This window comes from Pteropus vampyrus, unplaced genomic scaffold (assembly GCF_000151845.1).
Source record: "Pteropus vampyrus isolate Shadow unplaced genomic scaffold, Pvam_2.0 Scaffold14, whole genome shotgun sequence".
NCBI classification, from domain to species: Eukaryota; Metazoa; Chordata; class Mammalia; order Chiroptera; family Pteropodidae; genus Pteropus; species Pteropus vampyrus.
This window is the reverse complement of record NW_011888795.1, coordinates 10,417,977-10,544,809: the sequence shown is the minus strand read 5'-3', so window position 1 is coordinate 10,544,809 and position 126,833 is coordinate 10,417,977. Positions and strand designations below refer to the sequence as shown.

The window sequence follows — 126,833 nt, the reverse complement described above, 5'->3', positions numbered from 1 at the left end:
TGGCAGCACAATTTACAATAGCCAAGATATGGAAGCAACCTAAATGCCCATCAACAGACGATTGGATAAAGAAATTATGGTTCATATATACAATGGAATATTACTCAGCTATTAAAATAAATGAAATCCTACCATTTGCAACAACATGGATGGACCTGGAGGTTATTATGCTGAGCGAAATAAGTCAAACAGAGAAAGATAGATACCATATGATTTCACTTACATGCGGTATCTAAGGAAAAATGAAAAAACTAATCAAAAACAAACTCACAAATATAGTGGACAATTTGGTGATGGACAGAGGGAAAGGGGGTTGGGAGGCTGGGAGAATGGGGTGAAAGGTTAAAGAAGTACAAATCAGTAGTTGATAGTTGGGCACAGGGAGCATGGCAGAGGGAATGCAGTTAGCATTAACATGATGGCTAAGTGGAGGGCCAGGGGAGGGAGGGAGCAATTGGGGGGATCGTTTATGAACATTATAGATGTCTAACTAATGTACTATATACTTGAAATTAATTTAAATAAATAAATTTATTTAAAAAATCAATAAAAGTTCAAAAGAAAACGAAATTAAAGAATAATTGGGAAAAGAAGTCTCAAGGTATATTGTTGTCGTTGTCATTGTTAGTGATTTTTGTGGTGGAGGGTGGTAGATTTGTAATGAGAAACATTTCTAATCTAATCAAGGAGTGGTATGTATGGAGAAAGATGTTAGCCATCTTAGGAGGGAGGGAGTTTCATCAGGGCTGTCTGTGGCTTGGAGGTTTAAGGGGAAGGTGCTCCCTGTGCTTGCAATTCACAGTGGGAGACTGAGCCAGTTAGCTGCACCAAGGCTTTCTGATGCCTAGGATCTAGCAGATAAGAGACAAATGTCAGGGTGACAGGGTCATCACTGGTAGCAGGGTTATGATCTGCTGACAGCCCAGGCACCCCCTGGTGTTCCCAGGGTTATTCACAGGGGGTAGGATCAAATAGGCAAGACTTCGCCCACCCAGCCTGTGACTGTGAGAGTTGTGGGCCGGGACTCCTGGGATGCCCTAAACTCAGAGGCTGGCAGGGAACACCTACTAATCCCGAGGCTGCAGGTTGCTGGAGCCACCCCTCAGGGAGCAGTATGTCATCAGCGGGAAGAAGCCAACGGCCCAGGGCTCTCTGCTTGGGTATGCGGCAAAGCATTTGGACGCATCTGTCTCCTCTCCTCTGACCACACAGGTGAAATCACATTTTCCTCTTTCTGGGTATTTTGAAGGTTGGTGTGAGTGCTTTTTGAGATCCTCTGACAAAAGATGCAACAGAAGTGCAAAGTATTACTATCAACACTGTAAACACAACAAAAGCAAAAGTGCCACGTTTGGCAGAACGTAGATGCACATTTCAACTTCTAATACTCCTAAGAGAACAATTTAAGGGTTAAGAGGCCTCGAGTGATAAGAGAAGCCAATTGTGGAGGAGAAAAAGATAGTAAGTTGAGCTAAGGAAGAGACGTCCTTACGCTGGGCCCAGTGGAAGTGGTGATGGCCCACCCACACTGATGCTGAAGCTAGACACCAAGGCTTCTCCTCCTATCCACATGCATGACGACTGATGGGGCAGATGGGGCAAGTCCAGGGCCAGCCTTCATGCACGAGGCAAGCTGCCTCTGGGTGTGCTGCTGTCCCATTTATATGCAGTCTCTAGGACCATGCTAGCCTTGAAGCCTACTGTCCCAGAAGAAGGGGATGATGGAGGCTTCCCCTGACAGCACCATGATCTGCTTGTAGTTGACAGGGCCTGGGTGACACTGAGCAGGCTAGAACTGGGGGAGGGAGCAAAGAGAGGTGGTGCACGTCCAGTCAGGGTTTTTCACCCTTGGGAATTGGGAATTTCACTGGCAAGAGTAACCAGCTGGGCTGAATTTAGAGCAGTTTCTTAATTGCTGTAGAGTAACTACCAGTTGAATATAAATGATGTTCCAGAAACAGTGCTAAAGGCAACCTCTACATTTTCTCATTTAACCTCCAAAACAACCCTATGAGGTAGCGCGGTCACCCCCATTTGGAAATAAATCTCAGAGAGTTTAAATGAATTGCCCAAGACACTACTTTAAGTAGCAGACCTAGGGTCTGAATGCAAGAATTTTAACACCTAAACTCTTTTGATTACAATGTTATGTGGCTTCCTCAATGCTTAGAAAGCAACCATCAGGGCTCTTAAATTTTGTTGTTTTCTTGGTTATTATGGACCTGAACACATTGCATCCAGAATGCTATTGTCAAAGATAAGGTACCAAATTGCTTTCCTCCCATATATGACTCAGGTTTTGATACGTATCTACAAATGGATCCCATTCAAAAGAAACACTACATTTAAGTCAAGAAGATGTGTATGCAGGTCTGTCTTCCCTACCAGACCCACCTAGCCTGGGCTTCCCTATTTGGTGTCTCTTTTGGATTCACTGTCTCTAGTCACTCTCCACTTTCCAATCTGTGCTCCAGACTGTGGACAGAAATAACTTTGAAAAACTCGTCTGTCTGGAAACCTCCAGGCTCCCAACTGCCTCCAGAATAAACTCCTTTCCCTGCTGGGCAGCTACTTCCCAACCCCTCTCTACCACGCCCTCTGTGGCCCAGCCCTTGCTGGCTCCCTGCACTTTCACCCGCTACTGTTATTATTAGCCCTTGCTAGTCCCTCCCCCTGTAATGTCCTTGTCTTACCTCCTTTTTCCTCTGGCAAATGGCTATCCTGCAATGCCCAATTCAAATGTCTCTTCCGCTCCATCAGCCTTCTGACACAAAGTAGAATTTATTATCCCACTCACCTGGCCCACCATGGCACAGATGTATTATATTACTTACTATTGATCAATTATACCACCTTTTTCTATACAGCTGGATCCTGTTTCCCACTAATCAGGGCAGGGGCAAAAGCTATTTCTTACCATCTTTGTTTCCAGAGGCCATGGTATACAGCAAATGCTCTCTTTAGAAGAAACAGATGTAGTCTCTTGTGAAGGACTCTGCTCACACAACACCACAACTGGCGATGATCTTAAAGACTTCCACCAATATGTGGGTAAATGGGCTAGCTGGCTTCAAATTTCTTCTATACACATTATCACCTGTGATCAACACAGTCACCTAACAATGAAATAAAGAACTCTATGTTGTTCCACTGAAGGATATGAAAGAGGGCAAACAGCAACCCAAAATTTCTACCACAGCACCTTTGCTTTTCCTCCATGTAAATAGTTTTGTTTAGACAGGTAAAAGGACTCTGTTGCTGAAAATAGCACTGGTTTAGATGGCCTAATCCTTTATTACCTCAAACTTCTTCCTAATGGCTTCCCAGTCTTTTTTCTCCTCCATCCAACTTGCATATTGCTTCCAGATAAAATTTTTAAAAATGTTATTTGAATTATAAAAAGTTTAAAGGTAACATATGTTAGTTATGGAACATAATTGTATAAGAAATATAATACGACCATCCAGACCTACAGCTAGAACATTAGTAAGTTGCTTACATCTTCCTGTATGTATACCTCACCCATTCCAACCATGTGCCTCATACCTGGAGCCAATCTCTGCCTTTAACTTTGAATTTTTTATTCCACAGTCATACATTGCTTAACAATGTATGGGAATACATTCTGAGAAATGTGTCGTTAAATGGTTTTGTAACTGTGCAAACATCAAGGAGTGAACTTACACAAACCTAGATGGTATAGCCAATTGCACATCTAGGCTGTGTGGTATAGCCTTCTGATTTCAGGCTACGACCCTGTGCAATATGTTACTGTACTTAATGCTGCAGGCAATTTAACACAATGATAAGTAGTTTTGTATCTAAACATATCTAAGCGCAGAAAAAGTACAGTAAAAATAAGGTATAAAAGATAAAAAATGGTACAATTGTATAAGGCACTTACCATGAAGGGAGCCTGCATGACTGGAAGTTGCTGTGGGTGAGTCAGGGAGTGGATGTGAAGGGCTAGGACATTACTGTACACGATTGCAGACTCTATAAACACCGTACTCTTAGGCTACACTAAATTCTTTAAAAATTTTCTTTAATAATAAGTTAAACTTAGCTTACTGTAATTTTATTTTATAAAATTTTCAATTTTTAAAAACTTTTTTTACTCTTTAATAACTTAGCTTAAAACACATATTGTACAGCTATATAAAATATTTTCTTTACATTCTTATTCTATAAGCTTTTTTCCTATTAATTTTTTTTTTTACTTTTTAAATGTTGTTAAAAATGAAGACACAAACACACGTTCACCTAGGCCTATACAAGGTCAGGATTATCAATATTGTCTTCTACCTTCACCTCTTGTCCCACTAAAGGGTCTTCAGGGACAATGACAGCAGGGAGCTGTCGCTCCTATATAACAATGCCTTCTTCTGTCTCTTCTTCTTCTCCTATATAATACCTCCTGAAGGACCTGCCTGAGACTCTTTTCAAGGAAGTGTCACTCCTTTCATAGATATGTTTATGGTGGTTTGCTTGATGTTTCTTTTTTCATCACAGATTTGCTTGTAAGCAATAACAAACATTCCTACTAATGAAAACCTTTCAGTATTAGGTCCATGTTTTCAAACTTTTTAAGGAGCTTGATGAGATCTGCAAAAGCTTCTGCCAAACGCTTCACTGTGAATTTTCTTAGGGGTTGGGTCTTTTTTCTTCTGCTGTTTCCTTTTCTCTTGCCTTTTTCTCAGCTATGCATTCCTGTTCCAACAATTCCTCATTTAGTTAATTCCTCGGGAACCACGGCTAGGAGCACCTCAATGTCATTCGCATCCACACCCAGCTTAAAGCTGTTTGCCACCTCAAGTACAGCCTTGTTGATTTTTGCAAACTTTGCGCTATGATGTTATGATGGCTATGTCACTAGGTGATAGGAATTTTTCAGTTCCATTATAATCTTATGGGACCACTGTCATAGATGTGGTCTACCCTTGACCAAAACGTCATTATGCAGCACATGACTGTAATTTAAAAAAAGAATACAGTTTACTACATATTCTTTGAAGAAAGAATAATTCAAAGTTTAAGACACATATATAACAATACATTGTTGATTTTGCTGATTTTGGAGGTCTATAAAGGTAGTACCACGCTGTAGGTCCTGGAACATGTTATTTCACTTAGTATTGTGATTACAAGATTTATTCATGCTGATGCTCTTAACCTGTTTATTTTGTTGTTACATAGGATCCAGTGTGCCATACCTTAGTGACTTACCTTCTCCCACCAACCAATTAAAATTGTTTCCAATGCTTTACTATTATGGGTAATTAGGCTATGAACATTTTTGGTGCACAAATGCATTTACGCATTTCTAAAAGTGGGATGTTAGGTCGTAGGGTATACAAAACGCCTAACCTTGTGAAATAACATCAAAGTTTCTCAAAGAGGTTCTAGTAGTCACATAAACTTTCCCTACTAAAAGTAACCACTATTTGCAAGATAAAAATCCAAACCTGTCATTCTGTACCAGTTTCAATTTGGCTCCAAACTAAATTTCACACCTTTCTTAGAGCGCTCCCCCGCAAAGCACCTCTCACTCCAGTTGGACAGGTCTGCTCCTGAGTATGGAAGACACCTTGTGCATTTTCAACAATGCAGCCCTGTCCCTTTATTTCTGGTCTATGACTCCTACCCTTCATTACTGTCCCTGGATTCTCCTTCCTTTATGAAACCTACCTTGATCACTGAACTCTTACACCCCAGCTCCTAAAATACCTATTTTCTGTACCAGTCATATGACATCAGTTTTCACCTTCACTCACATTTTAGGATACTGTTTCATGTTGCCTTATTGAAAAAAAATGAACATTCTAAGCTGTGTAATCATATTTATTTAAGAACTTAGCATTTCCAATTTTAGTATTTGATACCTTTCTTACCACTCTCTTGACAATGGACTTGCTTCCTTGGCAGCCAGGAGATAGTTTAATTTTGAACTTGCTATTTCCCACATAACTTTTGATATGATTATGTCTTATTTTCCCAATTAAATCACAGTCATCTTAAAGTACAGGGACCATCTTTTATATTTCCTTGTATTCTCCATAATATATGTCTTATGCATACAGCAATAATCCATTCAATATTTAATACTTTAGTAGGTATGTGAAAATGCAGAGGGCTGCATATCAATTAGTAATAGTGACAAACAGAATATAGACAAAAATGAAGAAATAAAATTGAAAGCGTTTTTTTTCCCTAATGAAATCATGAAAAAAGTATTCAGCAGTGAAGCTTTCTACACTTATCCACTTTCTGTAAAATTTTTTTCAAATTTATCCAAATTAAATATTAATAAGTAATATAGTCTAGCATGCAGTATATAATTACATATACATATATAAATGTGTGTGTATGTATATATACATATATAGTCACACGCAACAGAACGATGTTTTGGTCAATGATGGACCGCATACATGATGGTGGTCCCATAGATTATAATGGAGTTGAAAGACTCCTGTTGCCTAGCTGCCATAATGTCAATGCATTACCCATGTGTTTGCGGTGATGCTGGTGTAAACAAACCTACTGCATTGCCAGTCATATAAAAATATAGCACATACAATTACGTACAGTATATAATACTTGATAATGATAACAAGCGACTATGTTACTGGTTTATGTTTTAACTGTAGTTTTTATTGTTAGAGTATACTCTTGCTACTTACACAAAAAAACTGCTATAAAACACTACGTGTGTTAAGCCAGCAGCAGCCTCATACATCTTGTGTTCACTGTGTCTTTTGATTGCAGCATTTTCTCATGTGCTTGATTTAAGCTCATGTTGTTTCATACAGTAACATGCAGTAGAGACTTGTAGTCTAGGAGCAATAGGCTATACCATACAGCCCAGGTGTGCAGTAGGCTGTACCATGTCGATCTGTATAAGTGCCCTCTATGATGCTCACACCAACAAAATCACCTAAAGAGGCATTTCTCGGAATGTATCTCTGTCGTTAAGTGGTGCATGACTGTATATACATTTGTACAGCCTTACAAAAGTGCAACAAAGGCAGAGGCGGTCTAAACACTTTCCAGTCAGAAAGACAAGAAATAACACCCATGTCTATAAACTCCCTAATAAGTTACTCTTTGATTAAAAAAAACCTTTGGTGAGTTTAGCTATATGTCATCTGTCTCTGAAATACGTTACTGTCCGTTTTCATCATGATTGTAACTGGGCGATAATTCATTTAATTAAATGATTTTCACTTCTGTTCATTCTCTTTTGATAAAGTTGCTGCTCAACTTTCTAAAAGAAACTGCATTGTATAAAATTTGAGGTAGAAACAAGTCACATTGGCTTCCAATAAGAAAGTATAATTCAATTTTATTAGTATGAAATATTTTGAGATAATTCATTGTATTTGTGACCCCAGTACATGATTCTCAAATATGAAAGGGTTTTAACACAATCACACAATCGTTTAGTAAAACTGCTGTTTATCAGACCCCAAGAAAAGCAGGAAGGCACTTTCTCTTTTTGGTGTAGAGATACTACACTTAAAACACTGCTTATTGGCCATCGTATAATGGAGTCTATTCTGCTTCCCTGTTGTCAGATTCCTCTGTCTCAAACTCGACTAACAGAGAATGTCTGTTGGCCTGAGAACCTTCTTTGTAGAACACTTTCTTGATTGTGCCATCCTTTGGAGCCTTTATGATATGCTGCAGAGACACAAGACATGACAAACAATGTGATACTGATGAGGACCGAGCACATACCAAGTCAAGAAAGTCAGACGCAAAGTAAAAAATAAAGCCAATTGTTTTGATATTTTGTCATCGGTGCTTCCCTATCTTTTTCATATTACAGCAGACAGAGAAAATGACATTTTCATGATGTGCTTAAGGGTTGACACAACTGTAACACATTCAAGGTCACTAAATGAGAAGCTCCCAAGATTCCCAGTAGAATCTCACCTGGGACGCTTTTAAAAACAATTGATTTTTGGGCCCCACTCCTGGAGATCCCAATTCAACTGGTCTGGGGAAGCAGTTTTGTATGGTGACTAATATGTGTGGCCAAGGCTGAGAACTAGTGGCTTACAACTTCCAACCATCTAAAAACCTGAACAGCTAATTTAATATGATCGAGGTTTTCACTTTGATACTGATGGCTGGCACCCTCGGTTTGGCCTTATAAAATACCCATAGTTAACATTCAGTTGGGTTACTGCCTGAATCTAAGCTATTGATAATTTCATTAATTTCACAATCAAATGACAGGTATGATTTCACAAAATTAAAATGAGAAAGATGGTTTGGTTTTGTTTCTTGCAGTTAATGCTTCATCAGTCCATGGCTCTGAATACTTAAAATGGTACTAACGAAATAAAGCAAAAGAACCAATTAGGTGTGATTAGCTGCTAAAGTTTACTTGGCAACTGAACTCATGATTTCACTTACCTCCATCTTCATGGAGATCATAACCATTAGAGAATCTCCAGCTTTTACTTTGTCTCCAGCTTTCACAAACACCTAGAGATTAAGAATGACAGGTTAATACTTGAAAACACAGAGGGTCCTTTGTGGTCCACAGGTGATATATATACATACACAGCAGAAGTATGAGTCTATGTGGTTGTCTCGTCTGCCAAAAACAAATGTATTGGTGCAAATCAGAGACCTAAAGGTCAGTCTGGCATTGCTGACACTGTTGTCCGTGGAAGGTACCACTTCGCTGCTCATCCCTACTCTCTAAGCTGTCGAGTTTTCCTTGAATCAGATGAATAAGTTTTATATATCTTGAGACCCTTTTGTTTTTTCATGAATGTACAGACAAGATATCCCACCAACAGTGAAGGACTACTATACTTAAATGTCTTTGCCACAGGCTGGGTAGAGGGTTGTACTTGGTTCTCTAGTTTGAGGTTGTCTAGGATAGCGTTCCAAGTCTTTATGGCCTTGTGTAATGAATGTAGACAATCTTTATGTGTAAGAATTAAACTTATTGGCAACCCCAGAAAAAACCCTCTATTTTCCTTTTTACGTGTATAGATAAACACATATATCCCATATGGTATCCTTGTCTTCTTGGTTAATACGGTTATCAAGGAATGTTTAGAAACATCATATTGTGGAGCCAGGTTCTTAAGTCAACGTGTAGAATCAAAATTGTGAAAAATAAGAAACTCCCTTGAAAGCCTCACAAATTACCCAAAGCTGGGTGATGCTTTAGCATCAGATGAGAGCAATGGTTTGGATTTAAGGGCCAGTTTTGGGAAAAACATGCATCTTTAAGTGTAAGACCCTGGTGCACACCTTATGCGGGGTGCTCACATTATGAGAGGCCTGTGGGAACTGAGACTGAATGAGCCACATACGTCTCCCAGCTCATACTCCCTCTGGGGCAAACACTTCCAGAAGGCAATGGTTCTTGAAATCACTCAAACTATTTAAATAGTTATTTTCCTCTTTTTTAGAGGTACTAAGACTATATAGTTAAATTTTTTATGACTTAAATACATTTAAGGGGACACTACTATAATTCAAACATATGAAAAGAGACTACTGATCTATCACCATTTGAAGGTAAATCAGTATGGATCTCAACTCTGAGTATATACTGCATTCAACACCAAAACATGTTGTTCTTCACCAGTACCGCCTTTCAAATTTTAACACAGATGCAATTATGTACATTAGAGAAAATGTCATTATTTCATGATAAACTGTTTGCAGTTAAATTTAACATTAAAAAACAGCCCTTCTGGATAATGCTTGATGAATACTCAATTTTAATCATGAAAAGATAATTTAAATAGTACTTTCATGGAAATTCCCACTTTCAAAAACAATAGTGTTTATTATAAGTTAGGTAAATGAGTATTTTCATTGATGACTATAATATAGAACTTGAATCCATAATAGAGTTTCTTGATTTCTTGAAATGGATGCTCTCCAATGGGCAAGATTTAGGGAGGGAAAAAAGATGCATATGACGAAGTTCAATAAAGATATCTGTTGGGTGTTACTGGACATTATTCTACGTACATTCACATGATTACCTTCTCAATGGTTCCAGTCATAGGTGCTATGGTACTTCCCTGAGTTCCTTCGAAGCTCACTGAAGACAAGTATTTGGGGACTGGAATGCCAATCTGAACATTTCCTGCCTATAAATAAATAACAAACCAGAAATGAAAATCAAGATCTTATCCCTATAATTTTACTAATATATCTGAGGTTGTTTTCAAGTTATCTGTTTAACCTTAGTCATATTTAACACCAGTTTTGTGACCCTAAGCAAATCACTAAAGCCCTCTCACTTTTGGCTTCCTAGTACACAGGAGTAACGGTATACGTGCCTCAGAGGGGATTAAAGGAATTCACGTATATAACTATTGGTAAAATACAGCCACTGGCTGGAAGCCATTTTTAGTAGCAACCCTACTATCAAGTGCTTAGTCTAAGTCAGAAACTGTTCTTTGCAGTTACATATATTTTGTCATTAACTGTCACAACAATCTTATAAAGTAGGTACTGTTATTATTCCTGTTTATAGATGGGGGAACTGAAGCTTGGAGTTTAACTCGTCCAAGGTCACAGAGCTGCTCAGTGGTAGGACCAGATTTTGAACCGAGCAGCTTCATATTCCAGAAATTATGCTCTTCACCACTCACCATACTGCCTCTGCCACCATATTTTTATAGCATATTGACTATGGAAAGAAATGCCTGGTAAAGTGAGATCATCCTTGACTCCATATACAGTAATACTTAAGGCATCTCATCACAAGGGACTGTGATCTGTAAGATGGTTCCCAAATGTGAGAAGACTTTGAAGAGGCCACAGTACATTTGATAACATTGTCTTCTGCCCAAGCAGAATGTTAAGGTCTCCTAATAAACTCCTAACCAAATCCATGCCAAGCCTATCTCTACCATCTATCAAGAGAATGCCACTAACCCAACTCACCTTCCCACTGCACGCCTTCCCCACAAGGAACCTCTGGTCCACACTCCTCTCCGAATGGGTCCCCTCCTCCCAAACCCCCAGCACTCCAAGTACCAGGAGGATGCTGGCTGGGGAAACTGTTCGGGCATCAAGTCCCTGAGAGCCAGTGCCCACTGAGCAGGGAGATATTCTCTGACAAGGGTGTGAGAACATGTCTCAGAATTAAAAAAGAAAATGAATATGTGTCTATCGATGAGAATCTGTGTGAACAAAAGAACGAGAGATGACAGGAAGGTAGCAAAGAAACAGAATGGAGAAAGAAACAGAGGAAAGGTCACATCATCGATTAAAGGAAGTAGGAACTTCCTCATCTCTTCCAATAGAATGCTCTGGTCAAGCAATTTTCTTCTAAACCCCAACAGTGTTAATATAAAGAAGAGACATTACCATGGAAAATAGGTAAATTGTGTTTTCCAGGATAATTAGCTTAGTTTTACTAGCAACTTCATTAATAGACCATTTCAGGTAAGTACTGTCTCCTTCACTATAAAGATCACCAAGGACATGGAAAGTTTTATCTTCAATCTGAAAAATAAAAACAAAAACAAAAAAAAAACCAGAAAAGATCCTTAAAACAATATGAACAACCTTACGGTATTAATAAAATCAGAATCAATTCTTTACTATTAATAGTTTCAAAAAGTAACAGGTAAAATGGTTTTTAAATAGTCATATAGAAACCTTTAACCTAATATTCATAAACAAAACACTCTAGATAGAAACAGCAGTAAGATAATTAAAAGAAAAAAGTCATATAATATATCTATAGCATCATAATGCTACAGATAAAGGTTAATGTAAGAATAGCAATAAAATGTGGAATAGAAATATAAATCAAATGAAGCAAAATTATTAAAATTTGGTTGATGGGTATATTACATGATAATATGCATTTCCGAGTACCCAAAGTCAAATTTAGTTTTACTGTGCCAAAGTCAGTAATGAAAAAAGTCAGAACAACATAATTAGATGGTGTTTCTTTTATCTCAACAGCATGTAGATCAAATTTATGGTTTTCAGTTATGATTTAAGAAGATAAATTAGCTGGAGATTGACCGCAATTTTCTCACTCTAAGAGAGAGTGCTAAAGAATAGATTTCACACTTAATTTCAAGGAAGCTGACAAAAGGACATGAAACCTTTTTGTTCTAAAGGACGTTTTCTCACATATACACTAAAGAAAAAATTTCCCTTACACATAGAAAATCCATTTAAATATTCTCTATTTTTCATCTCAATTCCCATGATTTTAGTGTCAAAGTCCTGTGTTTATTCTTTTCAAATATATTATGTAGGTGAGGGTGAAATAGGTCACACTGCAGTGTGTATACATTGGTTCTCATCTATCCTAAGTTAAATATGCCATTTTAGTCTGCTTTGTAATCTACTGAAACAGCTATTTAAATGTTGTGGAATTCTAAGGACATAAAGGTTAGATTAGGGACAGTTTTGTTTAAAGATTTACGAAAGCACATCTTAATTTGTGAATGTAGTTCCACGAGCAGATTAGAACAAACCTGCAGTTTTACCATTTATCAAGAGATAAAAGGGATCCCAAAACCAGAGGTGCCAATATGAATTAAAACTCTCACGTACTAAGGGAGGTAGACTTCCCGAGTTTTTCAGAATCTCAGAGAAGGAAAAACAATGTGTCTTAAAGTGTTGGGAGATCTAAAGCATGTCTTTGATAAATCCATGTTGTAGGAATTTGAAATCTCTTAGTTCATATTAAAAATGATTTATTCCATTCTCTGAATTTGCATGTTACTATTGGACTGAAGTTGAGTTCTCACATTAGTCATTCGCAAAATGCAAATCAAAACCACAATGAGATACTACTTCACGCTCATTAGAATGGCTTTTATTAAAAAGAAGGAAAAAAAACAGAACATAAATATAGACAAGGCTGTGGAGAAACTGGAATCCTTGTGCACTGTTGGGGGAATGTAAGTTGATGTAGCTACTATGAAAAACAGTATGCTAGTTCCTCAAAAAATTAAAAATAGAACTACTCTATTTATGATCCAGCAATTCTACTGCGAGGTATATGCCCCTAAAGAATTGAAAACAGGGTCTTGAAGACATATTTGTACACCTATGTTCACAGTAGCATTAGTCATAGTAGCCGAAAGGTGGAAACAACTCAAGTATCCATCGACAGATGAATGAATAAACAAAGTGTGGTATATACAGCCAATGAAATACTATTCAGCCTTAAAAAGGAAGGAAATTTGGACACATGATATAACATGAAAGAACCTTAAAGACATTATGCTAAGTGAAATAGGCCAGTCACAAAAAGACAAAAGATGAATGATTCCATTTACTTGAGGTACCTAGGTGCTCGCTTCGGCAACACATATATTAAAATTGGAACAATGCTTGAGGTACCTAGAATAGTTAAGTTCATAGACACAGTAAGTAGAATGGTAGTTGCCAGGGGCTGGGGGGAAGGGAGAAGTGGGCTGCTTTTGTTTAATGGGTATTGAGTTTCAATTTTGCGAGAGGAGAAAAGTTCTGCAGATGTGTGGTGATGATGGCTGCAATAACAATGTAAATGTATTCAGTACCACCTAACTGTACACTTAAAAATGGTTAAAATGGTAAATTTTGTTATGTATATTTAAAAATATACATTAAAAATAATAAATCATAACAGTAATGTTCTCAGTTTAATTTTCTGAACACTAAATTTTAGTAGATGTAACTAATGTAAACAAAAAAGCTCTTTGTAGAGTTTTAATAATTTTTAAGAATTTACAGAGGTCCTGAGACCAAAAACTTTGAGAACTGCTTTAGATATAAAAAAACTCTGAGAACTGCTTTAGATATAAAAATACATTTTGGGGGCCTTGATAAGTGTCTGATTCGAAGCTATTATTTTTTGCCAAGTTTTTTATTCTTAAGGGAACCACAAACTGAGTAAACAATTAGAAACTGGATAAGGGGTAATTTCCTCATATTGTTCTGAAATAAAAGCAGATGACATTCTTCTAACTATAGATACACAAGTCAATGGCTTAAGAGAAACCAGAGAGTGAAATAAGACCAGATTCAGTATGAAAGAGATCAGATTTAGCTCTGAACTGTAGAACAAAAGCAGTGAGGCTTACCTGCATGCTGTATGACCCATCATGGTTATATGTTACAGTTATGGTTACATCTTCAAGGAAAAAAAATTTTAAAAAAATTAGAATAACTGAAATTCTAAAAATCTCACTTTCAACCTAAAGATAACTAGCTATTAGGGACATCAGTATCTTTTAATTCTCTAGCAATAAAGATTAAAAAACAACAACAACAAACTATCAGCCATGTTTCAATAAAAGTAAATTTCAAACTTCTTTTCTAAAAATGGAGTTTTAGCTCTTTTAAGGTTGCAGGCTATTTTAGATATTTCCCCCTCCGCTAGGAAAGGCTCCAGTGTTAAGAGTAAAAAGTGCAATTAATTGGGAAAGAGAAGTTCTGATTTAAGGCTCAAATCTACATCTGTGGTATGACTACCTCTGTGATCTTGACTAAGTCATTTAGAATCTGAGTCTTGGCCTTGCAGGGGGGCCCAGGAGCCATCTGTGCCCAGCCATGGTCAACTCCACTGTGCTGAGACATTGCTGTCAAGGGCAAGCCATTAGGCTGTGTCTCCTTGGAGCTGTCTGCAGACAAAGTTCCAAAGACAGTGGAAAACAGTGGAAAACTTTCATGCTCTGAGCACTGGGGAGAAAGGGCTTGGTTTTAAAGGTTCCTGCTCTCACAGAATTATTCTGGGTGGTGAATTCACACACCATAATGGCATAGGTGGCAAGTCCATCTATGGGAAGAAATTTGATGATGGGAATTACTTCCTGAAGTACATGGGTCCTGGAATCTTGTCATGAAGAGTGGTGGACCCAACGCAAACAGTTCCCAGTTTTCCGTATGCACTGCCAAGACTGGGTGGGTGGATGGCAAGCATGTGGTCTTCGGCATAGTGAAAGAAGGCATGAATATTGTGGAGGCTATGGAGCACTTTGGGTCCAGAGTAGCAAGACCAGCAAGATCACCACTGCTGACTGTGGAAAAATCTAATAGATTCGACTTGTTTTACCTTAACCACCAAACCATTCCTCCTGTAGCACACGAGAGTACCCCCCACTCCCACCTGCTCAGAACACCCAATAATCAGAACACCCAATAATCTTTGTGTTCTTGCTGCAGTTCACTGGGTTCCAGATTTTCCTTCCCTCCAAGTCTAGCTGGGTTGCAGAGTTAAGTTTACGATTATGAAATAAAAGCTAAACAACAATGGAAAATAAATAAAATCTGAGACTTGATTTTTCTGATCCTTTCTGACCCATTAAATGGGTATGAGAATTTAACAATGATTAAATGTGCAAGTGTTTTATAAACTGTAAATGACTATGCAAATATAATATACAATATACTGATACTATTATGTGAATACAGAATATGTTAAAGACTATACTAGAAGATGGAAATCAAAACTTTTGTGGGGTAGAGAAGGTAAATCAAAATTATTTCATCTAATCCTGATACTTCAACCATCATTTTGATGGTTGCAAGTGCAAATCTGTTTCCTGCTCTGATCTTCCTTCTCCAGAACTCTGATTAGTCATTCCCAGCTAGATGTTCCATCCGTACTTTAAAATGAGCACAGTGGGTCCAACAAATCATCTCCTGCCTCCGTCTGCTTTCCCTCCTGACCTGTGAGCTCCAAGACTGGCGTTATTATTCTCCTTGTCACCCTAGTTTAAAACCTGTCATTCTTGCTTCCTCCTCTTTCTCCTTTCTACCTCCAATAGTCACCACAAAGGTTCCAAAGGTATTCTTCTCTTTGAATACCTGTCCTATACACACATTTCTTCCTTTCCATTTCCATCGCTCTACCCTGATTCAGACAGATGGCCTCAGGTCTGGCTCACTCTGAGGTCTTCCCAGGACTTCCTGCTTCCTGTCTCAATCTTTCCAGCTGATGCTTCCTAGTATGTCCCCACCACATTCAAAATACTTGGCCTTGCATTGAGAACACCAAACTCTCAATTTTATTTCCTACTCTGTTCTTCTAAATAGCCCTGTGTCCAATCATATGTGAAAATGGGCTAATTAATATTCTCAGTATGTCTCTAGCCTTCCTGTCACTGTGCCTCATTGCTCATGCTCCTCCTTCACTACATTGTTTGTCCCCAGCAGCACCAACTGAAACCACACACCTCGTTCACGTCATGCTACTTGGGAAGAGCCTGTCTAGGTGGAACAAATTCTCTCTTGTCTGAACATTTAGACTTCTGCGGACATTCACCATTATGATTCTCCCCTCGTCCAGTTTATGATAGAGTGATTTTTTTCTCTTTATCAGTTGTTCTAGAAAATTGCAAAAATAAAAATGTTCACAAGGCCTAAAAGTCTTCTCTGTTACCCATATGTAACTACCATTAAACATTTGAACATGTGAATCCTTTTGGAACTTTTAAAATGCACATTTGAGCTTGCATTTTTCTTTTATAAAAACAGTACATTGCTAAACATTGTTCTACAACCAACGTTATTTTAGTTAACATTGACATATCTTGTTCTTTCAACAGTAACACAGGTATAGTTTAATAATGATGATGATGATGATGATGATGATGATTATGGTGACAACAGCTAATATTTGTTGGCTGTTTGCTATCGGCCATACAATGAGCTAAGTGCTTTATATGTGCTGTTTCATTTAAAATCTACAATAACACAAGGAAGTAATTACCACTACCATCATCACGTATGGCTGAAGACACTTGATACTTAGACAGAGTGTGTGACTTGCCTAAGGGTCACAGACAAGAAGGGAGCCAGCATTCAAACCTACGTAGTCTAACTCCAGGGCCTACATTATTAACCACTAAGCCATCCATTTTCCCAACAAACACACTTCTTTGCCATGTGGTAAATTCCTTAAGAGAAAAACATAGGGACAAAGACATCTTTTTTCTGTTCCTTACATTATTCAGAATATCTCTTTTATCAAAAATTCTGTACTGAATGTATGAATAAATGAAACTTCTCCACCCTATATCTTGTCAATATCTTTAACCCTTCTTAAGAGAAAATGCATCCAATTACACAAGATCAGTTTTCTTTCAATTTATAAAATATTAAAAATATTTAAATAACATGAATGCCAACAGAATCATAGTAAAAGACATTGCCAGGAAAAGTCTAAATTCTTTTATATGTTAACTTGTTCTTCCTTCCCCTAGATATTTCTTGACCCTTACAAGAGAATCTTAGACATCTTCATACATATTTAATAAGGTATGGAAGTTTAGCATGATGCAGTGTTAGGTAAGCACATGTACCCTGAAGTGTGGGTTCAAATTCTGGCTCCACCAATTATACCTGGTGTAATTTTTAAGAAAATTATTCATCTCCCTGAGCCATGGTCCCTCCATTCATAAAACTGACACAAATAATAACATCAGTCTCACTGGCCTGTTCTGAAAACACATAAGAAATAATTCATGTAAAGTGCCTAACAAAATTTCTGATATACTCAATAAATCTTAGCCATTATTGTCATCATTACTGTTGTTGTTATTATTGAGGATAGGGCAGGGTGCTGTGAATCTTGGCCACTAGTAACAAGATGAAAATATTTTTCAAGCCTTGAATATTTAAAATGTGTGGTCATTTTCACTGAGATCATTAAGAGTTGGTTCTACTTGAGATTCATAAATACTTCTGGCCCTTAGACTTCCTATTTGGTGCACACTCTTATTCAACCATAGTCACTACTGATTAACATAACACTTCTGAAAACTGTTAAATTTGGACCTGGATTACTGTTGAAAAATACTGCCAAACATGAACAGCAATCATGTTGGCTTTTCAATTATATATTTACTTTTTTAAATTAAAATTTTAAAAAATTCCAAGAAATGCAACATAATTCAGAACACTGCTCAGTGCCTTAGTGAAAATCCATGCCAAGTAACACAGTTGGTTCATCTGAATTATGATCACACATATGATTTTCCTGTTTAATTTAGGTTGAAGAAGCTACTGAAACTTTATTGTTGCTGATACTTGTATTCGGCGTATAGGAATCTGAAGTAAGATACTTCCACATTTTGGAGGGTTTTGTTTTTTTTTAGGATGAAATGAATAAATACACCAACATAAATGTTACCATTTGCAGAATGATAATCTATAAGGGATGTCTGCAAACTTTCTTTCCAAGTACTCAGTGCACTTAAGGTAATCTAGGCTCAGAATGAAAAAATACCCAAAGATCTGAAACACAATCAACTTTTGTGAACAAAGAATGTGTTAATAAGTGAGCAGATGTCTACATAGAGTCAGGGTAAAGAGGAGGGTGTTGCGATGAGCTGGCAGGAAGATTCTGTTCTACCTGGTACGCACCTTTACATAACAGAGCTGTCACAGTTTAATGACAGCTCACCTTCAAGGTTCTCTCCCAGCTCTGACTCTTATACCCATCTGGCTTCCCATGCAAACTGTACTGCAGCAGAAGGGATAGTGCCACCTGCTATCACATGATTTTGGTCCCTCTGGTACATTATTCCAGCCATAAATTTATAAACTTCTCTGACGTAGGTATCAGCCTGTCCTGAGTTCAGTTACAATAAATCAGTCCTCACCATGAGCCTACTCAAATTCGTTTGCAATAAAAATCAGTTTTCCACTGGAAAAGTGGTGAAATTAGCACAGAAGTCAGGGTCAGAAAGATTGGACGTCAACCATGGCTCTGCCACTTACTAGCCTCAAGTTAAGTTATTCCACCTTCCATGCCTCAGTTTCATCAGCCATATGTGGGTACAATAGTGACTCCCCTGCATTAAGTAGTGGAGACAAAAATTTACTTGTGATAAGGCACTTAATAAATTATAACTCTTTAGTAACCACTTCCACCTGAAACATTGCCTAAGGAGTGGGTAATCTTTCCCTGGAGTAGTTTTGAATAGTTTTTTTCTTATTTAAAAGTAATATTCCCACTGAAGAAAAACTACAAAGCTAAGAAAGTACAAAAAAGTGGGTTAGGGGGAGATTGCCTCAAATCCCACTACCCCATGGTAACCTCTCTAACATTTTGGCAAATTACATTTCGGTCATTTTGCTATGTATGTTTTATGACATATTTTTAGAACAGTCACAAAATATAGAAAAAGTATAATGAAGAAAAACAGAAATCATAACTACCCAGAGTCAATCAATTCTATCATTTTGGCATACTTCCTTCCAATGTTTAGGCTAGAATCTCAAAAAAATGTAATTGACTAATTGTAGTCATGCTGAATCTTTTTTTTTTTTCTTCACGTAAATGTGATATATTTGTATAAAGCACATTTTTCTTCTAATAAAACATTACTTACTATTTTCACCATCCCTAAGAGTCATGTTTCTGGTGTAACAGATATTCAGTCTTCTTCCATTGCTGGATGCAAAAGGAGAATATTGATCTTGAAAAAAAATTCAACAACAAATGTATGAACATCAAGCCTACTAAATTTATACCTTACAAATGAAAACATAAAACATAGTTCCTATACTGGCAACTCAAATGTGTTTTTCTTTGTCTTCTCATTGCTTTACATTTAAATTAGATATTTTGATTTACATGTCAGAAAATTTCATACGAAAAATTCCAGCTTTTCTTGAAAAATGAGAATATCTGCAGCCTAAACTCTCATCCTCTGGTGGCATCAATTGCACAGTGGTCACCCCTTTTTGATAGGGCTAATGCATTCCAGGTCACTAAAATCTCTACCACTCACTATTTTTCTTCTGCCTGGCCTCTTTTATTCTCCTCTGTTATTGGTCCAGCCCAGAAGTGTTTGCGTATCCATCCTCTGTTAGACAATACCCAGGAGCTATATAGCATAGCTAAATTGAAGCAGTTTATTCTGAAGCTCATAGCTGTGCCAGTTAAAAATAATGAAAAGAAAAAAGGTGAGAATAAAAGGACACTCCATTATAAAAATGCTAAGTACAGGCTTAGGAATACCATATGAGGCATATTTAGATGCATTTCTTTTAACGTAAAAGGACAAAATAAGGATAGGGCACCAATCTCCTCAAGATGTAATTATATATTTTAAGCTTTCACTCTAACTTTCTTGAATGAATCCAGAAATTGATGATCCTAATAATAGGATCCTATAACGATATAATAATCCTAACAATAATGAAGAGATAAATGGATTAAATTTTTTTTTTTCCTATTTGCTCCAAAGGTCAGAGTTAGCTGAAATAAATACTATGGAGCAACTTTGGGAGAGCTCAGATTTTACTCAATTTAGAGGGAAGAACTTTTTAATGGAGAATTGACCAAAACTAATAAACTAATTAATTTCCAGTTTCCTGAGATGTTAGGAAGAGTTGAGTGACAACTTAGTGGGGAGCTGAAGCAGGGATGCACGCGTGTTGCAGCCAGGATGAATCTCTGCCATAATCCTTCCCATGCTCCAACTCTATGACATGATGAAGTATGTAGGTCTCTAGTCAGTCAGAAATTTGATCATAGAATGAAAAAAGAGAGGAGGAAATAACTCGACAATAAATCATGGGTAATCCAAAGGAATCTGAGAGTCTCCAGGACTCTGTCTTTAATCCCCAGGACCTGGGAAGTTGCTGTGGGTACAGAGGCCATGACAAAGTAGGCCACAAGAAGTGGTAAATAAAAGAAGCTGAAAGGGATCAGCGTGGGCTGTGGCAAGAACTAGTGATTGGTTGAAAAGAGATCCATCTTGACATTGTTAAGTGATTAGTTAAGTTATATTTAATGGGTTAAAAAGTGTTTATGGGTACAGAGCTCTACTTCATCCCAAAAACCACATTAGCAGAGGATGGTATCGATCACTGAGAGAAGAAAAGGGAAGTAAGAGCGGCATAAAGAAGGAAGAGCATGTTCAATAATTATTCATAAAATCTTGACAAGCAGAGGAAAGAGAAAAGCATTCCATACCTTGTGTCTGAATTTTGAAAACATCAGCCTTCTCCTTGAGGATGAGACCCAGAGCTCCCTGGCATAAAAGCTCTTTGGCTATGGGCTTCCGACTGAGCAACAGTTCTTCGCGGTGTTGAGGGATGAAATCAGTGTGCACGTTCCCAGCTTCAAACTCTGGGTGGCCAGACAGGGTGTGGACAAAGTCAATGTTGGTGTGCAGTCCGACGATCTAGGAAGAGAATAAAGCCCATGTCCCCAGTGAGTGGAGAAAATAACATAGTCAGAAAATCATTTTTATGGCTTCTGCTCTTTCTGCTAAGTATTTTCTACTATGGACAACTCTCAGAAAAACAAAAGAAACAAACAAAAAACCCCACTTCACCATCGCTATATATCTAGACTTCACATTTAAAACTACATTTTACTATGATAAAGAGGACACAGGAAATGGTGTTAGTGTAGGTAGTGTGGAGACATTTAGTTGACTAAGGTTAGGAAAGTGATAAATATTAAGAGACTTAAACGACATTTATTTGCAAGATATTGAAGGCCTACCACGTAGAACATTCTCACAACAGAGGACCACTGGAAATAGAGGGCAGAATTCCTACACTGGGGAGGGGAAAGGATTAAATAACCTCAAAAAAGCTTCCTTCCAACAATGAAATCCAAATTTTACACACGGATATAAAAATAAAAAAGGTATAAAACTTAACCCAAAGCAACCTAATAAATGGAACCAAGGGCAAAACCGGCTATCTGAGTCTGGAGTTTATTCATTTACTGATTCATTCATTCATTCATTCATTCACTCACTTAATAGCCATTTCCTGAGCACTCTTTATGTGCCAGGCCCTGATCCAGATACTGGGGACACAGTGAAGACCAAAACAGACCAAGTCCTTGCCTTCATAGAGCTTACATTCTAGGGATAGATAATAAATGATATCCATAAACAAATATCTATCATAATGTCAGGTGATATGAAGAAAAACAAGGCTAATTAAGGGGACAGAGAACAGCAAAGGGTCCTATTTTAAGTAGGGCAGCCCAAAGAAGACTCTGAGGTGAGCGGGGGCTGAAGACAGTGAGGAGGGGGTCCTGTGATCATGTGCAGTTAAAACATTCTGAAAGAAAACAGGAACTCATGGCTCCGTGCTATCTGTGCCTGAGGAATGGCAGGGAGGACACTGTGGTTGGAGTCACAGATATCAGAGATTTGATCAAAGTAATGACATACAACAATTTGAATACCATGGGCTAATAAGAAATCTTTCTAAGAAGCTCCCTCAGCTGGTACTTACTGCACCAAGAAAATTAATGTGCTGCAGAAAACAACATACTATCAGATGGATAAAACTGAACATAATTATTTTTTCTCTGGAGAAAAATAATACCAGATTGTAGGCCACACTTGCACAACTGGACCTATCTACAGGATGGATAGGAATCTCATATCAGATTTCCCTGAAGTATAACACTGACACTAACAGTTTTAGTCTTGTAATATCTCTTTTCTAGCTGGATCAAGAAGTCCTCACATCCTATTCTGACCCATGAGAAATTCTCCCATGTGAAATTATTTTGTTGGTGACATATGGGTAATTAATTTGTAGAAATATGTTGACAAAGACAAAGGTTGACCCATCGTGACAGACATGCTTGGCTGGAGAGATACCAGAGCACTGGGGACTAACGTGGTCCCAAGTCACTCACATGGTACTGATGAAGGTTGGCTCTCAGTTTTCTCAAGGCTGCTTGGCGATCTGCAGCCCACACGACCAGCTTTGCAATCATGGGGTCGTAATGCACTGACACTTCATCTCCTGAAATTGAAAAACCACATAACTGCTCAAAGTCAAAGCTAAAAGGATAAAATATGACGAGCAAGATACTCTGCCAGGGCTTTATATACACTTACTCCTCAAAAAACACTGCATGATAGATATTATTATCACCATTTTATTCATGAGGAACTGAGGCTAATAGGGGTTTAAAAACTTATCATATGTCTATGGAGGGTGTGGCCATCTAAGAGCACCAGCCCCTAAAAATTGTGGTTCAACGACACACAGACTGGCTTTCTCAGCCTATCTTCTGAACCTTCTTTTCCCTTCTCATTTTGGAAGTCATTGCAAAATCTCGCTATCCTGTCATGTCACAATCACCTCTGCCCTTAGCATTCCCTTCCTTCCACCCTGTTTCCTCATCAGAAAAATAAGGATACTAATTTCTCTATCCTGTAGTTGTTGGGAAGGTTGATGATAAAGTACCAAGTGCCGTATCTGACTGAGCTGATAAACAAATAGCAGCTATCATTATTATGATAGTCGTAGAGAACAAGAATCTGAACCATGCATATCTCTCACTGGTTAGAAATGGTTCGAGTAAAAAGGATGTGGTGTATTATAAAGAACACTGTTCCAGGGCCTTTTCGTGATTTTGGCAGGTCACTTGACCCCTGTGAAACCCAGGGTCTTCATTTATAAAATCAAGGGATTGGACTATACTCCCTTCGTCCATCCATCTATCTATCCATCAATTCTTCCATCTACCCACTCGCTCACCCACCAACACACACTGAATACCTTCTAGGCCTCGGCTTGAGCAAGGTGCTGCAAATATGTCACAGAAAATACAGTCCCCTTCTTAAAAATCTTACAATCTCGTGGGGGAAGCTAGACAAGAAGTACATTACCATAAGATAATGTAATGAGGGCAATGTCTGAGGAATGCGCAATGGGCTCAGGAAACACAGAAGAGTGCTGGGGGAAGTTTCTTGGATTAGATTATTCTTCCTGGTGCCAAGATGTGAATCTGGGAGTCCTTCTCAGAATTATGTCTGTTAACTTTTGAGTACCTTTATTAAATTACTATGCAAGCTTTGCTTGCCGCACAGGTTCTTTCTTTTCTATTGCAAAGGCCCTCTTTTCTCTCCAAGATGTTAGAAAATTTATTGACTACCAAATCTTGCTGTGGCTTATCCAGAGCTATCAAAGTGTTGCCAATTTATCATTAAGAAGTCCTAATTTCTCATTTTGGCTTTCAAGACCCTATATGATTTGCTCTCAAGCTATGTCTCCAGCCACATCTCCAACTACTTACCATCTTGAACCATTTTTCCAGCCACATGTTTTCTTATAGTTCTTCGAACATACCTTTAGTTAAGTTCTCTTTTCTTCACTTTTCTTTGAAGTTAAATCTGCCTAATCAAATCCACTCTAGATTTCCTTTCAAAAACGTCTCTTAATTATATGAGCCTAACATGATCTCTTAGTCCTGAGAATTGTTATATTCCATCACTCACCATCTGTATAACTTCTCCGCAACCAAAGTTAAGGTGGCAGTAGACAGTAGTGGCTCAGAGTGCAGACTCTGGAGCCAGACTATCTGGGTCTGAATCTTGCCTCCAAGGACGACCGTGGGCAGTCAGTTAACTTCTCTGTGCCCCGGTTCCTCATCTAGAAATGGGGGTGATAATACCTACCCATAGGGTAGTTCTCATGGTTAAAAGAGCCCAGAGAAAAATTATCTAGAATGGCACTTGTATGTAGGAAGTGGTAAATAACTGTCAGTTATGGCTATTGTTATTAATCATATGCTGAATTGTGATAGCTCTTGCACTGCTTTTTACTTTTAAATTTCTTTTATTATTGCTTAGTTTGCACTAAGTTTACATATTAATTCTCCAGCTTGACTTGAAGGCAGAGTACCTCAAGCATAGCAAATATCAGTCACCTTAAATCATTTCAAAGTAAAAATGTAAAATGATACTCATAAAATATTTGTTGCTTAGGTTCGACCAAGTACTACTGCATTTGACAAAAGAGAGTATTGTTTGAAAATACTAGTCATTCCTTAAAATTAACTATTCCAGAAGGAAAAATAAAGATGAATGAGAAATCAATTAAATCCTTTATTTTAAAACACACTAGAGATTTCCACAAGACACAGGGAAAGACCTCATCCAAAAATAAAAATGCATTAAAAATTCAAAAAGACTTATTGTTTTACTTCACTGTACCTTGCCGTACACCAGTTTCAATCCTAGTGGAAAGGTCTGCTCGAGGGGTAGAGAGATGCACTAATGGCCCAGCCCCTGGCATGAAGTTATTGTGAGGATCTTCTGCGTATATTCTAGCTTCAAACGCATGGCCCTGCAGAGCTATTTCTTCCTGGCTCAAAGGAATCTTCTCTCCTGCTGCAATCTGGTAATAGAAGAGTATGTGTTTCTTATGAAAATCCACCTTAAAGCAGCTACAAGACTACTAAATTGGTGGGCTTGCCTTTTTCTATGTAAAATGTACATTTGGCCTTTATAATGAAGCCAAATAAAAATTATTATTTTAGCCACCATTTGAGTATTAGGAAAAAGCAAAAAGAGATTAAAAAACAGGTGCAACTTGAAAACAATGTATTAATTGCAATAGGTTTCTAGAGTTTTAAAATAGAGAAAGCAAGCAAACTGACAGAAATTATAAATATAAAAATCAGCGTTTTTTTCAAATTTAATTAAAACTAAGATTTCTTTCCGGCAAGATAGTCTCAGTTTTCATCTAAAACATTAGAACTCAGTTACCAAATCAAATTTTTTAATAGTAAATTATTAGTTGGTGTTTAGGACTATAATCACAGTTATGGATAAAGTGTGACATTAGTCATCCTTGTAATCTTCATCAGCAAGTGAGTGATAAAGCAAACCAGAAAGGGGAACATAAGGTTTTTCAATTTTATTATATTTATGTATATTGCACGGCACCGGATTACGAACAGGATGATCATTACTGTTCATCACTTATTATTATTTTGGCCATTATGTACCAATACTACAAATCTCTTTCTCTAATTAGTGTAATTTAGAAAAGGCTATTGAAGGACTTGCTGTCACATTCTCCCCTTAAGTTTTCCTCCAAGATGAGAAAATGACAAAAGAGAAAGCACATGGTACAGGGGAAAAAAATTCTAAGTAACTTAGCATCACATTGAACTAAACTGGTAAGTATAAAACAGAGGCAAAGATTTAATCTCTTTAAATCTGAAAAACAAGAAAATTCTTTAAATAAGACAAATCAGGAACTACAGCAGTTAAGAGTAAAAGGAAAATGGACTGAATGGAATGTCTTTATCGCATGGTGTTTTAAACCGTAGACTCTGCAGCCATATTCCTTAGAAATCTTTGATCTGCCATGATTTCAAGATTCTGGACTCTCTTGAGTTGCTATTTCAGAAAAAAAAAAAAATCCTCCTTTTCCTTGAATTCTGGAAATATAAGCACCCCAGAAGTATCTAAATCCACTAAGTTTTCTTGACATCCACTAACACTTACTAGCCTGATGTGCCTGGTTTTCATTAGCTCCCAAGGCTATAGGGGCCCAGAAGAATCTTTCAGCTCAATTAAAACCACCAATCACCCCCAAGGAAATAGTAAAAGGAACATCATATTATTGTCCACAGAAGTTCTGAAAAGACAAAATTATCAAAATAATCAAGACTTTAGCATCACGACATGAAAACAATTTAAATTCAGGATACATACAAACCAAGAATCCCAAGAGATCTAGAATTTTTATACAACTTAAAACTTTTATTTTATATTTTAAAAAAGGCTGTTAAAATCTATTATTTTCAAAAAACATATTAAGTTGTTATTATTATTATAATATTCAAAATAATATGCTTTGTGGAACTCTGGTTTAGGTCAGCGCCTCTCACACTATTTATAATAAAGGAACAGTTACGGACTTACACGTTTGTAAAATCAGCAGATCTATCATAGCAATGCCAAAAATGCTTTAAACACTTCTAAATATTTACTGTGAATGTCCATACTTATCCCACCTTGGTCAGCAACAGTTCGTAAGTCAGCTCTTGTAAATGGACCACTCACTCTATTGGTCTAGACCAGCGGTTCCCAACCTTTTTGGCACCAGGGATGGGTGCTCCTATGAGAATCTAATGCCTGATGATCTCAGGTGGAGCTGAGGCAGTGATGCTAGCGCTGGGGAGCGGCCGCAAATACAGATGAAGCTTTGCTCACTTGCCCGTTGCTCACCTCCTGCTGTGAGGCCCGATTCCTAAAAGGCCACAGACAGATACCAGTCCACAGCCCGGGGGTTGGGGACCCCTGGTCTAGACCATTGCCTTGGTTCTTCATTCCCAACTCTGCCTTAACTCATTTCACCTTGGCTAATATCTGTCCTGCCTCTAAAATCTAATGACGGACTGGCCCAGAATAATGTGGCATCATGTACAGTACAAGCCTTTGGCATTGAGATGATGCAGTCACAAGAAAGTCTCAGCAGCAGCAGCTCACCTGCTGGCTGCTCCACGTCTGAAGGGAAATGATGGTAACTGACAGATTAGGAATCTGTGTCCACAGTGACAATGACATAGCATCAAATGCAGTGTCACCTTTAACCTCTCATTTTCCTATCCTCATCATAACCAGCAAGAATTGAACCCTTATCCAAAGGTGACACCTTCTTTTAGGAGGCCATCGGGTACTGTATTCTCGAGACCAATGTTCAATAGGAAAAGTATCCCCACCTTAAACTGCCACTCTACCAAGTCAATTCCTGTGATCATCTCGGTAACAGGATGTTCCACTTGCAGTCTTGTATTCATCTCCATGAAGTAGAAATTGTGCTCTCGGTCCATAATAAACTCCACCGTTCCTAAAAGATAAAATACAATAGTCATATTTCAAAAGTTGATAATCAGTAGCAAATAAAAACCTTCCGTGATGTATCACAGAATTTTACCACCGCTTTTATTCAAAGGTAAACACTTTGTATTCCATAAAAAAACTCTCAGTTTACAGCAATAAATAATTCTCAGTCAAAGACAGGAAGTCATATGAAATTTTGAAACAGAAAAATATACTTTGGGTTTTGAGCAAATGGTAAGCCCAAGTTATGAATCAGTTTCGGCTATCACAGCAATGAGAAGATGGCTGGACCATGTGTCATTGCTTCACTGCACCTGGATCCCTGGGAACCTTCCCCTGTGACGTCCTATGTTACTCTAACCTTATAAAGAAAAATACATTTTTTTTGTTTTCCTGATTGTGGGCCCTTGGAAGTTTCCTTTACAAGTTCTTTTGCTAGTGACCCATGGAAATTGCTTAGCAACTCAATTTTATGTTTATAATGTCTTATCTATTGGCATTTTATTAAGCACTACAAAACTTCCCCCAGCTCTATTAAGGTATAAAAATTTATCCATTTTAAATATAGGTGTACTGAGTTTCAGTAATTGAATACAGTCATGTAACCACAACTGCAGTGAAAGTACAGAACGTGTCCATCATCCAACATGTTCCCTTGTTCCCCTTTGCAGTCAGTCCCTTCCCTGAGCTCCTGGCTCCAGACAATGACGACTGTGCTTTTTGTCATTAGTTTTTTTTCTAGAATGTCATATAAATAAAATATAGAATATAGTATTTTGTGTTTGAGTTTCTTTCACTTAGCCTAAAGTTAGCTCCATATACAACTGACCCTTGAACAACATGGGTTTGAACTGTGCGGGTCCACTTAGGCATGAATTTTTTTCAATGAACATATTGGAAAAATTTTTGGAGATCTGAGGTAATTTGAAAAAATTATAGATAAACATGTAGCATAGAAATATTGAAAAATTGAGAAAAAGGTATGTCATGAATGCATAAAATATATGTAGATACTACTCTATTTTGTCATTTACTACCATAAAGTATCCAACAAACTATTAAAAAAAGTTAAAATTTATCTAAACTTACACACACAATTATAGACTGTATACGATGCCATTTGCAGTCGAGATAAATATAAACAAATCTAAAGATGCAGCATTAAATCATAACTGCATAAATTAACTGTAATCCATACTGTACTACTGTAATAACTTTGCAGCCATCTCCTGTTGCTACTGCAGTGAGCTCAAGTATTGTGAGTATCCATTTAAAATGCTATGTGACACTAATCATCTCCCCACGAGCAGTCTGTCTCTCAGTAAATTGTGGATCGCAACGAAAAGTGACCTCTCACAGTTCATGCATATTTTTTATTGTGTTTAGTGCAAAATTGTAAACCTTGAATAACACCATGGTACCCTTAATGACAAAGTACCATTAATGATGATGGAAGTGCTCTCAAGAAGCAGAGGAAAGTCATGACATTATAAGAAAAAGTTGAATTGCTTGGTATGTACCATAGAGCAAGGTCTGCAGCTGTGGTTGCCCACTATTTCAAGGTAAATGGATCCAAAATAAGGACAATTGTGAAAAAAAAAAAAAAAAAGGAAAGGAAATTTGTGAAGCTGCTGCTGCAGCAACGCCAGCAGGTACAAAACCTTGCACTTTTTGCTAAATATCTTTTCATCTCATACTGAAAATGCAGCTTTTATACGGGTGTAGCATTGCTACAAGAAATGCATACTTATAGACTCTAATATGATTCAAGAAAAAGCAAAGTCATTATATGACAACTTAAAGCAAAAAGACAGAGAAGGCTCTAAAGCTGGAGAATTTAATGGCAGCAAAAGATGGTTTGATAATTCTAGAAAGAGGTTTGGGGTAACAAAATATCAAGGTAACAAGAGAAGCAGCTTCTGCCAACCAAGAGGCAGCAGATGAGTTCCCAGACACCACTAAGAAAATCAGTGAGGAGAAAGGATATCTGCCTGAACAGGCTTTCAATGTAGAAGAAAGGCACTATTCCTGAAAAAAAATACCACAAAAGACCTTTATTAGGAAGGAAGAGAAGCGAGCACCAAGATTTAAGGTGGGAAAGGATAGGTTAAGTCCACTGTTTATGCAAATATAGTCGGGTTTATAATCAAGGTTGCCCTTATCTATAAAGCTGCTAACCCCTGAACCTTAAAGGGAAAAGATAAACACCAGCTGCCAGTCTTTTGGTTGTACTACAACAAAAGGCATGAACAGTGAGAACCCCCTTTCTGGACTGGTTCAATCGAAGCTCTGTCCTTGAAGTCAGAAAGTACCTTGCCAGTAAGGAACTGCCTTTTAAAGTTCTTCTGATATTGGATAATACCACAGGCCACCCAGAACACCATGAGTTTGACACCAAAGGCATCAAAGTGGTCTACTTGCCCTCAAACACAATATCTCTAGATCAGGGGGTCATAAGGACCTTTAAGGCTCATTACACATAGCACTCTATGGAAAGGGTTGTAAGTGCTATGGAAGGGAACCCAACAGACAGAATATCATGAAAGTCTGGAAAGAGTGTACTATTTAAGATGCCATTGTTGTTATTAAAAAAAAAAAAAAAAGCCATCAAGCCTGAAAAACAAATTCCTGCAGGAGAAAACTGTGCCCAGATGTTGTGCATAATTTCACAGGATTCATGACAGAGCCAATCAAGGAAATCACGAAAGACACTGTGGATATGGGGGGAAAAAAGTGGGGGGTGAAGCATTTCAACATATGGATCTTGGAAAAATTGAAGAGCGAATAGATACAACACTAGAGGAACTTAAAGATGACTTGATGGAGGTAAGTGTTTCCAAACCAGTGCCAGATGGCGAGGAAGATATAGAAGCAGTGCCAGAAAACAAATCGACATTAGACAATTTGGCAGAAGGGTTCGTTATTCAAGATTGCTTTAGACTTCTTTCATGACATGAACCCTTCTATGATATGGGCACTAAAGCAAATGATGAAGAAGGATTGGTACTGCATAGAAACATTTTTAGAGAACTAAAAAAGCAAAAAAGTTGGACAGAAATTATGACGTATTTTGTAATGTTACACTGAATGTGTCCGCTTCTCCTGCCTCCTCTTCTACCTCCTCTGCAGACTTTTACCTCTGCCAGGCCTGAGACAGCAAAACCAAACTCCCTTTTTCCACCTCCTCTTCAGCCTACTCAATGTGACGACAATGAAGATGAAAAACTTTAGATAGCCCACTTCCACTTAATGAACAGTAAATAATCATCATGCTATATAGTTAACAAACTTATCTATTTTGTATGTGTGTGACTGTCTTCGTTTGAAAATCTAACAACTAAAGAGCAAGAACTGCAAGAGATGTTTTTGTGTCATTATCATTGCCTAAGTATTCGTCATGTAAAACACTGTGTGCAAGCCTTGTATTGAAGTGGATAGTCTATCCTTACATAGGCATAAGGTGAGTGAATTTCATATTTTAATTTTGTATAAAATTAACAAATAATGGTACTTTTCTTACTGTTTTATAACTTTGCTTTCAAAAATTACATTACTGTACAGTATGCCTCTCACACATAATTGGAGAAACTGGGTGGGTATCAGCCTATCACCACAGGTAAGTGGTTTTTTAAAAAAAGTAACAATGTTTCCAATATTGTATTATAAATGTGACTGTAATACTGTATGTCATAAAAATTTTATGATGCACTTGTTAGTGTATAGTCTAGGCTACTGTGAAGCACTCATATCAATTGCACTAGGCTACCACAAAGCAATCACATTGCAGCTTCTTTGTTATCAATGTATGAATTATTATACCTGTAAATAAATATTAATTTGTTTTTCATATTATCTTTTTATTTTTGATATCTAACATGTATAACATTTATGGTGTTTTGTGTCATATAAGACCATATTAATGTAGGTACTGACAGATTCATCTTCTTAACAGATGATGTAAACTTATAGTATTGATAAATACAGTAAAGTACTGTAAATGTGTTTTCTCTTATGATTTTCTTAATAACATTTTCTTTTCTCTAGCTTACTTTACTGTAAGAAATATAGTATATCATACATATAACATATAAAATATGTGTTAATTGACTGTTTTGCTTATATTCTCAGTAAGGCTTCCAGTCAACTGTATGCTATTGGTAATTAAGTTTTGGGGGAGTCAAATGTTACACATGGATTGTCTACTACGTAGGGGGTCGGTGCCCTGAACCCCTCTACTGTTCAAGAGTCAACTGTAATATAAAACTGTTTTTCAAACTCTGGGTCACCATTCATTAGCGGATGGTAAAAATTTAGCGAAGTCTTCCAAGTTTCCAGCATGTAAGGAACTTAGAAGTAACCATTCCGTCCTGACAACAAAAGCTGAAAAAACTGAAAAAAATCAAGAAATCTTCTTAGAGCTATCGGAGATGTGAGGTCACAAGACAAATCAGGGCCCCCAAAACTAGAGAGGCAGATAGGCAAATACAGAGATTCACAACTTGCTGTCCAGAAATTTACAAGCAAAAACCTTTGCAGGAATAAGCACCAGAATAGGAAAACCAGGACTGTAATCGATGAATTGCTGGAGGCTCAGTATGGACATTCTGAGACTTAATAACCCCATGGGAACCTAGTCATGGGAATAGGGGGAAGGGTATCCTCATACTTTTGTGACTTTGACATCTAAGAGCTCTACCAGGTCCTCACAGTGAATACTGGAGAAAAATCTCTGTGAGCTTCCAGATACGAGAGGGGAAATGGAACCTTGTGAAGTATGCTGTTCTGTTCTTAACAAAATCTGCCTTTAAGAAAAAGTATTGAAAAAAAAAAAAAGAAAGAAAAATTATTTCACCAGAGCCTGCAAACAAGAACACCAGAGTAAAATATTTAAAGGGGAAAAAAAATCGCTAACTAGAATTCTGTATCCTGGGAAGTTATCCTTCAAAAGTGGAGAAATAAAGACTGTCTCAGATCAACAAAAATTGAGAGAATTTATTGGCAGATTTGCCTTGCAATAAATGATAAAAGAAGTTCTTTAAAGAGAAGGAAAATGATATAGGGTCAATACTTCAAGAAGATATAACAATCCTCAATGTGTATGCACTTAACAACAGTGTGACAAAATACATGAGGCAAAACCTGAGAACTGCAAAGAGAAGTAGATGAAACCACTAATACAGTTGGAGACTTTGACACTCTCTATCAGAAATAGGCAAATATAGCAGGCAGTAAATGAGTAAGAAAATAATTAAACTCAATAGCATCATCAGCAAACTAGATATAATTGACAGCTATAGACTACTTCATCCAAAAACAGCAGATTACATATTCTCAAGCTACATGGAACATTTGCCAAGATAGACCACATGCAGGGGCATAAGAAACACTGTAACAAATTTAAAAGAATAAATATCATACAATGTCTGCTCTTAGACCACAATTAAACTAAAAATCGATAAACTGAACTAAAAAATCATTAACAGAAAGATAGCTGGAAAAAATCCCAAAATATTTGTAGATGAAACAACACATTATTAAATAACACCAGGTCAAAAAGAACTCAGGAGAAATGAAATGAAAATGGAAATACCTTGTGACAACATGAATGGACCTCAAGATAATCATGCTAAGCAAAATAAGCCAGACAGAAAAGTTGAAAACCACATGATATCACTTATATGTGGGATATAAACCTAAAAGCAACAAACGAAGAGGACAAACAAACAGACTCATGGACTGGTTACCAGAGGGTGGGCGGGGGGTGAGGGGGGAAGAGGGAGGTAGATGGGGTAAAAGGGGTCAAATATGTGGTGAGAAAGAAATCTAACTATGGGAGGGGAACGCACAATGCAACATATATATGCCTTACTGTTAAACTGTACATCTAAAACTTACTGGATTTCGTTAACCAATGCTACCAAAAAAAAAAAAAAGGTTTTTTTAAGTAAAAATTAAAAAAAAAAACAAAAAAAGAAAAAAAAAGAAAATGGAAATACAACTTATCAAAACTTTTGAGATGCACCAAAAACAGCACCTAGAGGGAGATTTATAGCATAGAATCCATATATTTAAGAGAAAAAACTATGTCTAACCATATTAAAAAGTCAATAACCTAAGCTTCCATTTTAGGAAACTCGAAAAAGAAGAGCAAATTAACTCCAAAGTAAGCAGGGAAAAAAAAGAAACAAAAATTAAAGTAGAAATACATGATATTGAAAACAGGAAATAGAGAAAATCAACAAAACCTAAAGCTAGTTGTTTGAAAAGATCAATAAAGTTGATAAGCCTCTAGCCAGGCTATAAAGAAAAATAAAGATAAGACAAAAATATCGGAAATTAAAGAAGGGACAATCACTAGCAGTTCCTATGGACATTAAAAGGATAATAAAGAAATATTATGCACAATTCTATACCCACAAATTTGATAACCTAGATGAATGAATTCCTTGAAAGACACAATGTGCCAACACTCAACACAAGAAGAAACAGACAATCTGAATAGGCCTATATCTATTAAAGAAATTGAATCGATCATTAATAAGCTTCTCAAACAGAAAGTAGTAGGCTCAGATGGGTTCATTGGTGAATTCTACAAAAAATTTAAGTAAGAAATTATACCAATTCTCTATAATCTCTTCCAGAAGATAAAAGCAGACAGAATACTTCCTAACTCATTCTATGTGGCCAGCATTATCTTAATACCAAAACCAGACAAAGACATTACAAGAAAAGAAATCTATAGACCAATATCTTTTATGAACAAAATTGCAAAAATCCTCATCAAAATATTAGCGAATCAAATCCAACAGTGTATAAAAAGAATTATCCACCATAACCTGGGATTTATCCCAGGTATGCAAGGCTGGTTCAACATTTGGAAATCAATTAATGTAATCCATCACATTAACAGGCTAAGGAATCACATGATGGTATCAACAGATGCAGAAAAAGCATTTGACGAAACCCAAAATACAATTATAATAAAAACTCTCAAACTAGGAACAGAGGGGAATTTTCTTGATAAAGATTTACAAAAAAACCTTCAACTTACATCATACTTAATGGTGAGAAACTAGAAGCTTTCCCACTAAGATCAGAAATAAGGCAAGGATGTATGTTCTCTCCACTCCTTTTCAACATTGCACTGGAAGTCCTAGCTAATGCAACAAGAAAAGGAAATAAAAGGTATACAGATTTGGAAGGAAGAAATAAAACTATCTGTTCACAGATGACTTGATCACATATATAGATAATCTGAAAGAATCAACAACAACAAAAAACTCCTGGAACTAATAAGTAATTATACCAAAGTGGCAGGATGTGAGATTAACATACAATTGTTTTCCTATACCTCAATGATGAATAAGTGAACTTGAAATTAAAAATACATTTACATTAGCATCCCCCCAAATAGGTTTACATTTTACAAATTTTATACAAAATTTATATTAAAAAATTATAAAACTCTGATGAAATAATTCAAAGAACTAAATAAATGGAAAGATGTTCCATGTTCATGGGTAAGAAGACTCAATAGAGTCAAGATGTCTGTTCTTCTAAACTTAATCTATAAATTCGATGCAATCCCAATCAAAATCCCAGAAAGTTATTTCATGGATAATCAAAAAACTGATTCTAAAGTTTATATGGAGAGGCAAAAGACTCAGAATAGCCAACTCAATACTGAAGAACAAAAGTCAGAGGACTGAAACAGCCTTACTTCAAGACTTACTATAGAGCTACAGTAATCAAAACAATGAAGTACTAGTGAAAGAACAGATAAATAGATCAATGGAACAGAATAAAGAGCCCAGAAATAGACCCACATAAATACAGTCAACCAATCTTTGACAAAGGAGAAAGGGCAATACAATGATGCAAAGTAGTCTTTTCAACAAATGATGCTAAAACAACTGGACATCCTCATGCAAAAAAAATAAATCTAGACACAGATCTTATACTTTTCACAAAAATTAACTCAGAATGCATCATAGACCTAAATGTAAAACCCAAAACTACAAAGCTCCAAGGAGATAACACAAGAAAAAACCTAGATGACCTCATATGTGGTGATGCTTTTTTAGATAGAACAAAAAATGCACAGTCCATGGAAGAAATCATTGATAAAGCAGATGCCAAGTAAGCATATGAGAAGATGCTCCACATCATATTTCATCAGGGAAATGCAAATTAAAACAATAAGATACCACTACACACCTATGAGAATGGTCAAAATCTGGATTGGTGAGGATGTGGCGCAACAGGAATTCTCATTGCTGCTAAGAATGAAAAGTGGTATATACACTTTGACAATAGCTTGGCAATTTCTTATGTAACTAAGTATAATCTTACCACACAATCCAGCAATCCTGCTCTTGGTATTTATCCAAATGAATTGAAACTTATGTCCATGCAAAAATCTGCACATGGATGTTTGTAGCAGCTTTATTTACAATTGCCAAAATTTGGAAGCAACCAAGATGTCCTTCAGTCGGTGAGAGGACAAACAAACTGTGGTACATCCAGACAATAGAATGTTATTCAGTGCTGAAAGGAAATGAGCTATCAAGCCATGAAGAGACATGGAAGAAGCTTAAGTTCATATTAGTAAGTGAAATAAGCCAATCTTAAAAAGCTACATGTTGTATACTTCTAAATATATAACATTCTGGAAAAAGGCAAAACTATGGAGGCAATAAAAAGATCAGTGGTTATCAGGGGTTGGAGGCAGGGAAGGATAAAGAGCAGAGCACAGGATTTTTTGGGCAATGAAACCACTCTGTATGATACTACAATGGGAGATACATGTCATTAAACATTTGTCCAAACTCAAAACGTACAACGTCAAGACTGAAACCTAATGTGAACTATCTTCTGTGAGTGATAATGATGTGCCAGTATAGGTTTATTGATTATAACAAATGTACCACTCTAATGTAGAATGCTGATAGTGGGGAGACTGTGTGTGTGGGAAAATATCGGTATTTTTTGCTCAAGTTTGCTGTGAACCTAAAACTGCTGTTAAAAATAAAGTTTATTAGTTTTTAAAATGCAAAAAATCAATTTAGTGATTTTAATTTAAAATAGGAGAAAAAATATCAAATAGTATTATACATAATTAGGATAAGTACTATTTTGTGAAATATTTTTTTCAAAAATCTGAATATAAATACAAACACTTATGTGTAAATATGGGGTCTCAATACAAAATACATTTTTTCTGTAGATGTCAAAAAAGTTCGAAAGTCACTGATTTAAGAGATACATGTTTCTTTTGCCTCTGAAACATAAATAATTGTTTCTCCTTCTCTATTAGAAACAAATCTTAACAAACCTGCTCCGACATAATTTACAGCTTTAGCAGCTCTGACTGCAGCTTCTCCAAGCTTTTTTCTTACTTCAGGTTTAATACCGGGCTATGAAAAATATTTAAAATAAATTTCCATTAGTACCTAGCCCCACTAAAAATTTCCATTAAGATTCAATATTACAGTTCTGTGTATCAAATATTGCATTAAAGAGATAATAAAGATAAAAAGCTAATGTTATACATTTCATCAAGAAACACTGTCCTATACTACAGTTTAACTGTCCCAATTTCTGTTTAATTGACAACTGTTTAATGGTTCTGCTGGTATTTTAAGATGATAAAGCAATCTAAATCATTTGCCCAATAATTATCTTGGAATAATGGTGAACCTTGAGATTCCAAGTTAATAAGAAAGGCACATAAAAAGAAATGTATGTCAATAAATAGGCAAAATTTTTAACATTTTAAAAACTGTGCTCTAAAGATATATATTTAAGCAGTCTGTTTGAAAATAACATTTTACTAAAATTATTGTTGACATTTACTTCAAAAGGTATAATATACTCTGCAACAGAAATTAAAATTTGAATGTGAGAATAACAAACTGATTAATCAGAAACTTCAGATCCCTGACCTAATAGAAATACATATTGGTAAAAACATATATGAAATCTCCTCTTATCTGTGGGGTATATGTTCCAGGACCTCCAGTGTGTCCCTGAAACCCCAAAGATTCACGAACTCTACATAAGTTTTTCTTTTTTCCTATACATACATAACTTTCACTTAAAGAAAGCCCTTTACAGCTTCTTTGGCATGTCCGAATTATCAGCATCGCTCCACTTGTGCTTTTGAGCCATTATTCAGTAAAATATGGGTTGCTTGGACAGAAGTAATGTCATAGTCTATCTGATAACCAAGACAATTACTAAGTGACTATCAGGAAGGTACTTGGATCAGCGAAGATTTTCCTAGAAACTATCCAGATGGAACATGGTCCTGTTGTGTCTTCTGTATGGCAGCCCCAGAGCACCAATTCCCTCCTCATCCCTAACACTGTGGTGGGGCCCTATCCTTACATCACTGCTGGGAAGTGGTTGTCCAGCAGGACTTAGGGAGAAATACTAGCTTTACGGATTTCTGATGTGAAAATCAGAGTGACTGGGGTTTCTATTATAGAGAAGCCTACAAATTTCTTCACAAGGTCCTTACCGCTGGGGCTTCCTCGATGATTTTCTGATGCCTCCTCTGTATACTGCAGTCTCTTTCGAACAAGTTCACAACATTGCCATGGTAATCGCCAAATATCTGGACTTCTACATGTCTATTTAAAAGCGAATGCAGATGTTAATATACTTTGTTATAAATGACAAATATCACATTCATTGAGCCAAACTGTTGGCCAAGGTCACCAGGATTCTTCTATTTTTATTTTAAGTAAGATGGGATATTTTCACCTCAAAATAGAGGATATGAATTGAGAAACACAACTATAGTTAAATTTGTAAACACTTGATGAAAACCTTTCCATTTATCGGATGAATATTAAAGGAAAAAATGAAATGACTGGGAAATAAGAAAAGACAGAAAACATAGGAGACTATCTTTATGACTTCAGAATAGGGGCAAGTTACAAAAAGTACACACTGTTAAAGGAAAGACAGATAAATCTTACTACATCAAAATTATAAGTTATAGTCTTATTTCATATATCCTTAAAAAACCAATGAAAACATTCTATGATAAGGAGGTTTTTCAAGATCAGCTTTTACAGTCAGATTTTATAAACTATGGCAGATTGAAAATTAAAATGGCTCATCATAAAATGTTAAGAAATAAATTAATATGGATCATTAGTTTTTAAGACTATACTAACATTAAATCACAAAAAAGAAAAAAAAACAAATAAAGGCACTTCAATGTTGCATATAAAATAGTAAAGTTATTATTTTATAAACAGAAATCATATTAAGGGTAAATGCATATAATAAAAAAACAAGGCTAACACAGACCATCTGGTGAACACAAAAGCATTCTTCTCAGTAGGCTTATTTTGATATGTTCGCACCGTAGTTCACCTCGCATATTCGCCACCATAATACAGAAACAAGTAATCAGCAAATGTCTTCCCTTTAGATTTTTTAAAAATAAAAATGTCAAACATAGAAGAAAAAATTTAAAAACCTGGGAATTCTTGTAAATGTACTCTTCAGCACAGTGGCTCATATGTGTTCCTTTTTGTTCACCTCATGAAGTACTTTATTCAACCACTCAGAAGAATTTGTTTTCTTGATATATCATTCCTACTGAACATTCCATTTGAAAATTTTTCCACCTGTCCAACAAAATAGGAGCCGATCTCTTCCTTTTGGATGTCTTCTTGACCTTTCTTCCTCTTTTTATTTATCCTCAAGCCATCAACACCAAATACATTCTTGCTATTATTATTTCAAACCGTTAACTGTGAGATCAAATAAGAATAATAAGAGATTTTATTTTACCTTCATTTATTCCTTCTATAATGTTCTTTTCTTTATTAAATTTGAGTTTCTAATTTGTATCACTTTTCCTTCTCTTTGAAGTACTTTTGTTTTCATTTCTTGCAAGGCAAGTCTACTGGTGACAAATTCCCTCAATTTTTGTCTGAGGACATTTTTATTTCTCCTTCATGTCTGAAGTATAACTTCACTGCATATAGAACTTTAGGTTTGTGTTTGTTTTTTTTTCTTTCAACACTTTTATACATTTTGCTCTACTTGATTCTTGTTTGCATGGTTTCTGGTGAGAAGTCTGATGTAATACATATCCTTGTTCCTCTATAGGTAAGGTGTTTTTCCTCCTCTCTGGCTTTTTCAAGATTTTCTATTTGTGTTTGTTTTCCTAAAGTTTGAATATAATTTTTAAATTTCTTTGATATTTAACCTGTTTGATGTCCTCTGAACTTCCTTCCTGGTTCTGTAGTTTGGTGTCTGTCATCAATTTTGCAAAAATTTTGGCCATTATTACTTGAAATCATTCTCCCGCTCATTTCTTTCTTCTTGTACTATTCAAATACCATGTTACTTTTTTTAAAATTGTCCCACAGTTCTTGGGTAGTTCTTTTATGTTATATTTTTCTTTATTCTTACTTATCTTTGTATTTGGGGAGTTTCCATTGACATATTTTCACGGTCACTGATCCCTTCCTTAGCTCTGTCCAGTTTACTGATGAGTCCATCAAACACATTCTTGTTTTGTTTTCTCCTGCTGTCTTTGGGTTTCCCTAAAAACTGCTTCTTAAGTAGTGTCCGTGTCTTGCAGCTCTTTCCGTTATAATCCACTGTTATACTGGAGTTCTGGTGACATGGTAAGGGGTAGGGGAGGGAAAGCATTCTATAATCTAACGATTAAATCTTAGTGTTTTAGTGGGCCTGTGACTCTGTGCTTCAGAAGTGTTTCTTACCTTTTTTCTCCCTTAGGTGAAACAAGAAGGTTAGAGATTAGATTTGGCTATCAGCCCTTTCCCATGGACAGAAAATGTTCTGGCAAAGTTTCCCTTGGAGTGCTGGCTTTTGATATTGAGAAGAGAGTGCTCTGGACTTTTTTCAAAATGGTTACTTTTCTCTTCCCCCTGAGAAAATTTTTCTCAGATTTTCACTTTGATAGGGTTCTAGAAATAAAACCCATGAAAATTTGGGGGTCCCCCTAACACTTGGCTCTAAGGAGTTTCTCACTATCAAGCTAGCCCACACTCAGCCTCCAGTAATATTTCAAAATTCCCAAGTAAGTGTTCCTACTAGCTTATGATTCTAGCATCTTCTGCTCCTTGTAAGCTGATCTCAGCTGATTCACCGTATTCACATGCCCGCCCAGATTTTAGAGTGGTGGTTTACCCTGTGACCTCACTGACTTTTATTCTGTTCAGCTTTTTACTCACTTTTCAAATGTGAGTAACAACTTCCAAGCTCTTTACATGTGGGAGCTGTATAGTTTGTAAAATTCTACCACTTCTACTGACTCTCCTGTATCTTTTAGCTGCTCTGGAGAAGAGGACACTATAGCAGGGACTCCAGGTTCTAAAAGGAACATGTGGGGGTCACACCAGGAGCAGAACACAGTTTTTATTCTGAGTTCCCAGAAATACTTTTCCTTTGGCTGCTTACAAAGGAAGATCATCAAAGATCAGTGTTCTCTGTTTTGATTTCTGTATTCATCAAATTGCTTGTGTTATTTTCCTGCTGCTGACTGAACTTTCCTGTTGCTTTATCTAACTTAGAGGTTCTGGAGCACAGTGTCTGAGAACCAGGTGGTACATAAAATCATAGCCGCTCCAACTACCCACTGCTGAGGTCTGGCAAGACAGGTTGATACAGCTGGATTCTGTCAGGAACAACTTGATATTTTCTAAAAGTTCTAAAGTTTTTTGTTTCCTATTTACATTTTTAATTTATCTAGAATACATATTAAATATGAAGTGAGGGAGGAATCTGATTTTTTTTTATTTCCCTCCAGATAGTACACTTTGAAGACTATTTTCTATCCCAGCCTTTCAGATGATTTATAGATATATATAGATATATAGATATATAGATAAAGATACAGATATACTGAAAGCCAAGTGACTTTATAAAAAATAATTCATTTAGGAACCATGACCAGAGAGAGATTTACCTTGAAGGTAATGAACTGAAGCTCTAGGCCCTTCCCTTGCATGAGCCTCTTCCTGGATCCTGTACCTAATTTTTTATTCTTAAAGAGAGTCTTTTACAAATCTGATAAAATTTGTAAACACCTTGGTATCTACTTTTCTCAGTTATCAGCACCACCTTGAAAACTTTCTGGCATGCCATTAATTCAACAGGTAATTATTTAGCAAGATATAACAGTATATACAGTATGATTAGCATAATATTATAATATTACTAGAAAATACAGCATAGAAATGCTAATACCTAGAGAATGAGATTATGAGTGACTTTGTTTTCTAACTTCTGTACTTTCCAAAAGTTTGTAATGTAGTCATATTACTTCTATATTTCAAAAAATATTGTTGATGCCTATCATGAAGAAAGTAGTATGCCAGGTATTATATAGAGCAGTGGTCCCCAACCTATTTGGCACTAGGAACCGGTGCTCCTATGAGAATCTAATGCCTGACGATCTGAGGTGGAGCTGAGGTGGTGATGCTAGCGCTGGGGAGCGGCTGCAAATATAGATGAAGCTTCGCTCGCTCGCCCACTGCTCACCTCCTGCTGTGCGGCCCAGTTCCTAATAGGCCATGGACCGGTAACGGGCCACAGCTCAGGTGTTGGGGACCCCTGATATAGGAGAAAATTAAAAAGAAATATATGAGCAGAGCCTAATTTCCAGGAGTTTCCAGATATTGGAGGAAAAAAATTACAAGGTGAGGTAACATATAGCTAATATTTCACAAGGAAAGAATTTACAACTTTAAAAAAATATGTTGTAGGCATTGAATTACAGTCACTGAAATAGCTAGCTGATATCTCCAAAATAATTCTAACTCAAGAGTACGCCAATTTGGATAGTGAGCCTATGTTTTTTTGAAAAATTTACCTTAGAACCTCCTTTGTCTTTTTCTTACTTCCCACCAACAGATGGCATATGCTGTGCTCTCCTAATCAACTGGACTATTTTGAGGTTAACATTTTTTTTTTAACTAACTCTAAATGAATTTAACTTATGTGCCATGCTCAGGGACAGTCCTAAGCTTTGTACAGCCTGAAACAAAAACAATAAAGGATACAAAATTAGGTAGAGGATCTTGGAAGAGGCTCATGCAAAGGAAGGGCCTGAAGCTTCAGTTCATTACCTTCAAGGTAAATTCCTAAATGAATTATTCTTTATAAAGACACTTGACTTATAGGATATCTTTATGTATCTATATCTATATCTATGTATCTATATCTATATCTCTATCTATATCTATATCTATACCTATACATATAAATTACCACAAAACCTATTATATAGGAAGCTTTATAATCAATATCATATGTTAAGGAATAGACATGAAAATGAAATTCCAGAAAATAAAAAAAACTTAGAAATTTACATGGCATTTGTTATCATGGTAGCTAGAGAAGCAGTTTAGTACAGTGGCTTCAAGTATGAATTTTGAAATCAAACTGCCGGGGTTCAAATCCAAGCTTCACTACTTCCTAGCCAGGAGACCTCAGGCAAGTCACATGACTACTCTGTTGCTCAGTATCCTTACCTAAAAAACGGGAATAGTACCCACCTAATGGGGTTCTTGTAAGCATTAGATTAGAATTAGGACAGTAAGATTCGTTAGTCTATGTAAAATACTTAGAATCTGGCACATGATAAGCACCATGTAAGTGTGAGCTGTTAGTATAATTTGTTAACATATCACAAATAAAATTCAATTTCCATTTTCTATTTCCATTTTCTGAGCATCTCAACTGATGCTCATGGAGTTCTGTAAAATCCAGCTTAATTTCATACAAGAATTTTTTTTATTTTGAAAAGTTCATCAACAAGAAATGAATTGAACAAATTAATGGCATACCAATATCACTGAACCATTAAGCCCAATAAAAGAATGAGGTAGAGCCATATTTACTGATATGGAAAGGTAGCTATGATATAGTCTTAGCATATAATAAATATTATATAAGATTCTATTCACTGTTCTGTATATATTTTGTTTTCTGTGCATATGTATAAATGTTTCTATTCACATGGAAAAGCCTGGAAGGATGCACATCATACTATAAAAGTGGTTACAGGGGTAACCTTTCATTAAAGGAGTGGGATTGAGGGACTTATGTATTTACATTTTATTAGAACTTTATATTTTATATAATGTGCATGCATTTTTTTATATATAATTTAAAAAATCTGAGGCAGAATAAAATGCTGAACCCACCTTGGCATGTCCACAAACTTTTCAATCAGCATAGCATCATCATTAAAAGACTTTTTAGCTTCCCTCCGTGCTGATTCTAGCTGCTCTTGAAATTCTTTTTCGAATCTAGCAATCCTCATACCCTAAGGTAGAAAGATAGTTATGATTATAACACAAACAAAACAAAAAGACAAGCCTAAAATGGAAAACGCAAGCATGCATAATCTTACTTTTCCTCCTCCACCACGGATGGCTTTAATCATGATGGGATAACCAATTCTCCTAGCATGTTCTTTCAGGCATTGGTCTGACTCGTCCTCGCCATGATAGCCTTCTACAACAGGTACTCCAGCAGCAACCATTATGGATTTGCATGTGCTTTAGAACAAAAAACCAAAAACAAACAATGAAAAAAATGAGATGCCCCAATTCTGTAAAATATTTCAAATATAGCCCAGTCTATAAAATACAATGGAACTATTTAAAGAAAACATCCCATAGAGAAAGAAAGGACTACTGTCTGAGACAATAAATATTAATACAAAATTATAATATGTTAATGTTTCTCTATCCAGTTTTTCATGTGGTATCTCATCTCACCTTGTTTTTCTCTCCCCCCAAAGAATTAACATGTTGGTTAGATATACTAATTAGCTGAATATTTTCTGTAATTCGCTGGAGTGGCAGATAAATAACTTATGCTTATAACAACAAAAGAGTATAATTAGCAATGTCTATTATAGGTAAAACAAACCATTTCAATTGACCCTCCTATGGTTATATTTAAAAGATATAAACTCATACCTCTTTATTCCCATGTCTCTAATTGCAGATAAAGGAGGACCTATAAAGATAATTCCTTCTTGCTGACATAGTTTGGCAAATTCCATGTTTTCTGAAAGAAAACCATATCCTGGATGGATAGCCTAGAAGTGAGATATAAAAAGATAAATTTACTAGTGTTCCATTGGCAAACTGTGATGCAGGTGAAGTCATCTTCCTCTGGGGAAGCCTCTCACTACCCCAGTGATAGAAGTACACTATGGTCTCTATCAAAATCTGTTTCCAAACAGATGTATGAAGCATTCATACAAAAGTTCTAGAGCCTTACCTGAACCAGAAGAATTGTATTTTTTTTTTTATTGTGGTAATGTATACATAACATAAACTACCATTATCGCCACTTCTAAGTGTACAATTCAGTGGCATTAAGTATGTATGCAGTGTAGTACAACCATTACCATCAAGCATCTCCACAACATTTTCATCATCTCAAACGGAAACTCTGTGCCCATTAAACATTAAGTCTCCATTCCCTGGTAACAGAAGAATCGGTATTTTAATTTAAAATAATACTGCTATTAAGTTATAACATTAAGGAATATCTGTAAGTAGGGATAAAGATAAGGGGTATTTGTTGACTCTGCCTTCATATAAAGCTGGCCTAGCACTGAAACCATGGTACCCAAAAGTTGGAAAAGAGCGCACTAGCACAATAATACCTCATTTATCGTCAGCTCATTATGTGCCCATGTCACCTTCCTAAAAAAAAGCTAAGAGGCAAACAAAAAGTCATATATTAAAGTCTACATGTACTTTGGTGAAAGAGGACTCTCAGACTTTTGCCTAGCTACTTGCAACTTACTCAGTTTTAACAAATTTATTTATCTGCCTTTCTAGCTCACAGAAGAAAATCAGTGACTGAAAGACAGCATGTTTTCTAAGAGCAAACATACTGACAAGAAAAAGGGAAGAAACAGAGGAAAGAAAACAGCAGCTTACTTTAGCACCTTTATTAAAAAATTAATTGACTATATACATACACACACATGACGTTCTATTCTGTTCCATTGACTTATATATTCATCCTTCTGATACCGCATTATCTTGGTTATTGTAGCTTTATAATGAGCTTTGAAATCCAAGAGTCTAAACCCTACAAATTTGTTAGTCTTTTTAGAATTGTTTTAACAATATACTAGGTCCTTTGGCTATTTTAGGAACGACTTGTCAATTTCTACAAAAAAGCATGTTGGGATGTTGATAAAGAGTGCACTAAATTTATAGATCAATTTGGAAAGAATTCCCATCTTAACAATACTGAGTCTTCCAATGATGTATGTATTCATTTATTTAGGATTTCTTTACTTTTACTCAATGATGTTTTGTCTCCTTTTTTTTAAAGATACCTAATTTGATAGAACTCTGATGAACTAAATAAATACTCTCTCTTCATAATTAAGAAAAAAAAAAGCAGCTAACTACTTGTGCATATAAGTTTAACTATACATTCTGGGAATGGCATCGACAAGTTTAATTCTTCTCTAAAAGAACAATTTCATATATCCAAACCATAGTATTTTTGAGCATTTAAATGGGTCATAAAGGAAAAACCAACATTACTACTACTGCCAGTGGGCGAATTCCCTAGCTGTCAGGCATGTACTCAGCTTCCTGGTGGATCACAGAATTGCAAGCTTGTTCACAGTGTTCATTCCACAGTACTAATGCGCCTTTAACAGGAAAGAGAAAACTTGTCTGCACTTTTATCAAGCTCTCAAATGATGCCATGGACCATCATTTCTACCTTGAAATCTCTGTCAAAACAATTTCTTCCACTCTTTCAGTTTGTATCTAGTCTGCTCTATGCTTGAGCATATATATATAGATCCAAAGTCGGTGGTAGTGGTGGTGGCTCTGCCGTCAAGTAGAAAGGAGATGTGTCCTAGCCACTGTAGAGGGAACGAGTCATACTCTTTAAACTCTTATTACCAAGAATTTCCTATCCACATCTGTGATAGTTAACACATGGATTTCCTTTTGATCAACCAATGTGCTGAATCGAAACTTCTAATTAAACAACATCTTCCCTTTTCCCAAACTTGCTATATTCATTACAGGTATTTGACAATGATTTTGAAATGCCCGTAATAAAGTTATTCATCTCTAGTGGCACATTAAAAAAACTGGAGCGCTTTTACAAAACATCCATGCTCGGGAGCTAATTGAGATAACTGAGGGGATGAGGCCTACAAAAAAGTAACTTTTCACTAAAATAATATACATACAAAAAAGTACACCTCATAAGTGTACAGCTCATAAGTGTACATCGTTTTCATAAACTGAGTACACTCGTGTAGCCAGCACTCAGATGAAGAAACAAAACATCCCTAGGATTCCAGAAGACCCCTCTATGTTCCCCTCCAAGTTACCATAGGCCCCTCCCTTAAAGCACTACACCTCTTTAAAAGGCTCCTAAGGTGATTATAATTTACAGCCAGTGCTTACGACTACCTCTTTCCCAGCCAGAGAGGGTCTGAGACAATTGAGAACTAGCCTAATGAAAATGCTTACCATTATATCTTCCAGATTCTCTCAACACAGTCATGTCACCAGGCAATCAAACAGAAAGTTAGCTCACTTGTAAAGTCTGCTCTAGCATCTATAAAAATACCTATGTCAAAACAACCCCATTAAGAACAACTCTACGGTTATAGCAAACTTTCAAAATCATTATACACATTGTTAAATACTTTTATTAGAATGATCAATAAGTCTCTTCTAAAGTCAGTTAGAGCTAGGCTTGCTCCCCTAATTGGCAAGTATCTTTTTATTACAGAGCTTTATAAATTGTAACCCACCAAATTTCCTTTTTGATCAGAGCAGTCAAGAACTAAAGTAGATTTCCTTGGGTTTCTATCCCCCAAGAATAGTCCTACATTACTTATTTTTTTGCTTTTAACCTTTGTTTTAACCACTATCTTAATGTTTGCAAGCCATCTCAAATCTTGGATATCCAGGCAAAATGTGTGAAACTATTTATTCTTTTCTCATTGTTTGTGTTATTATAGCATCTAATATAATACTAATTCACATAGACACCTAGCTGACAAATTCCCTGGAATTAGCATATCGTACATTTGTGAGAGGGTTGTTATTTAAACTTAAAAATGGTTTCAGCAAACCATCATTGAAAAGGGAGAGGATTTTTACCTCCAAAGAGAAGGTCGATTAGGAGAGAAAGCAATGATAAAATAAGTAACCTGGCTGGCCTACAGGAAGTTATTTTTAATTAATTAAAACTTCTGATTAAACAACACCTTCCCTTTTCCCAAAATGTGAGGCAACAAAGTTCTCATGAACAGGGAACAAATAGGGCTGGGAGTCAGGAGACTCTTGTTTAATTATCTTTCAATGATGAGACAAGTTTTGCTTTCAAAGGACTTGGAGATCTTGATAAAAATGCAAATTATGTATTAAAATGTAAATTAAAGTGGTTTTGGGGTGAGGTATAAGAGTTGCACTTCTATCAAGCTCTCAAATGATGCCATGGACCACATTTTGAGTAGCAAGACTAGATTTGGGATATCATGCAATCTTGTGTGCATTAAATTTTACATCTGAAAAATGGACGTAATTATACTATGTCATGTATGCTGAAACACATGCTAAGTACATGAAGTGATATTTACATTAAAGTACCTGATTTCCAAAAGAATATATAAATCTACATATTATTATCCCCCATCCCACCACTAGTCTGTCTACTCTCCACCAGCAGCCACAAAGTTCTTACTAAAATGTAAAGAAGATCACTTCACTTCCCAGTTTAATATACCCTAATAGCGACTTAGAGTGAAATGCAAACTCCTTACCAAGGCCTGTACTCTCCTAAATGATGCTGCCTTTACCTCTCAGCTTCATCATCTGCTACCACTTTCTTCCTGTGTCAGCTGGTTTTCTCTGCTCCAAATCTAACCTTCCACTATGCTTTGTGATAGGGCTCTGCAAATAACCTTTTTTGACAGCGGGCTTTCTGTTAGGTTCTGCCAGCAGGGGTCATGGCATGAAAACTGGAAGCAGGGAAGCTTTCCTGCTCTCACACCCAGTTCCAGGCTTCAGCTTCTTTTGGAACTCCCAGAACCAGCTTCATTATGCCCCCTGAGCCCGGGCCCCTTCACAGAGATCTGAGCGACAGTTGCCAAAGGTGCTACTCCAACCTATTCTCCAGCCCCAAGGGGTGGTTGTCAATTTTTGTACCTTTTATCACTGGCTAATTTCACCAAACTTTTTTTTTTCTCTTTTAGCACTGTAACACTGGTGGAATTAATTTCTAAATTAAATTCCCTCTGTTGAAATTTCTAATGAAATTTCGGTTTTATTGATTAGATACTGAATGACACAGCCCCTCACCACTTTCACTTTATCCATACTGAATATTTTTTTCCCTTGAACATCAAGCTTATTTTCATTTCAAAGTCTTAGCAATCCCACTTGCCTGAAACTTCCTTGTCAAGTTCTTCATATGGCTGGCTCCTCATCAGTTAGGTCTCATTTCAACTGTCACCTCCTCAGGGAGGCCTCCACTGACCACCCTATTTAAACGCATCTCTTAATCAGTCTTTATCCCTTCATTCTCCTTTACTTTCTTCCCAATACTTATAACATTCTTCAGTGTATTATTTCTTTACTTGTCTAAGTATTTATTATCTGTCTCACCTACTAAAGACCGGCTTCATAGGGTAGAAATTGTGTCTTATCCACTGCTACATCTACGCTTAGAAGTTGGCACAAAGCAGGAGATCAATTAATGCTTCCCGAGAGATAAATGTATGAATGATAAGAGAAGGGGAAAGAGCATTCCGGTAGGTGGAACAATATAAGCAAATATTTAGAGGAAGAAATAAGCATAGCGTGTAAAGGAGATGGAGAAAAGTTCATTGTAGCTATAATAAAGAACTGGAAATAAAAGATACGTTTTGACAAATATTAGAAATCCTTTTAAATGTTAGGCTGAAGTCTCTGAACTTAACATTGTAACCATTGACTATTTACTCACTGGGAAATAGGACGAGAAACGGGTGAGATTATTTTTAAAAAGAGAGAGAGCCAGGGATAATAATGAAAAAAATGTTTAAAAAACATTCATAGCAGTATAGAGAATTCATTGGATAGGTACGGATTCAGAAGTAGGGAAACCAGCTGAGAATCAAAAATCCAGATAACAGTCTGGCTTTTTGATCAAAAAGAACTACTTCCGGAGACAATGCAAAAAAAGATTCAGCACAAGTTGGTTCCTTATTTATTTATTTATTTACTTACTTACTTACTTACTTACTTATTTCCCCCACTGCCTGATTTTATTTTGAAGGATGAATAAGAGATGTAATAACATCAAAGTTTTGAGTGTGGAATATTGGAAAAGCGGGTAGTGGGGCCCTAGAGTGAAACTGGGAAGTCAACAGGGAAAAAGATTTTTCCTGGTTACATTTTACTCTGTAAATAAGAGCACCATCTATTTTCTCCAAAGGATACAATGTTCCTAAGATCTGGTTTTGAAGGTGAAAGGGCTGAATTCTCTCTTAATTTTAATTTATAATTTAGAACCTCCCTCCAATTTCCTAAAATGATGTAAAGTGTACAAGATTCAGTAAGAAGGTAGAGTGGCTGAAGAATGAGAAGGGACATGCCTAGTTTATGATTACAACTGAATAATCAAATGTAAAAATCTCAGGAAAAGCTAAAAATAGAAAATGAGTTCTATAAATGATTTTGTGAAAATTGTACAATATTTCCTCCTTTTATATTGTAAATCTCTTCATGACTCTTACCTGTGCAGCAGAGATCTTGGCCACTTGCACGATTTTCTCCATGGAAAGGTAGCTCTGCTGAGAAGGAGCAGGACCAATGAAATAGGCTTCATCTGCCTATTTAAGAGATATTACATACTTAAAAAACCACATACCTAGTATACTACATTGAACTGCTTCAGGGTCATCTTATTATTATAAATAAAAACGTTGGCTCCCCAAGAACAATGCAAGATTGAGAAATTGAAGTACCAGCTCATATCTGTTATCAAAATAAGCAGGTTGGGAATCTTTGCGTGACAATGTCAAAACTTGATTTTTATATATAAATCACACACTAGAATTGTAGTGCCTTATGACAGAAAGAAACAGGAATTACTCATAGAATGAGAAAGAAGTGTCTAGAGAGCTGCATGGGCCTGCTGTGCAGTGCTAAAAGTCTAGGTGAAGCTGATCACCACAAATTATGTCAGTGCTTGGAGTCTTGCTGTGGGCATAAAGAAGGCCAATAGTTGAATTCATCTATGGTGGGTCCTGTCTGGTGGATAAGAGAATAGCTAGTTTTAACTGATAACACAAACCTCAGAGGAATAGAGTCCTTTTAGTTACAATTTTCCAGTTAAGCCAAGGCTCTGAAACATTAACTGATTTGTCTAAGATCCCTTGGCTAGTAAGTGGTAGTTACTAAAATTAGAATTTTGATTCTTTCCCATGTATATCTGGGATCTGGATATGTACCACTCAAAGTGTGGTCTGTGCATCAGCCATGTTCGGTGAACTGTTTTAACCAATCCTTGATGATAGAACCTTGCTTGTAAGTCAGCTACACCACAGCAGACTGTTTACTTCCACTAGTGTTATGTTTGAAAAATGTTCCCAAGAGGAATTATTAGTGAGCAGTTTGAAATTACCTACTTAAATACTGTTGAGTATTTAACGGTATTTAATACACTGGTCCCTCAATTTTTGCGGATTACCCATTCCACACCTCTTTTATTTTATGTGGAAGAAAATTGTGTAAAAAGAGTCCACTAGTACAAAAAAAAAATTCTAAAGAAATAGGCCAATATAAGTCATAAAAATATTTATTTCACATATTTTCACAAAAAAATGCTAATGAAAAATTAAAATTTTATTCTCTGTCAATCTCAACCAAACTTTTTAATTAGCACAAAGTCACTATCTTCATTGCTTGAAATATTTGGAAGTACTTACTACTTCAGTTTCATTATTTATGTTTGTTTTTAGATGATTTTTTTCCATCCCCGTCTTTTAGTAAGTTTTCATAAATTCTTTGATATCCACTGCAACATTTTTAAAAATCTGTTCAAAATTTTAAGGCTCATTGGATGTTTGGATCAATATCTAGAATTGCAGTTTCCAGTTTCGTGTCCAATTGGAAAGCTTTGTAAGTATTTTCTGCAGTGAATAAAACTGGTTCATGATCACTGTCATAGTCGTTGGCAGGATGGGCCTTAGATATTAAGTGAATTAATTTATTAGCAGTTAATATGTGATCAACAAGTAATCTGTCAATATCATCTACATACTAATCGTCAGAGCTGCCATCTTGAAATTTACTTAATAAATTAATAATGCCAGTTGTTGGAACCATATTCCCATACAACCACTTCTGGCCATACTGCTTTCCAGCAAGCATTTAAAGTTGATGGCTTTATATCATTCAAAGCTAAAGCAATATTCTTGATACAACTTAAAACTGTGTATTTATTCCAGGCTTCTGTAACTGTAGGTGATTCATTATCTAAGTTATCTATTATTTAAGTTTATTAAAAATGTCATTAAAACTCCGTTTAATATAATTAATCTTAAAGATGGAAATAATGCCTGGATCTAAAGGTCAGGTCAAGAAAGTTGTATTTGGTGGTAAATATACAACTTTTATATTTAGATGTTCTAAACTGTGTGGGCGAACAGTTGCATCATCTAAAAGTAAAAGTATTTTAAAAGGAAGAGATTATCCTTTATATAATTTTCAGCTTCTACAGCAAAACATTTGTAAAACCAATCCCAATAAACATCAGTAGTCAACCAAGCTTTTTTTTTATTTGCTGTCCAATGGATGGGAAGATCATTAATAATTGTATGTTATTAGGTATTAGTGCTTTGTACATTAGTTCTTTGCTGAGTTAAGCTACTGTTTTTTTTTTAGAAAGAGTAAATGCCAATAATAGAAATAAAAAAGAAAGAACTGTATAAAACGAGACTGCATAAATGGAAACCATGTATAAAAAGTCCACATAAATAGGGGGACTATTTACCGTGTATACATAAAAAAAAAAAAACTTGCATAAAAATATACCATATAAATTGAGGGATGGGCGTACTAGCACATATAAACTGTTAAGCAGAAGAACAAAATACTGACACACTAAACAAATACAATCACTTACAAAATTTGACTTCTAGTGTTTAACAACATACCATATCTACATGCATGGAATTTCTGTCAGCCTCACTGTAAACAGCCACAGACTGTATATCCATTTTTTTGGCTGTTCTCATCACCCTGCAGGCAATTTCTCCTCTGTTGGCAATAAGGACTTTGGTAATGTTTCGTCCTGTTTAAAACACCATTAAAATCATACACTAATGTTACTGGGAGCAAGGAATGAGAATGTGAAATTATTCTATGACATTAACCAGCTGGTAAATGTTAGTTTTGGTTAAATTAGCATAACAGAGCCTAAAATAACATCTTAACTAATATTAGACAGTGCATTTCCTTTCACTGAAATTCAAGATACCCTTATTAACACAAACTCTTAAATTACTCAGCTTTTTCAATTTAAAATTAAAAGATGCTTTGTTATGTCAAAGATCAAATTAAAATAGCTAAAAAATAAACTATCATAGTACTTTCTATGTTCTAGGTCCTGTGCTAAAGACTCTATCTGGACTTAAATCCTCACAATAATCATATGAAATAGATATTATTACTATTATTATCTCAATTTCAATAATGAAGAAGTTAAGATTGAAAGAGATAGCACTTTCCTGAAATTATACAGCTAAAGAAATGGTGGATCTAAGATGTGAACCAGATCCAAGATCTGAACCCAGGTTAGTTTCACTCCAGAATCTGAGCTCTTTGACACTCTGCTCCACTGCCTCTATTGCTCTGAACACAAGAGTGTGTGGTTCTTTCGAAATTCAAATGAATATTGCACCAGATCACTGGCATCAGTGCTATAATGACATGATATTGTATTAATATATAAAATCGACTTCCATCATTACACATAAAATAAATGTTCTTTGACAGTTTATAATGGTTATTTTTCTCAACAATTAGGTGTTATATAGTTTAAAACAATGTTTTTCAACAGGGATTTAGAGAGCCCAAGAACTGTCACAGGTCACTGGGGCTGCTGGGATTAAGTATGCATGTAGGAGGGGGCTATACCCAATCGACTAGAAGTTATACTTTAATGTTTTATCGTTGGGAAGTCCATGTAAAATTTTATTTGTAAAAAAGCTTCTGCTACTTGAAAATCAATATTATAAAGCACTGATTTACAACATCGTAGTTATGTTCTTCAATTCAATACAGTATGAGTCAGACAGAAATAATAACATAAATGTAAAATGTTCTCCATTATTTCCCTACATATTTTAGACTCAGCAGCAAGAGATCTGACATAAAAGAGGTGAAAACAATGACTCAATACTAAGAAAATTATCACAAAAATCCGAAACTCGAAAACTACATGAGAACTAATTCTATTATGCACGAATTAAGAAATTAAACATTTCCCTTTCTGAAGCAGAGCCAAATAGTACAACAAAGACTGTTAGTACCTGTGGTTGCTGCATACTTCATAGTTCTTTGCTTCCAAGCCCATCTCCTATAAAATGAATCCAAATGTAGTGATAATTAAACACGATATGCAAGATCAGTCGATGTTCTTTCAAAATTATCTATATTTTTAAACACTTGAAACCAAGTCCAGATATGATCTTAATCAAACCTTAAGCCTACAAAGTGATTTACTAAGGCTTTCTCTGTGGAAAGTTCTGGTTGTTCTCCCTGGTAATACGTGTTCTTGAATGAATCATTTAACTGTTTGCCTCTGAGGCTGGCCTATGACCAGAAAGTAAAGGTGACTGACTGGCAAGCCAAGTTACTTCAAGAACATCTAGTTTAGCTTTTTTCAAACTTTTCTGACTAGAACCCAAAGTAAAAACTGTACTTGACTTCACAACCAGGTACACACACAAAACAGACGTTTCATAAAAGACTTTCCCTGCATTTTGTTTCTATTCTATTACATTCTGTCCTATTTTATTAAATAAAATATGCTGGTCCAACTACAGTTTAAAACATGCCAATCTAACTAAATCCACTCATATGACAGGTTTAAAGGGCAATCTCAATCAGATGTTGTCATCCATGAAGGGCAGAGGGGAAAACCCACAGCTCTAACACTAGACTTCCACAAGATGACCTCCTCAGGAGGCTACCACTTTCCCATATCTTACCAATTTAGCTGACCTCAGTTTCTTAGTCTTCAGGGAAATGGATCAACTTTCCTACTCTTTATAAGGTATTTTCTAGTTCATAGCATCTTCTCATCAAACTCCAGATAGGTTTCTGATAAAATTCAGGGCCTGTCCTAGGTAGCAGTGTCTATAAAATGGCTGCTTTTTGTTAAATCCAATTTAAGATTCTTAAGTTTCAAGGCCATTGCTGACCTAAAGTTTTCTTCTGCTATTTTCTAGTGAAGACAGACAGACAGACAGACAGACAACCACACACATACACACCACTTAATCATAATCCTCTCTCCCAACAATGGTCTGATTGGGCTATTCCTTTTTTCACCATTATCTAAGCTTTAATTTAAAATAATCCCTTAAAAACGAAGATTAAGAAGTTGCTTCCATAAAATAATTCCACCCTGATCAAGATAACTTCTACACTAGCTTATTCTCATTTCTACAATTCTACCATTAGATTTCTTTTTCTCTGAGTTACTAGAGAATTATGATATAATTAGAAATGTAAATATCCTCTATACAGATAGATTTTTAATTCTGTATGCCATTACAATGCTGACACTTTTCAGGTGACAGCTACTTAAGAACAGTTCTATACACAATAGTTGAGGTTTGAGAGGAAAGAGAAAATGCTTCTGCAATGGTACAACAAAGAGCCTTGGAACCCTAATAAAAATCCGGAGAAAGAAGGGCACTAACACTGCTTTTACTGTCTTCTTTTGCTCTACGATGAGTCCTACAATTAAGTTGATCTGAAAATCCAAGGCACCTACAACAACTTGTGGATAATAAAAGCAAACAAAAAACTTGACCTAATGGCTGAGTCTGCAAAGGCCACATCTATGGATTGTTGATTCACACGCTCAAATTGTTTAAGCCTCTTTCTACGTATTAATTCATTTAATTTGCACGAGCCAAGGTACTAGTATCTCCTGTAGGTACCAGTGTCATCATTTCCTCCTAGGTCAGGAAATAGAAGCATAGAGATATTAAATAACTCGTCCGAGGTTGCTCACACACCTAGTGAGTTAGCAAAGCTGAGACCTCTGCCTTCCTTCAGCACTTAAGCTATGGTGTCTTTCCAGAATAAAGGAAAATGCTGCTTCTGATGATGATGCAGCAAAAGAAGATAAAGCAGCCCACTACCTGGAAGCATGAGGGCATCTTCAGTGTCAAAGTTATTGTCACCAAAGCTTACAGCTCAAAATTAGAAAATGATGTGAAATCAGGTTAGCTGCTAGAATTAGTTATCTGATAGCTTTGTTTAAACTTGAATTGAGAGTTTTTGACAAAACAACTTCTCAGCCCTCTGGAAGGTAAATTTGCTTTTGTTAACTTGATTCATTCCAACAAGGAGAAAGATCTCCAGAGTCTTTGTCTGAACTGGACTCCTGCTGGGGGATAGCTGAACCGAAAGGGACTTTGAGGGAATCCTGGCTCCACCTCTTACTCTTGTGTCATCTTGGACAAGTCGTTGACTGCTTTGGGCTTCACCAGAGCCGGGATTATAACAACGCTCCCCATATAGGGAAAGGAGTGAAAAGAAAGCACAATGTAAACAGGAGCTGTACAACCATTATCCTAGACCTTATGGTGAGTGGAGCAGGAGATGGCAGGCCCAGCTTCACCCCTCCTCCCTCACTTTTCATAAATGGAAAAACAGAGGCACACTGAAGGCTGAAGGGTGGATGGGGAGAAGGGAGAAGAAAAGGAAAGACTGAGTGTGGGACATCTTCTAATGCCCAGATTGAAAGCAGAAACCCCCTGAAAGGTGCTGTTACCTCGGCGGCGGCAGCAGCAGGTTTGGGACACGCTGCCACTGGTTCCTTTCTGCCGCCCCCAGCAGCAACGATACCATAGACGCCGCCGCCATGTCGCTGCAGTCCGTGGGTGACTCTCTGACTCCTCCGCACACCAGCTGTATTCCACGCACAGCAAGACCTACGCTCCGCCCCGCAAGGCTCTTGCCCTCCGCTGGCCACCGTCCAGGTCAAAACAGGCGGATCCCAAGGCGGTGGGTCTCTTCCAAAACCAATCAAAAAAAACAGAACGGGACTTCAGTGCGGTGATTGGCCAATTGGGCCACCCGCCCACGGAGGTGTGGTCCTTCCCTCCGCCTGCTACGTTCCAGGCCTACTCGGGGAGGAGTTGGCTCTGTCCTCATCCTGCATATTAGTCACGGTTGGGGAGCGCGGTTTCTTTTCACCTGCGGGGTTTCTTCGTTCTTGTCGGGCTTCAGGTTGAAGATTCCTCCTTTATGATCTTCATTAGTAAAGCCGCGGGGAAATAGCAGAAGCGGAGTCGTGGGCAAAAAGTAAAATGAGGTGGAGAGCAAGGTACGAAATAATCTAGTGTTCCTAGAAAATGAAGGAAAAGAGCTAAATTAAAATAAATAGCTAAACTAAAATTAAAAAAAAAATTTAAAACTTCCTGAGCTTTCGAAACTGTTTTAATTGACTGTTGGGGAAAAGAAAGAAGTCAAAACCAAAATTGCAGAATATTTAGAAAAAAAAGATACTGAAAGGACTACATGTAGATGCTTATTTGATATAGCTACAACAGGCCTCATAAGAAAATTCATAGTGAAAGCAAATTAAACATCCAATTCAAAGGTTAGAGAATATACAAAAACGTAAGAAAAGCAGAATAGAAAAATTAGTAAAGATAGAAGAAAATAAATTAAGAAAACTGATATCAAAGGAGTAATAAACCCAGAGGTTTAGAAAAAACACCTAATAAAATAAATGGTTACCTAATCTCATCAGGAGGGGTGGAGGTAAATTCCTGCCACAATAAAAAAAAAAAAAAAGGAAAAAAATCTCAGATCTAGAAAACAAAGTATAGATTTGTAAGAGTCTAATTTTCTCAATTTTAAACAAACTTGAAAGCTTGAATGAAATGGATAATGTTACAAGCAAATACAGTTTACCAAAATAGATCCTGGAAGAGAAAGAAATTCTAATCAACTAATTACCATAGAAGAACTAGAGCACATTATCATCAAAGAACCATCTTTCCTAGTACCCTCGCCTCCACCGGCAAAGCAGGTGGCCTACCTTGTTTCGCAAGGAAGTTCTACCCAAATGGTAAAGAGTAGTTGACTCCAGTGCTATGGAAGTCTTAATTCTTTTTATGAAGTAAGCATAACATTGATACCAAAATCTAAGGAAGATATCGTGCATGCGTGCATGCGTGCATGCACACACACACACACACACACACACACACACACACACACACCCACTCACCCACCCACCCACCTATAGTCCAGTTTCACATACAAATATCAATGGAAAGATACCAAATAAATTAATAACTGAAATATCCCGTAGCATGTGAAAATAATACACCGTGACTGAGTGAGGTTTATTCCAGACATGTAAGGATGATTCAATTTTATTTAATATGATCTATTAATCTTATTAATAATTTAAAAGAAAAATCTTACCATGTTCATAGATGCTTAACAGGTCTTTGATAAAATACAACATTCGTTCTAGATTTTAAGATTCATTACTTCAAGCAGTGGTATTGAGACAATTGGCTAGCCTTCCAGGAAAAATGTTGAATCTTTACTCCTCATACTTAATACCAAAATGAGATTAACTATAAAAGATGAAAATATAAAAGTGCCAGAAGATATCATGGGAGATCTTAGAGTAGGAAAGGTCTTTTGAAGTATAACATAATACTCAGAAGCTGTAACAGAAAAAGAATCAATAAAATTCAACTATATAATTTTTTTTTAAAATCTATGTGGCAAAACATATGTGTAGAAAACAACAAATGGTAAACTGGGAATAATTTTATAACATCACGAGTGAAGGGCTATTTTTCTTAATGTATAAATAACTCTTAAAAATCAATAGAAAAATCTATAATACAAGAGAAAATCATCAAAGAATATGAGGAGACCAGTGGAACAGAATAGAGAGCCCAGAAATAAATCTTTGAATATATAATCAACAATATGCAATCCTAATCTTTGACAAGCATGCCAAGAACACACAATGGGGAAAAGACAGTCTCTTTAACTAATGGTGTTGGGAAAACTGGATATCCACGTGCAAAAGAAGAAACTGGATCCCTGTCATACACCATAGGGGAAAAGCTCTTTGACATTGGTCTTAGCAATGATTTTTTAGATAAGACACCAAAAGCAAAGGCAACGAAGACAAAATAAACAAGTGGGACTACATCAAACTAAAAAGCTTCTGCACAGCAAAGGAAGCAATCAACAAAATGAAAAGGCAACCTATGGAATGAGAGAAAATATTTGCAAAACATACATCTGATAATGGGTTAATACTTAAACAGTATAAGGAACTTAAACAACTAAATAACAAAAAAAGATAATAATCCAATTAAAAATAGGAAAGGACCCGAATAGACATTTTTCCAAGGAAGACACACAAGTGGCCAAAACCTGCACAATAAAGTGCTCAACATTACTAATCATTGGGAGAGTGTAAATCGAAATCACAATGAGATATCACCTTACGTCTGTTAGGATGACTTTTATTAAAAAGACAAAAGATAACAAGTGTTGGTGATGATATGGAGAAAACATATTCAGCTCTCATGCACTGTTGGTGGGAATGTACATTGGTGCAGCCATTATGGGAAAACAATATGGAGATTCCTCAAAATTAAAAAGAATTACCATATGATTTAGCAATCCACTCCTGGGTATATATCTGAAGGAAATGAAATCAGTATCTTGAAGCAATATCTGCACTCCCATGTTTATTGCAGCATTATTCACGGTACATGGAAACGAAATGAGTGTCCTTTGACAGATGAATAGATAAAGAAAATACAGTATACACACACATACACACACAGAGAAAATTATTCGGCCATGAGAAAGAAAGAAATTGTACCATTATGACAATATGCATGAACCTGGTGGACGTTATGCTAAATGAAATTAGCCAGACGGAAGAAGACAGAAACTGTAATTTCATTTTTATGTGGAATCTAAAAAATAAATAAATAAATAAATAAATAAGAACTCATAGAAACAGAGAGTAGAATGGTGGCTACCAGGAGCTGAAGGGTGGGGGAAATGGAAACAGGAAGATGCTGACCAAAGAAAAAGTTATAATGTGGATAAATTCTGGGGATCTAATGTATAGCATGGTGACTATAGTTTATAATACTGTATTGTACACTTGAAATTTGCTAAGAGAGTAGATATTAAGTGTTCTTACCACACACACACAAAAGTTAACTATGTGAGGTGATGATGTGTTAATTAACCTGATTGTTGTAACCATTTCACAGTGTATACATAACCAAACCATCACATCATACACGTTAAGTGTATACAATTTTATGTTTGTACCTCAATAAAGTTGTGTGTGTGTTGGAGGTAGGAGGGGGACTAACAAGCACAAAGAGAAAAGAGAATATGAAGAGTTTAAAGAACAGGAAACAAATGTAAAAGGCACTTAACCTTATACCAAATGAGAGAAATACAAATTAAAACTATAATGATATACCATATTTCACCTATCACATTAGCCAAAAGTTTAACAACACACTGAAGTTAGTGAGGAGTATGAGGACTATTACTTTGCGATGAGTAAAAATGAGCACAATCATTACCCATTATGCAGAGTACTTTGGCAGTATTTATCAAAATTGCAAATTCGCAAACTCTGACCTAGCAAAGCTATTTCTTGAAATTCACCTAATAATATACTCAGAGATGATTGAAATGATGTCTGATTAAGGAAATTTATTGTAGTATTGTTGGAAATAGCAAACTGATTAAAAGAGACTGGTTAAATAAATGGATGTGTGTGTGTGTATGTGTGTGTGTGTGTATGTGTGTGTGTGTGTATATATAATTACTATACAGCCACTAAAAAAGAATGAGCACTATATGTACTCATATTATTGATGAGTGAAAAAAAGCAATAGCAGAACTGTGGTTACTATTCCACTGTTGTATAAAAACAGGAGAGGGAAAATACACACATGCTTAGTATTCAGAGATACCTTCTGGGAAAGAAAAGTTGATAGCTCCATGATAGGGATAACATGGAAACCAATTTTTTACTATATACCCTTTTGCATCTTTTGAATTTGGTATCACAGGCCTGTATTAGCTATTCCAAAGTACATTATTTTTAAACATTTTGTTTTGACATAACTTCAGACCTACAGAAAAGATACAAGAATAGTACCTTCACCTAGATTTCTCAAATATTTATATTTTACTACATTTGCTTTATCTTTTTCTCTTCATGCACACACACACACACACACACACACACACACACACACACACACTTAACATTTTTTGGAAGCATTTGCAAATAAGTTGCAGACATGATGCCTTTTTCACTCCTAATTATTTCCTAAAACAAGGAGGTTCTCTTACCTATCCACAGAACAATGATTAAAATTGAGAAATTTGCATTGATAGAATACTATTATTTATTCTACAGATTCGATTCAAATCTCCCCCATTTTCCCAATAATACCGTTTATAGCAAAAGAAAACTGTGTCACACATTGCATTGAGTTGTACGTCCCTTAATCTGGAATGGTTTCTCTGTTTTTCTTGGATTCTTATAATGCTGACATTTTTGAAGAACGCAGGCTGATCATTTTGTAGAATATCTCTCCATCTGAGTTCATCTGATATTGCCTCAAGACTCTATTTAGGTTATGCCTTTTAGGCAGGAATATCACAGAAGTGATGTCGTGCCCTTCTCAGTGCATCATCTTAGGAGGTACACAATGTCAATGTATCTCATGATGCAATGTTAACTTTATTGCTTGGTTAAGATGGTGTCTGCCAGGTTTCCTCACTGAGGTTTTTTTGTTTGTTTGTTTTTGTTTTTTTAACATTCCAAATAGTTTGTCTCTGAAAGTAGAATTATGGTTGATATTTCACCATTCCTCCTCGCCATAACTTAACAATTTTCTGTACTTTGCAAAGTCGTACAAGAAACAGACATTATCTTAACAGTAAGTAATGTTTAAATCTGATTAAAACAAATATGAGGGAGAGGAGCGGAAGTGGAAGTACAGTGATAGAAGCTGGCGTGCCGTGCTCTCTGTAACTCCACTCATTGGTACTTTCTGGAGCAGGCCTGATTATTTCCAATTTCTTGGGTGAGAGTAATTATTATATTGACACATTGGCCTCTCTCATTTGCTCCAATGGAAGGGTAGAGCAGCTCTGTAGCCTCTTGAGTGCTCATTAGGTATATCTAAGGTAAGATTAGGTCACAAAGGGATGACCTACTACAGCATTAGGGGATTTAAAAATGTTTTTTAATGGCAATAAAGAAGATTAAATATGTTTTATATAATCAGGACTACTGTTTACCCAGGTACTTTTGGGGCAAATTAGATGAAGTTCCCTTTTCTACCTGGCAGAGGCAGACCCAGGACAGGGCACACAGATGGTGAATGGAATATGGGGCTGGCCGGATTTCAGCCACCACAGACCCCCTCAGCCAGGAACCCTAGTACAGTGCACAGCCCACATGGCCATACACAGCAGCCATCTGAGTATATTTTCTTATGGGATTGTGGGAAGATAAATAAGTTATATTAAATGACCTTTGCAAACTGTGAAGTGCTGTATACATGCGAGTTACCCTTAGACCTGTCACAGAAAGGACCAGAAGGTCCAGGAGGGCTATCAACTTACTGATTCAAGTGACAACCTCCACATCAAAGGCCCACCACTAAGATTGTAAACAAAAATTTTTACAGTACAAAAACTAAAAAATTGAATTAGAAGAAATGAATGAATCTCAAAAATAGGGTTTTAATACAAAAACTTTTTTGAATTTATTTTTTTTTAATTTTTTAAATTTTTAATTAACAAATGTTACCCCAACAAACTTACAGGTGTACATTATCATTTGACATCTGTATATTCTATTGTGTGTTTACCACCCAAAGTCCAGTTTCCTTCAGCTACCATATATTTGATCCCCTTTGCCCACTTCACCCTCCCCTTAAACCCTATATTTGACCCCCTTTACTCCATCTACCTCCCCTCTCCTCTTCCACCCCACTAGTAACCACTAGTCTATAGTCCTCTGGTAACCACTAGCCTATAGTCCATGTCCACGAGTCTCTGTTTGTCCTGCTCATTTGTTGCTTTTAGGTTTATATCCCACATATAAGTGATATCATGTGATTTTCAACTTTTCGTCTGGCTTATTTCACTTAGCATAATTAACTCGAGGTCCATCTATGTTGTCGCAAATGGCAGTATTTCATCTCTTCTTATGGCTGAGTAATATTCCATAATACAAAAACTTTTAATACAAACCAATATTCTATTAAGACTAAAGTCAGGACCTTGACAACCCTATTGTCTCATAAAAAAAGTCAGGAAAGTCAATGTGTACTCTGGGGCGACTTGAATTATTCCTTTACTAAAGAACACTAGGGGCACACGGTCTTTTCTGCTAATGTCTCAACTTCACTCCTTTCTTTAGCAGTAACAACAAGCAAGACACATGGGGGGGGGGGGGGGGGGGCGGGTTGGGGGCAGGCTTTTCTACAGAATAAAGTGAACTAGTATAGAAAAATGTGGCTATAAAAGTGAAGAAGCAGCAAATTACCACTAGATGGAGATCTACATTCAAGAAAGAAAAGTTGGTTAGCAGTAAAAAAAATTGTGTTTTCAAAGAAATAAAAAATATCTTGAGAAGTTTACGCCATTTCTTCATCTTGAAGCTACAGCAACAACAATCCCATAAAAATGATAAACTGACTAATGTTTTAAAGAGTTCCAGTCTCCTTCAAGGGACAGGAGAACTTAAAGACAGGGTACTGTCAAGTCCTCCTTTAATCCTCCCTTCTCTGTCATAATTCTGGATAAATTAATTTCCTCTATGAAAAGGGAGCATATGATTTTATGAGGCTTTGGGCAGCACTTAGTGTCATTGTTCTTTTAGGCAACTTGGTGTAGTGAAAAGACCAGAGACCTTGGTATCAGACCAACGGGAAGTCAAATTCTGGCTCTGCCCCTTGTTAGCTGGATGACATTTAAGTAATTAATTTTGTTAAGTCTGAGTTTACTCAGCTATGAGTTGTGAGAATTAAATGAAATGTATGTAACCTGCTTAGCCTAGTGTCTCTCATATATATGTTCAATAATTAGAGCCATTATTATTGTTTCTTGCTTATAATTTAATTCTGTTGTTCATAGCCACCTAAAATTTAGTCTTTAGTGATTCTGGAGCAGGAGTCATTCAGATAAAAAATAAAAGCTAATTTGTTCCCCTTGTTGATGTCAGATCAAAAACCTAGGCTACCTGTGATATATTGTTCTTTTTGATGATTTTAAAAAAACATTTATCATGAAAAAAGAGTTATTAGATTGCCAGGCATATGTTTATAATATAAAACATGAAGAATAAAAGCACTGAAATTCCATTTTATAGACAAAGCAGAGGCATTTTTAAAAATGGAAACGATCCAGGATAAAATACCCAATATGCACACAGGTAGTGTTGATTATAATAGATGCTTTGATTTATAAATTGATTGTTATGTTAACGTAACATACAGATTATGTTATTTTAATGTATCTCAAATGTTGACTTTGAATGGTTAAAATGTTTTGAAGGAAACTAGAAAGCACTCTTCATATAAAGTTCACTAGAAAAGCAATTCACTAGATTTTTCATAAAAAAACAAAACAAAAAATACTTAGAAATTGATGTGCTGCTTGGACTCTGTTTGTGAGAGATGGGTTATATTGTCGGAAGGACACACACTCTAAGGGAAGTCCCCAAAATCCTGGTAACGATGAAAGAATTGTCTAAACTTTATTATTTTCTTTTCCCCTGGGGACCAATTAGATTCTCTGGTATCCAGATGATTCACGCCTTAAGCGGATTCCATAGACAATCAAACCCACAGCGCAGAGACTAAGCACGATGGCCCCAATCACAGGAAGCACAATTGTGTAGTCAGATGAACACTCGTCCACTAAGAGAAAAAACAAATACAATACAGCGGGTAAGGTTTGATGCAGACAGGCCAGAAAGCAGGCTAGAGTAGGAAGAATAAGCACTTTGGAGTTAAACCTGGGCTTGACTTTTAATTCCACCACTCACTACGTGAACTTAGGAGTATTATTTAATCTTGAAATTTCTTTTTATAAAGTAAGCAATAACGATATAAGATTGGTAGAGTATTAAATAAGATAACCTTATATTCTTAGCAATTAATGGATATTTAATTAGGTTAGCTCTATTTTCTTCCAGGCATGCTCTTTGCAAGGTGGGATGTGCTTACATAAAGGAGATTGTATTACTATATTACACATGATCCCTTGAAAATATGTGATATTTATCCACTTTATAAAACATTTCTTGTCACACTTACAGTATTTCTTAATGCTTTTAGTGAGCTAAAATATTTTTTTAAAATAGACCTAATTATAAGAGCTTAAAAGTGGAAGTTTGTAAATCAGTCAAAACTCTCTCTTTTTAAATTCCATTCGAGAATACTTATTCAGTTCATTTAAAATATAATCGATCTTGACTGGAGAAAGATGGAAGGCCCTGGGATAAAGGGGAGCTTGGCCTAATATAAATAAATGGAGAATTATACCTATATCTTATTCATGTATAGATAAGAGGATATATCCATGAGGTCCTTGCATGAATCGATATTGAAATAAACCAAAGATCACCATTAACCCAATTCTCACCTGAGATCCAAGAAAAAAAAAACAAGAGGGGCCAGGGAAGAGGTAATGGTAACTAGAGACTCCAGGAAAAAAACAAAATCCGTACAAGACAGGAACTGTGCTTGTCATACAGTATTTGATTTGTCGGTGGACAATGTTTACACAACTATAATAATATATACCTTATTGATTTAATAATAAATAGAGATATGACCATAAAGAGGTAGTATAAGAGTATTAAATCTCTATCTGGCATAGCAAGAAGTTTAAAGCTGATAAATTAAGAAATAGTAAGATAAGATTTTTAATATTTTTTAAAAGAATTATGGGGATAGCTATTATAAGAAATTGTTAAAATTAGTTTTAAATGTTTTGTCTCTTAGAGAATGGACAGGAAAACATTGCTTTTCATAAGCCCTTTTATACTATATGATAATTTTCTTTATATTTATATTTTAAATAAATATACATTTATTAGATTAAAAAAGAACATTGACAAATTAAGAAATTAAAATGATTTGGAAAAAATACAAAAAAGTTAAAACAAAATGTAAAGCACATACCAATTGACCCAGCAATTCCACAACTCAGAATCTATGCTAAAGATATAGTAACATAATTACAAAAAGATATGTTAAAATAATCTCCATTTTATGAGAGCAAAATGGACAATCTAAATATCCATCAAAAATTTTAAATGGTACAATCATACAATAGAATATAAAGTAGCCATTAAAAAAGGATGTAGCAGATCTCAATGTTTCTTTTCTGGGGTACACCATGCTCTTTCAATCTGTAACTTCAATTACTGATCTTAAGGAAAATCTCTTAAATTGTCAGATATATCTTTATTCTATTTTTGAGCACTCTACTTCAAAGGTACCAATTATCCTTATGTTAGATGGTCTGAATACCTTCCATACCTAGGAGCTTCCGTATAATGTTATAATCTTAATTTTTATCTGCATTAATTATCTCAGTCATTTTCTCTATGAAGATAATCCAGTTTTCAGCTCTACCTATTCTGACTCTTACTATTACTATTTATTATGCAAGCGTGTTGCTTTGATAATTTGTTTTCTTAGGAGTAAAATCTATTCACATCACTCTTTCATTATAACATCTCATCTATAAGCTCTGGTTACATGAAATTCATATTCTTATTAAGTAATTTTCAGCATAAGAAAACTGTCAGGGATTTCTCCCTGTTCTTTGAGTTATGTTTTCTTTTTATTTTATCAAATATATTCCTTTCTAACCCTCCCTCCTTTATTTTAACTTAATTTTTCTAATTGTAGTAAAATGCACATAATATAAAATTTGCCATTTTAATTGTTTTGAAGTGTACATTTCAGTGACATTAAGTATATTCTCGTTGTTGTGTAACCATCACCATCATCCATCTTCAGAACATTTTTCATCTTGCAAAACTAAAACTCGACACCCACGATTTAATCTTATATTATGTGTATTGTTGTCATGCTGCAGTAATTTTAAACAGTGGTCACATCTTTTGTCTTCATCTTGCTCATGCTACAGCATCTCGCCCAGATATTAAATTTCCTATGATATCATTTGAGTTGATTAAGGCCTTTCTTCTTATTATATTCGAGATCAGTTAGTATTTTGGATTCTACCTTCTTTTCTGTACCCTGGGAACTAGGTATAGCCTGGGGCTATCCTCTGGTTTGAGTTGGCTCCCCAGTTCACTTCCACTAGTCTCCCTCTCTGTGTTTACTCTGCCCAGTCTTCTCAGTAGCCATTTTTACTTCCCCTCGATTAGAAGAGATAAGCTGCTCTTTTTCTCTCCAGTTTTAGGAATGATAATAAACATTCACATGTTTTTTTCTGTCATCCTATGGCTTCCTGGGGTAAGTGTGTTTAGGGAGGCAGGGTTAAATCAGCTGTGTCGCCCCTCTTCTCGCATCTGAATCTTGTTTCTCTTTTGTTCAACAGTTTAAATTTACTGCATTAGGTTATATCTCTTTGAGTGCTGCTGGTGATTTTTTAAAAATCTTTTATTCCTCAATCTAATTAGATAATGAGAAAGGAAAACTGTGAGAAAAGTTCGTCACTATTTTAACTCCAATTTTTCATTTCATATGTTTCTGTAATGCTTTAAAATTTAAAAAATAATCTACATTTATTATTTTGTTCCTTTTTTCTTAAAAATTAAGAATTAGTACTAAGGAATAAATTATAACCATTTTAAACAATTTATAGGGCAAAATCAAAAATTCAGGTATATGTTTATACACATTTGTTAATCTAAGTTTGTTTTGTATGCAATTCATATGTAATTCTTTAATCATATAATTGTGAATATCTAGAAACAATAAAAATTCTCAATAAAAATAAGCCTAGTTAAGTAAATTACTATATAGAGTTAGTAACATATTCATGATAGCAGCCATAATAATGATACTTTGCACCTTTAATAGCATGAAGCTTATGATGCACAGGTAAAAAGAATATCATACTGTAAGCTCTGTAGGCCTCCAGTATGTAAAACAATATCCATGAGAGGAAAGTACATCAAAATTAACAATGGATAGGTTATCTCCAGGTGGGCATTAGTGAAGGTTTTTATTATCTCTAAGGGGATTTTTATGTCCTCTAAGGGGGATGCTGAGAGAGAGAGGTAAATTTAAGACAGCTTACTTACAGCAGAATGGAAAAATTGTGTTGAAACCAGCTGGATGGGCAAGCAGCAGAACTCTTAGAGGCAAGTTGCAAGGGAGGCCAGAGAGATCAGAAAAGGCCCCTACGAGCTTTCCCAGAGTCGTTCACAGCAGCCTCCAGCTCCCACCCAGAAAGCGATGGGCAGGGTGCCTGCAGTAAGCCCCTTGTAGCCCAAAGAGACAGACTTGGAGGCAGCACAAGGCAGAACCCCAGGGGCAGAGGAGACTACTTGCAGACACTCAGTTTCTCTATAGTCTCAATCCCGGCACTTTCTCCCTGAAGAACTTCCCTGGACATTACTGCAAAACAGTGAGCAAAACTGTGAGACAATAAGGCAGTTCTGGGAATTTATTTATTAGTCATTCAAATGAAAACTTTGTTCTTTTTGGTTACCAGAATGTTAATTATAATTAATTTTGATGATAATTGGCTTTGGGGTAGGTAGGAAGATAATGAGTCTAAGCAGCAGCATCCATCATCCCAAAGGACTCATCGAAGGTGGTAGGAAGGAAAATTAAACCTAAGTGAGCTGTCTTATCCCTCTCCTCTTGATTTTAATTCCATTTGTTTTTCCATCACTTGTGGGAGAAATTTCCACACACTAGAGGATGAACCTTCCTTTAGTCATTCTACAGGATGATTAGTGGCACAGTGTATAAACAACTCATACTCTTCAGTTTAGAACCTTCGAGTACACTTGAGGCAGAACTGGAAATGGGAGTCAACAAGGAGATGGAGAGAGATGGCACCTCTCCAAAGCTAAGCCCTCACTGTTAAACCTGGGTCACTCTGGGGAACACTGGGTCCTCACATCCCAGGTTTTCATCAACATCTCCTGTTGTAAGGAGGAAACAGGAATTTCCTAACACTCTAGACATCTTCAGGGATTCTTGAAGATCTCTTGAAGCTGCTATGTGCCCTCGCCACCCTCTCACCCCTGAGAAAGTGGAGAGAGCCAAAATAGCTTAAGGGAAAGCCAGTACCTGTCCCAGATTAACAGTGGTTTTAGAGTTCTTTCCAACTTTCATAAATTTTCTGTTAAAAATAATGAATGGCACCTCTGGAAAATGTAGAAAAACAGGAAACTTCCTGTTAGTAAAAGGAGTTAACATCCAGAAGTCCGTAACTCTCCTCTTTCTCTGAAATAAAAAATCCCAATTCTCCCATTTAAACAATCAATGTAATAGAAAACCACAAATAACATTTGGAGCTTGATTTTAATAGAATTTTTCTTCCAGATATCAATCACTCCCAATCAGGAATTTTCCGGTTCATTTTTTTTTTTTTTTGGTAAATGTTTGCTAAAAAAGGAAAGTGAGTCACAATCAGGGTAGCTCTCCCTCATCTGCTTGCCATTTCTAATTGTTTTATCTTTTGCCTGCTCCCTTCCCACAATGGCCCAAATTAACAAGTTATAAGAATAGATTAGAATGAAAGAAAAATAGAGACAAAGCAGGAAAAAGTGTTAAGAAAGCAGACAACAATTGAAGGTAAAGAAACTGGAGAACTAACATTTATTGAGACTCTTATTGGCCAAGACTTCTGGTACTTGCCTTACATTTAAAAAAAATTAAATGTTGAGAAGTTTTCTACACTTTACCGATAATATATCACAAAAATATAGAATACGTCTTTTAAAAAAATAATGGTTTATAAGACTATCTGTAATTCAAATAAATCAAAATGTGGGCGAAATCCAGGAGTTTCAAATCACCTTAGAATCTATTTTGAAATGGACTGGGTTTTTAAAAAGAATATTTTTTAAAAAGTGGATATTGAGACTCTTAAAAATGTGTAAGAAAAATCTGTGCAGTATGAAAATGTCTTTCCCACAGTTCTCCCTTTGGGTATTTGCTTTATCCTCACAAGCTCCCTGCTCATGTCCCTGCCTCTTGTCCCTAATTCTCACAGCCAGCCCCCTGCATTATCAGGTGTGGAGAATGGAATTCAAATTCATTTGGCACAGCCTCTCCATGCCAACAGGAGAAAGTAGGTGGGGGCCACCTTTTAGCTAGCCTTCAGATGGCCCTTCGGTTGGCCCTTCGGTGAAAAGCTAGGTTTCCTAATCAGATTTGGAGGGTGGGACAGACAACTAGAAAAGTCAAGCCCTTCACTTTAAGCTGAATATGAAGTCAGAATTCCCAAGGCCTTAACCTTACACATTCTGAAGAAGCTGGGGCTTTACATGCGTTCATATCCTCTACTGGGCCTCTTTCTGGTCACCAGGCATGCTGTTAGCAAAACGACAAGCAGTCCTGTGATACTCAGGCCCACGGCCACAGGGATTTCTCTCCTGTTTCTGTCACTGAAGCATTCATCCGCTGCAATTGAAGTCAGAGTAACAGGTGTTATAGGCTAGCCACAATGCTGGGAAGCGATCGTGCCCCTGCCCGTCTTGGCTTCACAGAGAAGGAAACAGATGAAGAGAGGTTGCTGCTGGGCCTCCCACCTGCTGCCTCATACATGCAGATAGGTGCAAATGAGGAGAGACATGGTCAGTGCAATGATCTGGAACATGCAGCACTTGTGAAAGAGTGCATGAAAGTGCAGATACCCGGGGCTCGTGCTCAAGAAATTATGATTCAGTGGGTTGAAAGTGGGGCCCAGGTGATTCTAGGAAGCTGGGAAACATTGGTTTGATCGAGAGGGTCAGGATCAGAATTGTGTTTTGACTCCCAAGCCAGGTAAGGCCCGGAACCATGGTTCCCAACTCCAGAAACAGGGACCTGTGCCAAATCACGTGGTCAACATTTTCTATTCAAACTCTGCTTTTTAAGGGGCTGGTGGACAGCCAGGGACTCCTGGAACTGGAGAAACCTTTTGCAGACTTGGAGATTTTAGGGAGGAGGGGCTGAGAATGTAGAAGTCAGAGCTTATTGTTTGAGATGACTAGGCTGAGTGTTTACACTTACTGCATTCTTCTCCAATTCTTCCTGTCCCTGTTGAAATGTCACCTATTGTTCAGTACTGACCCCACCCAGCCAATGCTGTGCCTTCCTCTGCTCCCACGACCCTCTGTACATGTATCTTTTATAACACCATATTGTATGACAACTTTCATTTTTTTACTCGCTCCTTTTTTCCTCTTCTCTTACTCTCTGGAAGAAAATATTATTTACAGAATGGCATACATCTTCATGTTTGAGGGTCTTTAGTGAAATTTGAAGCACGAAGACTGGCAATATGGAGTTGAGCTGAGGCAGTGACAGTAGAATAAACAAGAGAAATAATTTAGAGGTAGAATTGATAGGGTTTTGTGACTATTTGCATGAGAGGGTGAGGGAGGGAGAGGAAAAAATGAAAGGACAGTTTTTCTACATCTCCCTTCGGACTATGCTAATAGAGACCAGGTGTGTGCTGCTAAAAGGTTTTGTTTCTCTCCTCTGCCACTAGGGTTTCTCAGACTTGCTCGCTTTCTGCTTCACAGTGGTTCTGACAAGGAGGAAGAGCAAAAGTGTACCTTATTTTTGAGATCACATGATTAATTACAGAGGTTTTTAAAACTTCATAATAAATTGTTAAGTTTCCCCAAATTGGAAGTTTTGAGACAAGATGACAAAGTGGGAGGCAACACCTACTAGTAAATTTTAAAATTTAATTTTAGCACTGTGGTGAAGGTCCCATGTTAAATTAGAGATTGTAAGACTTGGACAAAACCTATAGAAATCAGAGGATTCGACACAGGTAACACTTGAATCCTTCCTTTGCTAAATGCTTTGCTTTCCAGCAAATATATCAGAAGTTTTGTGCAGATGCATCTTCAACTTTCCAATGGAACTCAGAGATCAGATTCACATTACAGAAATTTAATTTACAGCTAAATTTCTAGCTAAACCTACTTATTATAGTTGAGAGGTATTCAGTATGTCATTGAGTTATTATTAGAGAGAAGTTTTAGAAACTGAAGTTCAATTTCTGGACATATATAGAAATCCTTGTAACACTGTTTTCCAAGCAGGGAAAGGGGCTTTTTCGGAAAGCCACCCTGATCTGCCCCTGGCCTTCTTTCTAGGACCTACTTCCCTCTGTGGCAGTTAAAACCCAAAGCAGAAGTTGCATGAAAACTGAAACTAACTGTGAGGAAACACTGGCCAGGTGGAACAGCTCGTAACTGAGAAGAGGGAACACACAGTGTATTTCTATATAGAATTATGGCATCTCTCTTTTCCCTCTGCAAGTGGCAAAGCATCTATTCTGATATCTTGAATTTTGGATATTACTAAGAGGATTTTTAAAGTGTTCTCCAAATATACCCGAGTTTACCAGTACTCAACAGCTTGTAAAGAGGAGGCTACAGATAGCATTTTCTGACTTGTAGATTGTGTGTGTGTGTGTGTGTGTGTGTGTGTGTGTGTGTGTGTGTGTTTAAGAGATTCAGAATATGTATTTTGGTCAAACAAAGAATGTATTATGCTGTGAGAGAGTGGTGGACGTGAGTGGGTGGGTTAAGCTGTCTGGTTTTGAGGTTGGTAGTGACTCGTATAGAAATGGTAGGAGGGAGGGTTGGCTGGAGAAACTTGGCCCTAAGAGCTTCGTGAAATCATACTGTTCTAGGAAGCTCATGTGATTCTTGTCCCTTTGATGGCTTCAGACAAAAAATAACTTGAAACTACCTATAGGTATCTGAAGATTGTGTTTGTGACATGTTGGACCCTTAACTTACCATTTCCAAAGTGGTCATCTTCAAAATCAAAGGCTTGAAGTTGGACATTCATTGTTTTCAGTTGAAGGTGGGCTGACAGCTGGATGCTCTGTTCACTCACACACTTGAAGGAATGCCCAACCTCAGTCTCAAACATCACAGCACTTTTCATTCCTTGGTAAATTTTCTCTGAAAACATAAAGGTAAAACAGACATATAAGAATCTTGGCATAAATCTATTGAGTTCCAGCTATTGCAGGTGGCTCACGTGCAGTTAAATGGCCTTCCTTTAGATGTAGCTTTCTGGAGTTCTGCTTTCGCCTCATTGCCCTCGTGCTCTCTGGGGACTTTTTACGGTGCTCTGTTTGGAGTATGAGAGGGCAACCTCACCTACGTTGGAATGTGATAACATTAAAATGAGAACTTGGGGGAATGTTTTCTTTGGTTATTTTTAAATTACTGGGGACAAGTTGGTACAAATTGTTGTTAGTGTTTAGGGACTACAGAAAAGTGTCCCCAAAATTTCAGAAATGAATCAGAGTAGTGACATGCAAAGTCATCCAGTGGAGCATATCCCCAGACTGACTAATATGGTAAAAGGAAGGACTATGCCCACCATTAGGAGGGGCTGTTGCATCCATCCATGGAAACGTAGAGAAGGGAGAGCAGCCCGTCTCTGCTCATCTGAGTGCTGTCAGAGAGAGAAAGATCTGCTCAAAAACTGGCCCTGTTTTATAACATGTATACCCTTCTCAAGGAGGCATATGCTTCGAGGCAGATAGTTTTAAACATTTAATCATATAATTAACTCCATTTGCTCTAATTCCACACTACCAAGCACCAGCCCCCTTCTGATTAGCCTACTTACCTGGATTTGAGACGGTCAAATAGGCCCCCACTTCACTGATGTAATATGAGTTTTCATCCTGTAAAGCAGCAGAGTGTTAACCTGAGTAACCTCTGTTTTTATGTTTATGATCCTGGCTTACAAACTTTGTTCAGGTAGGATTCTAGCTATTAAATCGTTGATATGGTGGTTTGGGAGCCGTAATTGTGTTTGAAAATTTCTAAACAAACAAACAAATAAATAAATAAAAATAATGGGCTGGCCCCTGGCCCACGATTTCTCTACTGCCTACTTGTTGTGAGAGCCTGAAATTCAAGTTCCATCTGTATAATTTGAATCCCTTTAGTTGGGCCAATTTTCCTCCTATTAAAATGCAAATACACTTTAGCAAAAAGAATAAAATAAAATAAAATACAAATTCATCTGGAAGGTGGAGGGGTTGGAGGAGCATACATTAAGCTTTTTCTAGTAATTAATACCTTAGAGTAGGAATTCAAACTGAGACCACTTATCTATAAGGCTACCATGGGTAGACTTCATGAGCTCCTTATACTCTCTGGGAAAAATAGTGTATGCAAACTCTTGATTGCATTTCCCTGGGTAGAGTATCAGGCACTTTTAAATAGATTAATGGGTTCATGTCTCCAAAATGGTTAGATGGGGCCACAGTGAGTGATTCTGGGATGGTTTGCCCTGAGATCACCAGATCTTCTCTACAAGAGGACTCCAGGTGGCTGTGCTCAGAAATATAAAACAGTGATCCACATTTTACCCAGGGATTATCCTTTTGGAAAAACAAAACAAACAAATTAATAAATAATGGCTGGTCCTATAACTTCCAGAGAGACTAAGAGTGTGAAACAAAGGGAATTGAATGGAGATATGAAAAGGTAAGTTGAGAAATAAGCTTTTATTTTTTAAAGGAGGTGGTTTACAATGTTATGACTTTTGAACATTCATTAGAAAACTATCCACGAGAGATGCAAAAAATGGTAGTGTAACCCAAATCAGAATCTGAAATTAAATTACTTTTAGCAGTTTAAAATCTAATCATTAAAGAAATTTATCAATAATTTTGACTACATTATAGTCCATTTGTATATTTGTCAATGAAATGATGATTCCTTACACAATATAAGGATTCCAGAAATACAAACTGTTTTTTGTAAGGCCACTGCTATTGATACACTAAACTCTATATCTGATAATTCATTGAATTCACCTACCACATAGTAGCTTCTTACTTTGTGCCAGGTACTGTAGCAGGCCCTTTCTATGCTATGCCTTGTTTAATCCTCACGACAAATATGAGAGGAAATGGAGGGCCAGTGACTTGTGCAAGGTCATAGCCATATTAAGTGGCAGGAAAGATATGACCCGAAATTGCCTGTTTCCAAGTCTAGCCTTTAACTTCTCTTATATCCACTACAGAGCAGGCATTGCTCTAGGCCCAGAGAGAAAAATAAGGCCTGGCTCCTTCCTTCAAGATGTTTAGTCTTTCTAAGGCTAGTTGAAAAATGGGCTTGGACCATCCATTTATTTTAGAGAGAAACACCCTGACTCGGTCCCTTCTTGGATTGCTTTCACACACCATTTATTCAAGTTTTTATTTGGGTTCCCTTTCAGTATAAGAGACACCTGTACTTCAGGGCCCAAAATCACTGACACAAAACCTTTGCTCCATCCTAAGGACAGAGAGGATGCATTGAAGGGTTTTAAATAGGACAGTGACATGAGCATGACTTTGCTTTTGGAAATTGCTTGGGCTGCACTGTGAAATTGATTTAAGGAGCAGCAGGGTAGGAGTGACGAGCCAGCTCTGCGCCCCATGGGAAACCTTCTGGCATCTCTCCTTTCCTGGGGCATCTCCTTGATCTCTCCTCACATGAGGAAAACATGCTTTGTTTTTTTCTTTTAAAGGTTTCACAGTTTACTAAGGGCATGCTTTCATCTACATTGCCTCCTTTGATCCACACGACAACCTCCTGAGAAATAATAAATACTATCAGCCTATTTTATAACTGAGAACAAAGAGGCTCAGAAAACGTAAGCATCTACCTCTGATTCACATTGTTTGTAGGTGAGACAAAGCGAGATCAGGTATATAGGATTCTGCCTTACATTTTCCTCCATGGGATATTTGGATATAGACAAAAAATTTGTCATGCAAGAACTTTCTTTTACATTCCCTGAAATACAGTTGCTTATATATAGCCATCTGTTGGAAGCAAGAACAGCTACATAATTAGTGGGACATAGTATGAAATGAAAATGTAGGATCTCTTGTTCAAAAATCGTTTAAGAATTTCACGAGGTGACAGCAAAGCATTAAACCAAGCGTGGGTCTTTCTGATTATACAGGTCCTGCTCTCATGAAGTGAAGCCTGATAGGAAGGGCCATTCATGCTCCACAGAATTGGTGCTCTATAGGGATAATGGCAAAAGCGAGGTTTTCCAAAGCGGATGGCAGAGTGCTCACATTCTCTGCGAGTTCATCTTAATGATGTAACAGGACAGAATCTAGAACCTGTAACCAGTTTTCCTGCTATTTTCACTGACTCAGAATTAACCAAATATTGACTGGGACTGAGCTGATGTCTATCTTTATTGTAAAAAAACATTTGGTGGGTGAACTTATGTAAACAAAAGGGCAATTAAGCCTACTTTTTCTGTAGAGTTATGTTAGTATGAGATGTCTTAAAGGAAATAAAATAGTCTTTAAACTAGAACAAAGCTTTTTTTTTTAGACTCGTAAATTAAAAATTTGGCATAATTTGAGTGGTAATAAGGCTGAAGTTTCTTGTACATGAGGAGTTGGCAAGTTTTGTATGTAAAGAGCCAGATGGTATTATTTTAGGCACTGTGGCTCTCTGTAGCAACTCCTCAAATGCCGTTATTTCACAGAAGCAGCCATAGGCAACACATACACAAATGGGTATGGCCAGACTTTATTTGCGGACACCGATATTTGAATTACATATGATTTTCATGTGTCACATGATATTCTTCTTTTTTCCCTCAATCATTTAAAAAATGTAAAAGCCATTCTTAGCTTGTGGATTGTACATTTTTTGGTGGCAGGTTGGATTTGGTCTGGGGCCATAGCTTGTTGACTGTTGGTCTATACCATCAATGAAAAAGTTGCTAAACAAATCAGTTGGTTATGAAATGTTATAACCAACATTTGGGAAAATAAAGTATTGCTAAGAATTTTTAAATGTGATTTCTAAGGTACCTTTTTGTTCCTTTGCAGATTAGTTTGAATTGTTGAATCTTTGTGAACATTGCAAAAATTTAATTTTTTTTACTTATTCAGTAGAAGAATGAGGATAATAATAACAGGACTTACCTCATAGTTTGATGCGAGGATCAAATGAAGGAATCCATGTAAAAAACTTATTATAGAGTCTTTACTCAAATTTTAACTGCTGTTATTAATAATGGCAATAATAAATTAGATTGCACCTTCCCAGTAAACTTCTCTCATTGAGGTCAAATGATATTTTTTTTTTATCTATTTCCTAGAGCTCAGATCTACCACAAATAGAAAAAGAGAGAGCAAGCAAGTGAGCTAAGCTTAATAGCTCTACTGATTAAAGAAGCTGAAACCTCAGCTCTGGGGGATGGGAGTCCAGTGGATACAGAGGGGTGGGTAGGAGGTTGGGGAGCTTAATGCAGGTGTCAGACTTAACCCAAAGCCCAAGGGAAATTACATGCCACACATTATGTAGTTTATAATGTTCACTTCTCCTTTGACACCCACACCCACAGGTTCATTCTCTGCCAGATATTTTTCTTATTTGAGTTTTGGTTTAGAGAATGACAAACATCTGCGACACCAGATTCTTAAAGACAAAGTGAAAATCCTTTGTATACCCATCAACACTTGACAAAAGGGGGCCAAGGACTCCCAATAGTGGAATATGGTACTTGAGCACTTACAGCACATCTACTTGGAGAGACCACTTGTAAAAGTCCCATCTCACTATTCAACCAAGGGGATGCCGATACAGTGGCTCTTCACTGCCAATTATCCAAAGAGAGCTCTGCAGTATCTCATCACAGAGATGGGATGCCGATACAGTGGCTCTTCACTGGGACGGAGATGGGGGATGGGGGTGGGGAGACTTTATAGGGTGAACATAATTAGGCCATTTTAAAGGATGAATGCCAAGGGGGTTGAAGGGTGGGAGGGTCATTCCAGGAAGAGGGGAAGCTGAAGAGAAAATGGCACGAAATGGTACTGTATACTTGGGAAGTTCTAAATAGTGCACTCTGAGGGTGTTAACATATAACACTGATAACAGGTCTCAGAAGCCTATTGGCTAAGAGGACTCCACACACCTCTGAAAGGCTCTGAGAAAACAGCAGGAGGGTCACTAGCATTGGAATTCTTGACCTTTGTTGGCCAATATACTACTACCTAGCCCTGGTGCCCCTCTCCCCTGGGTGACCGATTTCTCCAGAGTCCTACAGCTGTACTGCCAACCAAATAGGTGAGAAAGGAATAGTGTTGAGCACAGAAAAAGGAACCCTACACAATGTTACTGAAAGATGTTTTTAAAACAAACTATCTGGACAGGAAGGAAATTGGGGTGGGAAAAGGGAGATATATATATCTTGCACCTGAAGTGTCTGACTAACTTTTGGCATATCGCTTTACTCAAAAAAAGACACTGTTACAGAAAGGTTTTCGGTTTTTTAAAAAATGAAACCGAGAAAATTGAGAAAGGAAATCCACATCTCCTAACCCTGCGATGGGCCAGAAACCAAGCTCAGCACTTTCACATATGCTAGCCCAGTTCGCCCTCAGAGCAGCCCGGCAAAATGGGTACTCTTTGGTCCCATCTTATAGAAGAGGACACTGAGGCTCAGAGAGTGCTAGTGACTTGTCCGTGGTCACGTAGAAATAATATGGATGATTGAAGTCTTGTGACAGTTTAGGAGGTAGATTTTTCTTTACATTTCTGTCATTAGCAGTACTTCAGTTTTAAAAATTACAAATTATTGTTTATAATTTGAACGTTTGGAGCCTACATTTCTTTTCTCACATAATGTCTAGCTCAGTGTTGAGGATGAAGTAGGTGCTCAGTAAATTCTTATTGATAAATTGGTTGATAAATCAGGCTTTCTAATCAGCATCTATTTTTTCATTCTACAACTTGGTTCTCTTTGTTACATCTGTTACTCTATAACTAACATATACTCCTATTTTCCAAGGCTCGGTGGACCAAAAAAGGGGTTCTATGGAAAGTAACCTCACAGGATGATCTGATCATAAATTCCTAACTGGGCAGGTCATGGTGGGTAGTCACACCTCAAGCTTATAACTTCTTTGGTGAAAGAAGTTATAAGCCAGCCCTGCCCATTGTTCTTGTGCATCCAGGTTAACATGACTTTGAAATGCCAGAAGTAAGACCCCTGGAAGCGGGTATTAACCTTCAAGAGAACACATAATCTCGTTGACTATCCTGTAATCCAATCCCCGCCTTACTTTCTCCCACCTCCATGTATGTTCACTCCTTAATTTCAAATGCATAAAAGAAGCTGCAAAATTGTTATTCTTGGGAACATTTGAGATCTCGCTCCCCAGCATATGTCATCACTTTGGCTCACATAAACTCTTATAAAGATTCTCTACATATTTAGACATTTCTTATGTTGACAGCTCTCTTTTCCCTAGCGTACTGCTTCTCAATCAGGGGTGATTTTGCCCACCCCACCACCACCCCCAAGGGAACATTTGGCAATGTCTGGAGACATTTTGGGTTGTCACAACTGGGATTATCGTCTAGTAGTTAGAGGCCGGAAATGTTGTTCAAGATCCCATAAGGCACAGGACAGACCCCGACACAAAGACTTATTTGGCCTCATGTGTTACTGCTGTGACTATTAAGAAACACTGGTATAAAAGGCAGCAACATTTGAAAAGTGGCTGGCTGAATTGTTCAGCCCATTTCTCTTGTGGAAAAATCTAGACGGCTTTCTCGCCTAAATGCATTTCATACAGCCTGTCTGTTGGGGCAGAAAGCGCTGTGCCAGGGCTCACAGACCAAATCTGTCTCACAGCTGCATTTTGTTTGGCCAGGAGAGTGCTCAAATTAAAAAAAAAAAAAAAAAGTGTTGCTAACGCTTAACTGGCACAGTAGGGCAGCAGCCTCCAGAATGGAAACCAACACTTGAATGAACGCCCGCCATGAAAGACAGTGACGGTCCCCTGGAATAGATGCCAGCCCTGCCACTGGCACCACCGGCTGTCGGTAGTTGGGGAGTAGCTGTCACCTGTTGAGAGAATGGGCGCCCCCTCTCCTTCCTTTTGTTTCCTCACTACTGAGGCCTGATCAGTTGCCACTTATCATCTCACACTTACTCTAGTGTGTTCCTTATGCAGATTTAATGAAATAATGAAATCTGCCTTCACATTGTCTTCATCTAAAGTGGGAAAATGCTTTAACTACAAGATGTGGAAGAAGACACATGCGAAGGGTCATAAGGGTCATAAGGTATCATGCAAACTCTTCCTAGGAATGTTTGAGAGTGCCTGGTTACATACATCATTGCCAACATGAGGCATTATGCTATTTAAAAATCTTTGTTAACTGGATCAATTAAAAATAATATCTCGTTATTTAAAAAAAGTGAGAAAATTAAGGAAAAGACTGCCTGTTCAAGAAAAAAGAAATGTTTACTCATCTAGTTCACTCATTAAATTCTATACTTAGTCCCTATAATCTTTGAATCTGTGGCCATTTTTTTTTTTTTTTTGGCTTAAACAAGCACTATTCCTAAACGCAGAAATTCCTCAGAAGAACTAAAGCTGGTGGAAACTTGTCTTCTGTGAGCCTCTTTGCCTTCCTTTTGCCGCAGAGCTAAGTCAGCTGTGTGGGGAACTGGTGCTGAGGAATGGGTGAATTTGGTTGGTGAGACTCAAAGCAGCTACTGCCACACTTGAGGCCATGGTTTGAGAGGGGCTCCCTTTGCTTCTTCCTGAAGGCAAGTGGAGGGAGGTGGTCCTTCTAGCTCTATCTGGGCACTCGTTTCCAGTCCACACCTCTGGAAGCACATGGTACTTGAAAGGCAGAAATTCAGCACTTGGGTGGAGTTGGATCAAATAGAGTCCAGTCTGAAGGCATTGGGAAGGTAGGGATAGGGGGCATCAGGAGATAGGAAAGTAGCAGAAAGAGAGGTTGAGGGTGCCAAGGAGACTCCTGCTGGCAGTTCTGACTAAGGTCTGGCAGCAGTGGCTATTGTGTGCCACAGGCAAATGCTGGAGGTTTTGATGCCTTCCCTTAGGCAGTTATTCACACAGGCAGTGGTTTGGGTGGAATCAAGCTCTGGACTAAAGCATAAATGCTTATACCTATATCCTCTGTCATTTTGCTGAAGTCACTTTTTAAAAATTCCCGACACCTCTATAATTTAACTTCAGTTGTTCAGGGATAGAGCACTTATTCTACCCTGAATGTCCTTCTGGTGAGAGGGATTATCTTTTCCATTTGGTACTGAAAGGAAATCACGGACTTCTTAAGTGCATCTCTAACCTAAGGAGAAAAGTACACCAGGAGGATAAAGCCTTTGAGACCAAGCTAACAACAACAATAATAATAACACTCCCCCGCTGCCCCGCCAACATTATTGAACATTGGGCGAGATGGCTTACATATAGCATTTCTAACCCTCCCAAGGGTCCTACTAGGTAGGTGTAATTATTTTCATTTTATAGATGAGGAAACAGGCCCCACCATGCCAAGACCATGCAACTAGTAAGTGTTATGGTTTGTCTGACCCCAAAGTCTCTGTTCATTCCTCTCCAAGATCTGCTAGCCAAGACCCCTCTAACTTCAGGGGTCACATTAGACAGATAAGAAGGAGGCCAGCACGGAGTCCCGGCTGCAAGCGTCCTCTTGGCACCTCCTCCTTGGCTCTAACTCAGCCTTTTTGAAAGGCATTTTAGAGCACGACTGGGACAAACAGCATTGTCTCCCCAGACATTTGCCCGTTTCGGTCTTTGCAATCATATCTACTGGTTATTGAACAACTACTTTTCATGTGTTGAATAATGCTCTTTAGAGAGGTGATCTCTAATTCCTTTCCCCCATTTTTCAAATGATAAAATAAAGCTCAGACAGGTTAAGTTGCTTGCCTGATGTCACAAGGAGAACAAATGACAGAATCAGATTTGCAGCTGGGACTCTGACTTCTTGTTCATGCTCTTTGCACTGTACTCTGTCATTCACCCCGTTCCAAGATATGGTCTGGAAAACCCGGTGCCTGGTTAGTCCCTGAATTTTGCCTGCTATGGTTGGAAAGAACCCATTCTGACGTTTGGTTTTGATCTTAAAACAACTCTGTTTCTCTGGTGCCCACTGGGAATTTCTATGGGTCTGTTCATCTGTACAACTTCCTCTTTGGGGTGGTTTGCAAAGGGCATCTGTGGCCAGGCTCCCTAAGGCCAAGTCACCCCTAGCAGGCATCAAAGGCCTTCTGAGGCTTCACAGAGGCTGAAGGGGAAAGAAGGCAAACATAGGATGTTGACACTTCCTTTTCTTTCCATCTCCATGCCCCTCATTCTTATCAGAGAATATCTCAAAAGGCTCTGAGATCTATTTCCCCTAGAACTTAAAGTGAAGTGTGAGATTGCACCATTGGGCCCCAAGATGAGAAGGAGAGAAAGTGATACTAGAGCCAGTTATTGTAAAGGAGGTCAGCCCTCACCTTGGTGAAAGTAAGATTCACAAATCCGCCCTGGAAATTCAAGAGAAGGTTGGATATTTGAGAGCCACAGTTCCCAGAGGCTTGGGTTGCATTGGGGTCGATGTTGAAGTAGCTCTGACGTGAAAAAACCTAAACCAAATAAAATAGATTGGCTCCATGAGATATAGAAGAAAACTCTAGGTAGGCAACCAGAAGCACAGACTAGTAAGTAAGCCTGAAACTCAAAGCTAGTGGGTGTTCATCCAAGAATTTCAAAGTCCCTGGATGACATCTCATGTTCCAAACCATTATTTTCAAAAGATTTTTTAAAGAAGGAGTTCTCCTACAAAAAAAAAGGAGTTTTTTGGTAGATAATTCAGGGTAGGTATACTCCTGATAAGCTGTGTGGAATTTATTTTTTGTTAAATTACACATGTTGAAAGGCGCTGTAGGAAAGATTTGCTATCTAATGTACTTCTGTTTCGAATGTGGAAGTTTTATTTGATATCATAAAAATTATTCAAAAAAAGTATTATTTTAATGGTGATTCCTTTAGTAAATCAAATCATTTTAACCCCACTCCATCCCCTCCAATCTTTTTGTTAATCTGGATTTTCCATATTAGTGTCACAGCTGGCTAGAACCATGGAGACCATCTAATCTAAACCTCTCGTTTTTCTAGAAAGTTGCTGAGGCTTAAAAGTCATCTGGCAGGGTAGGTCCAGGCCAGGTTCAACACTGAACACGTCTCAGCACTGCCAGTGTTAGCTAAAAATGAGTTGTGTGATATTTAAATTTTTGATGTGTGCTTTCCTCTCTCTAAGCAGTCACTGTCAGTTTCTATTTTTATATATATTCTAAAACAGATTCACTTTTTAATGGAGCATGTTGCAGAAAGAGGAGCTCACACCTATTTACTCATTGAAAGACATGGAATGCAAGAGAATGCTCATTCTTAGCAAGGCAAACTCCATTCAAACTTTTTGAGGATAGTGTTACAGTCCTATCCCCCAACTTACCGACACCATGTATTGAACTGTCAGCTCTATCCCCATCTCTGCTTTGATACAGAGCCTGCTTCCATTTAGAACTTGATAAATTCCAGTCTTGGCTGGTGATGGCTGAGGTGCAAGGGTGGGCCCAGGAGCTATGGTGGCAGGTGACATTGTGTGGGTGGCATTGTGTGCATTCGTGGTTGTTCCTGGAGCATGGGTGGGTTGAGTGGGCTTTTGAGTAGTTGTGCTGTTGTGTGATGAGGTGGACAAAGTTGCTGGAAGGGTGGTCTGCTTACTGGGTTGGGTGGTCTTCCCAGTTGTGTGGCTGATAGTCGATGGGCTGGTTCCAGTTGTGTGGGTTGGTGGGCCAATGGTGGCTGGCGGAGAACCGGGAGCTGCACTGGGGCCGATTGTAGTCTCAGTGGCTGGAGCATCCGTGTGAGAGTTGTTGGGTGTGGCCAGGGTTGTGATTAGGGTGCGGATTATAGGGCTGGTGGATGGAGTGCCATTTGTTGTTACCAGCGAGGTTGTTAGAGATTTTATTGTTGTGTGTGTAGTTGGGGTCTCAGAGTTAGAGGTTGTGGCAGCTATTTGAGAGGTGATGTGACCATTCGTTGATCTCGTTGCTATAGTTGTGTGAGGCACTTGGTTAGTTGATTGCAGGAAAGGTTTTGCTGTGGCCTGTACTGTTGCTGCTCTCGTAGGCTGAGAAGAATCTGTGATTTCTGGAAACCCTTTTGCTCTTATTTGACTGCCATTATGCAAAACCACTGCAAATTAGGAAACAAAAGTGTTAACACAGCGATAGCTCAGAAAGCCCCTCCCCCACTCCCATTTTAGTTACTTCATTAAAAATTAACATGAGTATTTCCAGATTTGGGGAAAACTTACAAGGATATAACAATCAAGTGAAGATTACCCCCAAGATGTTACCACAAAGTCACAGTTGTAATGTTTCGGTTGTACCCATGTTTTTTACAGGGTTGCGATCATACTGCAGACATTGTTCTGCATCCAGCCCCTTTGTCTGTATGGGGTGCGGCACTAACACACCACGTGGTCATGCTCAGAGAGATAGCTAAGAGTCAATGTCTGTTCATTTCCGATCTTCAAACGCGAATCCAGACAGTTCCTGGGCAAAGCGCTGCTGTCCTGCCCTGATAGAGCTGGGGCAGCGTGAACAATGCTACTAAAGATTTACACAGAGTTGTATAGTTTGCATAGAATCACATGATCCCAGATTCAAAAGGAGTCATCTAGTACAAACCCTAATCTGATATGTGAATCGGTCCTTTGAGTATTTGCCATGTGTTCATCTACTCTTATGCTTACTTACCTCTGATGACGGAAGATTCAGTACCCTTTAATTTTTTATCTTGCCACCAGTTTTTCTAAATGTAGACCAGGTCCTGTCATTTCCTTACTTAACCTTTTGAGTGGCCCCGCTTATCTCAACTAAGAAAGAAAATTAAACCGTGATTGCTCTGATACAGCTGGTGGACTGTCCTTCATCTTTTGGCTCATATGTCAGCTCCTCAGAGAGTCCTCCCTGTCTTCCTTACATAAACTAGCTCCCCACCTCCACAGCAAAGTTATACCTGTTGCCTTCGTCGCACTAGTCACAACTCGCAATTGTGTAAGGGGACAGTATTCAAACATTTAACAATAATCCTGTCCAGACAGTGTGTCCCAGCAGAATATCAGCTCTGATTAAATGTTTATTGCTTTATTTGTTGACTGTACATCTCTTCCACTAGACTAAGGCAATCTTGAGGTAGAAACTGTGTGTTTTTGTTTGTTTTTGTTTTTGTTTTCGTTTTTGTTTTTGTTTTATCAGTGTCTGTGCATAGAAAGGCTCTAAAGAGTTGGTTTAAGTGAAAGCTGTCATGGACTGTTAGGCAGTGTATATTATTGTCACAGGTTCTCTCTTGGGCCATCCCTTAAGAGTGGGAGGCCTCTGGCTCTTTTTCAACTAAAATAATTCTATCCTGTCTTCTTCCAGGCACCTAGCAAGCCAGAAAAGCGGACAAAGTGCAGACGATGTTCCTTGGGAGTTTATAATCAGGTAGTGAGAGGTGGCTTTGTTTCTTCGATGCTGTGGTTTCATTGTATTTGCCCATTGTATTTACACTCATTGGAGCTATAGCTGCTTGATGCTGGGCAGTGACTTGGGAAAACACAGGGAAAAGACAAAGGAGATCCCTCCATGATGGTGTTTATAGAGTACCGAAGTTCACATCTAATCAAAATCAAAATCATCCATAAACTCCTTTACTACTGCCCTCCTTCACTCAATATATTTCTAAGCGCTTATTTTTCCTATAACAAAAACGACAATAAAAAACTCCGAGTTACTAAGCACTTACTATATGGCAGGCCTCAGGTCAAATGCTTCACCAACTCCTCTCAAAACCCTCTGTTGGGTACTATCTTTATCCCTTTCAGATGAGGAAACACAAGTTTAGAAAATTCTATCAACTTGACGATAATCACAGAACCAGTAAATTTTGGAGTTGAGACTCAAACCCCTGTCTGAACCAAAGCCTACCTTTGGATTTGGGAATGGGTGGAGGTGGTGGTGCCACTGGGAACAATGCTGAGAGAAGAGACGAAAGCAGAGGAGAGTGGAATAGTAGGGTATGACCCCAATTCACAAAACCCTCATAATGGTTGTCTTCAGTGAAGCTTTCAAAGACTCACGTGCTTAAATAGTGATTATTGTCCAAAAGAAAAGTTCTAACTTTAAGCCTAGTAGTAACACTTACAAATTATTTCTGCACAGCTGGCTTGCAAATTAGAATGGACAAAAGTATCAGTTCAAATTTCTTTGAATACTTTTTAAAAAGACATATTAATGGCATTAAGTTAACAGAGACTACTATTAAAGAGTCTTATTTGTACCTAAATGTTCATTTGGATAACCGAAATGTATGGTATTCAAGAGTTGTGGATTTTATGGGTTATAGGTTTACTTCGTAAGTCGTCGTAAAATCACTAGACAGAACCTTTATGCCCACACTGTAGCACTTGGAGCAAGACTTTCCTTTCAAGATTGTTATGAAGGTTGACAGTTGTTGAAGATTTATTTTTGTAATTCATTTGAGCTAAACCCGAGTTGCTGGTCCCTCAGTCAAGAACCACAGAGGAACCCCATTAAGTTCATACTATCACTATAGGGAAAGAGAATTCATTCCCAAACATGGTTTCCAGGAATACCTCGTAGTGAAAAAGCAAAGACTGATGCAGAGAATTCTGGGAGACTAGAAACCACTTGCCTTTTTTTCTCTTGGGGAAATCATTGGATTCTTGATAAAATCCCACTGTGTATGGCTTATGCTTATGAGCTAAAGTAGCACACCCTTTCAAAGGAGGGGCCTTCCTCATAATGCCATTGGAATTCCTTTCTCAGGAGTAATGAATAAACTCAAATGAGGGAGAAAAAGCACATTGATCATTCATGAATGCATAGCATCCCAAACAGGACAAGAAAACTCATGGTAACCGTCAAGGTGTGCCTGGTGTGTAGGAAGATATGTTGGATAGTTGGAGGTGATGACAGTCATGGTGTCTTGATATGGTGTATGACTTTGTGGTGGACAAAATGCTGGACTGGCAAGTGGCTGGACCAAAAGTGACCAAAAGTGTCAGAGCGTATTACAAATTGAACCAGTCTGGAAAATATTGTTCTAATATCCTTCTCTTTCCCCTCTCTGCCCACCCTCTTCCATCCTCTCCCCATCTTCCTGTAGGAATGTGGGGTGTAAAAGATGGGCAGATGATTAGATGGAAAACTGACAGAGGTGGACACGCTATACATTGTAATATGTCCTAGAAAGTTCATGCTTGTTAGGTACTCAATGGAAATACTCTGAGAAATACTGTTTTACAAAATATATGTATATGACCACAAATATGTGACCAATCTTTGTCAAAACTGGGTCACAGTTTTTAAATGAGACCTATGGTCCCATAGAGGTCAAGTTCACTGGTCTGTCTGAGACACAAAGAGGGCAGTGGGCAGAAGCAAGGTCAGGGCATAGCTCAGAATCTGTCTCAACTCTCCCTCTACTCAAAAACAAAACAAAACAAAACAAAAAGACAAAACAAACAAACAAACAAAAAAACCAAACAACAGCCCTGGAGTCTACTGATGTGCCAAGCCAGCTACCTCTCCAGCATCTCCTTTCCAGTATTCAGGAGACTCAGCAAACTAGTGCCCCAGGGCCTTGACTCACTGCTTGGACTTCTCTGTAGGAAGAGGCATAAGAAGGTTTTGGTTCCCCACAACCTGCAAGAAGGGCTGAGAGATGACTCATTGGACAGGCCCTGGGAAAGTCAGCGACCACACAAGGGCCTCTTCTCTACGTATTTCCTGGACAGTCGGGCCTTCCCAGATAGGCTTTGTTTGGTTTCCCTCCCATATCGAATTCCACAAGAATGTAGAAGTCTCTTGTGAACCAAGCTCCTTGCCAGGCACTGGGGGTAGGTCTTTGTTCTCAGGGGTTTAGAACTTCATGAGGCAGACACATGAATGGACCACACTCCTCAGCGTGAAAAGTGTTATTACTTAAGTAGGCTCTGAGCACTATAGGATGGGGTGTGGAATTCAACATAAGGAGAAATTCTTCAGGCAGACAAGAAAGTAAGTGGTATCCCAGGCAGGAGGAAGCATATGTACAAAGGCCTGGAGGATTTAGAGCCTTGTATGTCTGGAGTCAGCATCATGGGAAAACAAAGAGAGTGTGGGGGAGGGATGAGGTGGAGTTCAGCAGGGAGCAGGTCTGGCAGGTCTTGAAGGCTACACTTTGTCTGCGGAGATCTAAGGAACACAGCTGGAGTGTAAATGGAGCACGGTGGCCATATCCAGGGGCAAGGAGCTATGTTTAGCACCCCAGCACTTAGCTCCCCATCTCAAGCATTTTCTTTGGCACCTCCCAGGCAGCAGAAGCAGCCCCAGCTAGGTGCGGCAGGAAGACTATTTCTGGATGTGTGGGGTGGCAGGGGTGGGCACTTAGCAAGATTCTGCTCAGTTTCTCAGTTTAAACATGGACCTTTTAACAAAAAGATATAAATCCTACCTCTGTTGGTTTCCTGTGGGCCTTAAGATTCAAAGAGAACCCTTGAACAGAAGGACTCTAGCCCTGTGACAGAGACTGCTGGCTCACTACCCCAAAATCCAGTCTTCCCCTTTCCCTTAGGAACAGAACCACAAGTTTAAGCTGAGCACCTGCTGCCTGGATTTAAAACACTATGGCCAAGTCTCCTTTCCAGCTGGGTGGGAATGTGTGACTGAGTTTGAGCCAAAGTAACAAAAATGGTAGGCTTATGTGGGCCTTCTGGGAAGGCTGCTTGAAGGGAACTCAATTGCCTGTGTGGATTCTTCATTGCCTTTCTGTTTTCCTCCTTTAAATGGCCTGCAACTTGTTTTGTGCATGATGGCCGGAGTTCCAACGGACGTCTAGAACCACAAGACTTTTGGGACAGGAGTCACACATAAGATGGCAGGTCCATGGTAATGAGCCCTCACACCAGACCGGGTCTGAATCACTCTAGACTTATTTTCACAGGAAAGAGAAATAAACATTTATCTTGATTAATTCACTATTATTTGGGCTTGTCTCTTATGTACAGTTAAACCTAGAGTTAACTGACACAAACTAAAATTCCTTCATTTTATAAGGGAGGAATTTGAGACCGGGGAAGAAAAGTGACTGGATTATGACTACACAGCTAGTTTACCCAGAAGCTAAGTCTTTTCTAAAAAACCAAAATATCTAATGGTTTTCTCATCTCCAGTTCAACGTATTTTCTGAACCTAGGCATTCAGGGTTGTGCAGTACAGTAATGCAGAGCATGGGCCATGAAGCTGGACTTCCTAGACACAAATCTCAAGGCTGCCACTTGCTAGTTGACTGATCATGACCAATTCTGTAACCTGCCTCAGAACCCTCATCTGGAAAATGGGGCACCTTCACATGCTTCATTTACTCAATTCATCTCTGAGAACCTGCATCCCAGAGAGGAAAGGGCGAGCATTTCCTCTCAACCTGCCCTTGCATTTATTGAGCACTCGTTACAATTCTGAATCTGTCAGTCATCTGCCAGTCATGGAATTGGTGCTTGCACACGGGTCACTGAGGTCTTTTGCTTTTTTATTTGCTTGCCCTGCTAAATGTAATGATGACTGCCTCCAAAAGAATATGCAACTAATTCTGAATATGTGGCACAAGGAAAACCAGACTGGAATGGGACAACTGGCCAGACTCTTCACCCAAGTTTCATAACAATCAAGTGCCACTGTGTCCCCAATTTAAATGTATTAGCAGGGTTGTGTGGACAAAGCTAGTTCCCTCACATGTTAAATTCAGTGGTTCTAGAAGGAATTGTGAATTAACCAGCAAACCTCATAACAGCACACAAGAGGATTCAATGTCACAGAGAAAATGCTCTTGGTGAAGGCAGGGGTTGGGGACATAAAATAGTCATTAAAGGCTCAGTTTCCCACACAGCCTCTCTGATCTGAAGTATGACGGTAATTTTTAAAAATCTTTGATGCCCTGGCTTACGCCTTTCTAAAATGGCACAATTTGACAGACCACATCTCATTCATCTTCACAATTCGCTCTGTATACAATATAAACCTAGCATTTCCATTTGAGAAAAACAGGAAAAGCAAAACATGCTATACTTTTACCAGACATTGTAGCGAGAGCCCCATTTCCAAGCCCTGGCTCAGTTCTGTCTCTTAAATCTAAACGGTTTCTGTAAACTCTTCCTTAGAAGGTGACCAGACAGTGTCACTGTCTTCTGGGGTCAACACTTATGCTGCCTAACTTATGGAAAACAGTGTGCATTACACTGTGAAAGTCCTTGGAAAAAATGAAGTGTGCCCCACATGTGTAAGGTAATAAAGAAAAGATGTTCCCAGCCAAATGCCCACAGTAAGTGAAGCTGTTAGAGCTATCTGCAGCCTATCCTATCTCATTTTGATCAATGGCACCAGAAGGCATTGAAATTTAATAGGATAAGAAATGGCAGAGTCATGTGTATCACTCACCAGCCAGGGACATGAAGAGCACCATCACTGGAGATTGCTGCCACGGCATAACTGGGGAGCCAGGGAGAGCCACAGCCTCCCCAAGGACTGGCACTACTGCTCTGCTGCAGCCAAGCTTAGCACAGGTCTTCTGAACAGCTGAAGGCTAATTACAGGGCTGGCTCCCTCATTCACTTGTGGCAAAGAAACTAAAGTCATTTACATAATGAGAAGTAGCTGAAAGTCCCTCCCAGTTGGTGTGCTGAGTGGGGAGGGAAACCACAAGTGGCCCTTGGAAGAGAGCAGACACTTTCATCTCTGCCTTTGGTGTTCGTGAGGACAAGCTGAGAAATGAGAGATAGAGGCTGGGAGTGCTCCCTCCAACCCCCTTGACCCAAAGTGAAGGGCAACTGAGATCATGTTTCAATAAGATCTGTCACAGTGCCAGCCCCTTTTCTTATAAGCTGAGTCTCCATTTTCCTCTAATATTTTGAGTATATTTCAGTAAACCCAGAGACTCTCCCTTCATGGGGGCTTTCAGTGGTTTCCATGTCCTCTTGGGCCATGTCCTCTGGCTTTTTTTGTCTCCCCAAAATGGCACTAACTTGACCTTTTAACCACATTCCCCACTGCTTAGTACCCTCCAGGGAGACTTGTCGCCTTAAGAGGAGACAACCAGCCCCTCAGTCATGCGGGTGGGCAGGAGTCTTAAAACTTAGTGGCTAGAGTACTATCTGTCTCTGTGGGTATTCGCAAAACGTCTGAGGCAGTCCTGCTGGATGCCAATGGCCACCTCTTCTGGGGCCTCACCTGAGGACCTCACCTTGTGAGGCATGGGAGGAGTGCAAGCTTGGAGTCAGGGAGATCTGGGTTTGAATCTGACCCTGCCGACTTGCCAGTTGTATGACCTTGGGTAACCTCTCTGAGCCTCAGTTTCTTCTGTATAATTGGGGAAATAATGCTTATTCTTAGGTGGTTTTCCAAATCTAAAGTTCCTGGAACACAAAAATACTCAATATCTTTGAAAGGCAATGCTTTCATGTCTTATATCTTTCCTCTTGATTAGACAAAATGGTGGTGGTCTATCTCTCGGGCCTGCGAGTCCGAATGAAGAATATACATTTAGGCAGTATATTAGGATATTCTCCTGATTATAGGGTTTAGGGCTTTCAGCTTAGTCTCAATCCATTTCCTGAAAACAAACTTTGGTTACCACTATTTTATCTTATTATATTGCTCTAAACACTAAACAAGCATACTTACCAAAGTCAGTAGTATGTTTCCAAATTGAATTTTTTTTGGTGGAAGGTGAAGATCTACTTGTGCCAGTCAACCTAATTTCAGCAACTACCTTCCTAATATTCTGGTCTTTGAGTCGATTTATTTGACAGACAATAATTAAGCAGATACTATGTGCCAGACTCTTCTTATTCTATATAAGTCCCACAGCCACCGTATGTGGGTACTGTTGTTATTATTGCTGTCCCATTTCGCAGATGGGAAAACTGAGCACAGAGAGGTCGAGTGACTTGCCCAGAGCTGGGCTATGGATCCAGTCTGGCTTGAGAGTCTAGGATTTTAAGCACAATGCTGTACTACCACTGGAGAGGATTTCTATACTAGAATATAATATGCTTTCATCTTGCTTACTGTCTAGTTGAGAAACAACATGCACTGATAAACAATAACAGCCAGAGAATGACTTTTCAATTGCTTGCTGATTAGAGCCACACTAGATAAGGAAAAGAATAGTCAGAAATGACTTCCTGGTGGTTAGACCTTGGAGAGACTTTGAAGGTTATAGAGGATCTGGATAGTTGGAGAATAGCAATAACAACAACAATAACAATAATAGTTCCCATCTAAGGAATCCCTACCATGTGCCTTGAAATGTGCCTATTGCGTAATGCATATGGCACCTCTACAAAGTAGATTTTTTTAAATCTCCATTTTATTATGTGGAAGCTGAACCACTCAATATAACACAACAGGCTAAGATTTGCATCATGGCCTGTTTGGCTCTGCTAGACCACAGGGAGCAAAATCTCTTACGGTGACAAGTCTGCCTGAAGGGTACCGAGAACAGTGAGGAACATAGTTAAAAGTTAGCGCCATTTAAGAGAGGGCAAAAAAGCCAGAGGACATGGCCCAAGAGGACATGGGAGCCACAGAAAGCCCCCATGAAGGAAGAACTCTATATGAAAGCAGAGGTTAGACTGACACGTGGAGGGTCCTGTGGCTTTGAGGAAAGGCTCATCCATTGATCCAGCCAGCATTTACCGGAGGATGTCTGGAACTAATCTCCTGAGCAGATGCTTAGAGGATCAGAGTCCTGAGGCTGTTTGTCCGGGCACCTGCCTTTGACTAGAGAGGAGATGCCAGAGCTGGGTGTTTCAAAAGCCGCTGAAAACTAAGCAGTGTTTCAGGTGCATACCATTTAAGTTTTGGTATATTATACTTTAATTTTCATTCATCCCAAATTATTTTCTCATTATTAATGTCATTTCTTCTTTGACCCATCGATTACTTAGGAGTTTATTATTTAATTTCCACATATTTCTGAATTTCCCAAATTTCCTTCTGTTATTGATTTCTAATTTCATTCCATTTGATTGGAGAACATACTTATGATTTCAATCCTTTCAAATTTATTGAGACTTGTTTTATGGACTAACATATAACCTGTCCTGGAGAATGTTGTATGTGCATTTGAGAAGAATGTATATCTTGCTCTTATTAGGAATGAAGTGTTCTGTAGATGTCTATTCTAGTTAGTCTATAGTGTCGTTCAAGACTATTTCCTGTTTGGTCTTTTGTTTTGTTTTATCCATTATTGAAAGTAGGGTATTAAAGATTCCAATTGTTGTTGTAGTGTCTATTTCCCCTTCAATTCTGTCAATTTTTGCTTCATGTATTTTGCGGCTCTATTGTGTGGTTTCTATGTGTTAATGATTTTTATATATTTATGATAGAATGACCCTTTTATCATTATAATTATCTCTAGTAACAGTTTTTGTTTTAAAATCTATTTTGTGTAATATTACTGTAGCTATCCCAGCTTTCGTTTTGGTTACATGAAACATGGTATACCTTTTTCCACCTTTTTACTTTCAATCTAAAGTCTGTCTCTTGTAGACAGCACATAGTGGGATCATTTTTTTAAAACTCATTTTGCCAATATCTGCATTTTAATTGTAGTGTTTAACCCATTTACATTTAAGGTAGGAGTTATGCCTACCATTTTCCTCTTTCTTTTTTAAATTTTTTAAAATTGTTTATTGGGGTAACATTGGTTAGTACAATTATATAATTTTCAGGTGTACATTATAATTTGACATCTATGTATTCTATTGTGTGATTAAAACCCAAAGTCCAATTTGCTCTTTGTTTCTATATGTCTTTTTTGTTCCTATGTTCCTCCATTATTGTCTTCTTATGTGATAAATAGATATTTTCCAGTATACAATTTTAATTCCATTGTCCTTCCATTTATCTTTTTTTTTAAGTTTTTTTTAGTGGTTGCCCTGAAGGTTACAATTAACATCTCAGCCTATAGCAATTTAGTTTGGATTAATATTATGTTAATCTCAATAGTATATAAAACTTTGATTCTATATAGTCTTATTGCTTATGCAAATGGCCTATACAAATTACATCTTTATATATTGTATACCATAATCATGGCTTTACATGGGTAATTGCTTTATGCAGTTGTCTTTTACATCAGATAAAAGAAAGAGGAGTTACAAACAGCACTATAGGCTGAATGTGTTCCCCCCAATTCGCATATGAAAGCCCTAATGTAGTGGTATTTGGAAGTGGGGCCTTAGGAAGGTCATTAATCATGGGGGTGGAGTCTCCATGATGAGATAAGTGTCCCTATAAGAAAAGGAAGAGAGTGAGCCCTCCCTCTGCTCTTCCCCATGAAAAGATGCAGTGAAAAGGCAACTAGCTATTAGGCAGGAGGCAGGTCCTCCCCCAAACTCGACCCTCCTGGCACCCTGATCTCAGACATTCCACTTCCAGAAATGTGTGAAATAAATATCTGTTATTTAAACCACCCAGTGTATGGTAATTGTTATAGCAGCTGCAGCTAAGACAGACAAAAATTATATTTATAATGTCTTTTTTATTTATCTATGTAGTTATGTTTATTGGTGCTCTTTATTTCTTCATGTGATTTGAGTTATTGTCTAATAACCTTCCAGTCCTGCTTGAAGAACTCCTTTTAGTATTTCTTGCAGGGCAGTTTGGCTAGTAATAAATTATCTGTTTTTGTTTTTCTGGCATGTCTTAATTTCTCCAGTTTTGGGGGATAATTTTGTGCATATAAAATTTTTGGTTGGCAATCTTCTTTCAGCATTTTAAGTATATCATCTCACTGCCTTCTGATCTCTATGGTTTCTGATAAGAAATTTATTAATCTTATTGAGAACTGCATGTGGTTTGAGATGTGGATCAAAGTTCATTGCTTTGCATATAGATAACTGATTTTTCCAGCATCAATTGCTGAAAAGGATTATCCTTTCTTCACTTTATCACTTTGTATCTTTGCAGAATATCAGTTGCCCATGTACATATAGGTCTACTCTGTTCCACCGAAATGATTTTCTATGTTTATGTCAGATCAAATGGCCTTGACTACTGTAACTTTATAATGAACCTTTGAAATCAGGTATTTTTTGGCTTCATTTTTTTTTGGCTTCTCCCTTCTTGCTCCCTAATTCCTTTTCTTATGCTTTAAATTAACCAATAAAGAGTGAACTCAAAACTAGACACTCCACCCTTGGACCCTAATAAAGGCAAAGCCCCAGGTGCTCTCTGTCTCTGTCTCTCTACTCATGACTTCACAATGTGGCCCTCAGGTGTGCCATGTACCCTTCAGGATGTGAGTAATAAATCTGTTCCTCAAAGTTCCCAGATGGTTTCTTGCTGAAGTGTGTCCTGCAGTCATAATAAGAACCACAGGGCTGGCCCAGACACAACGTTAGCCCCACAGTGTTGGTGGAGGAAATGTCTGCGGGAGCTCACCATGAGTAATATAGCCCGGGCAAGTGCCTTCGGCATTCCTAGCGTATAGTATCCCTATCAATAGAATGAGACCAACACAACATAGAGGGACACAATTCAGCCCATAACCATGGTCTGTCTCCCGAAATTTTCTGTGTACACTTAAGAAGAATGTGTTTGTTCTGCTGTTATTGGATTCCGTGTTTTATATATGTTAATTAGGTTAAGTTGGTTGACAGTTTTGTTCAAGTAGTCTATATTCTTACTGATTTCCTTTTACTTTATCGGTTCTTGCAAAAGAGAAGTTGACATATTTGACTATAATTGTGAATTTTTCTGTTTCTCTTTGCAGTTCTGTTTTTGCTTTGCATGTTCTGAAGTTCCATTATTGATGTGTAAACATTTAGGATTGGTTTGTTTTCTTAATGAATTAACCCCTTTATCATTTTTATATAATCTTCTTTATTTTGGGTCATATTCTTTGTTCTGAGACTCACTTTTTTTATATTAACAAAGTCATTCTGGCTTTCTTTTGATTAGGGTTAGCAGAGTATATATTTTTCCATCCTTTTAATATTCTTACGTCTTTATAGTTAAAATGGGTTTCTTATAGGCCGCAGGGTAATCCTTTTTTAAAAAAAAATATCCAATTTAACAATCACTCTCTTTTAATTGGGGTGTTTAGACCATGTAATTATTGATCTGGTTACATTTATATCTACCATCTTGGCAATTGTTTTCTACTTTTCCTATCTGTTTTTGGTTCCATTTCTCTTCTTTCTCTGCCAACTCTAGGATTACTCGTGTTTTAAAAAATCTATTTTATCTCATTTGTTGGCTTATTAGTTGTAACTCTGTTAGATTATTTTAGTGTTAGATTTAGAGTTTATAGTATCTATCTTTAAGGTATCACAGTGTACTTTCAAATGATATTATACCACTGTGCATAAAGAACCTATGACAGTGTATTTCGATTTCTTCCCTCCTGGCCTCTGTTCTTTTGATGTCATACATTTTAATCCTGTACGTGTTATAAACTCCACAACATATTATTATTATTATTATTTTATTTAAACAGTCAATTATATTTTAAATAACAAGGAAAAAACTTTTATACTTACTCATGTGATGACTGTTTCTGGCAGTACTCATTCCTTTGGGTAGATCCTTGGGTTTGCTGCTGCTATAGTTACTCTAAGTACACCACACACTTCAAATTTCTCAAATGTTACTTGTGTTGAGGGTATAGACTTGTTTGCCCAAATGTTTTTCTCAATCTCTGCTCCACCCTCAGCTTGAATTCTTCTCTGCTGTGTGTGGGAGAGTCTCTCTCCATGCACTGGTAGCTCTGCTAGCTGTATTCCACTGCTACGCATTCGTCAGCACTTGTTAGTTAGCCTGGTGGTGGGGCAGCGGCTGAGGGGCCAGGTTTCTGTTTGAATACCCCTCAGTCATGCAGGTACTATGTCCCTGGGTCTTTCTTTTGGGGTGTGATCTTCGAAGTGTTTCTATCCCTCCCCAGTCAGCAGTTTGGGGCCTGGCACCTGTTCTGTCTCTCTCCCAGGGTCAGAGGTTTGGTTTTTATTGTTATCTTTCCCCAGCTGTGTTAGATTTGCAAGACTCCTAAGGGTTTAAGTGTTCATTGCCCTTCCTTCAGCAGCTCGTTCTGCTTTAGTTCTGCAGGAGAGATGGGGCAGTAGGATCCCAGCACAGTTTCAGGTTTTTCCTGTAGCAATTGATATTCCCCTCCCCCAGACCTATGCCAAGAGGACGCTCTCAGGATTTATGCTAATCTTCTTTGTGAGTGCCCCAGTGAGATGATTGGGGTCTGCAAGTGGATGCAAATTTCCCTTACATCTGTGGTCCCCACGGATTCTATTTTCTCTAGCAAGCCCACCCACACTGGGCCACTAACAATTTTAGCTGAATTCTCCCTGCCAGTGTATACAGTGCCAGCTCAGCAAATGCTGGAGTCCCTTTTCTCTTTGCAGGTGCCCTGTTTTTCCTTAGATTTTAGGTTAGATGTTGCCTTGTGAACTCAAGCTCTCTCATGAGATCAAGAAAAGTTGTGAAGTTGCATATTTTCTAGATTTTTTTTTTTAATCTTGCAAGTGTAGGGATGATACTCTTTCTAGCTTTCTACATCTCAAGCAGAAGGTAATTTTAACAGCTGCATAGGGTTCCATTGAATGTCAGTACAATACTTTATCAACCAGCTTTTAATTACTTAATATTCTATTCGTTATCTATCGTTGCTTAACAAATAACCCCAAAACTTAGCAGCTTAAAACAACAAACATTTATTAACTCATGGTCCTCTGGTAACGAATTCAAAAGCAGCTTAGCAGGATTCTTCTGGCTCCTGTCTTTCATGAGATTTCAGCCAAGACGTCACTTAGAGCTGAAGCCACCTGTAGGCTTGAGTAGGCTGGAGAATCTACTTCCAGGTGGCTCATTCACATGGCTGCTGATAAGAGGCTTCACTTCTTACCATGTGGGTCTTGTCATAGGGCTGCTACAGTGTCTTCTCAACATAGTAGCGAGTAATCCAAAACAGAGAATGAGGAAGAAGCGAAAAATGCTTTTTATTACCCAGTCCTGAAAGTCTATCACCAACATTTCTGCCACATTCTACTTATTAGAGTCATTACTACAGCCCACACTCAAAGGGAGGAGAGTCAATTTAGGGATAAATTTTGATAGACATTGCAAATTGTCTTCTAAAAATCCAGTACTAATTTACATTCTCACCAATAGTGTATAAGCGTACTGGTTTTTCTATAACCTCTCCAACACTGGATATTAACAAAATTTTAAATGTTGAACTGTATGATAATAAAAAATGGTATCTCATTGTTTTGCTTTTTTTGGTATATTTATTGGATTTTGAATTTCTTTTCCTATGTATATTCATGTCCTTTGCCCATTTCTTTTTCTATTGTTATTGATTTGTAAAAGCTCTTTATATACAAAAGAATCTTTGCCATATATTTTTAAAAAGTATTTGTGATTTAACTTTTTGTTCTTTTTTTCTACATATAAGTTTTTGCCTCTTACATAGCCTAATCAATCAAAATTTTCTTTTATAGCTTCTGGTTATAGTTTTTGCCTGGAAAGACTTTACCCTATTCAAAATTATTTTTAAAATAGTTTTGACTTAAATGATTCCTTTGTTACATATTTGGATAGTATGAAGTATTTTAAGGGCTGAGGTAAACTTATTATTTTTTTCCACATTGTTATCTAGTAGTCTCAGCACCACTTTCACACATAATTTATCTTTTTTGTTCAGAACTAATTGGAAGTCCCTCTTTTTACACTCTAAATTATGAAGTGTATTTGGGTCCATTTCAGGATTTTTGTACTCTGTTCCTCTTATGTTGGTTTATTCCATAGTACAGTAAGTCCTCATTTAACGTTAGAGATGGGGTTTTGGAAACTGAGACTTTAAACAAAATGGCACAACATGAAACCAATTTACAATAGGCTATTGATATAAACAAGTGTTAAGTTCCTACGGCATATTTCTAGTCACAAAAACATCACCAATCCTCTAAATAAAGAGCCTAAACACTTTTAATGTTAAACATTAAAATAAATGTGAGCTATACATACATTTAAGAAAGATGAATAAAAACAAGATAATTATTTTCCAACCCTCTTCTTCCAGTTCAGGGTTGTGGGAGTTGGAGCCTATCCCCACAGCTCAGGGTGCAAGGCGGGAACCAGCCCTAGACAGGGTGCCCTCCATCGCAGGGCACACTCATACACACACTCACACACACACACACACACACACACACACACATACACACACACAATCACTCAGACTGAGGCAATTGAGACACGCCAATTCACCTCACGTATACATCTTTGGGATGCGGGGGAAACCAGACTACGTGGAGAAAACCTGCACAGACATGGGGAGAACGTGCAAACTCCACACTGACAGTGGCCCTCGCCAGGAATCAATTTTTTTTCTTATCGACATCAGTGAAGCAGTATTGAATGAAATAACATTATTTGAGAACCTACTGTATGTGTTCTCTGGCGAATAAAAGTATTATGATACAAATCTATAATTTTTGCTAGCCGTATTCGAAAGTTTATCCATAAAAACTATTAGCAGATTAAAGATGCAATTGATAAATATTTTATAGAGAATCAGTAAAATTGTTTTATAAAGCGTTCTATACTCATCTGACAATAAACTTGAAACTCAAGAGGCATTTCATACATATTGAAGGAGTAAGCAAATGCCATTGTGGTCATTAGAATCCTGGCCTACAAGTTGAAAGACGTGGATTCCAGTGCCTGCTTAGCTGCAGGCTGTCTGAGTAACACTGACACATAGTAATAAAATTGTAGTTGGGCAATGGCCTCCTAGTTACATTCTCAACACCTCTTGTAGCTTGCGGTCATGCAACAAAGCCTTCACTGAAGAAATGTAAGAAAAGGTGTTGCGTGCCATTTGCAAGTGGGCCTTCAAACATTGCACATGCTATCTTCCAAGTTCTCTCCCTCTCCTGCGAGCTGGAAATCAGACATTATGAGACTTGCTTTTGACTTTGTAGATAAGGACAGTGTCCTAGAGGATGGTAGAAAAGCCAGAAAGAAGGAACCTGGGACCCCAAATGGCTGTATGGCTGAGCAGCCTGCGTATCTTAAACAGGGCTGTTTCATGAGACAAAAATATTCTTTAAGTCCTTATATTGTTGGAATTCTTTGTTACAGCAGCTTTCTATTTAGCCTTTCTATTTACCAACACACGTGGGATATTATATTCCACAAAGAAAAGGGTTCTGTGGTCAAATGAGTGGGAAATAATGAGTTTAACAAAAGTTAAACTTCCTTCCTGCAAGAGTTCTCAGATACTTTAATCTACTAACTGGGATCAACCAAAGAGGGATAGAACATGTAGAATTTTAAAAATGTATTTATTATTAGATAAATTTGTTGTTGTTGTGGGATTAACTCATCAAACTTTTACTCTTTCTGTGTATTCTGCAAAAATACTCTGGGAAATGCTGGTTTAGAGGATAACTAGTTTTTAAATAATTTCATAATGCATAGCTGGCATTTAGTATGCATTCAGACTCCCTCCAGATTTTACAGAACCAGGGCTGCTTTTAGTGAAACTGCTTCAGTCAAGGGACTTATTTGGGGCTACAACGGTCCCACTTCTCAGCAACATGTTCAACTCTGGGTCCCTCTAGTGGGCAACAGGAAACATTATAAAGCCATGGATGATTTGAACAACTTGTAAAAGAAGGCAGGGGAGGGGAGTGGGCGCGATTTTATCTGAAGGTTTGGGATTCTTTCCATTTAATCACATGGAAGAATGACACAAATTTTACTCACAGAAGAGCCACCTCCCTATCGTTTTTAAGAAGTCTAGAAGATTCACAACTATTTCCTGTGTCCAGGCCCTGGGGCAGGGGATGCTGTGTATCTGGCATGGCTTTATGAGAATTATTCCACTGTTCCTGTTCCACACCTCGGTCTACCGTGAACTTAAAGGGAGTCTGATTCCTAAGCCCAGCTTTCTCCCAGAGGCCACCTGCAAGCAGTTTACCAGTGTGGGGCTCGGGCAAGGAGGCTAGAATGGAAGGCCAGAGAGGACCATCCTGGAGTACGGGGGACAGCATCTGGGAACACCAGCATGATGACGGGTATTGAAATGGCTCCTCCGGTCACCCGCCTGTGATGTGAGGTTTGTGGAGAGGTTCCTCCTGCAAGGCCTTGGAGGTCTGGGTGCTCTGCACTCAGCCAGCACCAACAAGTGTGGCCATTTTCAAAGACTCAGAAAACAACTAAGGTCCAAAGGACTGAGAGAGCTTTGGGCTGTTTCTATAATGAGCGGCTGGCTAGTCAATGGTCAAAAGTGTTTAAGAGGATCTGAGTAATGTGTTTTATGACGATTTAATAGTCAGAATCCTGAATATTCTTCTGTCCAGCTCTAGTTCTTATATATTCTCATTGGGGAATTTGTGATTGATAAGATAATCGGAGAGACCAAAGCAGAGAAGTCTGCTGAGAAACCTGTATGTATCAAGACTGACTGTATGAATGTGTATTATAAGATGTGTAAAAATGTGCCATCATAGGTTGTGCAGGATTATACTTTCTTTTGACTTGGTAGACATGGCCAGTGTCGTTAATGAAGCTAGGGCTCTGTGTGCTTAACAAAATCCCATTCTGTTGATTCACAAGTCTGGGCTGGAGCTAAAGTAGGTTCCCCCCCACATTTTCAGTGGTTGCTGAATGCAGGTGGAGGAGGTCATGGCTGGTTATGCCAAGAGCCCACTCACACCATGCTGGTCTGCAGAGCTCCCCTGAGACCCCGAGGTAGCTCTCTAACTCCTCTGCAGTTGACGACACCTGCATGTCCCAGCTGGCTGGTTTCAACCCTCCTCCTTCCCTACAGATGTTTAAGAAACAAGAATCAAGACTTTCGGAGGAGAGAGGACTCCACCTCCAAGGGTAAGTGGGAAGGAGTGGCTGGACCAATGATAAAGCCAGGAATGAGCAGAAGAATTCTGGAAATGGCAAGTCAGAGGGCCTTGTAGACTGCGGTTGAAATAGTGAGATCAGGAAGAGCACTGACTATCAAGGTTGCTTCCTACTTTCTTGCAGTCTGCTTGTGAGGACCAAATGAGGCTGCATCTGTTCACCGGGAACAGCACTTAATGGAGCACCTTTCTGAACTCTGTGACCCAGTGGCCTCTGTCAATGCATCCTCTTTGCTGTGCATGGCTCCGCGATGTTTCTGCGCCTGTGCCTGAGCAGGATGTCCTTCTTCTCCACCTGGAGAAACACTTGCTCCAGGAGACCCAGCTCAGATGTCACTCCTTCCCTGATTGTATCAAGAAGAGTCAGTGTCAGGGTTCTGAGACCCCACAGCATCTGTTACATTGTGTTGTGATAACCTATTTCCATATCTGTCTCCCCAAACTAGACTGAGGGCATCTCATTTACCTTCATACTTCCCTGGTCTCCTCTGGTGCCAGCACCTTCCTTAGAACAGAGGTACTGAGGAAATAGGTGTTGAATGAAGTGAGTGAATACACATACATATATACATGTATACATACTTACATAAATGTTTTCATGGTCAAAATGGAACAATGTGTGTTGGAAAATAATGCAGGTAGAAGGAAATAAGTTTTCCTATAGATTTGGAAAGAATTTAATTTTGTCGTAGACTACAATAAATATTGTAGTCTACAAATCTAAAACACACTCTATCAAGAAAGATGCTTTGTTCGGAAAGGGAATGGGATTAGGTGGCCCTAAACATAGCTTAACTTTCTGAAAAATTTCAAAGAACACTCTGCTGGACCATTGTGCCGAACAGCCCCTCTCTGATGGTTTGTCCCATAGCCTCTTCCCTTTTTGGCCACACAGTCTTCTTTACAAAGTGAGATACTTAATTTTGTTTTTCTTGAATCTAAAGTGATTTTCTTGAGTTTCACAGGAGACACTCCTCTCAAGTGTTTGACTTGTTCAATTCCAGAAACAAATCAGGGGACTGAAGACTCAGCCAGATTCCACATCCAGTCAAATCACCTTAACAATTCTAAAACTAACTCTAAAACCAAATAATTCCAGAGCCCGGTGTGCTGGGTATTCAATGTGATTTCTCAGCTTCCAGTCCACCGTTCTGTTCTCTGCTTTGTGGTGTGGGGCCACTTGCCTCCTTTGCCAACTGCTCCCTGACAGGCTTGGCCAATAGTGCAGACTGACTGGAGGAGAGAATAGGGACAAGTACTCCTTCCTGCACACCTGGGTTGCTGTCAGCATTCCCATAGCAACTAGTCCTCGCCCTGAGAGTGACAGATGGTTCCAGTAACTGAAGTTTGCCATTTTCTTAACTCTTCCATAACCAGCCTCATCATGCCCCTTCAGAGACACCAGTACCAGCTGGCAGTGTCCCCTTCTCAGTCCTGCATCCAGCTCCTGGGAATCTGTCCTATCAGGCAGCATCTCCTCCTCAGAGGCCACCTCCAACCTCTTCCCTTTGTTCCCTCAGCCCTCAGGCAGGTAGCTGCTTCTTGCAGTTAAAATCTCCACATTATCTCATTATCACTTTTTCCTTTTAAAATCTCCAGTAGCTGAATAACAATCCTTTATATTAAATTCCCTCTCTTAAAATAATTGGTATGGTCTCAGTCTCTCTCTCTCTCTCTCTCTTTTTCTCTCTTTCTCATCCTGACTGATAGACTAAGTAATTCTAAACTAAATAATTCTGAAAATAAATGTCAAAATAAAATAAGTAAAAATACAAAAGAGAAAAAAATTTTCTAATGGCAAAGAACTAAAAAGAAATAAATGAGAACAAATTATTCTGGAAACAACTCAAAAACTGAGTATCTCAAAAACCATGAAAATAAAAAATTTAGAAAATATAATGCTCAAAAATTAAATAACTCTAAAAATGAAATAATTTAAACCAAATAACTGAAAAAACCCTAAATGACTAAAACAATGTAAAAGTAAACAACCCAGAATCTAAAATAACTAAAGTAAATAACTGTGAACATAAGTATCTCTAAAACTAAATAACTAGGAGAAAACCCCTAAGATAACTAAAAACGTTTTACTCTAAAAACAAATAAGTCAAAAATATTTAAAAACTTTCAGTGATTTTTTAGTAGTCAAATAAACTTTAAAAATAAATAACTAAATACTTCATTAACTAAAAATAGAATAACTATGCAAATAAATAACCCAGATATTACTAACTGTAAAGATAATTAAAAATAAATAATTCTATAGCTAACTAATTCGGAAATATATAACACTTCAAATAACTACAAATAAGTAACCAAAAATGAATAACTCAAAAACTAACCTTTAAAATAAAATAATTATAAACAGGTAACTTTAAAACTAGGAAGTTAAATAAAACTAAAAATTACTGAAACTAAAAAAAAAAATAATAATAACAATTAAAAAACGAATAAATCTAAACGGAAATATCTCAGAAGTTAACTTGTAACCAGCCCTCTCTGAAACGAAACAATCCTGGAACCAAGTACCCCAAATGCCACATTAACATTCTCAGGGGAATGGTAGGGGGCAAGGAGGAGGGGGCAGTTCTCCCTCCTGTCTGGTTTGAGTGGCTGTGGGTCCTCCAACTCAGATGAGAGGATCTCAACTGATCTCCCCCCATTCCCACCCCAGGAGAAATTTGGCAACTTCTTGAAGGCATTTTTGCTTGTCACAGTTTGGGTAAGGGGGTGGAGATGTTACTGGCTTCTAGAGAGTAGAGGACAGGGATGCTGCTAAGCAATGCACAGGACAGCGCTCCAAATGTCACACGTGCCAACACTGAGAAACCCTGGCCCGAGCCCTCCAGGCTTGGGCTCCACTGCGTTGTGAGGGCGTGTGTGGAGCAGTTGTTTGTTCTTCCCTCGGCTCCCCAGGGGTGGAGGCTCCGCAGGAGTGACCGGGACCGCTGCCGAGGCCTCCCGGAGGCGTCCTAGCGCCACCCCCTCCACCCCTGCCCCCGTCCAGGAAGCAGGTCCGTAGGCTCTGATGCCCCTTTGCTGCTCTCTGCTGAAAGGTGGGCACAGCCTCAGTGCCAGCAGCAGCCTCTGCCGGAATGACAGCCTGGGGCGGCTGGGCTGAGCCCAGGAGCCGCGGTTGGAGTGTCAGTTCTCTGGGGAGGGTGTCCTCGGGGAAACTGCTTTTGCGGGGAAACTAGTCGCCTCCTTGTAGGGGTGAGCAAGCCAATGAACACCCCCCACCCCAAACTCCCTCCTCAGTTTTGTCTGTTGCCCTGAAATTCCGAGAAGAAAATCAGAGAAGCATCGGCCAACAACTTCGCTTACTTTTCTTTCCTCTTTCACACTCATGTGTTCTTCTCATCACCTTCTTTTCCTCCCCGGATGCTTTCTCCAGTGCCTGGAACAGACTTGGATGAACAGGTTTCATAACTGTCGTCCAATTGGAAAAGGCCCGAGAGCTGGAAGGGAGGGGACAGTGATGCACCCTCAGAGTTAGCAGTACTGGGGTACCCGGCCAGGCCCACACGGTGATTCTTGCTGTCCCGGCAGGGCCCACCCCAGCTCTCCCATGAGGCCAATCCAGGTCCCAGTAGGAGCCCCTCATTATGGCCAGAAACCAGCACATTGCCAAGGAGACGGTGATGTGGGCCATGCTGGGCTTGCAGGATCTGAGCCACTTTGCAGATGCAGTGACTTCAGCTTCCTGGACTAGGCCGGGTCCCTATGGGCGAGAATCATAAGGAAGGAGAGAGGGGTGCAGAGAGGAAGAGGAGGCAGGAGAAGCTGATGAACAGGAATGAGGGAGACTATGAAAGGGGTAAGAAGGAAATAAATTACTCTCAGAGAGCTGCTTTCCTTCTCCGTATCTTCTGCCCCTTCACAGTCCTCAAAGGTTTCCATGGAGATAAACTCCCTGCTGGAGCAGCCTTGGGGAAAGAAGAGATGAATTTGGACCACTGAGGGGGCAGAGGGGTGGGAGGAGGGGCCCTGTTGCCAATGACAGAGTGTCCCCAGAAACCCATTCTCCCCATCTCTAATGCCTATTCTCCCATGACTGGACTGCTTCACCTGCACGGTGAGGGGCTGGGTCTGTGGTCTCCTGGTTCCCTTTTCCAGCATCGAAATTCTGTCACTGACTGAGAAGACACGTCCACACACTGCTCACAGCCCTACCTCCTGCCCTCCAAAAAAACACTGTCTTTCTGCGTTTGATGACGCTCCCTCCTTCCTGCCCTCTTCTCTTCCTTGCCTCTATTTCTCTCCCGTGATTATTGCCTGTTTCTCTTCTTGGCAGCTTCAGCCAAATATCACTGTGCTCCTCACAGGAAAATCTGAGGGACAAGTACATCCTGCTTCTCTCTCCAATGAATGGATTCATTAACCAATCAGTTGTGCTGCCACGCTCCTGTTATGTGCCCAGGCTGTTCGGTGCTGTGGGGAACTGCAGCTCCCATGAAAACTGAGGCTGCTCTGTGCCTGTAGGGATGTTAGCACAACTGTGTAAGGGCCTTAGCCCCACTTTACAGGTGAGGAAACAGAGATGAGAGAGGACTAATTATTTGGCCAAATTCTCTTGGCTGTAATCATAGCAGGTGGATGCTACAAGATTCCCGTTCATTACCCCACACTCTATTTTATTTATTTGTTTGTTTGTTTATTTATTTATTTATGGTGACATTGGTTAACAAAATCCAATAAGTTTCAGCTGTACATTTTAACAGTAAGATATATACACGCGTGTGTGTGTGTGTGTGTGTGTGTGTGTGTGTGTGTGTGTGGATAATTTCCCCATGCTCTGCCCTGACGCTGCTCACAAGGCAGATTAGGGAGGAGCAAAAAGATCCCACATGGCAGCCCTGGGAAGAGAGTTAGCTGAGTAAGTCATCCCTTGGGAATCTGAGTGCTGGAGAGTTTCTGTTAGGTGAGAATTCAGGGGGAAGGGGCAGGACGTGGGTTGAGAGGGCATTCCGGACAGAGAAATGGCCAAGGACAGGGAGCAGAAGACGCCTACAGCTGGGGACGCTGTGAGGGCTCAGTTATGTTGGGGAACAGGCAGCGAGCAAGTAGGAGGTCACAACCCGTTGCCCAGAGCCCACACCCCAGCAGTGTTCTGGGGCCCAGAGCCAGTCGGTTGGGGCTGTGCAAGCAGCACAGGAAGCAGCTGGGTACTCCCCTTCCTGGCAGCCCTCAGAAACCCGGTGACACCTGAGGGTTTCCAGGTAGCTGGACACTGTCTGCTCGGATTGAAGCAAAGCCTGGTTTATTTCCTGGTCCCAGGACATGGTAAGGATGAGGGGCGGAGGGCAGAGGAGAAACTGGCTCAGGGACATGCTTCCCACTACTCCCCTCCAGGTATGACTTGGAGGCATCTGCAGTGATCCCAGAGACATCTCTTTAGGGCAGTCATCCAACCTGGGATCTCTAAACTGGGAGCAGATAGTGAGGATGAGGACTGGTGAAAGGCTGTAGGGGTGGATCAGAGCAGCTGTGCCTTTGACCACCCCCTCCGTGAACACAGGGGTTGTGTCTCCAGGGTCTGCAGCCTCAGTACCACAGACAATGCTGGTGCCAGGGCCCCCAGAGCCACCCTCTGGGAGGCTGGGGGTGGGGCCAGGCTCTGATCTCCATTAGCCATAGAACACTCAGCCTGGGGTGTTCTATGGGCAGGGCTGGGAGGCAACAGGGAACTGACTGACCTGACAAGTTCCAGCCACTTTGTAGTGCAATAAAGGGAGATGCAAATTTTATATCCCAACACAGTGTACACACACAAGTACACTTATAAAATTAAGACAAATGTTTATGGAAAAATATTACCTTCACAGTGTGTGATGTCATCTATTCTATTCCATTTTATTCTAGTCTATTTTGTTGTTCTATTCTATTCTGTCGTACTCTGAGAGATAGAAGAGGAGCGGGGCTGTGGGAGGTGATGGGGTAACCCGCAGTCACCTCACAAGACCCCCATGGCTCCTGGAACAAACCGGAATTCTCAGAACCAGCAAAACTTGGAGAATGTTCCTCAGTCAAAGCCCCTGGTTTTACAGGGGAGGAAAGTGCAGCTCACACACAGGCTGCCTCTTGCTGTAGCTTTGTCAAATCCATGTTTAATACCTTCCTCCTGGATTCACTGGCCTTGGGCTCTGGGGTACTAAGGGTCTTGAGTACTAAGTATTAGGTACTACGGAGGTTGTAGCATTGAGGGGACCTCAGTACCTTGGGCCCAGGACCTGGCAGGTCACAGTCATGTGAGTGAGTAAATGAGAGGCCCGTTGTCTGGAGGTAGGAACAGGGGCTTTGGAGTCAGTCAGACCTGAGTGCAGTTCTGACTTTGACAAGAACTCATTAGCTGTGTGATATTGGGTAAGCCACTTAACCTTTCTGAGCATCAGTTTCCTTGTCTCTAAAATGGAGACAATAATATCTATTTTGCAGTTTTGATGTTAGTAAAAATGTTTATAAACAAAAATGTCTGGTATATCATAGGACTTAAATAAATAACACCTGTTAGAGTTGTTGTTAATAGTAATTACAACGATATTAAAGAGAAGGTCACAGAACAGCTCTGGGCACTCCAAGTGTGCTATTATTACTCACATTTGGGAGAGATTTGACTGCCATTGTCTTCATCCTCATAAATATCTGGGGGAGGAAACAATTATAAAGGTAATAAATAAACAGCTCTAAAAGGAAACAGCGCACACACACACACACACACACACACACACCAGAAAAACCAAACCAAACACAAACACATAGGCCCTTGACAAACATTCAATTTGATTGTGACAATATTTTAACTGATGGTTGTATTTTTGGAAAACCAACAGAATGGTACCTTGGCTCTGCTACCAGCAAAGGTCCAGCAGTGCGTTGGGAAGATAGATGCTGAGTCTCTGGGGCACTCCCAGTCATGTACCAGAACAAACATAAAGAGTATTGGTGGAGAAGGACAAGGAGGATATAGAAGGTGGGCCACGACAATTCATGTTGGTAAGGATGGGAGTGTATTCTCTTTTCCTTCAGTGGGTGATCTTTATAGCACACATCGCATAAATCCTAAACGGTTTGGGGAATTTCGTTTTAGCACTTAGTGTTTAGAATTCCAACCTTTTATTTTGCTTAACATACTGAATGGAATTTATTAAAAAGTGAACCCATTAGTGAGTTTAAATTATCCTCATCAGAATACATGTTTTGGCAAATTACACTGAAGATAAAATCATGGTTTTTCTCTAGCCGTGCACTAGATGGCATAAAGGGACCATCGTAGATCCTGCTACTCTGGAGGCAGCTCTGAGCCTGGAGATTTCATATGGGCAAACTATTTTTCTTTCAAGTTAGATTTTTCTCTATTTTTTTATAATTATGCAAAAACTTTTAAGGACCATTTCTGTCACACAAACTAAAGTACATAATTTTCACATAGGGGCTGGGGGTGGGGCAGAGAGCTGCCTTAAAGTAATACCTAAGCCCCTGGAGGAACAAATATGGGGAACTACATGCTAAAGATAATATGCTAACAGTGATCTAGGCACTAGGCTAGATCACTTCATTTAATTCTCATGGGAAGACTTTCCAGTATTACTATTTTATAAAATATGCGATAAAAGAACATCAGTGCAAAGAAGTTAAGTAATTCATCCAAACAGGTGGAATTGGAATTGAGCTGGGGTCTGTAAGCCTTCAGTGCTTTAGTCCTTGCTGTGCTGCTCACCAAGCTTCTCTCTGACTTCTAAGAGTTAATCCAAGGGGTCACTTCCTCCTAAACCATCCCAGTAGCTCTCCAGAGCTCACAAAGGAGCAATCAAGGGTACGAGGCTAGATTAGCATCTTTTGCTTGGTGACCCAGAGCGTAAACTTATACATTTAGTCTGGTCTGTTTGTGAAGTGTCCATTTCCTTTCCAAACCTGTCTTTAGCCCATGGGAAGGAAATCACTCCTAAGCATTCAATCAATTGTTTTTAGATTCTACATAGTCTCAGGGCATATTTTTTTTCTTTGCATTTTAAGTCGTCAAAGTCCCTGCCAGCTTCCAGGGAAGTCTAAGCTGGCTATCCTAGACTTTCAGATCTGCTAGGAACTGGGGTCAAAGGCATTTCACAACTGGGAAACCATTTCCTGGCTCAGCAACCAGATGCTCTCAAATGTTCTGGGTTGGAACAGGCCACAGGTGGATGGTAGGTGGGGAGATCAAGCTGATGTGTCTACTTGGGTTCAGTCAAAGCCTTGCCCATTTTGTCAGGGATTTAATAGGAATTTTTCAATAAGACTAAAATATAAAGCTCCCCCCTCCCCGCCCCCGCCCAATTGTTTGTGTAGCATGGCTCCAAATTTTTTTTAAAATATGCATTTCTTTAGACAAAAATCTGGAGTAAAATATTTATAGTGGTTATTTCAGTTACGTTTGCTTTGCATTTGTACTTCTGTATATTCTAAATTTTTGATAATCTATATATGTATTCTTTTTATAATTAGAAAAGGAAACTTCAAGTAGTTAAAACCAATTGGGCAGATATCTAAAATAACCCACAATCTCACCAGAGATGACTGTTTGCTAGAACTTATTTCTTCATCATAAGAGTGCATGAAATTATTTGAATAACAATAAAGTAATAATAAAAATAATGAAAGTAACCACATATCTAGGCCTAAAAGGCAATCCCACAGAAATCAGCCAATAATCCTAAGTACTACACTAGATGGTTCACAGGTATTAAAGCAGTTCCATCACTCTCAAGACCCTTAGAGACCAGACAAGGGACCCACAGTTAGGCCTGTATGGGGGGAGCCTATGGCTCTCAAGGGTTAGCAGACAGGTTCTTCCTCTGATACCTTTGTAGCAGAATGATTATTTGTGTTATGTGTATCATTCAATGGCCAGGGTTTTGCAAATCAGGGACAAAACTGAATTCAGAAGTCAAAAATATCAGCACAATCCAAGCTAGTAAAATAGTATTAGCTTAACTCCTTTATGTTAACCAATAGCACCAGACATAGCATACTACACTGTTCTGTGACTGTCCATCATGAAATTGCTTAAGTTCTTAGGAGAATTCCCACCTTACTGCCTTCTCCCACCCAGGCCTTATTGTTGCTGGCATGAGGAAGCCTATCACTTTGTTCTTATGCCAGTAGATCAGCAGGCAAAGAAAGCAGTTGTGATGCTGGAGGAACCGGTCATCATGAGGAGGTTGGGCTGTTACTTAACAGAGGCAGAGAGGAAGGTATCTAGTGCATTGGTGACTCACTGGGACATTTCCAAATACTCCCATGCCCGCGTATAACTGTAAGCGGACAAGGAAAAGAACAATAGACAGACATGAGTCTGGAACGCCCACTATGCCTGCTATCAGCAGAATTGTCAGATGAGGAGGAGGGGGATTTGGAATTCGTGGGAGGGAGATGACGGCTTAAAGTTACAAGCCCAAAACCAGTCACAGACTTAAGTAGGACTCTTACTGTGCACCACAGTGGAAATGTTCTTCTTGGGAACCAATACCTCTAGACCCACTGAGACTAAAATTACAGGGATGTGGGGAACAAATTCCCCATGTGAGAATTTGATAGGAGTATGATAATGAGTAAGGTCACAACTCATTTGACCTCTTGGCTCCCAGATTCATATATTCTGCCTACTAGGGGCACAGTATCATAAAAATGGCTATTGGTTTAAGGTGTATACCACATCCTGAAGGTTAGCACCCCAGCCCTGTGTTGTCATGTCCCAACCTGCTGTTCATCCTCGCCTTCAAGAGGCTATTCCACAGCACTATCAGGTTGGCTGCTTCTGAACAGGGTGGTATATGGTACGACTGGTGGGTTGACTTTGTGATCATATGCCTGTGACTAAGTCTCTCGATCAAAGCAAAGTTCCATGGTTGATCAGACACTATGTGAGTCCTCAGACTGAGGCACTGTGGGCAGAAAAGGCACACATGTCAACCCCGCTCAGGATGAATGACTGTACCTTCTAACCCAGAGGGTATCTCCTGAAATCAACTGTTCTCAAGGGAGGGCATCCAACTGGGGCTCAGCATCGATCTCCATGCTGGCAGGCTGGACAGTCAACAGTGGCAGTAGCTGGATGACTCTTGTTGGCAGGGAGCCCGTGCTGCTGGACCCATGCACACACAGCCTCCCATTCTGCCACCAAGACTTCTCCATTTATGAGCCCATTGTGTAGGCACTGGGGTGCTGAGGAGGAAGCTGGCTGGCACCTGCTGGCCAAGTATCCAGTCGGCTTGGTTGTTTGGTATCTTTTCTGCAATGAATATTCTCTGGTGGGCATTAGCACATGATGCAGAGATCCTCACATTTTGAGGACATGTCCATAGGTTTATGTGCTTCTTCCCCAGTGAGATCGTGTAATCCGATGCTAGTTATTGCTCTGAAAGGGATCAGAGGGGAGGAGAGGATGCATCCTGGGAAGGGTAAGCATTATCTTGTATGTCTCATCTGAGGCTTCTGCATAATCTTGGGAGTGTGGGGAGGAGAAAGGTCTATCATCTAACAAGGGGTAGTGGGCCACTTCTGCTAGTCTAGGGGGCAAGGGTATGTACAGATTCCTCATTGCAAGTTTCACGGTCCCATACCTTCCCTATCAGGGCCTGCCTTGCCTGCTCATCTACTGGCATTAGGAACCTGAATTGATCAGGTGGCAGGACATGCCTGGCTGAGAATTCATTCTTCTCTCGAGTGCTGCCCTCTCTTGTAGGAGGCTAAACACTGCCAATAATGCACTATGAGTCTCACACTGTGCTTTAAATTGATGATTAATCTGAGCCTGTTACTCTCTTCAGTGGATCAGTGGTGCTTGCCAATAGCCTTCCAATTCCACAGTTCTGACAGTTGATATTTCCTCCCAACCTCCCAAATACTAGCGAGAGTTGGTGCATCCCTGTCCACCTATATCTGATCTCAGGTGACTACAGGTGAAGGTCTTAGCATTTGAACTGCTATACCAGGCCAGGGACTAGGATTACCAACACCACCTGATGGAGTCCTCATTGCCATTTGGCCAGCAAGTGACCCAACACCAGAATCCCATCCTTTCTGGGACCTTTCCTGGTAGTGTCTTAGGTCAGGTTTCCCAGAAGCAGATTGTATAAGCGAGCTATGGATAAAAGGCTTTCAGATGAAACCTGTAAGGCAGTGAGGGTGGAAGCCAGGACAAGGAAGAAGCCAGTTGCAGGAGAGGGTTCGGCTAAAGTCAAGCATCAGCCTGATCCCCTGGGAAACTCTGGAGCATGGATGGTACCACAAGTGTCCCATCTTAAGGCGGAAGGGCTGGCTTTTGTACCCTGAATCAGTCAGTCATTGGCTGGCTGTAACCTGCCCTTAAGAGAGGCCATAACCTCTCAGGCAGGTCCTGGCCACAGGGCTCTGGGTAGCTGAGGGCAGTCCTCAGAACAGCTGTGAGCTGTTAGCAGCAAACCTCAAAGCAGCTGGATAATGGGTGTACCTGCCTGATAAAAAGGATTTGGGCCAGGTATCAACAGCTTCCACTATACTAACTGCATGTGGGCTTTTTTTTTTTTTTAATTAAAAAAATAATAGATTTTAGTTTTAGAGCAGTTTTAGCTTTACATAAAAATTGAGCAGAAAGTACAGAGAGTTCCCATATAACTAACTCCATGCTCTCCCCACAGTTTCTATTGTTAACATCTTGCATTAGTGTGGTACATTTGTTACAATTGATGAACCAATATAGATACATTATTATTAACTAAAGTTCATAGTTTATCTTAGGGTTTATACTTTGTGTTGTATAGTAATGGGTTAGGATAAATACATAGTGTCATATGTCCATCAATATAATATACAGAACAGTTTTACAGCCCTAAAAATCTCCTGTGCTCCATCTAGTCATCCCCCAACCACTACCCCGAACCCAGGTAACCACTGATCTTTTCACTATCTCTATAGTTTTGCCTTTTCAGAGTGTCATATAGATGGAATCATATAGTATGTAGCCTTTTAAAACTGGCTTCTTTCACTTAGCAATATTCATTTAAGTTTCCTCTGTGTCTTTTTGTGACTTGATAGCTCGTTTCTTCTTGCCACTGAATAATATTCCATTGTATGAATATACCATAGTTTGCAACTCATTTGGAGTATGATTGCTGGACTGTATGGGAAAACTATCTTTAGCTTTGTAAGCAATTGCCAAATTGTACCATTTTAAAATTTCACCAACGATCAGAGAGTTCCTGTTGCTCCATATCCTCACCAGCATTTGGTATTTTCAGTGTACTGTTCTAGTTTTCACAATATAACTGAGTTGGGTTTTTTTGCTTAATCTTCTAAAGAGCTGACTGGTTTTTGTGACTCTAATTAGTGAAAAAAATCACCAAAACTCACACCGATATAAGTTTTTCACCTATCTTTCTGTCTCCTGAAACCAGCCTGCTTTCCTAGCACTAAAGGTGTGTGCATGCATGTGTGTGCACACACAGAAACACAGACATATATGGACATGGTCTATAATCAAGTATAGACTAGGATACACTTAACTAAATATTATCCATCCTTCTGCTCACCTCACATCTTTGGGTCTGATGATCTTCAATTAGCAGGACAGAAACAGAAAGGAAAAAAGAAAGGCACCTGGATAATCCACATCCTTATGTTGTAGGTGAAGGAGGAATTATAACTGTATTAATTGGCTCATATCTGCAAATTTGTAGATTGTGCCAATGTTGACCATTCTGTCCTCAAGCAAAGGATCTTTTAAAGGTCTCTTTAAGAGATTCTTGGCACATGAAAAAGGGAGTCAAATGCCTCAGAACAAAACATACTTTATGACTAGACATGGTTGGTAGGCTCAATATTATCATAGTGCTTGATAATCTGAAGAGTCTCCTGTTAAATAAATATCCTACCTGGTTGAGAATAGAATTCTCAAAACATATTTTACTCATCTGTAGGGCCCCAGCTGAAAGAAGAGTCCAATACCAGGGGTCTTCCTTCAGTCTGAGTTTTTCATAATAAAAAGGGCAGCTGGGATATGGATCGATCAGAGACAGTATTGGGGGATAAAGCCAATTATTTAGGAGATGAAAAGATAATTTTATCTTTTATTTAAAAAGTTTTTCATAAGCCAATACAAAGTCTCCATGGAAAACAAAACAGAAATTTTACATCTTTCAGAGATTCTGCTACAATCCATACAGGGGCAGGACTTATCATATAAAGAAAATTTAGGAACCAAATTCTATGAACTCTCACCAGCCAAGATTTTTCTCAAGCCTCACTTTTCCTGGTCTGTACTACAAAGAAAATAAGTCATTTAAAAATTTTCCAAATATACCACACATTTTCCAAATATAACACACATATATATCCTAATTGAGAATCACTGCCTTATTAAATGGCATTGCCATTACTATTTGGTGACCAAGACTGAACATCCAATTTCTTAATTATGTGACCATCTTCATGTTAATTTGCCATTTCATGCTCCTTAACATCAAAAGTCTAGAAGTCTGATGAAGAAACATACATTAGTTAGCCTTGCCCTGGAGTAGGGAGTGGGGTCTGTGTAGCTGTCTTTAAAGACTGTTTCTAGATGCTTAATAAATTTATTTTGAACTGAAACTCCTTTCAGAGGCCTTTTCTAACTAAGTTGTATGCCTGAATACATATTTCATATCCCACCAAATTAATTACATAGAAATCCAAATCCAAAATCTCAAATACTAAATTCTCAAGAGTTTGATCATGGGCAGTGGTTAAAGCAGAAAGTAAAAGGTCTTTTGGAAAAGATTATTTTTAGCTTAAACAGGTAAGAAAAGAAAAGATGAAAACAAAAACAGCACATTCAATGCCCCATAAACATACAAAATATAAAAATGCTTCCACGCTTATTTTTCTTTTTGATCCCATCCCCAGTTCTGCCTACCAGAAAACTGACACACAGAGAAGTTAGAGGTGAAGTCCTGTGAGTGAGCACATAGATCAAGTGATCCTAACCTTTCCATGGAAAACTGTGAGAGGAGGTGAAATCCATAAATCCTGAATAGAGCCAGAAATAAAGTGCCACCATCCCGTATCTTTATTCTCAAGCAGACATTCTGGCAATTCTCTTATCTCTACAACCATTTCCTTAAGAGGTCAGCTTTTCCAAAGGGGAAGCTCTTCTCAACATGAAATGTTTGCCCTTCATTTAAATTCTGGCCTAATTAGATCTGTGTAAATGAACAGCATGAAATTGATTTTATACCTTTCTTCTCAGTCACATAATCGAGGAAGGGCTGAGAATTAGTCGACGTCTTCCTCAGCTTCTGAGCTGCTGTGTTCACCCATTGCTTCCATGCGCCACTCTCCCATTGGATCCTGCCTTTGATCTCACATGTGCTGGGAACTGGGTCTTTCCTATTACTAGTACCTCTTCCTATATTTTCAATCCACGATGCAAATTCCACTTTCTTGCCTTTGCTTTAGAGAACTACATATGAACATCGAACCATTGGAAAGAATTGCACTTGCATTCCCCCCTAACCAGTTGGAGTGGTGCTGACTTAGCCCAGGTTCTCCTGGTGTAAAGTCTCAAGGGCCTCCTTCATCCTTCTCCTTCACTTTAGTCCGAGACCTGCCCAGGCTCTGTGCATGACATTCAACAAGGGAATGTTCAAGGGACACCACTTGCTGGATTATACAGTTAACATCTAACTGGTTGCAAGTTTTAAACGGGGAGAGGTAAGGAGGAGGAATTCACTTTCACCCTCTTAAAAGCTTTTTCCTTGGCTCATGATAGTTTCCTTTTTCCCTCTTCTCTGTCCTGAAGTGTCATGTAGTACAGTAACTCTTTTGAGTTAGATTAAGTCAACAAATAAACACTTGCTGGGCACTGAAGATCAGGGAGAAATAAAATGTGTCTTGAGCTAAACTTCATGAGAGTAGTTTGCTAGCCTGATGTGATTATTCAATGAGCACTGTTACTTGTTTATTCACTAAACATTTACTGAACTACCGAATGCCAGGCCCTTGTATAATATGAGGCCCAAGGGAAGCTCAAACTAATAAGACAACTTTCACGCCTCCAAGGAATTCATGGTATGGTGGAGAAAAAAACTTAATCACATTATAGCACCTTAAATGCTGTACTAGAGTGCTCTGTATGAGCATGGATTCAGGGGAAAGGAGAGGGATTCACCCGTTTACAAGAGCCCTCACTCCTTCCCACCTCTATCATCTCATTGTTTTAAGGCCTGGAGTGCGTCTATTGTGATCAGGCCAAATAAGCCAAGAGAAACTATGCAATCTCCTGTATCTGAACTGGATCACAGTCTACGAGTTCATTCAAAAAGCATTTATTAAGTATCCTCTGAATGCCTTGCTCAGGGAGAGGAATTATAGATGAGAAAGTTTCTAAGTAAGCAGGAATAGATGGGGTGACGAGCACCAGTGAGAACTTAACTCTGAAAGAAGTGTGAGTGCATCTTCTTCCCAGACAAGGAGGAATGAAGAAAGGAAGGATGATCAGGGACTTCTGAGTGGAGTGAGGGAATCTGAATGAGTTCACATCAGAGGATATATTTGCCTACTTTGCAAACGAGGAGGTAGGGCAGCCTGGCGAAAATCACAGTAGAATTGGTTCTCATATGAAATCTCAAGAAAACAGCCAGAAACAAGGCTAATTAAAGGAGGTTTCATATGGCAGGTGTGACCTCAACTGGCAACAGAGCAAGCAAGTATTAGGAAAGATTCCCTAGGCTGGCAGTGGGTGGGGTAACAGATAGATAGATAGATAGATAGATAGATAGATAGATAGATAGATAGATAGATAGGTAGATAGAGAGATACTTTTTAAATTGAAAATCTCTTGTAATAAGCTAAGTGTTAAAAAATATCAAAAATGAAATTATGTTGAATTAATATGGACTATCTGCAATATTTAACCCTTCTTAAAAAAAATAGGTATATACCTAGTGCTTGCTTCAAACTGTGGATTCTCTTTGGCCTGAAATAAAAAAAAATCGACACTCTAAAATGTAAGCTAATTTAAATTGATTTTATATGTTGATTTTATACACATATACACGCATAGAGAGAATACTAAAAATATATATGTAAGGATGTAGATCTGAGTCTTATTGTCCTAAAAATTCAGGAAGCTTTTCATTGGTCCTGGCTTACTTGGCCTTGGTGTCCTTTCCCCATTCTCTGCCCTTCCTGCTGCATTCTCTGCATGCCTCTATTCTGGTCCCTCTCAGTTTCCGTAGTTAGCTCCATCAATACTGAATTAAGGAATAAATGATGAACCCATTAAGTGCTCATTTTTTCCACCAGATCCCAAATTATCCGACCTGGTGAGAGAAAGTTGTTTCAGGCACAGTGATAGGAATCATGTCCTTTGCTCAGGTGTTGTTTTAGCTATAAGAGTAACACCAGGTCTCAAGCTCCAGTGGCTCCCCACTGCCCACACCAGCGTACAAACCAAACTCTCCAGTTTAATACATGTTTGAGGCTTACCTCTCTTCTCTCAATCTCATTTCCTTCCACTCTATCTGTGAACTTCTCAAGCAAGGCTCCAAATCATGCTCACTGGACATGCTCACTTAGAGGCAGCTCAGTGACTTGCAAAGGTTCCTGGATCCACCCTTTATCGCCCATGTGACTGGCATGAGTTGCCCAGTCACTAGGATGGGGCTGCAGCCTTCATTTCCCAGCCCCATGCTCTGGCCATCTGCCAGGGCTAGGATTTGCCTTGTGTCTCATGCACTGCACTGCACTGCACTGTCCCTACAAAGCTGCCTGCCACCAGAGCCCTTCCCAGTGAGCCTGGTCTTTCCCTGTCTCTCTAGGCCTCCTGGTCACAGGTAGTCAGGCCACAAAGGAAGAGGCTGTCCCAAACTAAAGATCCTGCCTCCTGTGATGACTTGTCGTGCTGCTGTGTCTCACTCATCAGGTTATACTCTATCTTCCCTGCACAAGCCCTCTCTGGCTCTGTAACTCTTTCCGGGCACAAGGCCCCTTCTGCCTGGCTGTCTTTAGAGGTCCTGTCTCCACATCCCTCAGCAGCTGCCAGTGTCCTTCCTGTCACCTTAGAGGTGGCTGGGGTCCTTGTATGCCTTGCTAGAGTGCACAGTTATTATACCCAGCAATCTCCAGTTAAAGATGGTGTAGGCGGTGTAGGAATAAACTGAGGTGATAAATGTCATGTGTATCAGAGCTTTAAAAAGTACTAGATAGACATAAGGTTCTGGTATTCCTGATCTTGGAACTTTAAAACCCTTCCTCCCTTGTTGCCTGATTCCCTTGAGTCTGTGTTCTGCCCTTGGAGTCTCATCTTCTCTCAGGGACCAGCCCAAGGCCCCTACTCCTGCTCCTTAACACAGGGAACTGTGGGCCCCTCTGAATTCCTAGAGCCCTCGCTGTTGGCATCACTCACGGACCCTGTTCAGTGAGCCAGGCTCAGGAGACCTGGTTCTGCTACTGAAAAGTTGTGTGAAATTGAACCTCTGTTTGCCAGTCTGTAAAAGGAATGGGCTAAGGCCATACCTCTGAGTCTGTCTTTCAGTTCAGTAGAGTTTTTTTGTTTTTTGTTTTTCCAGTCTAAACTACATGCTAGGTTCTAGTGCTGCTTCTTATCTAGATTATAAATTTCTGTCACAAACTAGGGAGCATATTGCTAGGACTTGAGGGGGGATTGAGAAATGTGTTTCTGAATTGTTTACTGAATAAATGCCATGTCCTCATAACATACGTGTCTTTTCCTGCAGGGCAGGACAGGGTGATTCAGTTAAAATCTAAATTGTAGATAAGCTCAATATTATTAAGATGTCCGTTATTACCAAATTAATCTATAGATTTTACACAATCCCAATTAAAATCTCAGCAAAGAATTTTTTTTTTCAGGTAAAAATTGATGAACTGATTCTAAAATATATACAGAAATGTAAAGGATATAGAATAGCCAAAACAACTTTTAAAAGGAAAAACAAAGTTGGAGGACTCAAATGATCTCATTTTAAGATGTATTATAAAGCTACTAAACAAGATGGTAAGATGTTGATGTCAAGATAGATAAATAGATCAATGGAACAGAATAGAGCATCCAGAAATATATGCACTTATGTAAATAGGCAATTAGAGACACCGCAATGGAACAACTAGACATCAATAAGCAAAAAACTGAACTTTGATTTACATATCACACCATCTACCAAAAAGAAAACAAAACCTCAAAATGGATCAGAGATTTAAATGTAAATATAAAACTATAAAATTTCTAGGAGAAAACATAGGAGACAATCTTTGTGACTGTTAGACAAAGATTTCTTAGGCGCAACACCAAAAGTGTGATCCATATATTTTTAAAAATCAGATTTCATCAAAATTAAAATCTTCTGCTCTTCCAAAGATATTCTTAAGATAAGCCACATGCTAAGGAAACATTTGCAAAGCATATATCTAATAAAGAATTTGTATCTATAATATATATTTTAAAAACTCTCAAAACTCAATAATAAGAAAACAATACGCAGAAAATTTAAAAAGACACTTCACCAAAGAAGATATATAAATAGCAAAGAAGCACAAGAAAAGATGCTCAACCATTAGTCATTAGGAAAAAGCAAATTAAAACCTCAATGACAATCCACTACTCACCTATCAGAACACTTAAAGACTAAATGTTAAAAAGACTGACAATAATATGTGAAACTTTTATATACTGCTATGGGAATGTAAAAAAATAATTTAGCAATTTCTTAAAAAGTTAAATATGCACCTGCCATATGGCCTAAACATTACACTCTTAGATACTAACCCAAAAGAAATGAAAACATACGTCCACAAGAAGATTTGTACTTGAATGTTCATAGCAGCATTATTCAAAATAGCCCATAAGAGTGGAAACAAACCAAATGTTCATTAACGGGTAAATGGATAAAGAAATTGGGGTATATCCAAACAGTAGAATACTACACAGTAATTAAAAAGAATGTACTATTGTTATACGAGCAACATGAATGAATCTTAAAATAACTATGCTAAGTGAGGGAAACCGGACCAAAAAAGTACATGCTGTATGATTTCCTTTATAAAGTTCTAGAAAATTTGAACTAATCTATAGTGACAGAAAAAAGATCAATGTTCACCTGGAAAGCAAGGGGGGAGATGGGGCAAGATAAAGGTAATAAAAAAGGGGCATCAGGAAACTTTTTGGGGTGATAGATGGGTTCATTATCTTGATTGCGATGATGCTTTCAGAGGTATGTACATATGTCAAAACGTATCAAAGAGCATACTCTAAATATGTTTATTATGTCAGTTATATCCCAATAAAGCCTTTTAAAAATAGTAGTTTAAGGCCTCTGTCCAGAAACTTCAATAAGTTAAGTATTCCCAGGCGTTCACCCTCACTATTCTAATTCCACAGTTCTAAGGTAAACCCAGAAATCTAGATTTGTAACAAGCCCTTCAAGTAATTCTAATGCAGGTTTGTCCCTAAACCACCCTCTGTGAAACACTGGTCTAGGGAGTGAAGATTTCTAGAACAATCTTGTGACTAGAATGTTGTTTCTGGGGAAAAGAAGTAGCCTTTTCTACTAGGATTATTATGACTTTCTGTTTTATGCTTCCTAAGCACTCATACTCAATTAGAATAACATACATTTAACACAGTAATAATAGTTCAACAGCAAAACTAAACCATAGTTTTTTTCCCATCTTACCTTTCTATAAATTAAAATCAATTATATAATCTTGTTACTACTTACTGGCAGAGGCCTACGGTTTACAAGAACTATGTCACTTGGTTGTTGTGACAGAAAATTGATGTCGTTTTCTAATCACATTTCTTAGTTTAATCTTTTTCCATATGACTCACACACACCCTCACATCCTACCGACCAGCTGAAGATCAGAGAAAATACAAAAAGAGTATGAAACGGTTACATTCTTGCGAAGTCTGTGAAGACAAAGTTTATCTTTTTCATATTTATGTCATTTTCCTTACTAAGCACACAAACTATCATCAGTATAAATGATGGGATATAGAGTTTCCACATGAAACTAGCATTTCTTAACCCTAACAACATTACCTGAAGGAAATACTAGCTCTCAGTGGAAGAAGCTTGTTGTGGGTTTCCCTACCAAATATCCTTGCTGTTATGAGCATCCATTGAAGAAAACAAATGTGACAGGGTAACAGAGATAACGATTTTTTAATTATTGAAAGGAATACAGAGAATGACATCTGTGAAAATGGTGCAGAAAAAAAAAATCCTCCAAAATTATCTCCTATGTGAAAGCATGGAAGAACTAGCAAAAGTAGATCAGAAACAATGTTTTAGGACTACTGTAAATTAAGCAAAAGCTTACAGCATTCAAGAAAGGATTTATTTAAGAAAGATGGCTGAATCTCAGTATGAACAGTAAGCTTTGTGGTATTTTAATTGCCCCATGTCCATCCTACCCTTCCTTCTTGGTGATAGCTTTGGAAACCAACAGCCTGCAATCATGGTGAAAATCAGCAATCTGGCAGCCATAGGAGGGGGCAGAACAGGGTTGGAACTCTGTCAAAGTCTCATTTCCAGAGAATTGTCATTATTTTCCTTGGAATACCCTACTTGCAAGGCTGTCTTTATTAGACCTGATTCAAAGTTTGCCTAATGTGAAAAGCCTTTTCCCCAGGGGTATTTGTAAAACATGAGTAGTGGCAACTGTTAAATTTCTTGGCTGCCTAAAGCACTGGATAAAAGCTGGGGCAAAAACCGGCTAATTAAAAGTTTAAAAGGAAAAGTTGGTAATGAGATGTCCATGGTGGCTTTAAAAAGCTCCAAAATATTCCTGAGAATCCAGAAGGCCATGTGCAAGTGCCCAGGCCTGTATGCATGCTAAGGAAAGATCTGAGAAGGCCTTAAGCTCTCACCGCTGGCTGATCATTTTGCTTTGCACAAACAGGAAGTGAAGACTAAGGTGGAATTGTCACCTGCCTGGCTGGGTATTGAAGGTGTGCTTCAATATCCACACAGAGCCCCTTGGCAAAGACTGGAATATTTATTGGTTTCAGGTTTTTAAGGAAATCTCTACTCAGTCATTAACTGAGCAGAAACTTCAGTGCCACGCATGAATACAGATTTGACCGGATTAGTTTAGAAAAGTCACTAAATAAATGATCAACAACAAAAACAAAATTGACGACAACAGCAAGCACTGGAGATGGAGGAGAATCTGAATTCCAGAGTTGCCACATTGTGTTATTTTAAATGTCCAGTTTTCAACAGAAAACTATGAGACATGCAAAGAAGCAAGAAAGTGTGGCCGATACAAATTTAAAAAAACAGTCAGTAGAAACTGTCCCTGAGGAAGCCAAGCTATTGGACTTCTTAGACCAAGGATTTAAATCAGCTATTTAATAATTGTTCAAAGAGTTAAAGGAAACCAAAAATAAAAAAGCTAAAGGAAAGTCTGAGAAAAACTCTCATCAAATAGAGAATATAAATAGAGAGAAATCATATTTTAAAAGGGCAAAATAGAAATTCTGGGTTAAAAAATATAATAACTGAAATGAAAAACTCACTAGAGTGGCTCAAGAGCAGATATGATCAGGCAGAAGAAAGAATACAGTCCTTACATATAGATCAATTGAAACTATCCAGTTTGAGGAAGAGAAAGAAAAAGAATGAAAAAAAAAATGAACAGAGCTTTAAAGACCTGTAGGACACTATCGAGTATACCAACATACATATAATAAGAGTTCCAAAAGAATAAGAAAGAAAGAGGCTGAAAAGGTATTTAAAGAAATAATGTCTGAAGACTTCTCAAATTTGATGAAAAGCACCTGTTTACATTTCCAGGATGATTTACAGAACTCCAAGAAATATAAAGTCAAAGAGATCCAAACCTAGATGTATCATAATCGAACTGTCCAAAGACAAAGAAAGGATCTGGAAAGCAGCAAGAGAAAAGCAACTTGTCACATGCAAAGGCTCTTCAATAAGATTAATAGATGATCTCTTATGAGAAACAATGGAGGCCACACTACAGTGGGATGACATATTCAAAGTGCTTAAAGAAAAAGACTGTCAATCAAGAATACTATATCTATGGCCAGTTGATTTTCAAGAGTGCTGTCTTGGTTTGGGCTGCTATAACAAAGTACCATAGACTGGGTGGCTGATAAACAACAGAAATTTATTTCTCACCGTTCTGGAGGCTAGAAGTCTGAGATCAGGGTGCCAACATGGTCGAATTCTGGTGAAGACCCTCTTCTACAGATTGCCGACTTCTCGTTGTATGCTCACATAGCAGAGAGAGGAAGCAAACTCTCCCACGGTATTTATAAGAGCTCCACGCTAATGACCTCATCTACTCCTAATTACCTCCCAAAGGCTTCACTTCCTAATACCATGACAGTGGGAGGTAGAATTCAACATATGAGGAAACACAAACATTGTTATGAAATTTGAGTCCATAATAAGTGCCAAGACCATTCAGTGGGAGAAAGAATAGTCTTTTCAACAAATAGTTCAGGGACAACAGGATATCCACATGCAAAAGAGTGAACTTAGATCCCTAATTCACACCATTAACAAAAAATTAACTCAAAATAGATCAAAGACCTAAACATAAGAGTTAAAACTAAATTCTTAGAAGAAAGTATAGATGTAAATATTTACAATCTTGGATTAGGCAATGGTTTCTTAGCTATAACACCAAAACACAAGCAACTAAAGAAAAATATATAAATTAGATTTCATCACAAGTAAAAACCTTTACTCTTCAAAAGATATCAAGAAAGTGAAAAGACAACCAATGGAATGGGAAAAAAAATATTTGTAAATCATATGTCTGATAAGAGTCTAGAAGCCAGAATGTATAAATAATTTTTACAATTCGACAAATAATTTAATTTAAAAAATGGACAAAAAAGTCAAATAGACATCTCTTCAAAGAAAACATATAATGGAGAAAAAAAATGACATAGATGACAGAGGCTCTGTCATCTCTCTGGTGACCAAATTAAAGTTGTGACAGAAACAAGGAGCAGCAGCAAGGAAGAATTGCCTGGGATCTAGGTAAACAAGCCATACAACGAGGGAGAAATCCAAGAAGTCACCCTGCAATGGCAGAAGTTAGGACGGGGTGAGGACGTGGGGCTACCCGGTCTCGAGCGGCTGAGTGAGACAGAGGCTGCAGCGGTGGCAGACATCTCTTAAAGGGGCTGCATCTGCGAGCAGATTTTCGCGGTGCCAGACCTGCTCACTCTGCGTACCAGTGATGATTTGGCTGCATGCAGAGGGCACAAGGGACTTAAAAGGAGACATTGTTGGAGTGAGAGCTAAAGTGAGACTTGCTGGGTACAGAAGTGCCTGTGGTATCCATTGTTCCCTCTTGAGTCCTCCCTGCTATCAGTGCAGCCAACACAATGCTGCCATAGCTGTAATGTCATCAAACTGGATAACAGAGGTCGCTCTGCCCAGAGGATTCCCTGAAACCCCACCTACCCTAACTCATGCTTCCACCCAAGCCACATCCAAATATATCCTCAACGAGTTAGGTGATCTTTGATGAACAGCACCTAGACTCACACTGGATCCAGCTGGCTTCGGTTTCTGATGTGGCCTTTTGAGGCAACTATAAGCACAGCATCTGTGGATTGCTTGCTGAATCTTAACAGGTAGCCCCAGAGGGGTAGAGTCTTGGGCTAAATTTGGCCTGCAGCTGAACCCCTCTCAGGACTGTGCCCCCTGCTTCACAAATCCACACTAATAAGACTGGGAGACTTAGGAGCTTTGCTTAGTACGTAGAAACAGACACGGAAAGGCAGCCAAAATGGGAAGACAAGCAGAAACTATATGAGAGAAGAGAACAGAGATCCAGATATAATGGAGTCATCAAGTAGCCTAACAAATGCAGATTTCAAAACACTGGTTATAAAAACGCTCAGTGAACTCACAGGAAGTGTAGATAAATTCCGTGAGAACTTCGACAAAGAGATAAAAAACATAAAAATGGAAACGGAAATTATAAATAGGAACCAGTCTGAAATGAGGAACACATTATCTGAGATGAGAAGTATATTAAATGTAATAAACAAAGGAATAAACAAAGTGAATAAAGAAGAGGATCAAATAAATGTCTTATTAGAGGACACACAATCAGAACAGCAAGAAATAAGATGCCAAGACTTTAAAAATAATTTAAGGAGAATATGGAATACTATTAAGTGTCCAAATATCTGTGTAACTGATCAGTGTAACTGAAGAAAATCAAGACGTTGAACAACTGTTTGAAGAAATAATGATGGAAAACTCCCCTAACCTGGTGAAGGAAATGGACATAAAACTCCAGGAAGCTTAGAGAATTCCAAAAATCATAATTAAAATGCCAAAGGTTAATACAAAGAAAGAATATTAAAAGCAGCAAGAGAAAAGCAGATAGTTACTTATAAAGGAACACCCATATGACTGGTAGCTGATTTCTCAAAGGAAACTATGCAGGACAGAAGGGCTTGGCAAAAAATATTCGACAGGATGAAGACCCAGGATCTACAACCAAGAATAATTTATCCAGCAAAGCTATCATTTAGAGTGGAAGGACAGATAAAGAGCTTCCCAGACAAATCTAAGCTAAAGGAATTTATCACCACCAAGCTAGTATTACAGGAAATGTTGGAGGGACTTCTTTAAGAAGAAAAAACATGTATCAAAAACAAGAATAAAGTATGGTAACAACTACATTCCTATCAGTAAGTACCTTAAATGGAAAAGAATTAAGTGCTCCAACCAAGGGATGGAGCGGCTAAAAGAATAAGAAAACAAGACCCCTACATATGAAAAGGAAGGGGATGGAAAAAGATATTGCTTTGATGGACCTAGAAGGTATTTAAGTCAGACAGAA

At 38.4% G+C, this 126,833-nt stretch overlaps 3 protein-coding genes and 1 pseudogene across 4 annotated transcripts in view; 1 reads left to right on the top strand and 3 right to left on the bottom strand.

The window, feature by feature from the left end:
- Positions 1 to 7,319: 7,319 nt before the first annotated feature.
- On the bottom strand, positions 7,320 to 56,887 carry MCCC1 (methylcrotonoyl-CoA carboxylase 1). Its single transcript, XM_011382783.2, has 19 exons — positions 56,658 to 56,887; positions 54,178 to 54,224; positions 52,801 to 52,937; positions 50,377 to 50,472; positions 44,570 to 44,691; positions 43,996 to 44,143; positions 43,787 to 43,908; positions 38,107 to 38,218; positions 36,919 to 37,000; positions 27,464 to 27,591; positions 24,942 to 25,125; positions 22,634 to 22,743; positions 20,936 to 21,146; positions 19,344 to 19,430; positions 14,088 to 14,137; positions 11,362 to 11,499; positions 10,026 to 10,133; positions 8,425 to 8,496; positions 7,320 to 7,683 (listed from the first exon to the last, which is right to left on the bottom strand). Exons 1-19 carry the CDS (start codon positions 56,747 to 56,749, stop codon positions 7,555 to 7,557), a joined length of 2,175 nt encoding a protein of 724 aa, XP_011381085.1. The 5' UTR covers positions 56,750 to 56,887; the 3' UTR covers positions 7,320 to 7,554.
- On the top strand, positions 14,524 to 15,256 carry LOC105307318 (annotated as a pseudogene).
- Positions 56,888 to 64,596: 7,709 nt separating the features above from the next.
- Positions 64,597 to 90,631, bottom strand: LAMP3 (lysosomal associated membrane protein 3). Of its 2 annotated transcripts, XM_011382756.2 has the most exons (7): positions 90,478 to 90,631; positions 83,445 to 84,190; positions 82,447 to 82,575; positions 73,753 to 73,810; positions 72,906 to 73,073; positions 70,402 to 70,563; positions 64,797 to 64,854 (listed from the first exon to the last, which is right to left on the bottom strand). In XM_011382756.2, exons 1-6 carry the CDS (start codon positions 90,524 to 90,526, stop codon positions 70,424 to 70,426), a joined length of 1,290 nt encoding a protein of 429 aa, XP_011381058.1. In that variant the 5' UTR covers positions 90,527 to 90,631; the 3' UTR covers positions 64,797 to 64,854; positions 70,402 to 70,423. The 2 variants fall into 2 exon arrangements, with proteins under 2 accessions (XP_011381067.1, XP_011381058.1); XM_011382765.2 differs by lacking the exon at positions 70,402 to 70,563 and having other exon boundaries at positions 64,597 to 64,854.
- Positions 90,632 to 105,226: 14,595 nt separating this feature from the next.
- Positions 105,227 to 126,833, bottom strand: part of MCF2L2 (MCF.2 cell line derived transforming sequence-like 2) — a 195,338-nt gene continuing 173,731 nt past the window's right edge. Inside the window, exons 26-28 of the mRNA XM_011382746.2 lie at positions 108,576 to 108,620; positions 105,816 to 105,904; positions 105,227 to 105,436 (exon numbers count right to left, since the gene is read on the bottom strand). Of these exons, the coding sequence (XP_011381048.2) occupies positions 105,323 to 105,436; positions 105,816 to 105,904; positions 108,576 to 108,620 (248 nt within the window). The 3' untranslated portion in view covers positions 105,227 to 105,322. The remainder of the gene's footprint in view (positions 105,437 to 105,815; positions 105,905 to 108,575; positions 108,621 to 126,833) is intronic.

Coding starts and splice junctions, on each gene's coding strand:
- LAMP3 (XM_011382756.2), bottom strand. CDS start 90,526: ATGCCGTGGCAGCAATCTCCAGTGATGGTGCTCTTCATGTCCCTGGCT. Junction 82,576..83,444: donor CAGTTCAATACATGGTGTCG/GTAAGTTGGGGG, acceptor TATTTGGTTTAG/GTTTTTTCACGTCAGAGCTA. Junction 73,074..73,752: donor TTTGACCGTCTCAAATCCAG/GTAAGTAGGCTA, acceptor TTATGTTTTCAG/AGAAAATTTACCAAGGAATG.
- MCCC1 (XM_011382783.2), bottom strand. CDS start 56,749: ATGGCGGCGGCGTCTATGGTATCGTTGCTGCTGGGGGCGGCAGAAAGG. Junction 44,144..44,569: donor AGAGACATGGGAATAAAGAG/GTATGAGTTTAT, acceptor TTTGTTCTAAAG/CACATGCAAATCCATAATGG. Junction 27,592..36,918: donor TGTAAATTATGTCGGAGCAG/GTTTGTTAAGAT, acceptor TTTATCTTTTAG/GAACGGTGGAGTTTATTATG.